Source organism: Artemia franciscana, chromosome 7, assembly GCF_032884065.1.
Source record: "Artemia franciscana chromosome 7, ASM3288406v1, whole genome shotgun sequence".
Lineage (NCBI taxonomy): Eukaryota > Metazoa > Arthropoda > Branchiopoda > Anostraca > Artemiidae > Artemia > Artemia franciscana.
In genome coordinates this window covers 3,744,497-3,846,996 of record NC_088869.1, presented here as the reverse complement: position 1 = coordinate 3,846,996, position 102,500 = coordinate 3,744,497, and the positions used below count along the sequence as shown (strand labels likewise).

Genomic DNA, 102,500 nt, shown 5'->3' with positions numbered 1-102,500 from the left:
ATTTTCATCTAACTGCGCGGTTTTGCGTTCTTTAGCCGCAAGCCTGTTTTCTTGCTGTTCTTGTGATTCCTCGGAACGCTTTCTTTTCTTACTTTCTCTATCAGCAGCAAGTTTTTTGGCATAAACTCTTTGAGCAGCTTCCTCGGCTGTTGCCATTGTAGGTTCTTCAGTCATTTTACAATTAAACATTTTTCCGTGAACAAATGTCTTAAATACCATTAATGACGTCACCGTCATAGCAAAAATGACGACAACTAATTTCATGACGTCAGTCGACACAGAAACATGACGTCACCTGATCCACAGACAGACAGACAGACAACTTATTTTTATATATATAGATATACCAATTCAAAAACGAATGTTTTCAAGCAGAAGTAACTGAGTTGGTAAAGCGTTATTTTCCAGGTTCTAGGTTCGAGAGGTTCCAGGTTCGAACCTTGGCTTTAGCATTAATACAAAAGAAGAAAAAAAAACTAAAAAAGGTAAAAACTACAAAAAGAACAAAAAAGACAATAGTAAAAAAACTAAAAAAGCTAAAAAACTAAAAAAAACTTAAAAAAGGTAAAAAACTAAAAACTAAAAAGAAAAAAACTGAAAAATGAAGGAGAATAAGAAAACTAAAAAAAATGAAAATAAAAAAAATAAAAAAGGTAAAAACTACAAAAAAAGCTAAAAAGAAAAAAAATGCTAAAAAAGGGTAAAAACCAAAAAAAAAAACTAAAAAGAAAAAAAGGAAAAAACTAAAATTTATTTCATCATATACCAATTCAAAAACGAATGTATATACAGACAGGGACACCGGGATACAAATGACGACTGGGATACCGGGACACAGGGAATATAAATGCCGACCGGGACAATCAAAGAGATATTACAGACTGGGACACTGGGACACAAATGACCACCGGGACACAGGGAATATAATTTTTATAATGACGACCGGGACACCGGGACACAGGGAATATAAATGACGACCGGGACACTCAAAGAGAAATAACAGACTGGGACACCGGGACACAAATCACGACCGGGACACAGGGAATATAAATGACGACCGGGACACAGGGACACAACTATAATGGCGCGTAGCTAATATGGCGCGTAACGACTTACGCGCGCGGGGGGGCTTGGGGGGGAAGCACCCCCACTAACTAGGTGTTAGCTAGTAAAGAAATAAAATAATCCAAAATGGGGTTTTGAAAGGTCAAATTAAAATATTGGCCTTAAAAACCCCATTTTTGATCTTTTCTTTCTTTATGAAACCATTAGTCAATTATGTAGACTGAAGAAAACATGAACCAATACTTGTGGATGCGCTAACTTAGACCTCTTCTCCTGAAGAGCCAAAAATGTAGTCATAAGGAGGGAACATTTATGTCTCCTAAGAACAATCGATGGCTGCTTTATCCAAGGAAAACTGCAAAAAAATCCAAAGACACCATCCCTCTGGATAGTTGCTCCAACTGGGAGGCGGAGGGCTTGCCCTCCGCCTCCTAAAATTTCCTAAAAATCGTTCCTAAAATTTTGTTTCTGTATCTTGTTTTAACAGAAGAAAATCACTATCCTAGATTCTGAATACTACCTTCTTTGCGTCTTCAATTAGCCAACTACAATCCTGATTTTACATCCCAAAGAGCAAAAACCCGGGTAGCCTACTGAAGACCCAGTTTTAGTGAGAATCGTAAGAATCTGACAAATGTCTGAATTATCAATTCTACGTGGTTTTGAGCACTATTGGTCAAACATTTCGTGGTAACGAACTGTAAGTAAGGAGCGACCCGGCTCAAAAGTAACCGAAACTCTAAATACGGAATTTTGATACCAATAGATTCATCACAAGAATCAGATTTTTATGCTGAGTTAAAGTATATCAGTTTCGTCAAGTTTAGTTTTACCCACCAAAAGTTACGAACCTGAGAATATTTGTCTTATTTATGAAAAAGGGGGAAACAATCCCCTAAAATTCATAGAATCTTAATGAAAATCAAATCATCAGATTCAGCGGATCACAGAATTCTACTGTAGAGGTTTCCGGCTCCTATCTACAAAAATGTGAAAGTTTGTATTTTTTTTTTGCCAGAAGTAAGATCACCGATGAGTGTTTAATTGTTGTTTTTTTCCTCTTCTTCTACTTCTTCTTCTTCTTCTTTCTTTCTTCCCAGGGGTGATCATATCGACCCAGTGGCCCAAGAATATCGCGAGAGGGCTCATTCAAATGGAAATTAAAAGTTATAGTGTCCTTTGTAAGTGAGCGAAAATTAGAGGGCTACTAGTCCCCCTCTCAAGCTCATTTTCATTCGAGCTCAAGTCACCCGATCAAAATTTTAAGATAGGCATTTTGTTCAACATAGTCAAAAAATGCAATAAATATGTCTTTGAGGATTACTTAATCCTCTACAGTCCTCGGGGGAAGGGCTGCAAGTTTTGAACTTCGCCCATTGTTTACATTTAGTATTGGTTATTTGGAAGAATACATACGTTTTCAGCGTGGTTAGGGGAAAAATTTACGTTGGAGGATCTTTCCCTGAAGGAATTATTCATGGGGGAAGGGAATTTTCCATAAAGTGTGTGCCAGATTTTCCAGCATTATTTAAAACACGCTCTGTAATTAAACAAAAACTGAAAGTAAAGAGCAACATTAGAGCTTAAAACGAAAAGAAATTATTACGTATATGAGGAGGTTAGTCCCCTTGTAAATGCCTCTCTTTTTACGCTAAAGTTGTTTTAGTACTTTCAAAAGAGCTATTTATTCTAATTGTTTTTCCACTAAGGATAATATCTATCCCTTAGTGATTCAGGGGTCATTCTTAAAGAATTGGAACAAAATTTGAGCTTTAGCGTAAAGAGCGAGGTACTGACAAGGGGGCGAACACCCTCATATACGTAATAATTTCTGTTCATTTTAAGTTTTAATGCTGATGCTTACATTCAGTTGAAAAACTGTTGCTGTTTTTTTATTTAATTGTAAGCAGAAGCAAGTATTTTATTCAACTGGTAAATCGGCTTTATGGAGGTCCTGCTCTAACATGGTACACAATGATAAGTTAATAAAAGGTTTATTGTCATCCCCTTCAGTAATATTACTGCGGTTGAAGTAGGAGGTTAGTGGTTGATTCGGCTTAGAGTTGCGAGTTATGCAGGATTGAGTTATAATTCTGTCTACATTGATTTTGATTGTTTTTTATCCTAAAGGACACAGCAAAGGAAATAGAAAAACATGATATTAAAGGTGATTACGGAAATATCCTAGACCTAGAATACACAGATGATTTGGGTGTCCTGGATGAGCGTTTTAGTGAAATGAAGGAATTGTCAGAAGGTTTGAAAATCTATACTACTGCTACTAACAACTCACTTCAGAACCGGGCCACCAGAAGCCATCACAGCTGGGCACACTCCTATTATTGTCTAATATATTCAGAGCTTAACTTTTTATCCCATTCTCTGACGTTCCAGTTTCCTTTAAATCTTTTTTTATAATTTCATCATCGAAAGTCTAAAATGAATAAGGTGTAGGGGGATGCCCTACAGCTCTATTAGCCTTGGGCGACTTTGAACTATCAGTAATTATCTCTCCAAACCTAGTATATCAAAACTTAGTGATTTACCTTTATAAAAGACAGCTAGCTCATCATCAGCCCTTGGTAGGTGTAATTAACCATCCAGGAAGATTCAATAATATCATATTCAGTGTTAAAACTATCTTCGATGGTAGAATAATTCTATCTTGAAATAGAATTTTGAAAATAGATAGACTTGTTTATTTCCCATAATATAAAAAGCTTTCCTAGTGACTAGTTGTCCACCCGATAAATTCATTGTTTTCAGCATTTTTAGCTTCCAACCAGACGCGCAGAGGTTCAAAATAGTTTTTGATGGCATCAACCTTGATATCCCTTTGACCTGTTATGGCTTCCATAGCATCTTGCCATGGCTGAGAACTTCCCATGGAAAGCATATTCCTAAGGAAATTATTTATATAAGATATAATTTAGTTAAAACAGTACTAACATTTTTAAATACTAGAATAGGAACAAATCTACATAGAAAATTATGATTCTTTTTTGCTTTTACTGAATAGACACATCCTCAGTCAATCAAAAATATAGTGGGCCTTGTAACTTACCAAAGGCAATAGGCTATCAATCAGGCAATATATTTTGATAAATACTCTAAGGGGTGTCTTTTGGCCTTGCCCTCCCCAAAAATTTGAAATTTTGTATTTTTTCCCCAACAAATCGCATTCATTTCCTAACAATTCCCTTTGACACGCTTTCAAGTTGAATCCCTTGTCCCAAATGAATTCTTACGGGTGTTCACAAATAAACAAACCTTCTATCAGGGTTAAACGGAGGTACTTTATTTTCAAAAATTCAAATCTTTGGTAGAAATTTCATATATTCTCGAGTTTTTAACTATCATAATTGTTTATGCATTGCCTATAGAAAATAACAGTAGTCTATCAAATATATGTCATCAATCAACAAATTTGTACTCAGATTTTGTTCAGTCATTTGTAGATCAAATGCCTTTGCATATATAATTGGAATTAAGAGTATTCTTACAAAGAGAACAAGAGACATTATTTTCGTTAATATACGTCTGTTGTAAAAGGTGTGCTTTAATCTCATTGGTATACGTCTGTGCCGTATTTTGTAAGACAATTGCCCTATTCTTTCATTTTTGTTGTGTATTAAATAAAACAAACTAATTTTTTTAGCTGAAAGTAAGGAGCGACATTAAAACTTAAAACGAACAGAAATTACTCCGTATATGAAATGAGCTGTCCCCTCCGCAATCCCTCGCTCTTTACGCTAAAGCTTTTAATTGTTTTAAAAAGTATAATTGTGGCAAAGAGTCAAACTTTAGCGTAAAGAGCGATGGATTGCGGAGGGGACAACTCATTTCATATACGGAGTAATTTCTGTTCGTTTTAAGTTTTAATGTCGCTCCTTACTTTCAGCTAAAAAAATTAGTTATTTTTTATTTAATTTCTGAACGTTTTTGAATTAATGCATGTTTGGTTTTGGCTCTCCGGACATAAATTATTAAAATGAGATTTGTATATTAATTCTTTTTTTGGCTAAATGGCTTTCTCTTAGTTTTGATCAGACGATTTTGAGAAATAAGGGGTGGAGAAGGAGGCCTAGTTGCCCTCCAATTTTTCGGTTATTTAAAAAGGCAACTAGAACTTTTAATTTTTAACGAACATTTTTATTAGTAAAAAATACACGTAACTTAAGAATTAACTTACGTAACAAACTTTCATAACCTTATATTTTTATTATGTATACGAGGGGGGTTTATACCCTCGTTAATACCTCGCTCTTTACACTAAATCGTAAGTTTTGTCCTAATTCTTTAAGAATGACCCCTAAATCAGAAAGGCCGTAGAATAAATAGTTGAAATTACTAAAAATACTTTTGCATAAAGAGCAAGGTATCTATCTCCTCCTAAATACCTCCCTCTTTATGCTAAAGTATTTTTAGAACCCCTCATATGCGTAATAGTCTCTGTTCGTTTTAAGTTTCAATGCTACTTCTTCCTTTCATTTGGAAAAACGTTTTCATGTTTATTTTTCATGATTTTCTTATAGTAATGCTAGAAAATCCTGCACCCTTTTCATTGAATTTTTCTTCCCCCATGACAGATTCCTCCAAGGAAAGATTCTCCAACATAGCCCCCTCTCCTCAGTCCCACCTCCAAACAAAATAAAATCCCCCTGAAAACGTCTTTACACTTCCCAATAACCATTACTATATATAAACACTGGTCAAAGTTTGTAACTTGCAGCCCCTCCCCCAGGGATTGTGGGGGAGTAAGTCATCCCCAAAGACATAGTTATTAAGGTTTTTGACTATGCTGAACAAAATGGCAATATCAAAATTTTGATCCGTTGACTTTCGGAAAAAAATGAGCTTGGGAGGGGGCCTAGATGCCCTCCAATTTTTTTGGTCACTTAAAAAGGGCACTAGAACTTTTCATTTAAGTTAGAATGAGCCCTCTTGTGACATTCTAGGACCACTTGGTCGATACGATGACCCCTGGGAAAAAAACAAAAAAAACAAAAAAACAAACAAATAAACACGCACCCGTGATTTGTCTTCTGGCAAAAAATACAAAATTCCACATTTTTGTAGATAGGAGCTTGAAACTTCTACAGTAGGATTCTCTGATACGCTGAATCTGACGGTGTGATTCGTTAAGATCCTACGACTTTTATGGGGTGTTTCCCCCTATTTTCCTAAATAAGGCAAATTTTCTCAGGCTCGTAACTTTTGATGGGTTAGACTAAACTTGATGAAACTTATATATTTAAAATCAGCATTAAAATGCGATTCTTTTGATGTAGCTATTGATATCAAAATTCCACTTTTTAGAGTTCTGGTTACTATTGAGCCGGGTCGCTCCTTACTACAGTTCGTTACCACGAACTGTTTGATAAGACAAAGTAGTAGTGAAGTTTAGTGTAGTTTAGAGACAAATAAGCCTGCCTTTTTAATGCCTAATTTGATTTCTTTTTGGGAATTTTAAGTCAGTAAAAAGAACAAAAAATTCATAGTCAAAAGATTTTTACACTTTGTTACTTTATATCTCTATAAATCTTGCATAGACCCTTTAAGTCAGGGTTTTTTTCACTAACGTCTCTACGGAACATGGTTTTCGTGCATTTTCAATATTCGCTGAGATACAGATTCCCCAAAAAAGTTCTTAGGGTGTTTTTTTGGGAATTAAGTATAATTTCTGAATATTATTTTTCAAAATGATTATATATCAAACAGTTCGTGGTAATGAATTGTAAGTAAAGAGTGATCCGGCTCAATAGTAACCAAAACTCTAAAAAAAACAGAATTTTGATGCCAATAGATACATCAAAAGAATTGGTTTAATATGTTAATTTCAAATATATACGTTTCATTAGATTTAGTTTTACCCACTAAGTGCCACGAGCCTGAGAAAATTTCCCTGATTTTCGAAAAATGGGGAAAACAACCCCTAAAAATTTTATAATCTTAACGGAAATTAAAACATCAGATTCAGCGTATCAAAAAACCTTACTGTTGAGGTTTCAAGCTTTACAAAATGTAGTAAATCTACAAAAACGTGCAATTTTGTATTATTTTCTAGAAAAAAGATGACGGATGCGTGTTTTTTTCCAGGGGTGATCGTATCGACCCTGTGTTCCTAGAATACAGTGAGACGGCTCATTTGAACGGAAATTAAAAGTAATACGGTAATACGGGAAGAAATTCTAGTGCCAAATTGAGTGACCCAAAAAATTGGAGGGCAATTAGGCCCGCTCCTCAACCAATTGTCTCTCAAAATCTTCTGATCAAAATTTTGAGATAGCCATATTATTCATCATAGTTAAAAGGCACAATAATTATGCCTTTGGATGTGAAATGACCCCCCATGGCCCCAGGGGGAAGGTCTTTAAGTTATAAAATTTGTTCATTGTTTACGGATAGAATTTATTATTGGAAAGTATGTATACAGTTTCGAGTGAGGTGGAGGGACAAATTATCTGCTGAGCAGTTTTCCGTGGGGGAGAAGTTTCCAAGGGGCAAACTTGTCGGGTGAAATTATATACTGGGGAAATTCGCCAGAATTCAAATACAAATTCTTCTTATTTGTCTTCTTAGATTGGAGGGTAATTAGAACCCCTCCTCCACCAATTGTCTCTCAAAATCGCCCGATCAAAATTTTGAGATAGCCATTTTGCTCATCATAGTTCAAAGACACAATAACTATGCCTTTGGATACGAAATGACCCCCAACAACCCCAGGGGGAAGGTCTTTAAGTCATAAAATTTGCCCACTGTTTACGGATAGAATTTGTTATTGGGAAGCATGTATACATTTTCGAGTGGGGTGGAGAGACAAATTATCTACTGAGGGATTTTACGTGGGGGAGAAATTTCCAGGGGGTAAACTTGTCGGGAGAAATTATATACTGGGGAAATTTGTCAGAATTCCTATACAATTTCTTCTTATTTGTCTTGCTTTCTCTTTTCCGTTTCAATTTTACAAGTGGATTTTTAAGGGTAATTTCTCAGGGTTAATTTTCGCCGGGATTGAATTGTCTAGAGGATAAATCAGTGGGGAGGGGCATTTCAACGTGGAGGTGGGGCCTGAATTCCTGGCATTATTTAAGAAACGATCAGAAATTAAATAAATAAAAAACAAGTTTTTTTACTTAAAGTGAGGACAACATTAAAACTTAAAACGAAGAGAGATTATTACGTATATGAAGAGGATTTCCCCATTCCTTAACCCTTCGCTTTTTGCGCTAAAGTTTGGATTTTGTCCCAATTCTGTAAGAATGTCTCTTGGAACACAAGGGTCGTTTAATTATAACAATAAGAAGCTTTTTTGAAAGCCCTAAAAACTATTCGTTTTAAGATTTAATGTTGCTCCTTACTTTCAGCTAAAAAAAACTTGTTTTTTTTTAATATATATATATATATATATATATATATATATATATATATATATATATATATATATATATATACATTAGTATTTGTGTCTTACCCCTATTTCGAATATTAGATAAGGAATTAGCGTAACTGATTTTATTTGTAAACTTTTTACTAGGTAGTAGCTACTGTTGCCACCAAAATTTATGCCTTGCAAGTTTTGATGTCGCTTTTTACTTTCATATAAAAAACCTATTTTATTTTTAGTCAAATATGAGATCCGACAGCACTTCCTCGTGATCCATAAAGTCGATAATATTTTGTATAATGATAGAAAAAAACGATGAAAGTTTCTCCAATGCCCGATAAAAACAATAATACTTTGTCCCAAGACATAAAATAACAGTGACATCTACTGTAACCCTTGGAGATGGCAATCGGTATCCGGTGACAGAATTATTGAAATATCCCTGTAGTAACAAAAAAAGAATTAATAATGGGTAAGTATGTGTGAGAGTCTTTTCTTATAAAATTTGAGTCAAATTTTAATTGGTGCATAATAAAGTATGTTTTGGTACAGCTAAATCCGACTTGACTGAATTGTGTGCTTATTTGCACATACAAAAAAGATTGAGTTCCACAAGTATGGATTTTTTCAGGCTGTATACATACACGTATAACAACAAATAAACTAAATCATGTAACACTCGACTTTCGAATAATAAGAACTTTCCGGAAAAAGTTTCCCACTTCTACTATATTTACTTTCTACGTCGACTTCAAAATTCTATGAAGGAGCTCACAACCACCCACCCAAAGAAAGCTCCCTCTTACCTCTTTTAGCCCCTTCATTCTGTTGATTTTTAATTAAAATCAAATATATGTGAGCATCAAGTCATGGCTAATCAAACAGTTCGTGGTAACGAACCGTAGTAAGGAGCGACCCGGCTCAATAGTAGCCAAAAGTCTAAAAAATGGAATTTTGGTACCAATAGCTACATCAAAAGAATCGCATTTTAATGCTGATTTTAAACATATAAGTTTCATCAAGTTTAGTCTTGCAAATCAAAAGTTACGAGCCTGAGAAAATTTGCGTTATCTTAGAAAATAGGAGGAAACATCCCCTAAAAGTCATAGAATCTTAACGAATCACACCGTCAGATTCAGCTTATCAGAGAACCCTATTGTAGTAGTTTCGAGCTCCTATCTACAAAACCGTGGAAATTTTACATTTTTTGCCAGAAGGCAGATTACGGATGCGTGTTTATTTGTTTTTTTGTTTTTTTTTGTTTTTTTTTCCTAGGGGTGATCGTATCGACCCAGTTGTCCTAGAATGTTGCTAGAGGCCCCATTCTAACAGAAATGAAAAGTTCTAGTGCCCTTTTTAAGTGACCAAAAAAATTGGTCTTTGGGGACGACTTACTCCCCCACAGTCCCCTTGGGAGGGTTACAAGTTCAAAACTTTGACCAGTGCTTACATATAGTAATGGTTATTGGGAAGTGTACAGGCGTTTTCAGGAGAATTTTTTGGTTGGAGGCAGGGGTTGAGAAGAGGGGAATATGCTGGGGGAACTTTCCATCGAGGAATTTGTCATGGGGGAAGAAAATTTCCATGAAGGGAGCGCAGGATTTACTAGCATTGCTTAAAAAAAAACAATGAAAAAGTTTTTTTCAGCTGGAAGTAAGCAGCAGCATTAAAACTTAAAACAAACAGAAATTATTACCCATATGAGGGGCTCACCTCCTCCTAATACCTCTTTACGCCAAAGTATTTTTAGTAATTTCAACTATTTATTCTGCAGCTTTTGTGATTCAGGGGTCATTCTTAATGAATTGGGACAAAATTTAAGCTTTAGTGTAAAGAGCGAGGTAATGACGAGGGGGCGAACCCCCTCATATATGTAATAAAAACATAAGAATACAAAAGTTCTTTACGTAAGCTAATTTATAAGTTACGTATATCTTTTATTTATAAAAAGATTTGTAAAAAATTAAAAGTTCTAGTTGCCTTTTTAAGTAATTAAATAAAAAAAACGAGTTTTTTTAACTGAAAGTAAGGAGCGACATTAAAACTTAAAACGCACAGAAATTACTTCGTATATGAAAGAGGCTGCTTCCTCATCAACGCCCCGCTCTTTACGCTAAAGTTTGACTCTTTCTCTCAATTCTTCTTTTTAAAACAGTAAAAAACTTTAGCGTAAAGAGCGGGGCGTTGATGAGGAAGCAGCCTCTTTCATATACGAAGTAATTTCTGTGCGTTTTAAGTTTTAATGTCGCTCCTTACTTTCAGTTAAAAAAACTCGTTTTTTTTATTTAATTTCTGAACGTTTTTGAATCAATGCATGTTTTAATTTTGGCTCTCCGCAGAAGAATAATCAAAACGAAATTTGCATATTTTTTTTTTTGGGCTAAATGGCTTTCTCATAATTTTGATCGAATGATTTTGAGAAAAAAAGAGCGGGGGACGAAGCCTAGTTGCCCTCCGATTTTTTGGTTAATTAAAAAGGCAACTAGAACTTTTAATTTTTTACGAATCTTTTTATTGGTAAAAGATTTACGTAACTTATAAATTAGCTTACGTAAAGAACTTTTGTATTCTCATGTTTTTATTACATATATGAGGGGATTCGCTCCATCGTCAGTACCTCGCTCTTTACACTAAAGCTTAAATTTTATCCCAATTCATTAAGAATGACCCCTGAATCACAAAAGCCGTAGAATAAATAGTTGAAATTACTAAAAATACTTTAGCGTAAAGAGCTAGGTATGATAAGGAGGTGAGCCCCTTATATGGGTAATAATTTCTGTTTGTTTTAAGTTTTATTGCTGTTCCTTACTTCCAGCTGAAAAAGCTTTTTCACATTTATTTTTTAATTTTTTTTTAAATAATGCTAGTAAATCCTGCTCTCCCTTCATGGAAGTTTTCTTCTCCCATGACAAATTCTCGATGGAAAGTTCCCCCAGCATATCCCCCTCTTCTCAACCCCTCCCCCCAACCAAAAAAATCCTCCTGAAAACGCCTGTATACTTCCCAATAACCATTACTATATGTAAGCACAGGTCAAAGTTTGTAACTTGTTGCCCCTCCCACGGGGACTATGGGGGAGTAAGTCGTCCCCAAAGACATAGTTATAAGGTTTTTCAACTACGCTGAATAAAATGGCTATCTCAGAATTTTGATCCGTTGATTTTGGGAAAATAATTAGCGTGGGAGGGGGCCTAGGTGCCCTCCAATTTTTTTGGTCACTTAAAAAGGGCACTAGAACTTTTCATTTCCGTTAGAATGAGCCCTCTTGCAACATTCTAGGACACCTGGGTCGATACGATCACCCCTGGGGAAAAAAAAACAAAAAAAAAAACAAATAAACACGCATCCGTGATCTGCCTTCTGGCAAAAAATGCAAAATTCCACATTTTTGTAGATAGGAGCTCGAAACTTCTACAATAGAGTTCTCTGATACGCTGAATCTGATGGTGTGATTTTCGTTAAGATTCTATGACTTTTAGGGGGTGTTTCCCCCTATTTTCTAAAATAACGCAAATTTTCTCAGGCTCGTAACTTTTGATGCGTAGGACTAAACTTGATGAAACTTATATATTTAAAACCAGCATTAAAATGCAATTCTTTTGATATAGCTATTGGTATCAAAATTCCATTTTTTAGAGTTTTAGTTACTATTGAGCCGGGTCGCTCCTTACTACAGTTCGTTACCACGAACTGTTTGATCGAAAATCGCAGGGCAACTAGGCTTCCTCCCCCGCTTTTTTTCTCAAAACCATTCGATCAAAATTATGAGAAAGCCATTTAGCCAAAAAAAAAATAAATATACAAATTTTGTTTTAATTATTCCTCTGCGGAGAGCCAAAATCAAAACATGCATTGATTCAAAAACGTTCAGAAATTAAATAAAAAAAAAAAAATTTTTTTAAATGAAAGTAAGGAGCGACATTAAAACTTAAAACGAACAGAAATTACTCCGTATATGAAAGGGGCTTTTCCTTCTCAACACCCCGCCCTTTGCGCTAAAGTTTTTTACTGTTTTAAAATGTAGAGTTAAGAGAAAGAGTTAAACTTTAGCGTCAAGAGCGGGGCGTTGAGAAGGAAAAGCCCCTTTCATATACGGAGTAATTTCTGTTCGTTTTAAGTTTTAATGTCGCTCCTTACTTTCATTTAAAAAACTTGTTTTTTTATTTAATTGTAGAAAAAGTCAAGACAGATAGTCCAATTGAGTGAGAGACAATTCTGGCATTAGCCCCCCCCCCTTATTTGGATTGTATAAAAATGATGTTAGTTCATTTGTTAATATTTACTACTATATTTATTCTGGACGTCGACTTTAAAATTCTATGGAGGGGCTTACAACCACCCATTCCAAAAAAGTTCCCTCTTGCCTCTCTTAGCCCCTGAAACCTGAAAAGAAAATGGTCCTGCCCATCAAAATCACCGCAAATCGGGCATTTTTACTGCATTTCCGGGTAACACCTACTTTTCCAAATACTATAAAGAAGAAGACAGTTTGCTCACACCTGCATCCATGACCTCAGGGCTTCTTTTGGAATCCCTAATTTAAAATAAAACTCTTCACCATATTTTTCTTTCACCATAAAGTAATATCTTAAGCTTTCCGACTGGTTAAGGTTACTCCACCATTTCTGGATTTCTTGATCTTCCAGCAATTAAGTGACAGTTATAGTCTTCATTCAGCAAACCCCTGCACTATTATTTAAGTATTTACGGGTATGTATGCTAAATTTTTAAATTCTTTCCAATTGAAATGCTTGTTGTGGAAACTGCTAATGATGTATAAATCAAAGTTAGAAATAACGCATTCCACACTTCTTTTCTTTAGAACGTCGATAAAATTTATGGAATTATCTCTCCGTCTCTTTTTCCCTTTATCCCTGATTTTTAATTCGATGGAGTGGTTGGTTTTGAAATAAAAAGTTTTAAGTTTGTGTTACATCTGTTGTATATGAGCTGGATAAAACAGGGGTTAAAAAAAATATACTTACGCTAGTAAATTTCCAGCTTCTTTGGAGCGGTAAAAGTCGCACTTGTAGAGTGGACCTTCATGGCCTGAAGCATTGCAAAGGGCCTCAGCAAACTGGTATTGTATCACTGTTCTCATGAAGTACCTGTAAAGACGTTTAAAACGTGTGTTTTAGTATACCTCGTAGGGAGTAAAAAGTAAACAAAGATGATATTAGAAACCCTGTCATGAACCTTTTCTGTGTTAGCCAAGGGACTACTAATCCGATAAGTTGGATTACTTATCTTCTCCATTAATCTGACAGTAGAATTCTATCTTGATAGATCTCGTTCAAAATCCAGCAATTCAAGAGAACGAAAACTGATCTTTAATTATCCTCCAGTCCCACAAGCAAGGGAAACAACTAAGCCTCAATCAAGATAAGTAAACTTTTGAAGCCGGGAATGAGCCCTTACAAAGGCCTTAGAATTAGCTAGCATATTGTATCTGTTCAAGCCCAAAGGATTGATTTTGCTTTTGCTGGATTATTTAATATAGCAGTTTCTCTATGAGCAGTTTGGATTGCTTAGAATACACTAGGGATTTCAATCTCAGAACACGGGAGGAGGAAATATTTTTTTACAATTGGTGGTCCAACTACAGATCAATATGTGCATTGAGTCTTGCCATTTTGCTCCCAAAAGCTGAACATATTAGGGATTTGTCATTTTATAGCGAAAAGGTTGCGAGAAAGGGAGAGGTCAAACACTGTGGCTCTATGTGAAAAAAATTGAGGCTAATTCAAAAGAATATATACTGCCTACTTAGCAATTCACGGGGCATATACTCAATCGGTGGTAAGAGACTAAATTTTGCAGTTTATGTCTGAATTTGCCAAGGAAGGCCTCTGAGCTGAAAGTAAGGCTTTCCTTATATGTGTTTTCCTGATTGCACTGATCCATATAGCAGCAGCATACAGAATAGTACTTTCAATAAAACTTTTTACAGGAATCATAAGACAGACGGTTTTAGACCCGAAGTTGATTTGGCAATGCTAAGAAGGCAGCTGGAATATTATTTAGCTGAATTCACTCTGTAAGCAATATGAGGAGACCATAACAATTTTCGAGCTAAAATAACCGCAAAGCATTTGACATTATCCTGAATTTTAATCATATTACCGCCAAAGTATAGCTTATTAGGAGAGGATCTATGTTTGGAGTTAAATAATATAGCTTCATTTTATTACTATCAAAGGTGAGTTTATTATTTGGGGCCCATTCAGTGAACTTTTCGAAGGCATTTGCTGCCAGTCTTTCTATGCTTGCAATTTTTGACCCCAGGTTAAATTCATTCCTTAGCTTAAATTCAGTTTTTTTTATACATGTTTAAAAATCTTGGTTACCATTTAAAAACCTAAAAGTAAAGCTATTTACTAAAGTAAAAATTATTGAATTAATAAAATTGTCAAAAATAGGAAACTAAAATGAAAAAAATTAAAAAATATACCTAATACTCATTGAAAGGGTGGGACTCCTGGTTGTTTTTATAACAACTCACAAATTCACAATTTGGCTTTGTAAAGAATAAATCAACAATGGATGCATTAGATAATTTATTATTACCATTTGCAAATATTCTTGCAATATTTACCTATGAGCTTGTAATTGTGGAAAATAATAAAAAGCCAAAATTGTTCATGTCATGCTTGTTTTTTATATTAAAGGCGCATTTGATAATACTTGGCATACGGGTATTATAAAAAAAGTTGATTGACGAAAACTGCCCTTCTGGTATTTTAAACCTTATTTATAGTTACTTAAGTGATAGATTTGCTTGCCTTGAAAATATCACTTCTCTCACGTTACAAAATTCATGACCCCAAGGTGGCATATTGCCTCCATTCCTTTGGCCTATAAACATAAATGATTTACTCAAGTTAAATACTGACATTAATTGCCTTGTCCAAGCTTACGCAGATGATGTGTGCGAGGTTAAAAGGGGTCGAAAGTTGCAAGTATGGAAAGACTGGCAGCAAATGTCTTCGAAAGATTCACTGAATGGGCCCCAAACAATAAACTCACCTTTGATAGTAATAAAATCGAAGCTATATTGTTTAACTACAAACATAAATCCTCTCCTATTAAGCTATACTTTGGCGGTAATATGATAAAATTCAGGATAATGTCAAATGCTTGGGGGTTAATTTTGATAGAAAATTGCTGTGGTCTCCTCATATTGCTTACAGAGTGAATTCAGCTAAACAATATTCCCGCCGCCTTCTTAGCATTGCCAAACCAACTTGGGTTCTAAAACCGTCTGTCTTATGATTGCTGTAAAAAGTTTTATTGAAAGTACTCTGTATGCTGCTACCATATGGATCAGTGCAATCAGAAAACACTTATAAGGAAAGCCTTACTTTCAGTTCAGAGGCCTTCCTTGATTTTGATTTCCAAATCTTTTTGAACTGCTTTAAGTGAGGTCATAGCCTCAAGTAACTATAAATCAGATTTCAAATAGCCAAAAATAACTATAAATTAGGTTTAAGACACCAGCAGGGCAATTTTGATCGATCAACTTTTTTATAATACCCGTATCCCAAAGATTATCAAACGCACCTTTAATATAAAAAACAAGCATGACGTGAACAATTTTCGCTTTTTATAAAATTCCACAATTATAAGCTAGTAGGTAAATATTGCAAGAATATTTGTAAATTAATAATATATTATCTATTGCATCCGTTGTTGACTTATTCTTACAAAGCCAAATTGTGAATCAGAGATCCATTTGCTAGTATTACTTAAGGAATTAATTCTATTCGAAATTAATCGTTCAAAAATTTTTCCAACATTAGACAACAAGCTAATAGGTCTGTAGGAAGAAACAGGACCATCTTTATTTTTATTGTTTTCACTAATTACAAGAATATTTGCTACTTTCCATTCATAGGGGAAATATGAAAGCTTCAGACAAGCATTAAAAATTTTCAACATAATAGGTGATAACACATTGATATTTTTTTTCAAAACTAAATTTAGGGTCCCGTCCGGACCAGCTGATTTCATTGAGCTTGTATTCCTTATAGTTTCTTGCAGTTCGCTTAGACTAACTTCATTTACATCGTTTTTACTATTATTTAATACGATTGAAAATTCTTGTTTAAGAGTGCTATGATTATCCCTTTCACAGGATATCTTGTCGCGAGGAAATCATTTAGAGAAAAGTTCTGCTCTTGCCTTAGTCATTGAGGTAGTGTATGTTCCGTCATCTTTATTATTGCGGGTCGGCCGTCAACATCCTTGTTGGATTTTTCATATTTTACGTATTGTGTGCCATGAATCAGAGCCACCTTTGGCTGATAAAAATTTTTTCCAGTCATCTGATTTGGCTTTTAGAATTGCGAAATGTTATTTTTTTTTAGTACTTTATACATTATTTACTCTGTCATTTGACAGATACTGCCTACTTAATCGTTGAAGGTGGCGGTATTCTCTTCTAAGAAGACTTAGTTCCTGAGTCCACCACCTAAAATACCTCTTGGCACTAGCAGAGTAAACAGGGTTAGATTGAGATAAAGATTTAAGGATTAAATTTGTCATCGATTTTAAAGATTGGGCCTTTTCTGGCTCAGATGACAGGGTCATAGCATAAATATCATCAACACCATCCAACAAAAAAGCAAAAGCAACAAAGAGTTAGAGACATGAATATAAGCCATAACTTAATAGGAGAGTACATTTTTAGATAACTTCTCTTTCAAACTGTTCGTGGTAACGAACTATAGTAAGGAATGATCGGGCTTAATAGTAAACGAAACCCTAAAAAACGGAATTTTGATACTAATAGATACATCAAAAGAAACGAATTTTTTATGCTGATTTTAAATATATAAGTTTTATCAAATTTAGTCTTACTGATCAAAAGTTACGAGCATGAGAAAATTTGCCTTGTTTTGGAAAATAGGGGGAAACACCCTCAAATTCATCTGATCTTACCAAAAATAAGACCATCGGATTCAGCGTATCACAGAACTCTACTGTAGAAGTTTCAAGCTCTTATCTACAAAAATATGGAACTTAGTATCTTTTGCCAGAAGACCGATCACGGGTGCGTGTTTATTTGTTTGTTTTCCCCAGGGGTGATCGTATCGACCAAGTGGTTCTAGAAAGTCACCATAGGGCTCATTCTAATGGAAATTAAAAGTTCTAGTTCCCTTTTTAAGCGACCAAAAAAATGGAGGGGACCTAAGCCCCCTCCCACACTCATTTTTTCCCAAAGTCAACGGATCAAAATTTTGAGCTAGCCATTTCGTTCAGCCAAGTCGAAAAACATAATAACTATGTCTTTGGGGCTGACTTACTCCCCCATACTCCCCAGGGGAGGGGCTGCAAGTTACAAACTTTGACCAGCGTTTACGTACAGTAATGGTTATTTAGAAGTGTACAGGCCTTTTTAGTGGGATTTTTTGGCTGAGAGGGGGGGGGGGGTTGATGGGATGGGGCTACGTGGGACGATCTTTGCTTGGAGGAATTTATCATGGGAGAAGAGATATTCCATGAAGGGGGCGCAAGATTTTTTAGCATTATTTTTAAAAATACAATGAAAAATTAAATATGAAAAAGTTTTTTCCACGGGAAAACAAGGACCAGTATTAAAACGAACAGAGATAATTACGCATATGGGGGGTTCATATCTTCCTAAATAACTCGCTCTTTACGCTAAAGTATTTTTAGTAATTTCAACTATCTATTCAACAACCTTTGTGATTCAGGGGTCAATCTTAAGGAACTGGGACAAAATTAAAGCTTTAATGTAAAGAGCGAGGCATTAAAGAGGGTGCAAACCTCCTCCCATACATAATTAAAATATACGAATATAGAAGTTCGTTACGTAAGTTAATTTGTAAGTTACGTATATTTTTTACTAATAAAAACGTTCGTTAAAAATTAAAAATTCCAGTTGACTTCTTAAGTAACCGAAAAATTGAAGGGCAACTAGGCCTCCTCTCCCACCCTTTTTCTCAAAATCATCTGATCAAAACTAAGAGAAAGCCATTTAGCAAAAGAAAAATTAATACGCAAATTTCGTTTTAATTATTCATTTGCAGAGAGCCAAAATCAAACATGCATTAATTCAAAAACGTTCAGAAATTAAATAAAAAAAACAAGTTTTTTAACTGAAAGTAAGGAGCAACATTAAAACTCAAAACGAATAGAAATTACTCCGTGTATGAAAGGGGCTGTTCCTTCCTCAACGTCCCGCTCTTTACGATAAAGCTATTTACCTTTTTATAAAGTAGAATTGAGAGTAATAGTCAAACTTTAGCGTAAAGAGCGGGACGTTGAGGAAGGAACAGCCCCTTTCATACACGTTCGTTTTAAGTTTTAATGTCGCTCCTTACTTACAGTTAAAAAATTTGTGTTTTTTATTTAATAATTTCAAGGGCCACAGGACATTTAGAAAATTCAAAGGAGGTATGCGGCTCGAATTTAATATTCTTATTATATATAAAAATTCAGAAGATGGACGGCTGGAATAAAGCTTGGGTCAGTTTTCACAGGTATGATTTCCTATACACCAGGAACAAGCTTGAGATCCTGTACACTTGGATGTTGTATGACCATATATAAAACACATTGTACAGTCCTCACAGCGGGTCATCAAAAAGCCTATTTTGATGCCACGCTGATTTAAAATTTGGGACCGAACCTTTGGACCAATTTCCAATATTACACTGTGAGACTGTCTTTTCTTGAAAACAGTAACTATGTTTAACTTTTTGCCATTTTTGATTAAATCTGCAATTACTCGGTTTGATTCTATTATATACTGAACGTAATTGTTGGCTTCGCCAAGATCAGGTAGATAATGTAAAATCATTCGGGGTAATTTTTTCTTTACTTCCTTAGAAGTATATTTTGTGGTCTCTGATTTACCGGAGAAGACCGACATTGCAGTTTCGAGGTCTCGCTGGGATTCTATTTCCTGAATTATTTTACCGTTTCGGCCTGACGACTCAGTCTTAGCACATCTTTTCTTTAATCTTCACTAATGATTTTTGTAACGTGGTGCATTAAAATGTTCATCTTTGTCGACCAACCGGTATTTTCAGCATTATGGGCTTTTTCTGTGGGCTCTAAAATAAGGAATTATGTTTGGTTGCCTCTGACAGCACTAGAATAAGATGTCATTGGTTTTTTGGAGGGACAGTCAGAGGGGATTCAGATTTATTGGTTATCCCCATCTATAGGGAATCTATTCTTTTTAAAAATTTATTTTCTCTCCTTAGAAAACTAGCATTTTCTTCACTGATTGAGTGACACAAGAACTGTAGGCGGTCACATATCTGAATGGTGTTAATTTTTTCCACCGGGTATTTTTTTCCTAAAGCAACTCTAAGGGTGGCTAATAGATTGACAATATTGTCCATTTCTGGTAATACAATCGGTTCTTCATCGGAAGATGTTTAACCTTCAGGGCAACTCAGGACGTCAAAGTATCACACTGTCTCCGTCTTGCTCTTAGCTTTGAATCTACGACAATCAAATATCATCATTTATCACTACTGACACAGAGATATTTCCAGGTTGAAGCACAGTAGAGAGAATGGACAGTAGCGACAAAGGCTGTACTCATCTAGGCAATGTATTCTCCTATGAGCTCTCGCAATGTACTAGGCAATGAATATGTCACACATATATAAAACCACAGAAGATTCATACCCCGCCTTCGCATACTCACGGTTCCGATGTACATATCACGGTGAGCTTATGGAAAACCTGTTTTTTGGTGAGCATCTGAACTACACGGTGACGACACGGCTCAGAGTCTTTACGCGCAATATGATATATGTGTTATGTTTTGGAAAAAGAAGTCGCTACTGTATATTCTCTCTATTGTGAGTTTGAAGCCTAAACTGATACTCAAGCTTGGTATTTTAAACAGTTTTATAATTGTTATCCAAGTCTATAGCCTCCTGGGAAACGCGTTTCCTTTTATCTAAATTAAGACATTTCACATAATCAGCAAACTAATTTGCGAGAGTGAAAAGGAAAACATATTTCAATGAGAACGTGTCATATGGGAAAAAGTAGGCGGACTAAAAAGCTACTTTTATATTTTTATACACTGAAGGCCGCTTTCATTCCAGTTCACTTTCCTTAAAATACGTCTTTTTTTGTTATTTTGAATTGGCTCTTAATTCAAGAGCCTCGGATATTTGTATTGTAAATTGTAATAGTTTCAGAAAGTTGTAACAGTTTTTCGATTTATGCACTAACATATAAAACATTTTGTGGTAGCGAACTGTAAGAATGGAGCTACAATGCTCAATAGTAACCGAAACTAAGAACGGAATTTTTATATCAATCGATATATCATCGGCTTATTATATTGATTCCAAATATATAAGATTAAATCAAGCTTAGTTTTACCCATAAAAGGCTAAGAAACTATGAAAATTTTCCTGATTTTTGAAAGAGAGCGGACCGACCCACTATGTGGGTTCCAATCCCCTATCTGTGGTTCCAATCCCCTATCTGCAAAAGTGTTGAATTTCGTATTACTTGCCAGAAGGAAAATCACGGATGTATGTTAATTTTTTTTTTTTTTTTTTTTTTTTTTTTTTTTTTTTTTTTTTTTTTTTTTTTTTTTTTTTTTTTTTATGGGGTGATCGATCCTTTGTCGAGCATTAGTCTGGTCTCTGTAGGTAGCAAATTACTGAGTAATATGATACTTTTTAGACTGAGACATGCTGTAGACAAAGTTTTAAGGGAAGAACAATGCGGTTTTAGAAAAGGTAGAGGATGTGTCGACCATGTTTTCACTCTTAGGTTAATAATTGAGAAGTCCCTTCGTTGTCAAACACCTTTGGTCCTTAGTTTTATCGATTATGAGCAAGCTTTCGATTCTGTTGATAGAACAGCGTTAACAAAGGTCTTATCGTTATATGGTATACCATACAAATACATTAAAGTGATTTGTGCTATGTACGAGAATAATACTGCTGCGGTTAAGGTAGGAAATGGGGTTAGTAACTGGTTTTGTATTGAATCAGGAGTTAAGCAGGGTTGTGTTCTATCCCCCTTTATACGGATCATTTTGATGGACTTCGTCTTAAGGAGCACAGGAAAGGCAATTGGAGACCATAGAATCAAATGGGGAGGAAGAACGCTCCTGGACTTAGATTATGCTGATGATTTAAGCATATTAGATGAAAGTGTGAGCAAAATGAATGAATTTTTAGAGGTTTTACGAGTTCAGGGTGCTAAAATAGGCTTGAAAATTAATGTTAAGAAGACTAAGTCACTAAGGTTAGGAATAAGTGAAGATGAACAGGTGACCTTAGGTAACGAAAAGATTGATCAGGTTGGGAGCTTCAGTTACCTTGGTAGTATTATTAGTAAAGATGGTGGGAGCAGTGAAGATGTTAAAAGTAGAATAGCTAAAGCTCAGGGTGTTTTTTCACAGTTAAAAAAAGTTTTGAAGAATAGAAAGATAAGCCTACAAACCAAGATTAGAATATTGGAAGCTACAGTGATGACAGTGGTCAAATATGGCTCTGAAGCATGGACACTCCGAAAAGCAGATGAAAATTTACTAGATGTTTTCCAGAGAAATTGCCTACGGATTGTTCTGGGTAACCGGCTGACTGACCGTATTTCAAACAGTAGGTTGTTCGAAAAGTGTGGTTCAATCCCGCTTTCTGGGGCTATAATGAAAGAAAGGTTGAGATGGCTAGGCCACGTTCTACGGATGAAGGATGACAGATTACCAAAGATTGTCCTTTTTGGCCAACCGTCTGGGGCTACACGGAAAGCAGGTCGTCCTTGTCTGGGTTGGGAGGATGTCATAAATAAGGATTTAAAGGAAATGGGAACTTCCTGGGAGGGTGTAAAGAGGGAGGCTTTAAATAGATTAGGTTGGAGGAGGAGCGTGCGTAGCTGTGTTGGCCTCAGGCGGCTTGGTGCTGCAGTGAGTTATTAGTAGTAGTAGTAGTAGATCGATCCTTTGAACAGAAATTAAAATTTATGATGTCCCTTGTATTTGATCAAAGAGATCGGACGCCTGCTAGCCCCCCTCCCACGTCTCTTTCCCCCAAATATTTATCCATCAAAAGTATGAAATAGCCATTTTGTTTAGCATAGTTGAAAGGTTCAACAATCATGCATTTAGATTTAACAGGACCAACTCAGGCCCTGAGCATAGGTCTGGGGATGAAAGTATCCTAAGGCTAATATGCTAGGGATAATAAGGATAATTTATTATCTATGAAAACCATCTTCATAGCCACAAAGACATTTAATGGGTACAGAATGCATTGGACTTGAATAAATTGGGCTATATGTATATATGTGCGCTAGGGGGCGGGGTGGGGGTAAGGTTAGGTTAGGTTTCTTTACCCCCACACCCCTTAATTTGCAAATATATAGCCCAAATCATATTATTATACAAACTAAAGTATTATATTTTCATCATAATCTGGCGAATTTCATTAAGCTGACATAACTTGACTTCTTGGGTCTGTTCCGTATAATTACAAGTACCTCTTTTTTCATTAAAGACGTAGAAAGACCGATGCTTATCGAAACTTGTGCAGGGTGGGACAAATTTTTCCCATAAAAATTTAGAAAGGCCATTTTCAAAGTTGTCGCTCTGTACCAGTAATTATTTAAACTCACCTAAAGTAAAAAGAAAAGAGTTTCAAATCTTTTGGGGGAAAAATCGGGGTTATGAATCGACAAGAAAAAAAATTAAAAAGAAAAAAACAAATGCTTCGATTAGATCACTGATAATTAATTTTCAGTGATCGGGGTATAAGTCAAGGGTACCAATTCGGGGAAATACAGGGAGGGAGCCAGGATTTCATTCTATTCTCTGGATAAAGATGCAAAAAGGCATTTTTCAAAATTTCAAAGGTATTTTTCACTTGAAAAAAAAAACATCGGTCTAAAAGTATCTTTTCACATCTAGGGGGGGGGGGGTAATTTTAACCCCTTCCCGTAGGTTCGGCTGTATAGAACGTGACAAAGAAACAAAACAATTATTAATTACAGTGAAAAAGAGTATTATATCTCTAGTTATTTCTAGTCAATAATCTAGTGATTTATGTGCCGATTTATTTTCTTCAAGAATCAAATATTTTTTGACTGGGTGGCAACCCTGGTTTCGGACCCAGTTGAAGAATGAACCAGTTCGTGGTACAAAAAAAATTGTCTTTAAGGAACGACTCTTGCTAATAGTAACATAGTAAAAGGTCTAATAGGAAAAAGTCAAAAAAGAATTTCTGATAACTATACATCATTCAAAAGAATAAGTTTTTTATGGCGATGAAATGGAAAAAATTTATTTTTGCAAATGAAAGTAGGGGGCAACATTAGATTTAAAAGGAATAGAGGTACTTGTTATATATCCCGACCACACTCAAGAAGTAAAGTTATGTTAATCATAATAATATATATTAAAATATGAAGGAAATATAATATTTTAGTAAAAAAAAAAATTATGGAAACTACAACAGAAAATTATGTAAATCCTGCCAACCAAAATGTAGTATATTAAATAACTAACCTAACAAAATACCTACTCTATATTAAATACAAAAAAATAAGTTTTTTAACTGAAAGTAAGGAGCGACATTCAAAGTTAAAACAAACAGAAATTACTCCTTATATAAAAGGGGCTGTTCCCTCCTCAACGCCCCACTCTTAACGCTAAAGTTTGACTCTTTCTCTAAGCTCTACTTTTTAAACCAGTAAGAAACTTTAGCGTAAAGAGCGGGGCGTTGAGGAGGGAACAACCCCTTTCATACACGGATTAATTTCTGTTCGTTTTAAATTTTTGTGTCAATTTTTACTTTCAGTTAAAATATATTTTTTTTTTCATTTAATTTATGAACGGTTTTGAATTAATGCATGTTTTGATTTTGGCTCTCCACACATGAATAATTAAAACGAAATATGTATATCATTCTTTTTTGGCTAAATGGGTTTCTCTTAGTTTTGATCGGTTGATTTTGAGAAAAAAGGGGTCGGAGAGTTGCCTACTTGCCCTCCAATCTTTTGGTTACTTAGAAAGGCAACTAGAACTATTAATTTTTTACCAACGTTTTTACTAGTAAAAAATATACATAACTTACGAATTAGTCTACATAACGAACTTCTAAATTCGTATATTTTTATTACGTATACGAGGGTGTATGCCCCCTCATTTATATCTCGCTCTTTACTCTAAAGCCTAAATTTTGTTCCTTAAGAATGTTCCCAATTCCTTAAGAATGACCCCTGAATCACAAAGACCCCTAGAATAAATATTTGAAATTAATAAAAACACTTAAGCGCAAAAAGCGAGGTATTTAGGAGGAGATGAGCCCCTCATATGCGTAATAATTCCTATTCGTTTTGAGTTTTAATGCTACTCTTTATTTTCAATTGAAAAAAAAAACTTTTTCATATTTATTTTTTCATTGTTTTTTGTTTTAAATAATGCTAGAAAATCCTGCACCCCCTTCATGGAAATTCTCTCTCCCCAAGACAAATTCCTCTAGTAAGAGTTCCTTCCACACAATCCCTTCCCTTCAGCCGCCCCCCACCCAACCCAAAAAAATCCTCCTGAAAACATCTGTATACTTCCCAATAACCATTACTATGCGTAAACACTGGTCAAAGTTTGTAACTTGCAGCCCCTTCCCCGGGGAGTGTGAGGGAGCAAGTCATCCCCAAGGACATAGTTATTAAGTTTTTTGACTATGCTGAACAAAATGGCTATCTCAAAATTTGCATCCGTTGACTTTGGGAAAACTTGAGCTTAGGAGGGAGCCTTGTTACCTTCCAATTTTTTGGTCACTTAAAAAAGGCACTACAACTTTTAATTTCCATTAGAATAAGCCCTCTTGCGACATTCTAGGACCACTGGGTCAGTGCAATCACCCCTGGGAAAAAATGGATAAATAAAAAATAAAAACGCACCTGTGATCGGTTTTCTGGCAAAAAGTACGAAATGCAATATTTTTTTTGATAGGAGATTAAAACTTCTACTGTAGGGTTCTCTGATACTCTGAACCTGATGGTGTTATTTTCTTTAAAATTCTATGTCTTTTTTTTGGGGGGGGGGTATCACCTGTTTTCCAAAATAAAGCAAATTTTCTCTTAACTTTTGATGGGTAAGACTAAATTTGATGAAACTTATGTATTTAAAATCAGCATAAAAATTCGATTCTTTTGATGTATCTTATTAGTATCAAAATTCCACCTTTAGAGTTTCGTTTACAATTGAGCCGGGTCGCTCCTTACTAGAGTTCGTTGCCACGAACTGTTTGATGTTAAATATTTCATTAAAATATACCTGCATGTGTAGTTCTCTCAGAATAAGCTGATTATCTCCGAGTGCATATAGAGATACAAATAGAACCCCGATTTATTATAGAGAGAAAACAACGTGTGGTCGAGATATTTAACAAGTATCGGAACAGAAATAATTCTGTATGGGTGGGTGCCTCCTCCTCAGGAGGAGGTGCCTCCTCCTCATTTCTTATTCCAATGTTGCAGCCCCTGTGTTTGAGCAGTCATCATCTGAACAGAAAAAAAACGCCAAATTTAGCGTGAAAAGCGAGGGCTAAGGAGGGGGAAGCCTCCCTAATATGCAGAATAATTTTGTTCGTTTTAAATTTTAATGTTGCTTCGTGCAACATTATTTTTGGGAGAATTTCATTCTTATTTCCAAAATTACGTAAAATTCCGTATTCTAATAGATTTTAATGGGCAATTTTAAAATCTGTACATTTGAAAAAAAATGTAATTTCTTTACTTTTTTTATTAGCATACCAGCGTTACCAAGAATGTGAGGAGGGATACACCCCCCCCCCTCAAGCAAGACTCTTAAGATCAAAATTTAACTTTTGCACAACATTACTTTGAGAAAAATATATATATATATATATATATATATATATATATATATATATATATATATATATATATATATATATATATATATATATATATATATATATATATATATATATATATATATATATATATATATATATATATATATATATATATATAACTAATAACTAAGTCAATGGGGATAACAAGTCCCCCCACCCCTGATCCACTGGGGAAATTTCTGTAGGTTACGGAATTCACCCATTGCTAGGTATATTGTCTGTTATTGGGAAGTATACAGACATTTTATTTGGGGGTTTGGGAGTGCATTTTATGTTGGGAGGATTTTCCAAGGGAATAATTTTCTGTTGAGAGGGAAGCTTCTGGGTGTCGAATTTTCCAGGAGAAATTTACTCTGGGAACGTTTGCCAAAATTCCTATAGGAAACTCTTTTTGTTTGTCCTACTATCTCTTTTCCGATTCAATTTTATATGTCATGATACTAAGGTCAGTTTTCCGGGGGAAAATTTCACTGGTTTTAAATCATCTAGAGGATTTTTTCATAGGGATGGGGTTCCGCGGGAGAAATCCTTCATGGAAGTACTTTCTAGGAGAGTAACTTTCCACTATAGGGGGGGGGGCGTGTTTCCGAGAAAGTTCTCCGGAGAGGGAAGATTTCTGGCATGATTTGGAAAACAATCCGAAATTAACCGCTTCGTTAGAATAAGAAGCTTTTTCAAAAGTACAAAGAGAACTAAGTACTAAATGCGAAAACAGCGAGGTATTAAGGAGGGTCAAATCTCCCTCACATATGTAATAATGTCTTTTCGTTTTATTTCCTACTGTTGCTTCTTCATTTCAGTTCAAAAACTTCGATTATAAATAGGGACTTGAAGCCTCAGCAATAAGTCCTCAGAAATGCTGAATTTAAAGGTGTAATTCTACACCTTTCAGGATTGTATGCGTTTTGGGGGTTATTACCGTTTTCCTAAATAGAGCAAATTTTCTCAGGCTCGTAACTCTTTTTGAGGCAACTTTAAAGTTAGTGAATTTTAAATGTTTGGATCCGCCATAAAAGTCAAGTTTTGTAAGGTATTTATTTTTTTAATTTATTTTATTTCTCCTGAAATAAACAAGCAGTTGAACCAAAACACAATCCAAAAATAACTTGATAATTAAATCGTTGATCTCATTGGTCTGCGTTCAAGTTTGTAATAGGATGGGTCCTCCTCCATATCCACCCAAAACTGTGTAGTAAATCTATTATTAATTTTTGTTGCAAAATTACGTCCAAATTAAAAATCCTAATGCAGAACATCGACAAATAATTTGGAATATTCAGTCTATTAAAAAAATATCAATTAAAAACAAAAAAGAATTAATTTATATGAAATTTTTCCAAAAATAAAGTTCTTAAAAGAAAAGTCAAGTAATACATCACGGTTTCAGCAATAGCTAAACCTAGTAAGGAGTGAACCACTGCCCTTGGTAACTGAAAATAAAAACAAAAATGCCTCGAAAACGACTTTCAAGGGAGGAAAAAATTGCTTTTTGTAGCTGATTCAGGAAGGGTATCTACTATTTTGATTAATCTGTATAGCAAAATTTATTGTGAAAACTAATTTTGAAAACGAGCCCAAAACCCATCAAAAATGGCGCTTAATTGAAATATAAACTGCACCATATAAATTGTCATAATCGAAAAACTTCAAACAGGAAAATTACAGCCTCACCCCACCTTGAAGAACAACAAAAATAATTTTTTTGCACTAAAAGCATTGGTGTGTCAACTTGTTTTTCTTTTTCCCTCAGGGGTGATCAGATAAAACCAGTCGTTATAGAAAGTTGAGAGAGGGCTTATTTGAAAGTAAATCGCCATATTTAGGGCATTTGTAGATCTTAAGAAAAGATATTGTGCCATAGCAAATTGCCGTTTCCTGCTATTTTGTGGCAAAAAACATCAATCTTCATGTTAAGATAGCCAATCGATTTTCCTTGGTCTAAAACCCGAAACAGGAGGTTTTGATCCCCTCATCTCTTCTTAACACACCGCAGCAATATGGCTTTTTCTATCGTTTAGTGCCACAAAACAGTAATTTTGAAACAAAAAAGGTAATATGATGGGATGTGTGACTTATAATTGGACCGATCAACTCTTCATCGACTACTCTTCAAAACAATTTTGACGATCATTTTAATTTGTAAAGAAGACACACATAGATGAACAATATTCATTCTCAGAATAATGGGGCAAAAAAGTATCCTTTACTGCGAAAACGGGGACAAGGGGACTGCGAAAAAGAGAATGGCAGCACCATCATATTTAGGGTATTATTTCATGGTTTAAATGGACTCTTTAATTTCATTAATAAAATAATTTTTTGATTGAATACCATACAAAATCAACATGCATGCAAAATTAGGATATTGTGTATTTCGCATAAATTCAGATTGAACTGGGTCATTGACCTGAAATATAAGAAACCAAAGAAAATACCAACAAAATGCGTTACCTGATCATGTCATAATCTTGATTTACATGAAAGATTGCTGTAATGTCGAGGTCTTTCATAGAGTCTCTTGTTGTAGGTGCCTTAACGCCTACAATTTCTTCTCTAGAAGTAAAATACATGTGAATTCAAACTGGTCAATTCAACAGTAATCTTTTATAAGTCTTCAAGAGAACAAAACACATTTTTTCCCCTAAAAGATTGTTGCCATAACGGTCAAAAGTGTGCCTATATAATAAAAGGGGAAGGAAAAAAGGAAATATATAGAGAAAAAAGAGAATAGAAGGGTAGGAAGAAAAGGAAATATATATAGTAAAAAAGAGAATAGATCATAGCGAGAGCTGCTTTTTGATTTGTCAACTATGTCTTACTCCTCAACTCTAAACTACTTTTTACTTAAACAGAGGCTTCGTAAAGTAGATCTTTATAAGGGAGTGTAATGTAGTCATGGCCTTCTCATTAAAAAAATTGCTGTGTCCCTTATATTAAATGAACTTGTCTATTCAATTTATTTTATACATAAGCTGGTAAATCCTGGAGACATAATCCAATATAATATTTTCCAGGATATAGCTCTTCCTTGTAACTTACTTTTCCATAGAAACATTCGACAAAAACATTCACACGAATGAGAAAACTTTTCTAGGGTACAAGCGGAAACATAGTTTACAGGGATTGCCTGTGCAAAGCATATATAATTAATCTATGCTATTTAACAAGCTATGAAAAATTGATGCAAATTGATAGTTTAAATAACAATTAATAAATAACATTGGAAAATTAGTTACTGCTGAGATGTAAACTACATTCTATTCTAAGTAGATATGGGGTGGATAAAATAAGATGGGAAATGTATATAAACATAAAAATAAAGAAGATTCCTTTATTTCACCCAGTTTTTGGTTCTATGAAGAAATGATTTTATGCAAAACACTGATGAGTGATTGAAAATTGTGTCTCAAAAAAGTATTGTATCCTCTAAGCAATGACTACATTGAGAAAACAGTATATTTTCATGCATTTTAATAATTAATTTACGTATAAAAAAATTTTATAATTAATTTATGCAATTTGACAATTTTATATTTACTGTTTATACTATTTAAGAATTTAACTATGAATAAAATATCTTAAAAATTAATTAGTGTTCAAACTTCTAGAAATTTCTTTTTCCCAATCAGTGTTTTTGAAGCAATTGATATAGTTTATTAGTTTACTATAGAATATTTTCATCGATGGTTTGTTTTCCTTTCAATGTATTCCTGGCGCATATATATATATATATATATATATATATATATATATATATATATATATATATATATATATATATATATATATATATATATATATATAAAACTAATTGACTAGATTAGAATTTCAACCTTGGCTATTTAATACATTTTTAGTATATACAAATGATGTTTTAACTTTCCGATGGGTTTTAGGGGTGGCAAAAATTATTTGAAGCATAGCTTCTCTATTTGACATATTTAAAGCAGTTAATTAATTTCAGTGTTTCAAAAAGACCTATTTCCACCACTTTTTCCTAAATTCTGAATACATTTCATTCGTTCACTTAAAAAAAAAACACAACAAATGGTTAAACAAAACTACCAACTGAAGAAATCTATTTAGTTTGTAGTAAGCTACATATGCCACTTTAGCCTTTTGAGGTGTATTAAGAGTGGCAACACCGACCATGTTTAGTAATTTATGTTTTTCTGAAATTTATGACTTCTGAATTTGGATTTTTTTTTTCGTTTTAACTTTCATTTATTGTTTCAAAGCAATCGCTGCTCCGTTTAGATTTAATAACTTATATAAACTGGATTCTTTCTTTATTTTTTGTTACAAGACTTTCAATTTCTTCACCTTTGCTTTCTTTTTTATTCACTGTTATTGTGTTGTTTATTTTATTTAATTATTTGTGATTGTTAAAGTATAGAAGTTTAAGTTGTGCAATAGTAGTTACCTCTAAATGAATACCATGACACACATATCTCTTCGATTTGCGGTACCGGAACTTTTTTAAGCTACTGGATATTAGGCAAATGCTTAGTAAGCCATTTTTCTTCAAGGTTTTCTCTTCAAGATATTTTTTTTGATATTTTTTTTCTTCGAGATGTTTTTTTTAAGATTTTTTTTCGAGATTTTTTTTCACTCGGGACCTTCTCCAAGACGTTATTCTAATGATTACTTATAGAAATTTAAATGTAGGTGTTGCAGTTTTGAGGGTTAACGACATTTGTTTTTGTAGGGCTTACACGAGGGCATGTCATGGTCCAAGAAATCTCATGGATACAAAAACCAAATACTAAAATTAATTAATTATTTAAATTAATTATTTAAAAGCCTTATGGATCCTGCTGGACAGATAAGAAGAATCCTCAGGACGTTTCAAGATATTGGTGTAATGTTTACTTATGTAAATTCAAACGACCTTGTCAGTAATGTAAATTTGAAGGTCAATGCCATTTGTTTTGCTTCCAAAGACCTTCGTAATCTGGAGACAAGGGGGTTATTTGTTTTAGTTCAAGAACTCTAATGGGTACAGACACTGGATGTGTCCCGTTACTTGGCCTACACATAGGTTTGTTTATGTGCAGGGTTTTACGATTCACTGCACAAAAGACTCATGGATACAAGCGGCAAGGTAAGTTTTCCCGTTACTCGGCTTACGCAATAAATTGTTGATCATCTAACAGGGTAGATGTAATATGATTTTGTTTTGAATAGCTTTAGTCAAATGGGAAAACATCTTAAAGAAATTATCTTGAAAGTAACATCTCGAAGAAAAAATCTCAAACCTTGAAGAAAAAATAGCCTACTAAGCATTTGTCTAATGCCCAGTTGCTCAAAAAAAGTTCCGGTACCGGGAATTGAAGAGATATGTGTGACATGGGATCCTCTAGTAGGTAACTACTTACAATGAAATAAAGTTGCAATGAAAATACAAAATTTGAAGCGAGGCATTCTTACCCCAAAGCGGTTTCTGTTGAAAATAAAAGGAGCACAAAGTTGATTCTTTACTAAAAAAAAGAAGAAAAAAGAGTAAGAGATGACTGAGCCACTTGTTGAGATGAAAGATGACGAAGCCGTCAAAGTTTGCTTAAGACAACCATTTGTGATTTGTCATATTTTGAAGGGATAGGTGAGAGGTAAAAATTTTCAAAGAGAGCTGATACTGATAAAATACAAATTCATATCATCATCATCTTATAGAAAGCTCGTCCCCCAAGTTATTAAGTTATTCTACTTACTTCAGTTTCCAGTATTCGTCATTCCACCGTTCAACAGGAAAGTCCCCACGGAAGGCTTTCCACCTCCAAGAATCTTGAACAAGATGAAAAGGGAGAGTTGACACAGTATTCAAAGCTTGCTGAAGTAAGAAATTAATATCCACTTCTGCAATAAAGGGCAAAACACCAAATTAATCATCGCTATGGATTAGCGGTAGTTAGTTGTCTAGTCTAAGAGGAATTCAGACTTTACTCAACTAGCCAACGCAACTATTACCAGCTAACGTTTTCCACTTTGCTCGATAGGCTCTTGGTTCTCAAAAAGATAATTTTTTTACCCCGACATCCGTAAATTTTCCGATGGCTTTTTCTGTCGACTTTATAAGCATCAAATTGTCAGTAGATTCACGTTCTAAAAGCAAATAATTGACCGGAAACATCTTTTGCTTCGTTTACTGCCGCAAAAACCTCAAATGGTCATAACATTACATTCATCTTATGTTTTCGCATCCTAGGATATGTGACTACTCAAAGAGTTATTGTTAAGAAAGACTATGAATGCGATTAAAGTACTGACTGATATGGTAATTTCAACCTAAATTTTTTTTTTTTTACTTCTATGCGGCCTCTGAAACATAGAAAGTTATCAGATCCAGACAGGAAAATAAAAATAAACAGGATTTTTCCTGTGAAAGTAAGGAGCAACATTAAAACTTGAAACAAAAAGAAATTAATCCCCCTTTAAAACGACTGCCCATTCTAAATATGTCGCTACAGCATGACTTTTTGTCATGAATCTTTCAGAACGAATCATGAAACATAATTAGAGCATGAAGCTTTTTAAAGTCGTCAAAACTTTAGCATAAAGAGCGGGGAATTGAGGAGGGGTAGGCCCTTTCATATACGGAATAATTTGTATTCGTTCTAGGTTTTAATGTTACTCCATATTTTCAGCTGAAAAAAATCTTGTGTTTTAATTTAATTTATCATCGTTTTTCCAATATTACCAGGAAATCCTCCCCCCCCTCCATATAAATTTCTCCTGTGAAATTCCCCCGGAAACTTTCCTCATCACAGAAGAGGCTCTCCATGGACAATCGCCCTCCGCAAAAAAATTCCCACTCCCCCAAAAAGATTTCGTATGAGCAACGGCAAGTTGCGTAGCTTATGCCTTAAAGCCCTTTCTATAAGGAGTATTGGGGATCATGTTATCCCCAAAGGTGCAATTATCGGATTTTTCAACTATGCTGAATCAAATGTCTATCTAAAATTTTTGATGGATGACTTCGGGAGAAAAAGATATGTGGATCTTTTTGGTCACTTAGAAAGCGCACTAGAACTTTTGATGCCTGATCAAATGAGCCGTTGTACGATCTTCTAGGATAAACTCTCGGGGAAAAACACACAAATAAATACGCATCTGTGATCTTTCTTCTGGTCGGAAATGCAAACTTCCACATGTTTGCATGTAGAAGCTAGAAAACTTTACAGTAGGGTTCTCAAATATTCTGAAGCTTAGTGTGATTTTCAATAATATCGCTTATATTGTTGGAGGGTGTTTTCCCCCTTTTTCACAAATTGGTAAAATTTTCTTAGCCCTGTAACTTTTGACAGGCTGCATTAGATTTGAGGAACTTGATAATTTTCATTCAGTATAAAAATTCAATTCTTTTGACGTATCTATTGTTATCAAAACTATGTTTTTCAAGTTTGGTCACTATTGAGCCCTGTCGCTCCTTACTTACAGTTCGTTACCACGAACACTCTTGAACACATAAATATTCATTTTTCCTGCATAAGAGGTAGGTAAGCCCAGCAGTCCTTCAGTGGCGTCAATTCACCAAAAACTAGGAGGAGTAAAAGGAATTTTCCCAAATCTAGAGGGGGAATGAGTCACTATTTTCAATAAGAATATAAGAACAACTATTTTTAATGGAAATACCTTAGAAAAAGGGGAAGTGGGTGCAATATCAGTAAAAACGAACTAAGAACACACCATAGCAAATAGCCTAAATATTGTCATTAAGCCATTACACGATTAAGATTGCAAACTGCATTACTGCCAAACAGCCATTAAGATTGATTGATGTTTATCCGCCCTCACACGTCTGTCCTCAAAGGTTTTTCGGACTGTGCCAGTCTGTATTAGTGACCAACAGCCATTAAGATTGCTTGATGTTTATCCAACCTCACACGTCTGTCCTCAAAGATTTGTCGGACTGTGGCTGTCCGTATTAATGGGCAACAGCCAATAAGATTGTTTGATATTTCATATATTTGTAATCAGCATAAAAATCCAATTCTTGTGATGCATCTGTTGATATCAAAATGCCGTTTTTTAGAGTTTGGGTTACTAATGAATCGCGTTACTTCTTACTACAGTTCGTTACCAGGAACTGTTTTAAATTTATGGTTCAAATTAGCCGATTTCTCTTTTATATACCAAAAAAATATGCATAAAATATGAAAATAGATCACGCAAAATACAAACAAACTGGCAAATTCCATAACGATTACGGAAGTACTTTATAAAATATGTTGTCAGTTGCATTTGAAGTAGTGATCTCCGACATTGCAGGCTGGCATATAAAAACACGATGTTTTTGAATTGCTGATCCGTTGATTTTGAATTAAAATCAAGGAATTACAAGCATCAAGCCATGGCTAACTGTAGAAAAAGTCAATACAGATAGTCCGAGTGAAGGAGAGGCAAATCTGGCATAAGCCTTTTTTAGGATTGTATAAAAATGATGTCATTTCATTTGTTGATAGATAAGACTATGTATCATACGTCAGTCCTAGGGCAGAACTAAGGTAAATAGTCATAGAACTAAGGGATGAAAGATAGGATTGATTTTGGGTTGACGCGTGACGGACAATGTCCATTGAACTTGTATGCGAAATCTGGGACTAAATTTGCTTGCTCACAGGCCAACAAGTAAAACCTAAGCCTAATAGGCTTGGCCGCTTATAATCTAGAGCAGGGCTTCTTAAACTTTTTTATATAGCGACCCCCTTCAAGTTTAGGAAATTTTAAACGACCCCCTCCTCCATATAATTAAATATATATTAACCGTAGATGTAGATGTAATATCGCACTAATTTACAATACAGATAAAATAAGGATTAAAGAATACGTGCCCATTCATTTCACATATATATATAATTGGAAACGTTGACGGGATACTGGTCGTAATAAAACACAATAAATAGAATGACATAAAACTATATCTATATATTCAATAGAAAAAATAAACTTTTGTAACAATTTTTTAATAAAAACATATTATTAACATAAAACAATATTAATGTGACGGATTTGATTGTTTATTTTCACATAAATAATTAAATCTAGGCTCAATTTGAGTCAGTGCAGATCGTAATAGATTTTCAACGTTTATTAAAGTTGAACGGTATTTTGATTTTATGTAAGTTAATGTGGAAAAGGCTGATTCACATAAATATGTTGTACAAAATGGCAGTAATTTGTTCATTGCCATATCCGATAGTAGGGGATATTCTGATTTGATTTCTATCCAAAATTCATGCACAGGCACTTGAGAAAATCTGAGTCGCAAGGTAGTATCACTTGTTAACTCGGCAAATTCTTCTTGTGCTTTTAAGTTTAAAAAATTAATTTCTTCCATTTCAACTGAAAATGGATTGCAAATCCATTGTTGTGTATCGATATCATTGGGAAAATACCTTTGCATGTAAACTTCCATTTCTTTCAAATGATTAACTATAATTTTTGTTATATGAGTATCTTTTTTTGGAATATTGTTACTAATTATATACTCGTCAGTAAATGGAAACATTTCGAGCGATCCACTTTCCACTCTGTTCTTCCATATAAGAATTTTTTAACAAAGGCCTCAAGTTTATTTTTTAACATAAACATATTAATGCAGACTCCCTGCATTGATAAATTCATATCATTGATTTTATCAAAAATATCTGCCCAATAGCATAGCTTGAGAAGCCATAAATTATCGTGAAAATAATCGGCCAAATTAGAATTTTGCTCTGTTAGAAATATAAGAACGTCATCTTTTAAAGTTAATAATCGTTTCAAACTTCGACCTCTTGATAGCCACCTAACTTCAGCATGTAGCAATAAACTTGTATAATCCGAATCCATATCAATGCACAAATTTTTAAACAATCGACTATTAAGTGCTCGACTTTTAATAAAGTTAATGATTTTGACTGCATCAAAAAACACTGTGTTTAATTCTGGTGCAATTTTTTTAACAACAAGTGCCTCTCGGTGAATCATACAATGTGTAAATGTAATATGATCATTTCCAGCTTTAACAAATGCTGTAAAACCAGGATCTTGTCCGGTCATTGCTGCAGCACCGTCCGTGCACACACCAACACAATTTTTCCAATTTAATCCATCTTTTTCTAAAAACTCATTTACTTTTTTATATATATCTTTTCCACGAGTATGACCTTCCAGAGGACGACAAAACAGTATATTTTCATGAATTCTTCCCTCATAAATATGTCTTACAAAAAGTAACAACTGTGCCATTTTTGAAATGTCTGTCGACTCGTCCAGTTGTATTGCAAACTTTGAGCTGTCTTTAAGCCTCATAAGAAGCTGTTGAAATTGATCATTACTAATGTCTGAAATTCTTTTGGACAGTGTCATTTGATAATGGAATTTTACTAATTTCAGCAGCATACTGTTTTCCATGAACAATTTCAGACATTCTTATAGCTGCAGGTAGTGAAAGTTGCTCTCCAATAGTAAAAGGCTTTTTCGTTTTTGCTATCAAATACGAAACTTCATACGATGCCAATAGATATTTATCATTCAAAGTAACATACTTCTCCAAAGTGTTCTTTTCTTTATTTGATGTTTGCAAAAGACGCTCAAAACATTCCATTGGCTTTTTTGATAACGTTGCATGTTTAGTATTCAAATGTCGTTGCAGTTTTGACGGTTTCATGCTTTCTGCAGCCAAAACTTCTTTGCAAATTAAGCACACTGGTTCTTCTTCATTGTTGTGAGAAGAGCAAGTGAAGCCATACTGAAATATGATTCGTCATATTTTCTTTTTTTTGTTTTGCTAAAAGTCGGATTTGAAGCACTGCAACTTGGTTGTGACGGCGTTGCATACTTATTAGTTGGAATTTTAATTAGCCATTTATCCATGATGGTTAAATAATTAAACAAAATGTAGTTGAACTTTAACGTAATAATTAAAAACACCAACTGAAAATTACACAGTAAATACACATGTCACAACGAAGACAAAGCTGAGTCCAAACTGAAGTACAAACAGAATGTGTAACCTGTAAGCCCAAGGCGACGCGGCGTCTGGGTACTGGGTACCCCCCTGGGGGTCGCGACCCACAGTTTAAGAAGCCCTGATCTAGAGGTAGGTGGAATGCCGTGTCAGAGAATTGACACATAGCCAACAAGTCCTTGCAGGCAATCCTGAATTCGCAAGCCAAAACGCCTGAGCGTGAAACGAAATAAACACCAACCGGAAAAAATGGAGTACTATGGAGCAGAACTGTTTTTATTTTTTTTTTTTTTTTTTTCATGAATGGTATAATAAATAGTTTAAGCATAAAAAAATATTTCTAAAAGAAAACCCAAAAGACGAAAATTCTCAATTGTTATAAATTATGATTCGTCGAACAAGAGGAATTTTTTCCAGCCACCTAAATCATCAAACGTAAATAAGACAAGGAGAAGAACCCAAAAAATGTAAATTCACAATGGGTGAAAATAAACAACCCGTACCATCAAATGAGACATGACTACTCAGAGCAGCTAAAGTATTGGGAATTGAAAAAAAATGTCTTAATTTGTTAAAATCTGAAATGAAGAACAAAGAAATATGAAACAAAAGTGATGAACAGAGACATAATCAGTTAGAAGACCTGCACCAATGACGATCAAAATGAATCAAAAACGAAAGTTAAGAGCAAAGAAATATTCGCTTAGAAGACAAGTGATGGCGTGAACCAGAAGGACTCAAAAACGAAAGTGAAAAATCACGAAACGTGCGGTTATAAGTCAAGCCACCACGAGAAACAGATCAATGCAAAAAAATAATGAAGAACAAAGACATATGTGGTTACAAGACAAGCGACAGCGAAAATCAATACGAGTCAAAAACGAAAGGGAATAACAAAGAAATAATGGGCTAGAAGAACAACACCGTTGCAATTTTTGACACTAATAAGCTGTGTAATAACTCTAGTACAAACCTTACAAAAATGCCGTAAACCACGGAAGTATTAATTATAACTAATTGGTTTCCTTCAATGTTGAACATATTCAGCGTGAATCCCTTCACTTTCCTGAGAAAAAGTAGTAAACAATGGTGATCCATTTGGAGGTTGCTGCTTCATGGGTGAATTGTTCGCCTTTTTTTTAGGATATCACTTGCTCTCTAAAGAGTTCCACAAAAGAATCTGAAACTTGAATACGTCTTTTGCCTTAGCTTCATTCAACGTAAGGGACGCTTGAACCACATTCCCAAGAATTAGTTCTGGATTCTACTAAAGTAGATGCTATAGAATCTTCTTAAATCAAACAGTTCGTGGTAACGAACTGTAGTAAGGAGCGACCCGGCTCAATAGTAACCAAAACTCTAAAAAATGGAATTTTGGTACCAATAGCTACATCAAAAGAATCGTATTTTAATGCTGGTTTTAAATATAAAAGTTTCATCAAGTTTAGTCTTACCCATCAAAAGTTACGAGCCTGAGAAAATTTGCGTTATTTTAGAAAATAGGGGGAAACGCCCCCTAAAAGTCATAGAATCTTAACGAAAATCACACCATCAGATTCAGCGTATCAGAGAACCCTACTGTAGAAGTTTCGAGCTCCTATCTACAAAAATGTGGAATTTTGCATTTTTTGCCAGAAGGCAGATCACGGATGCGTGTTTATTTGTTTTTTTGTTTTTTTGTTTTTTTGTTTTTTTTTTTCTTTTCCCCAGGGGTGATCGTATCGACCCAGTTGTCCTAGAATATTGCACGAGGGCTCATTCTAACGGAAATGAAAAGTTCTAGTGCCCTTTTTAAGTGACCAAAAAAATTGGAGGGCACCTAGGCCCCCTCCCACGCTAATTATTTTCCCAAAGTCAACGGATCAAAATTCTGAGATAGCCATTTTATTCAGCGTAGTCGAAAAACCTTATAACTATGTCTTTGGGGACGACTTACTCCCCCACAGTCCCCGTGGGAGGGGCAACAAGTTACAAACTTTGACCTGTGCTTACATTTAGTAATGGTTATTGGGAAGTATACAGGCGTTTTCAGGAGGATTTTTTTGGTTTGGGGGAGGGGTTGAGAAGAGGGGGATATGCTGGGGAAACTTTCCTTCGAGAATTTGTAATGGGAGAAGAAAATTTCCATGAAGGGAGAGCAGGATTTACTAGCATTATTTAAAAAAAAAAAAAAAACAATTAAAAAATAAAAGTGAAAAAGCTTTTTCAGCTGGAAGTAAGGAACAGCAATAAAACTTAAAACAAACAGAAATTATTATCCATATGAGGGGCTCACCTCCTTCTAATACCTCGCTCTTTACGCTAAAGTATTTTCAGTAATTTCAACTACTTATTCTACGCTTTTGTGATTCAGGGGGTCATTCTTAATGAATTGGGATAAAATTTAAGCTTTAGTGTAAAGAGCGAGGTACTGACGATGGGGAGAATCCCTTCATATATGTAATAAAAACATGAGAATACAAAAGTTCTTTACGTAAGCTAATTTATAAGTTACGTAGATCTTTTACCAATAAAAACATTCGTAAAAAATTAAAAGTTCTAGTTGCCTTTTTAATTAACCAAAAAATCAGGGGGCAACTAGGCTTCGTCCCCCGCTCTTTTTTTCTCAAAATCATTCGAACAAAATTATGAGAAAGCCATTGAGCCAAAAAAAAAAAATATACAAATTTCGTTTTGATTATTCCTCTGCGGAGAGCCAAAATCAAAACATGCATTGATTCAAAAACGTTCAGAAATTAAATAAAAAAAACAAGTTTTTTTAACTGAAAGTAAGGAGCGACATTAAAACTTAAAACGCACAGAAATTACTTCGTATATGAAAGAGGCTGCTTCCTCATCAACGCCCCGCTCTTTACGCTAAAGTTTTTTACTGTTTTAAAAAGAAGAATTGAGAGAAAGAGTCATACTTTAGCGTAAAGAGCGGGGCGTTGATGAGGAAGCAGCCTCTTTCATATACGAAGTAATTTCTGTGCGTTTTAAGTTTTAATGTCGCTCCTTACTTTCAGTTAAAAAACTTGTTTTTTTTATTTAATTTCAATAAAAACCGATAAAAAAGATTCCACCTGAACTTTCAGGTTTTCTAAATAGTTAGCATTGTCAAAATAACCAGAACACCCTCTATACTAAATAAAAGTACACGTTTCTTCAATCCAAAACATGTTGACATATTTAAGACCCTTTTTGTGTTTCTCACATTTTGGACTAAATCCGTTTGTACTTTGGCTGCACTAAATACAGGGAAAAGTTTCAAGAAATTATAATAATCATTGCAGAAAACACCAAATTATTTATTAATAAACTTACCTGGGTCATCCTCCAACACTCCCAACAAGCCAATTTCATACAGGTGTTTTGGAGTTGCAACGCACATTGCCATAAGTTCACCAACTGCCTCATGGAATCCATCATTTGCTCCATCCCTTTAAAAGAGGGAAGAGGTATTTCTAGATGTTTGTAAATATAAAGTAAATAGTGTATTTTTTTTTTTTATTTTAAGCGGTGTTCATCCTATGACTAAAAAAGATTATGAACTCAGCTAGACATGTAAAATACAAAGAAACTAAGACAAACAAATTGTTCATTTTTCTTTACATAATGAATGAGTGCAATATACTTTATCCAATTCACAGTTTAGATATTGCAAGTGATTTTACGAAAATGTTGTTTCAACCCCTTCTTAAAAAAGGTGATAAAGGTAAGTAAGAACATTACTGAAGTATTAGTTTTGATCTCTGTAGGAAGCAAATTAGAAAGTCAAGTGATATTTATTACACTAAACTGTAAAGTAAAACGTAACGAATACGGCATTAGACTTTACAGTCCCTTCCGGCGGTGCTGATCTCCGTTTCTTGGCCCTTCAGCCAGGAAGTTCAATGGAGGGGTTGGGGGCCAACCATCCTGTGTTTTCGCACACCCTTCCTGTTTACCTTCCCCAGATTTCTCCAGGTACCCATTTAGAGCAGAGTCGACTCTGGCTGAGCTTACAGAGTTACGCCACTGAACCCCATCTCAAACAATAAAACTGTAGACTAGAGGGTACATTAAAATTTGAACCCTCGCCCTCTCAGACAAAGGATCATCAATCCAGCACACCAATCCAATCGGTCACTGTAAAGTAGATAAAGGTGTATCCAAAGAAAAGTGTGGTTTTAGCAAGGTAAGTGGATCCGTAGACCAAACATTAACTATTACACTAAGAACTGAGAAGTTTCTGAACTCTCAAACCCTCTAGTCTACAGTTTAATATATTACGAACAGCTGATACACTGATGAACAGCATTCAGCTAATAAAGAAGCTTTCACGGAGGTACTGCCTTAGTATGACCTTCCAAACAAGCATGCTAAAGTGATTAGTGGTACGAACGAGAATAATGTTGCTGCATTTAAATCGGGAAACAAGGTTAGTAGCTGGTTTGCTTGAATCAGGAATTAAGCAGATTGTGTGGATTTATATGGATTTATTTTTATATGGATCATTATAATCAACTTTGTTGTAAGGAACATGAATAAGGGTATGGGGGAACACGGTACTAAATGAGAAGGTGAAGCTCCCTTAAACTGTCTCCTAAAGTGTCCAGGATAATAATGTTTGCAAAATAAATCCATTTTGGAAATTTTGAAAGTTCAGGATGCTTGGAAATATTTAAATATTAATTTAAAAAGACGAAGATCACTTTGATTAGGAATAAATGAGGGTAAATAGATAATGTTAGGTAACGAAAAAATCAGAACCTGAATAGGTTCTCTTACCTGGGAGGTATTAATCGTAAAGATGATGGATGCAGTAAAGATGAAAAAAGTAGAATATCCAAGGCGCATTGGTAAGTATGTTTTTTCTTAGTTGGAAAAGGCTTGAAAAAATACGAAAATAGGTTTGCAAGCTATAATATTGGCCAGAGTATTGAAAGCAATGATGATGTCAGTGGGCAAGAGTGATGTTCTGGAGGCCGGGAATTACTAGGAAGGTTTGGGAAATGTTTTACAGTGAAATTGTGCAAGGACAGACTTAGTTACTCCTTTGACAGCACAAAAATAGGCTCTAAACAAAACAAATTACTCCATCGGACCTCACGAATTTGTAATGGCAAGATATTTGAAATCTTTCAAACTATCTAGTCCAATTTTTGGCTATCCGATTTCGATAAAAAAAAAGAATCCCACTTTCTTTCCTTTCAATGGCTACAATACTAAAACAATCATAAAAAAACTAATTTTAATTATTGACGTCACTGAAAAATTATTTGTTAATTAAATAAAAGGATTTTTTTTTTAAAACAATGTCGAAGAAAAGACTTTGCTCGTGTTTGTTTAAATTTAGCTCTTTACTTTTTGGAAAAAAACTTCTTTCTTGGAACTAGTTTTAATTAGTTTCTTCTTGAAGAAACTAATTAATCATTAATTTTAATTATTTTTAATTCACATGTTATTTGATTATAAATAAATATTTACAAAGTTCTTTTTCGGTTTTTCTAGCTATTCTGGTCTCCAGCCATTTTAATATAAAAATCTGATTGTCGCATATTTTGTATTAACTGCTTGTTTGTTTAAAGAAAAAATGCCTTTTAAGCTCATGCGTAAAAAAGAGTTATGATTAGCTGTTTAAAAAAATAGAAATAAAATAGGAGCTCAAGAACCAATCTAACCAGATCTTTTTACAACTGAGGTTCCCTTGATTCTGAAACTTCAATTGAGGTGTCTTCATGTTCTGAATATTGAAGCACATTAACCGGGAAAAAAATTCTTGCATTAAGATCCTATGCAGCCAAGTTTTTCTTAAAACATTTTCTGCCTTTCAAGCGGTCCCTTGTTCATACGAACATACATTTCAATCACATCCCTCAAGACAGATCCCTTTCGCTACCTCTTCGGAATGCTAAAGATGCTTTTAGATTAAAATGCCACCCGGGAATTCATTCCCTCTTAGCTAGGCTAAAGCGTAAAGAGATCAGAGACACTTCGTCAAAGAGTTCAAGAATTTTTTCCTGTAGTAACGTACGGGTTGGTTCCATATAATACTTATTTGGCTCCTGACTGCGTTGTTACAGAAGGAAAAGCCTGGAATAAGAAACAACATCCATAATGTGTAGAGCAATTAATAAAGGACGAGAGGTAAGACTGTGATTGCTTATTTGCTTGTTTGTTATGATTGCTTGGACAAGTGGGCGAGACACTAAAAGGAAGTTTGTCAGGCCTCTGGTCCTAATTATCAGACAAAATAAATGTCCTTTCCATGACTTAAATTTATCCCCAATTTAAAACTCTCCACTTCACTCCTACCCCGCTTTCCCTTAAATTAATTTTATTTTCCTTTCCAGATCCCATTTAATAATTTTTTGAGTGTCTATTGTTACTAAGACTGGCTAATCAGCTGAGCGCTTAAAATAGACAGACTGGTTCAGATTGACCGGCCAGAACCCTCCTCCAGTGACCTAATACTATATATATATATATATATATATATATATATATATATATATATATATATATATATATATCTATATATATAAAAATAAGTTGTCTGTCTGTGGATGTGTGGATGTGTCAGGTGACGTCACCTGAAAAAACTGGATCAGGTGACGTCAAAACTGAAAAAACTAAAAAAAGGCAAAAACTACAAAAAAAACTAAAAACTAATAAAAAAAATAAAAAAGCTAAAAAACTAAAAAAACTATAAAGGTAAAAACCAATAAAAAACTAAAAAAAAAACTGAAAAAACTAAAAAAGGCAAAAACTACAAAAAAAAAACTAAAAACTAATAAAAAAAGTAAAAAAGCTAAAAAACTAAAAAAACTAAAAAAACTAAAAAAAGGTAAAAAACTAAAAAAAATAAAAAATAAAAAAAAACTAAAAAAAAGGAAAAAACTGAAAAATAAGCTAAAATAAAGGTAAAAACCAATAAAAAACTAAAAAGAAAAAAAGGAAAAAACTAATAAATGACGACACTCAAAGAGAAAGCGACCAGGACAAAAGGAATGTTCGATTAGCAATCAACAAAGCACCGGGACACAGGGAGTATAAATGACGACCAGGACATAAGTAAAAAAAAAAAACTATCTATATATATAAAAATAAGTTGTCAAACTAAAAAAAGGCAAAAACTACAAAAAAAACTAAAAACTAATAAAAAAGCTAAAAAACTAAAAAAACTAAAAAAAAGGCAAAAACTACAAAAAAAACTAAAAACTAATAAAAAAAATAAAAAAGCTAAAAAACTAAAAAAACTAAAAAAACTAAAAAAAGGTAAAAAACTAAAAAAACTAAAAACTAAAAAAAAGGAAAAAACTGAAAAATAAGCTAAAATAAAGGTAAAAACCAATAAAAAACTAAAAAAAAACTGAAAAAACTAAAAAAAGGCAAAAACTACAAAAAAACTAAAAACTAATAAAAAAAGGAAAAAACTGAAAAATAAGCTAACATAAAGGTAAAAACCAATAAAAAACTAAAAAGAAAAAAAGGAAAAAACTAAAAAAAATTTTCATCTAAAAAACTAAAAAAAACTAAAAAAGGTAAAAACTAAAAGAACTAAAAAAGAAAAAAAAAATGACGACACTCAAAGAGAAAGCGACCAGGACAAAAGGAATGTTCGATTAGCAATCAACAAAGCACCGGGACATAGGGAGTATAAATGACGACCAGGACATAAGTAAAAAATAAAATTAACAAAACTAAAAAGAAGGTAAAAACTACAAAAAAACTAAAAAGAAAAAAAAAACTAAAAACTAATAAAAAATCTAAAAATCTAAATAAACTAAAAAAGAAAAAAAAGGGAAAAAAATAAAGGAGAAAAACAAAACTAAAAAACGAATGTATATACAGACCGGTACACCGGGATACAAATGACGACCGGGACAGAGGGAATATAAATGACGACCGGGACACAGGGACACAACTACAACGGGGACACCGGAGGAAACAGGGGGATGTAAATGACGACCGGGACACCGGGACAGGGAATGGTCGATTAGCAATCACCATCAACAAAGCTCAAGGGCAATCATTAGAATCATGAGGTATAGATCTGAATACAGATTGTTTTCCCATGGACCATTATATGTTGCATGTTCAAGAGTCGGTAAACCTGACAATCTATTTATATGCAAAGACAATGGGACAGCAAAGAATGTTGTATATTCGCAAGTTTTACGTAGTTAAAACCATATATATATATATCTATCTATATTCACAGGTGGGACATAGGGACACAACTACAATGGCGCGTAACTATTATGGCGCGTAACGACTTACGCGCGCGGGGGGGCTTGGGGGGGGCGCGAAGCGCCCCCACCAACTAGGTGTTGGGGTGGCGCGAAGCGCCACCCCAACAGCTAGTATATATATATATATATAATGAAAAAAGAAACCACCAATGCAACAGCACAAACACGTAAAAAAAAAGACAGAAAGAGAAAAGGAATACTGTTTTCCTAAATTAGTGACTTATATAGACCAGCAATTGAATGAGGCCTTAACCCTACTCATCCATACAATCACATAGGTCAAACAGCATAGCCATACACAATCAACCATAGAGAATAATCCATGGACAGGCAGTCGTGTCGTAAGTAAGTATAAGTCGTCATTTACCAAATATTAAAAACAGTAAAAAAGACAAATAATTCAGAGGCAACAACCCAACACAAGGGCTCATCAGGAGAATACACACTTGCCTATAGGGTTTCGGCACTTTAAATTCCCTACCCAGGCAAGTGGAGTGCCCACCATAAATTCCCTACGGTATCCCCGTGTTAGGTATCACCCCCAAAAGTGTGTTCGAGTATGATGTATGATGATATAGTATATACGTGTTATATTAATGTTTATGTATATATATATATGTTTATATATTTTTTTATATGTGTAAGAATAAACTCATTAGGCCTTGTATTATTGACAAAATAGAATTCTCATCTATATACATTTTCCATTCTAATTTAAACCTCAGTCATACTATATATATATATATATATATATATATATATATATATATATATATATATATATATATATATATATATATATATATATATATATATATATATATATATATATATATATATATATATATATATATATATATATATAGTATGACTGAGGTTTAAATTGGAATGGAAAATGTGTATAGATGAGAATTCTATTTTGTCAATAATGCAAGGCCTAATGAGTTTGCTCGAGCATGATATAGTATGATGTAGTACGTACATATTCTATTATGGTTAGAAAAGTGTTTTTATATGAAGTGAAAAAATGTTTTATTATAGTATGAAGGGAGCGACCCCTTGCTTTCGTGAGCAATAAGAAATAAAAGAGAAACTTTTGAAAAGTAATTTAACCGATTGAAACTTGAGTAAAAAAAACTCAGAAAGGATAGGGTAAATGGGTATTAGAGAGAAAAAACAGTAGATTATAGTGGCTATAGAAGGAATAGGTTGATAGCTTCCTATTATTTGAAAAAGTTGGAAGTTTTTGTGTGTTTTTTTTTTTTTTACTGAGATTTTATGTGAGTAGTTAAAGGTTAGAGAAGTTAGAATAGTGAAAGTAAATATAGAAAAAACACACGTGAGAAGTTTATTTTCTGGATAATGAAAAGAAAGAGGAAACTAGAAAAGGAGTCACATGCAGAATATCTCAGTATGGACCAAATTCCAAAGAATAAAAGAAAGCAAAGGAAATAATTTAAAAATATGTATTAGAAAATGATTTTGTATATTTTTTAATATAATAAAGATACACAATACAAAATACAATTACACCTGTAACAAAGTGCCTGTGGACACCATAAGCCAGATACTGTGGCTCTCACTCCTCAAAGATTGTACCCTTGTAGTAGCGATACGGGTAGAAGCCATGACACCGCCACAGCACAAATACTTATGAGAGAGGCAGTATTAGATCCTTTGGCACTGCCACAAATAAGACACAGATGGTCACAGGTTGTTGGTTCATATAAAGTTGTTAAGGGGGTAATAGTAATGTAAATTTAAATTCTACAAGGAAAAATCATATACACGAATTATGAAACTTTGAATCAGTTTTTGAAGAGATTAATGAATAGAACCAGCCTATGATATCAGAGCCTTCAGGGTCTTCAATGCAAATTTCAAGAGGGTAGTATGCAGTACCAGTCGCAAAGTATTTAAAAGCTAGTCACAGAGGATATTGTTAGTCACGATGATAAAAGTAAGGAAAAGCAAATCAAAATTTTTAGAGTCCCCAATACAAATCAAAGCAGCTCATTCGCAATGAATGGTTGTAGATAATAGTGTCAACCATGACGATAGAATATTAAATTCGTAACATCAGTAGTCTCCGATGAGGATAGCGAACAATATGAATAATTGGAACTAACTTAAGTTCTTTCAGAGTCCTCGATATTATTTCAAGCAGCCTACTATAAACTCTCGTTTACAATAAAATAGGAACGAAACAGAAGAAATTATCAGTTTTGATAATAGAAGCAATGAAAGGCATGAGAACATCACAGTTTAAATATATTGGTAGAGAAGAATCTAAAAGCAAAAACAAAGGACAAACGAAAGGGTTCGAATAAAGCAGTTGGAATGGGTATAGGAAGTCCCAAGGGCACGTAGTTTTGCCTGTCAAATATAAATATGGTCAATGCGAGTAGTTATATTATGTCTCAAAAACCATATGCAAAATTATACAAAAAAGAACACTAATGCTTTAAACCAAAAGGCGTTTTGTGGCATATTCGTCACATAGGTAATAGTAATCAACTCTATTAATTGAGATATGGGTTGTTTAATCCACGTTTCTATATCTGATTTGTATCTCAAAATAATTAGGATATGACATTTATTCCAAAATATTGTATATCCCCCTTTGCAGAATGCAAAAATAATTGGGGCTTTGTGCGTTTGACATTAAAATGGTGTTTAGATAGTCTTAAACTCTAAATAAGAACCTCCATTGTATAACAAGTTATTTGTAAATAGCAATCGAAATACCGAAAACCTAATTTTTTACCTCTTTCACCCTGCCTTAAATTTTAAAGGCTCTATGGAATGGCTCCTCTATGGGAGTCTTACAACGACAGTAAAATACAGAAAGCTTAATTTTTTACCTCTTTCACTCTGCCATAAATCTTAAATGCTCTATGGGAGTGGCTCCTCTATGGGAGTGGCTTGCAGCGACAGCGAAATACCGAAAACTTAATTTTTACCTCTTTCACTCTGCCATAAATTTTAAATGCTCTATGGGAGCGGCTCCTCTATGGGAGTGGCTTACAGCGACAGCGAAATACCGAAACTTAATTTTCTACCTCTTTCACTCTGCCATAAATTTTAAATGCTCTATGGGGGTGGCTTCTCTATGGGAATGGCTTACAGCGAAAGAAAAATTTAAGCTTCGTTCAGCTTATTGCAAGTACCTAAAATTTTTACTGCGTATGCCGCGCCACGAAAGAAGTTCCTCATTGCTAAACTGCTATAATATGCATGATCCTCTGGATATGATACTTGAGGTGGAAGAGTTGGCAAGATCTAAGTCCCTTCGTAAACTGGCAAGTTTCTTACTTGTACATATTTTGTGTGATTGCGATTTTTGAAGTTAAGTTGTATTAGAAATCACATTATTATCTTTTCCTTTATTTTACTCCACTTTTTCATGTTGTATGAGTGGGCATCAATAAATTAATTAATTAATTAATAAAACTTGAAGAATAACGCCCCCTAAGCTTTCTAAAGACCGAAGCATCATTTGTGCTTTAATCAAAACAAAATATATTGTAAGAACTTTTTCTTTTATGATATGAACAAATCCAAAAATGCTAAGACTTTCAGGAATGAACATCTAAGTATATTAATCTGTCAACCAACGTTTCATTAGTTCTTTCTTTTCTGTAGTCTTGGTTATCATGGTGATTTTCTTTCTTTCTTTTGTTAATATTATGAGATAAAACGTACGGGATGAAACAAAAATTGTTTAAGGTAAAGTACAAATGATATTTTGGTTTTTAAAGGCCATTGGAGGCCTTAACAGTGCTTTTTGTGGTAGTTTCCATTTGTTTTAAGTTTACCTCGATTATTTATTGAACCTCTGGTTTTCGGGTTTCATTTATTTATTGATGGTGCGATTTATATTCGTTTTACGCTTAAAGCGCTATTTAAATTTATTTTTGCTCATCTTACGTTTAATATGGCTCTTTACCTTTTCTTGAAAAACCTCTTTTGTGGAAATTTTAAAGTTATTTTAATAGATATCGATTGTTAGGTAACTTACTTGTAAAAGACAGGAAGATGAGAGTATTGCATTTGATACTGAGTGTGTCCAAGTTCATGGTGGATTGTCAAAAAATCTTCAAACACCACCCTCGTGCACATTTTGATCCTATAAAAAAATCCTCTTAATAGAAGAGAATTATATAAATATATATAATTTATTCCTGGATATTGGGCTGAATACTTGCAACCATGACCAACCATCATAACTACAAAGAGTGAAATAGCCCAAAGACAATGAATCTTCTTCTAAACCTGTCATGGCAATGCTGTCCTAGAATAAAATTTCGTCGCATAGTCCACAGCTCAATTTAAACTCGTTGATGTCTCGCGTAAAGGTCACATCTGGCTTCTTTTTTTTTTTACAGAAATAATTACCTAAAACCTTGTGCTGAAATGTTTAGAGAGATTGAAAATCAATTTTGCGGAGAGAAAACAAAAAGTAATAATATTTTCATCCAAGGTGAAACCATATCAGTAAAAATTTTTAGTTAAAAAAAAAAGCAAAGGTTTATATGGATAATTATAGAAAAACAAAGTGTAGCCTTCAAAAGAGTTCAATATATAACAAGAGTTAATAGCTCATATGGCGCTTGTGACGAGGTCGGAAGAGCCAAGAGCTCATATGGTATGAGCTCAAGCAAAATTTTAAGAATCAATAGATTGCTTTAAAAGGAAAATCAGAGGCTTAATATCGGTCGGGATTTAAAATAAGATCTCTGAGCCACGAGGTCTATCTAAATATAAAAATTTATTAAGATTCGATCACCCACACGCAAGTTAAAAATACCTCAAATTTTCTAATTACCCCCCCCCTGCCCCCCAGATGTTCAAATTAAAGCGTTCAAACTAAGCGTTTGCCAAGATTTAAGGTTCCACCCCCCCTCAATTCCCCCAATGTCACCGGATCCAGTAGAAATTTAAAATAAGAGCTCTGAGACACAATATCCTTCCGAACTCCAAATTTCGTTAAGATCCGATCACTCCTTTGTAAGTTAATAATACCTCATTTTTCTATTTTTTCCGAATTAACCGGCCGCCACTCCCCCCAGATGGTCAAATCGGGAAAATGACTATTTCTAAGTTAATCTGGTCCGGTCCCTGATACGCCTGCCAGGTTTTATTGTCCTAGCTTGCCTGGAAGTGCCTGAAGTAGCAAAACCGGACAGACAGACAGACTGACCGGCAGACATACAGACAGACAGACAAAATTTAGGATCGCTATATGTCACTTGGTTAATACCAAGTGCCATAAAAACACAAAAAAAAAATGGGACAAGAAAAAACTGGAACAAACAAATAACAAATTTTTGCAAAAATAAGGAAAAGGGCATTTTAAATAAAAATGTAAAAAAATTCAAAAATCAACTCAAACTATGTATATATATATATATATATATATATATATATATATATATATATATATATATATATATATATATATATATATATATATATATATATATATAAAATAAATACAGTTAAACTAGAGGCAACACCAAAAATCAATTAAATAGAAATTTTCTCAAAGTAAAAAGTTAGAAATTTTTTATTATATACAATTCTTGTTTATCTCTAAGAATTTGTACGCGAAAAAATCAATTATTTTCACAAAAACAGAAGTAAATAATGTCGTTTTATTGGTTAGAGAGTTTATTTTTTGAACTGAGTCAATATTTAGTTTATTTTTAGTTTATTAGTCAATTTTTAATTGATACTTACTAAGGGGGAGTATACAAGAGGGGAGAATGTGAACCTTCGACTAAGGAAGTTCAGCTACGGAGATTCCAAAAGCCCCCTTGTTATGCTTATCAGCCTTTCCACTCCAAACATGTCACTAAGACTACCTTAAAAGAGGTAATAGCTTTTAATTAGCTATTATACATCCCTCTGATCTTTAGTGGATGTCTAGTCATTCAGAAAAATCAAGCAGCTGATGGTAACAAACTGTAAGTAAAAAGCGGCCCAGCTCAATAGTAACCGAAACTAAAAAACAGAATTTTGATACTAATAGATACATTAAAAGAATCAAATTTTTAGGCTGATTTCAAATATATAAGTTTTATGAAGCTTATTATTTTCGGAAAAAAAGGAGAACTCCCCCTAAAAGTCACAGAATCTTAATTAAATCACATCATCAGATTCAGTGTTTCAGGGAACCGTATTGTGGAGGTTTCAAGCTCCTATTTAAAAAAATATAGAATTTTGCATTTATTGGCAGAAGAAAGATTACTGGTGCGTGTTTACTTGTTGTTTTTTCCAGGGGGTGGTCGTATCAGCCCAGTGGTCCTAAAATATCAAGAGAGGGCTCATTTGAACGAAAATTAAAAGTTCTAGTGCCCTTTTTAAAAGACCAGAAAAACGGAGGACAACTAGGACAACTCTGACACTCATTTTCTCCTGAAGTCACCTAATAAAAATTTTGAGATACCCATTTTGTTCAGCATAGTTGAAAAATTTAATAGCTATGTCTTTAAGAATGACATAATTCCTCGCAATCCCCGGGGGATGGGCTACAAGTTGTGAACTTTGCCCATTATTTAAGTATAGTATAGGTTATTGTCAAGTATACAGACGTTTTCAGGAGGGTTTTATTCTGGTGGGGGTGGGGGTACGTGGGAGGATCTTTCTATAGAGGAATTTTTCATGGAGGAAGGGAATTTTCCATGAAGGGGGCACCGGATTTCCCATCATTATTTAAAAAACGATCAGAAATTAAATTTAAAAAAAACAAGTTTTTCAACTGAAAGTAAGGAGCAACATTAAAACTTAAAAGAAACAGAGATTGTTGCGTATATGAGGGGTTTCGTCTCCTCGTCAATACCTCGCTCTTTACGATAAAATTTTTTTAGCGCTTTCGGAAGAGCCATTTATTCTAATTAAACGGCCTTAGTCATCCAGGGATCATTCTTAAGGAACTGGAACAAAATTCAAACCTAAGCGTAAAGAGCGAGGTATAGACGAGGGGGCGAACACCCTCATGTACGTAATAATTTCTGTTCGTTTGAAGTTTTAATCTTTTAGTTAAAAAAACTTGTTTTTTTTTATTTAATAAAAAAAGCAAGCAAACAAACAATATAATGCTAATAATCCTAGCAAAATGTTGCTTAACGATTAATTACCACGATTTCTTCGTGAGTCTCTTTGATTGCGTACTTCATCTAAATCATTAGGCAACGTTTTATCGTTGCATTACTAAGAAGATCAAGGTATTGAAGAGGGGGCAATCCGACTCTTATTTGAAATAATTTCTTTTCATTTTAAGTTTTAAGGCTGCTTCTCATTTTCCGCTGAAAAACTTGTTTTTTTATTTAATCTAAGCAAAGGTTTATATTTGTAACAATTATCTACGTTTATTTTCCATTCATTTTATTTAGTTTTCTGTATGGCAAAATGACATCTTGAGGATTTGAGGTGGGGTGGTAGTGGCACACTTTTTTTGTCGTAAATTGAGCTTTTTGAAAGTCTGACTTCATTGCCTGCTCGTTTGAAGTTTAAATTCTTATGTAAATTAATCATTTCTCGTTTCTGTCTCAAAACCGCTTTTTACTTTTAGTTGCAAAATTTACTTCTAATTTAATCGTTGAAAAAAGTAAACATTTGATAGTTTTAAAACTTTAGGAGTCAGATTATTTCTGAAACAAAAAAAGGACGAATAAAGCTACGAACAAAAACCTACGCTAAATTTAGAATTCAAAACAATCGTAACAATCCACTAATTTTTTTGTCGTCATTTCTTATTCCTAGCAAGACAGTAACTGGAACATTTTCTACTTTAAATTTTGTTTGCAAGATTTTTCCCGTTTAACGGATGCTTCAAAAGTAATCTGTCCGTGGGGACTAAAAGTAAAGAGTAAATTAGAATTAGATACTAACAAAACTCCGTGCTCATTAAATTAACAGATTAATATCATCTCACACATTCTATAAGAACCTTGTACATGACTGCTATATTGTATTTCTTTCATAAGTACAGTTGAAATCGGATCCTGTTACTACATATTCAGAACATATTCATGCTAGTCCAAAAGCTTAAATATTTTTCAATATTGAAATTCCAGTTAGATGAATTCCCATACTGAAATTCCAATATGAGCCAATTGGGCAAAACTGAATTTTTTACATTTTAATCTCGGTTCGAACAGACGATTCAATCAAAGACAGAAATAATATCTCACGATCTTTTGGGGAGTCTTTATTGTCTTTTGTCTTTATCAATAAAGACAATGGGGAGTCTTTATTGTGCAGACAATGGGCTACCAGTCTTCACTGAAAGTTTTCTGGCATTCATCTTTTAAGAATAAACAAACAACGCAAGAGTTCTTATAATTGCAATAAAGAGAGTAATTTTGTTCGCATTTCAATCTTTTATCAGAAACAATATGAATTCTTAGAAATTTCTAGCTGACAAACTATGGAATAAATCATTTTGTCCTATTAATCAGACTGAGCATTGTTAGCATAATTTCACATAAGAAATTGGAGTTTTTTATTTTATATTCTATTCCAAGATTTAGATAAGTTACCCTTAGAAACCATGAACAGGATTTTTCTTATTAATAATAATAGTTTATGAGGTAATTTTTGGCTCGTCTATTCGTCATTTCTGTTCTTCCAATTCGTCTTAATGCCATCCTTCCCTTAAATATTAAATATAAAAAAAGTTTTTCAACTGGAAGTTAGGAGCAGCATAAGGACTCAAACAAAAAGAAATCATTACGCATATGAGGGGGGAGGGTCCCCCTCCTCAATACCTTGCTCTTTACACTAAAGTTCGAATTTTGTCCCAATTATTTAAAAATGACTCCTGAATCACAAAGGTCGTTTAATTAGAATAAAAAGCTCTTTCAAAAGTACTAAAAAAAACTTTAGCGTTACATGTTAACAAAATTAAAACGAACAGGAATTACTCCTTATATAAAGGGAACTGCCCCTTCCTCGTCTTGTCACTCTTTACACCAAAATTTGACTTTTTGTCCCAATTCTGTAAGGAAGACTCCTGAAACACGAGGACCGTTGAATTGGAATAAGAAGGATTTTTGAAGAACCTTAAGACTTTAGCGTAAAGAGCAAGGGTAAAGGAAGGGGCTCGGATCAGTGAACGCTTAGAAGTTCTGAACAAAGTCTAAAAGTTCTGTGAGATAAACCGGATGATGGGAGTATTCGAGGTTGTAAGTCGTAGTTAATTTTCATGAACTGTAGAAATTACAGTTTGATATTCACCGAAACAGTTGTGACATAATTAAGGGCTTATTAGATAGATCGGTATATTTAAAAGAAAGAAAAAAAATCACTTGATATATATAATCCCTAATCCCCTCAATGGCTTCATGTTGTCTGTGATAGCGTCTCTGAAGGAGGGGGATCATGATACAAAATATTAGAACATTAAACATCATCATACATACTACTAATACTACAACTAACAACTCACCGTGGCACCAAGCAACCTGAGGCCAACAGAGCTCCCCATTCTCCTCCTCCATCCCAAACTATTCAAAACCTCCCTCTTTACACCCTCCCAAGAAGTTCCTATTTTCTGTTAAATCTTTTCTTAAAGCATCGTCCCACCCCAACCGCGGACGATCTGCTTTCCGTTTATCCCTAGACGGTTGGCTGAAAAATACAATCTTGGCAATCTGTCCTCATTCATCCACAGAATGTGCCCTAGCTATCTCAACCTTTCTCTCATTATATCCCTAGAAAGCCGGATTGAATCACATTTTTCGTACACCCTATTGTTCGAAATACGGTCAGTTAGCCGAGTAGCCAGAACAATCTGAGGACAATTTCTCTGGAAAAACAACTAGCAAATCTTTATCCACTTTTCGGTGCACCCATGATTCAGTGCCATATTAGAGCACTGTCATCACTGTAGCTTCCAATTTTCTAATCTTGATTTGCCGACTTTTTGTCCTATTCTTACAAACTTTTTTTTTAACTTTGAAGAAACACCCCGAGGCTTGGCTAATCTACCTTTAACATCTTCACTGCTCCAGCCGTCTTCACTAGTATTATGTAAATATTTCTAGCCTATTTTCTCCAAAAATTCAATTCAAATTCAATCAGATTTTAACTTTAGCTCTTTGCAAAAAATTAAAAATAAATAAAAGCGTTCCATCTAAACTGCTTTGATGACAACATTGTCGTACTGTTCACCATTTGTGCATATAAGTGAAGTTTCGGACCAAAACGACAGCAGGAAGTTGTTATTGGTGGCAAATTATAATTCTTATTATCACCAACGTCCTTTACAAAAGTGTAATCAGTTACCTTGCGCCAGTGCAATGGTAGCAACCGTGCCTCTCCAGCACAGGCTTGCTGGTTCAATACCTGGCAGCGCAAGAGAAGGACTTCCAATATTGGGTTTATAATTATCTTTTTTAGTTTTGACTTTCAAAATTTTAACTATAATTGTTTTAATGTATAATATGGTTGCATTTAATTGTTCAAAGAGAAATTTTTACTGTTTGTTTTAAAAGGTTTTTGACAATAAAAGCAAAAAAATAACTAAAATAAAAACAAGAATTTTTGTTGGTCACAGTTTTAAAAGTTTTTACTTTTTTCTTAAAATTCTCTCATCAAAGGGCCCCCTCTAACGTCTTTTAATATGTGATCTGCTTCCTTGTTGATAAAAGTTTAATTTGCGCGTTGCAATTTGATTTACAATTTGCTTTTTAATTTACAGTTTATGCAAAGTGCAAAGAAATTTAATAGATATAATAAGTAAATACTTAATCAAAGTTAATAATAAAAATTCAGTTTGTATGCTGTTCTCTCTTATAGAAGAGTCACAATGGCTGTTGCTTTGTCTTATGTAAACAAGCAACATGATGCTACCTATTTCTGCTACCGACTCTCAATGACGAAGAATACTTAATTGACCTGATATCTCAACCACGTTATGGCCGACAAGTTTTCATTTCCTTATCAACTCCCTCATGAAAATCCGTGTAATTCTGGAGTCATAAAGTGTTTGTTCGATTGTTCAACAACTATTCCCAGCAGAGATAAGGTCCATTAAAGTCTTGTTGTCAACATGTATCTAAAAGGTATGTACTTTTATCTCTAAGGGCCATATTACGCATATTCAACTTGATTACATACCTTTTAAATTTCATTTAAGGCAGAACGCACTCTCAAGGAATCTTCCTATACCTCCCATGTTAAACATTTGGAGCTTGCCTCACGTTCGTGAATTAGTGATTTCGGCGGTTTTTATGTCAATAGAAATAAAGAAATCTGGTGAATATTTTTTAATGTAATCAAATCTTAAAGCCGACAAATTTTTTTTATAATTCCAAAATAATTATAAAACCTGTTTCGGGTTTGCATTCTAGATTGCTATACTTTGCACTGTTGTTGTGGGGTATCAAAAAATAGAGCAAAAAATGTCTATTCAATAATTAGAAACTTATTTCTGTAATATATACTTCCTGGCTGCAGTCCCTTCAAATACCTTACATATTTGTGTTCCGAAGTCAAAAATTCTCCTCAAAAGACTAGATCTAGCTGTAATCGGAGCGTGTGAGAATGCATAGATTACACCAAGGAACTAACCACTCGGATTGTTCAGGAGCAATTCAGTCAAGTATTAGTTAGTTGTAATCTGTTTAAACAGAGTCTATAGAATAAGTAGCGTACAGACATCAAACTGCCGGTTAATAAATACATTTATTAACCGGTATCCAAATTCAGAAACCGTGTTACACGTTGTCATCTACTACAAACTCATTTGCGAGGAAATCGAAGTTAATTTTTCAGTTCTTATTTCAGAACGAAATGATTTCTAAGTCAAACAGTCAGTCAAGTGAATAATAAATTAGCTAGGTGACTAAAGTCTTAAAGCTCTTTAAAAACATCTGCTCAGTCAAATCCAAAGGCCCATGTATTTGACCAGTCTTTCTTTAAGAATTTTGAGAAAAGTCAAACTTTAGCGTATAGAGCAAGGGTTGAGGAAAGGGTAGACTTTTACATATTTGAAACAATTTCTGTTCATTTTAAGTTTTAATTTTGCTCCTTACTGCTATTCGAAGAAACATATTTACTTTTTAAATTTCACTTCTGAATTTTTCAAATCCAGACAGAAAATCGTGTTCCCTCTCTTTGATTAAAATTTCTCCAGATACCTTTCTCGGCATGACCTCCCGCCCCACAGAAAATTTCATTAATTTTTTTTTCGTATATTTCCCAATAACAAGCACAATTTGTGAACAATGGGCAAATTCCGTAATTTAAGTTCTTTTTCCTAGGGGCTACGTGGAATTTTTTCATCTCCAAACGCATAGTTATTTGAATTTTCAACTAATCTGAATCGAAAAAATAATTAAAATTCGAACTTTTGTCTTTGGGGAGAAAAGGGCACCAGAAGGGGGCTAGTTGTTCTCAAGTCTTTGTGGTCACTTAAAAAGGGCGAGTTTTGGTTTCCGTTCGAATGTCCTAAGACCATTGGTTCGATACGATCACCCCTGGGAAGAGAAATCAACAAACAAATAAATAAACATCCATTAGCAACCTTTCTTCTCACAAAAATACAAAGTTCCACATTTTTATAGATAGGTGCTTGAAATTTAACAATTTTCTTAGAATTTTGCAGTTAACTAACCTGAAATCTTGACCGTCGTAAAAATCCCAGGCAGTAGCATGGCAGACAACGTCTCTATCATCCGGTTTTTCAATCATTGACAAGTTGAAGAAATTTGGTGGTAGTGGCCTGAGACCCATAGAGGTGTAGAATTCTTCAGCTATATCAAACATTTTTCTGGGTGTATAGCCTAAAACCACAAAAAAATACTAGTGAAGTGGCTTACTATTTTGAGTAGTTGGAATGTGCACAGTGGTGGTTCTGGCCTCTCATGCCCTCGGAGCTAAACCTTGATTAGAGCCCCCTCTCACTCCTGTCTGCCAAAAATTTATTGGTAAATTAAAAAAAATCATTTAGTATCGAAATTGTCATTTATTAAGAAAACTATTCATTTATTTAAATCTGATTTTATTATTTTAGCCTCTGCAAAAATATTAATTATCTAGTCCCAATTGATTGTTTCTAATGCTTCACATTCTATACTCAGTAATGCTAAATCATCTTGTCGTAATTTTAATGCAAGTTTAATGAATGACCGATCATTACTGGCCACTGACACTGGAATCACTAATAATATTTGATAATCATTTTGGGAAGACCCTCATCTCCGTATCGAACAATTAATTCTAACATATCTTTAAGTTTCTTTAAGGAAATGTGTCGATGTTTCAATCGTTTGTTTCATATCAAAGTTACAAATGACTATAACCGTTAGATCATTTATTTAAAATTTTGTGTCCCCAAAATTTTCTGTGCCCGGGGCAAGTGCCCCCTTTGTCCATCCTAAAACCGCCTCTGAATATGTAGCTTCATTTTTACATAGAACATATGTAACTATGACAGTCGGTCTTTAAGCTAGAACTAAAGCTAGACTAAGCTAGACCCAGAACTAAAAGATGTAACTAACAATTCTTTTTATTCCACAGGAGAGCAATCAAAAGTTGTTTAGTTTATTGTGAGAATAGTATTTTCAATAAAATAAGTAAGAAAAAGTATTTAGAATGATGTGTAGTTACCATGTTTAACTTCATTACAGAATATCCGGCATTCGAGTTAATTTTTCAGCCAGAAGTAAGGTAGTTTTTTCCTTCCAAGTGGGATTGTTCTCCCTTATTTTTTGGACTAAACTTGCATTTGAAAATGAGCACGGGCGACAAAATTGTTAAATCTTTAATCTATGGCTTCTCGTCCAACAAATCTGTTAACAATAATCTTCTGAAGACACATAAGTATGTCATAACATTACTTCACAATGATTTCCTTATCGATATGATTCTTCTAGACTAACGAAAAGCCTTTGATAAGGTTTTTTCATCTGTTCCTCATCACTAGATTGAAGCTGCAGCTATAAATTTTTCTACAGATGTAGACACAATATCTGTGTCCACCATAGTCATAGACACATAGACATGTGTGCCATAGACACTAATGTGTCTATGGGACTTCCTTTCATACAGAAACCAAGTTTTGAGAATTTTTAACTCTGATTTCATTCCTAAATTTTCCTCGTCTAGATCAGTCTTAAGTGGTGTTCTTGCGAGTGCTATTATTGAACTGAATCTGTTCAGCTTTTACATAAAGGTTTTGCTCAAACCTCCTCAATTTTGTGCAGACAACTAAAAACTAGTGATTACAGCTACGATAGGTTCTGATCTACAATCTATTCAGAATGACCTTGACAATTTCGGTGGTTGGATGAGACATCACAAGTTAGCTTCAATGTTAATAAATTCCGTGTGATCTGTATTTGTAGAAATTGTCAACACCCACAGTAATAACTCCAAGATAATCTCTAATCTACAATTTCTGAAGAAACAGATCCAAGCATCATTGTTCACAAAAATTGAAATTGAGTACCTCTATCAAGGCTGTGTCATCATCTGCCTTTCAATCCCTTGGTATTATCAAATCGACAATCTCAAGCCGGCATCATAGAGTTCTAATAGCCTCGTTTTCAGACAACCCACATTCAACAAGGAGTTTGAAACGGGTTGTACAGGTTATAGTTTTTAGTGCCTTGTTAAACACGGGTAAATATCTTCTCAGAACCTGTGTTCAACCACCCTAATCTGGAGCGTTACAGTTTTGAGGAACCCGTGTCCAACACGCTTGGAACTTGTAAGATGAAAACACTTTATAGTTTTGCTGGGTTGAACACGATGACCGTGAAAACGGTTCTTGTCGAACCCGCTCAAAACAGGCTTCAAACCGGGTGCCTGAAACACAACTCATGAAATTCTTATACGACCATAACTTTATAAACTTTACGACCATAACTTTACGACCATAACGTTCTTATACGAACATTGATACGACCATAACTTGGAGTTTAATTTTTTTTTATTTTATTTTTTTTTTTGCATTTCTTTTTTTCTTAAGAGGCTTACAGAAGTCGTAATACGGCTTAACAAGCATATGAAATAGGAATCTTTATTTTGTCGCAAGCTTCAATTTAAAGGAATTTAAAGGGCAAAACAAATTACTTAAAAAACATACATGTTACATCCTTTGGTTTAGGTCATGACAAAAATTAAAAATCATGGAATATTTGAACTAAGAAAAATTTCAGAAATAATTCAACAACGGACGAATCGGTTTTACCAGTTTGTTTATAAGCATGGTAAAGGTTGCACGCACCTTAACTCGTCACTAATCTGTTTCTACACGCTATTGAAAATAATCGTATTCCTTATTTTGCTGTGTAAGACGTGGCTGGAACCTTGGATTTCGTGATTCATGCGCATGTTTTTATAATGACCCACAAGCATACCACTAGTAGTTCTGTTGTTTCTGCTTTACTCAGTATGTATAAAAAAAAAGTTAAATACGAGAGTTTAGATTACTGTTTTACCTAGTAAGATTGAGCTTAGCGTGTCAACAGGATTGTTCAATGTCCCCAGAATTTGTCATTGTACCAAAGCAAAAGATCTAGACAGTAATAAATTCTGACAACGACAATCAGTCAAGTCAGGCAGCATCTCAGCCCTATTAACTGGTGAAAAGATTTTTTGTGTGCTTGAAGACCGGTAGAGAAACTTTTTCCACCAGAAATTAAATGGTTTGGAATTGTGATTCCTCCCTTGTAATTTTAGCAGCTTTTTTTTTTAATTGTCAGACACCGGTCTTGGCAAATAAAGCCCAGAAACAGTAGTGTCAGTTTTATCATCTTACACTGACTGGTTTCTTTGCCTACCTTTTACTCAAAACTATCAAGTGCTCTTGAACAGACAAAAGCTAAAAAAAAAAAAAAAAAAAAACACATACATTTTTGTCAATGCTCACCTTGTGCAATCATTTCTGGAGTAGGGTCAACTGATGTTCGATTCGGATATGGGGTGGCCAAAGTTTCAAGGTTGATCCAAAACCTGCCCCACATATCCCCTAGCAAATGACCAGGCAGAGGGCCAGTAAGATCAACAACATCACCGTAGGTCTCATAAAGCCTCCTGCGAATGTATGCGTGCAGCTGGAGGTAGAGTGGCTGAAACAAATATATTAAAATTTGAAGTATTTCAGCATTTCTGCAGACATTTGAATCCCAATTATTGTGATTATTAAGTTTATCTTTCCCGCAACAGCCACAGGTAACGTTCAAACTTTACCAGACATGTGCCTCCTATTTATAATTTTTTTTACTTGTTTGTTTCCTCGAATACTTCGTATGGAAGGGCTTGTTTGGTATACCTATGTAGGGGCTCATTCGATTCAAAATGGGGATTCCAAGTCCAATTTTCAAGGCTTGATTTGACTGGACGGCATTTCGCCCTCCCCCATGCCTTTTTCTACTACCTGACCACGAGAAACCCTCCTAGGTATCTGATCAAAATTTTCAGACAGATATTTTTCTCAAAATCGTCAGAAGATGACATAAATAAGACTGCAAGTATGAAATTACTTCCACAGCCCCTGGCAGTGACGCAGTAAATTATGTAATGGTTCTACTGTTTATATTTTGATTTTATAGTGGGAAAAGGTGAAAGTTTGATCTTGAGTGTCAAATTGGTTCAACATTTTCAGGGATCATTCCCAGGGGCAAGAGAAACACGCGCGGTGGAAGGTGGGGACTGTGAGTCCCAAAAAAGAGTCAAGATAACTTCTCTGAATAGCTTGAAACCCGAAACTGTACGATTTTCGCCAAGGGGGCCCAAATGTACAAAAAAAAATTTAGGGAGGAGCATAGACCCACCCAGAAATGGGCCAAAAATATTTTTTTTGTTAAGATGTTGGTCCCCTGCACAATAAACCCAAAAATAATCCAAGGTATTTTTTTCGATTGGCTTGAACCTTCAATGACCTTTGCCTTGGCGAAGACGATTACAATTTTTTATTGGGGGAAGGTAGGGTTATGTCTTAACGGGCTGGAAAAGGATTGAAAACTTTTCCGGTTGGTCTAAAACTTGCATCTTTTAGCCTTTGGGATAAGGGTTCCCTAATGCAGAAGGGCAAATAGAAAAAAAAATCATTCCACCGGATAGGAGGTCTACCAAAGAGCAAGCAGCTTTTCCTGAACAGCGTGAAACCTATACAGATCCTAAGCAAGGAGAACTCTAATCCAAATGAGGGCCTCGTCCTCAACACTTGGCACGCAGCAGGCTTCTATATACAGATTCTAACTGTTGCTTGTCAGCTAGTCGCAGACAATTTGAGCCTTTTCTGGGTGCCCTGACGTCACTATAGGTTTCATACAGCCACTCTGGGATAAGTGCAAATTGATTCTTTAAGTTGTACCCCATTTAGATCGTTCCTGAGGCAAGAAATGTCAATATGCCAGTTTTAAAAAGAAAAAAACTATGTAGCCAATTTCGAGGTCGGGTCCAGGCATGGCTACGTGACAGGCTTGTATGTATTGATTCTCATTGTCACTTATCTTGTAACCGCCGACAAACTGAGTCTCTTCTTGTAATCTTTACCAAGGCGTCACCATTTGATACAACCACCAAGAAAAAATACAGATACTTTGTTAAAGTTGTGACCTATATATATATATATATATATATATATATATATATATATATATATATATATATATATATATATATATATATATATATATATATATATATATATATACCAAAAATACAATAGCCAAAGGCTAAAAAATACAATTTAGTCCAATACTAAAAATGCAATAGCCAATGACTCCTGAAAATAGTGTCAGATAGAGACAAGAAGCACAATATTAGAACCGCCTTGTCCGAGACCCCCTATAGAGGAAACTTAACGTCCCTTGGCTTTAACGACAAGAATAATATATTGGCTTGAAAATCAATTTTAAAAGGAATTGCTACATCCAGTTCCTTTTGTAATTATTTTTTTTTTTAATAGGATAAATTTTTTACAAAAATTGACTTTTCTATAGCACTTATTAGCAAATGTTACTAACATCTTATTACATACGAAAATAAAAAAAAAAACAACTTTTTTTTTAAAATTAGAACAAGCATGTAGACTTGTCAAACAGTTCGTGGTAACGAACTGTACTAAGGAGCGACCCGGCTCAATATTAAACGAAACTCTAAAACACGGAATTTTGATGCTAAAAGATACATCAAAAGAGTCAGATTTTCATGCTGATTTTAAATATATAAGTCTTATCAAATTTAGTCTTTGTCATCAAAAGTTACGAGCCTGAGAAAATTTGACTTATTTTGGAAAATAGGGTGAGACACCCCCTAAAAGTCATAGAATCTTAACGAAAATCACACCATCGCATCAGCGTATCAGAGAACCCTATAGCAAAAATTTAAAGCTTTTATCTACAAAAATGTGGAATTTCGTTTTTTGCCAGAAGACAGATCACGGGTGCGTGTTTATTTGTTTGTTTTTTGTTGTTTTTTTTTCTTTTCCCCAGGGGTCATCGTATCGACCTAGTGGTCCTAGAATGTTGCAAGAGGGCTCATTCTAACGGAAATGAAAAGTTCTAGTGTCCTTTTTAAGTGACCAAAAAATTGGAAGGCCCCTAGGCCCCCTCCCACGCTCATTTTTCTTCCAAAGTCAACGGATAAAAATTTTGAGATAGCCATTTTGTTCCGTATAGTCGAAAACTATAATAACTATGTCTTTGGAGATGACTTACTCCCCCACAGTTCCTGGGGGAGAGGCTGCAAGTTACAAACTTTGACCAGTGTTTACATACAGTAATGGTTATTGAGAAGTGTACAGACGTTTTCAGGGGGATTTTTTTAGTTTGGGGGTGGGGTTGAGGGGAGGGGGCTATGTGGGAGGATCTTTCCTTGGAGAAATATGTCATGGGGGAAGAGAAATTCAATGAAAAGGGCGCGGGATTTTCTAGCATTACTATAAAAAAAACAATGAAAAAATAAACATGAATAAGTTTTTTTCAATTGAAAGTAAGGAGTAGCATTAAAACTTAAAACGAACAGAGATTATTACGCATATGAGGGTTCTAAAAATATTTTAGCATAAAGAGCGAGGTATTTAGGAGGAGATAAATACCTCGCTCTTTATGCTAAAGTATTTTTAGTAATTTTAACTATTTATTCTACTGTCTTTCTGATTCACGGGTCATTCTTAAAGAATTGGGACAAAACTTAAGATTTAGCGAAAAGAGCGAGGTATTAACGAGGGGACAAACCCCCTCATATACATAATAAAAATATAAGAATATAAAAGTTTGTTACGTAAGTTAATTCTTAAGTTACGTATATTTTTTACTAATAAAAACGTTCGTTAAAAATTAAAAGTTCTAGTTGCCTTTTTAAGTAACCGAAAAATTGGAGGGCAACTAGGCCTCCTTCCCCGCCCCTTATTTCTCAAAATCGTCTGATCAAAACTAAGAGAAAGCCATTTAGCCAAAAAAAAGAATTAATATACAAATTTTATTTTAATAATTTATGTGCGGAGAGCCAAAATCAAACATGCATTAATTCAAAAACGTTCAGTAATTAAATAAAAAACTAGTTTTTTTAACTGAAAGTAAGGAGCGACATTAAAACTTAAAACGAACAGAAATTACTCCGTATATGAAATGGGTTGTCCCCTCTGCATCCCTCTTTCTTTACGCGAAAAGTTTGACTCTTTGCCAAAATTCTACTTTTTAAAACAATTAAAAACTTTAGCGCAAAGAGCGAGGGATTGCGGCGGGGACAACCCATTTCATATACGGAGTAATTTCTGTTCGTTTTAAGTTTTAATGTCGCTCCTTACTTTCAGTTAAAAAAAAACTAGTAGTTTTTATTTAATCTATGTAAAATGCAGTGATTCTTAGGGTTTCAACAAAATTTGATTTATGAATTGAAACTAGAGTAATTCCTGAAAATTTAAATAGAATAATTTTATATCATCTCTCCGTTCAAAGTTATAGTTATCTCCTGGAACCAAACTTTTTTTTAGCTTAACTCCTAAAGTGCATATCTATAACCGTCCTCAATATATGCAAGCCTCCCACATACCGGTTACAGAAAAGCGCCTTTAGTAAATAAACGTACCTGAACCTTTAATTTCGTTTCAACTGGGATTTAGAATAGACATATATTACTAGAAAATGTTCATAAGCCGATAGGCATACTTTAGAACAAACTTACTTTAAGCTCTTCATAAATTACATCAACATCAGCTTCCAGAGTTGTAGTGTCGTATTTCTGACGCCACCGATCACCATAATCAGCATATCCATTTAAACGAGCCATTTTGTTCTTTAGCTCAACATATCTGATGTACCTAAAAGAAGCCAAATCAGTCAACCAAGAGTACTGGAATTAAATGTTTTTTCCCAGAAGTATTTGAATTATTTAGCCATTCCATAACGGTGCTAAGAGGAATAGGGGAAAAAATCTCCAAAGGGTTTCTAAAGGAAAGAAAGACTCAGGAAAACACTAAAAAATTGCAAGAAAAGATATCGCACCCTTATTAAATTACATAAAAAAACTAGTTTTTTTAACTGAAAGTAAGGAGCGACATTAAAACTTAAAACGAACAGAAATTACTCCGTATATGAAATGGATTGTCCCCTCCGCAATCCCTCGCTCTTTACGCTAAAGCTTTTAATTGTTTTAAAAAGCAAAATTGTGGCAAAGAGTCAAACTTTAGCGTAAAGAGCGAGGGATTGCGGAGGGGACAATCCATTTCATATACGGAGTAATTTCTGTTCGTTTTAAGTTTTAATGTCACTCCTTACTTTCAGTTAAAAAAACTAGTTTTTTTATGTAATTTCTGAACGTTTTTGAATTAATGCATGTTTGATTTTGACTCTCCACACGTAAACTATTCAAATAAAATTTGCATATTAATTCCTTTTTTGGCTAAATGGCTTTCTCTTAGTTTTGATCATACGATTTTGAGAAATATGGGATGGGGAAGGAGGCCTAGTTGCCATGCAATTTTTCGGTTACATAAAAAGGCAACTATTAATTTTAATTTTAACGAATTTTTTTATTAGCAAAAAATATACGTAACTTTAGAATTAACTTACGTAACAAACTTTTATATTCTTTAATTTTTATTATGTATATGAGGGGGTTTGTACCCTCGTTAATACCTCCTTCTTTACACTAAATTGTAAGTTTTGTCCCAATTCTTTTAAGAATGACTCCTGAATCAGAAAGGCCGTAGAATAAATAGTTGAAATTACTAAAAATACTTTAGCATAAAGAGCAAGGTATTTATCTCCTCCTAAATACCTCGCTCTTTATGCTAAAGAATTTTTAGAACCCCTCATATGCGTAATAATCTCTGTTTGTTTTAAGTTTCAATGCTACTTCTTCCTTTCATTTGAAAAAACGTTTTCATGTTTATTTTTCATTGTTTTCTTATAGTAATGCTAGAGAATCCTGCGCCCTTTTCATTGAATTTTTCTTCCCCCATGACAGTTTCCTCTAAGGAAAGATCCTCCAACATAGCCCTCTCTCCTCAGCCCCACCCCCAAACAAAATAAAATCCCCCTGAAAACGTCTGTACACTTCCCAATAACCATTACTATATGTAAACACTGGTCAAAGTTTGTATCTTGCAGCCCCTCCCCCAGGTATTGTAGGGGAGTAAGTCATTCCCAAAGACATAGTTATTATGGTTTTCGACTATGCTGAACAAAATGGCTATCTCAACATTTTGATCCGTTGACTTTGGGAAAAAAATGAGCGTGGGGGGGCCTAGATGCCCTCCAATTTTTTTGGTCACTTAAAAAGGGCACTAGAACTTTTCCTTTCCGTTAGAATGAGCCCTCTTGCGAAATTCTAGGACCACTTGGTCGTTACTATGACCCCTGGGAAAAAAAAACAACAAACAAACAAACAAACAAATAAACACGCACCCGTGATTTGTCTTCTGGCAAAAAATATAAAATTCCACATTTTTGTAGATAGGAGCTTGAAACTTCTATAGTAGGGTTCTCTGATACGCTGAATCTGATGGTGTATTTTCGCTAAGATTCTACGACTTTTAGGGGGTGTTTCCCCCTATTTTCCTAAATAAGGCAAATTTTCTCTGGCTCGTAACTTTTGATGGGTAAGACTAAACTTGATAAAACTAATATATTTAAAATCAGCATTAAAATTCGATTCTTTTGATGTAGCTATTGATATCAAAATTCAATTTTTTAGAGTTTTGGTCACTATTGAGCCGGATCGCTCCTTACTACAGTTCGTTACCACGAACTGTTTGATTAAGACTAAAAACTCCGTAAATTGACATGAAAATGACTCTGTTGATAAGTCAGATAAGTCTGCCACATTTAGATTAGTAAATTATCAGGCTGCAAGAAAAACTAAACAGGTGGGACAAAGGAATAAGAATTCACACAAAACTAGGGGGGCTGTGAGGATTTATTTTGTTTTCTAATTGAAGATTTAAAAAAGCTGCTTTTCAAATTCCAGGGACCCTCTGCCTTCCCCCTGGTGGGACATAAGAAATATTTTACCTCTGACCTTAATTCACGCACATTCAGTGTTATATAAAAACAAGATACACCTTTGTTCCATAGCTAAAAGCTTTTTGTTGCATGAAGTTTCGTAAATATAAACCACCAAGAAAGCTTTTTGTTGCATGAAGTTTCGTAAATATAAACCACCAAGAAAGCTTTTTGTTGCATGAAGTTTCGTAAATATAAACCACCAAGAAAGCTTTTTGTTGCATGAAGTTTCGTAAATATAAACCATCAAGAAAGCTTTTTGTTGCATGAAGTTTCGTAAATATAAACCACCAAGAAAGCTTTTTGTTGCATGAAGTTTCGTAAATATAAACCATCAAGAAAGCTTTTTGTTGCATGAAGTTTCGTAAATATAAACCACCAAGACAGCTTTTTGTTGCATGAAGTTTCGTAAATATAAACCACCGAAAAAGCTTTTTGTTGCAAGAAGTTTCGTAAATATAAACCACCAAGAAAGCTTTTTGTTGCATGAAGTTTCGTAAATATAAACCACCAAGAAAGCTTTTTGTTGCATGAAGTTTCGTAAATATAAACCATCAAGAAAGCTTTTTGTTGCATGACGTTTCGTAAATATAAACCACCAAGAAAGCTTTTTGTTGCATGAAGTTTCGTAAATATAAACCATCAAGAAAGCTTTTTGTTGCATGAAGTTTCGTAAACATAAACCACCAAGACAGCTTTTTGTTGCATGAAGTTTCGTAAATATAAACCACCGAAAAAGCTTTTTGTTGCAAGAAGTTTCGTAAATATAAACCACCAAAAAAGCTTTTTGTTGCAAGAAGTTTCGTAAATATAAACCACCAAGATACTGTCATTGAGGTGGTGATTTGCCTCGGCCACCTCCGAAACAGTATCCGTATTGTATATTTTCATAATCCAAGAAGAGAGAAGAAAAAATGATCTTAGGCTTCTCATGGGTCCAAATTTAAAGGTCTGTAGGAGAAAGAAAAGATCTGTAAAATCACACTGTGCATCAGAATAATTTGGTCTTATTTTATAATATGGTTTATTTGTTTTGAATCAAAGTTATTGAAGTACAGTATCCGTTATTGCTCGCCTTCTATGTTAAACAAAACACCTCCCAGAACTCCCATACGAAAGGTCAGACGGCCTTCAGCCTCTCCCAAAACAAAATATTTATGAATAAAGTATTATAACCTAAGAAGATACTAAGACGGCGTTTCTGAAAGTAATTTTTTTAATATAAATAAATATCCATCCTTTTACAAAAATATTACCTTATCCCCAGAAAAACTTATATCCCTGCCCTTGTATGCCTATAATGGTAACTCCAATGGATAACGACTACTAAAACAGGAGCTGGCAACTTTTCTTTTTGTCAAAGCTCCCATTGGGAAGTAAAAGAGAGGGAATTGGTGAAATAATGCAACGTTACTCTATTTTTGTTAATTTGCTTAATTTTATTTCCAAAATGATTCCTATATTTGTAGTAGAGTGAATCCAATTGCAATACAATTAATTTGAATTACAAACAAAAAGATTCAGAGCGTGTTTACGAGTATTTTTTGTTTTTAAGTGGCTATACGGACGACGCAGTTTTGCAAAAAAGCTCTGATGCCATTTAAAGTTCCCGTTCTTTTGACCTCCAATGCAGCAGCAAGCCTAAAGAATAGTTTTTCTTCCCCTGAAACAAAGAAAACCCGAAAATTATACATCTTAACTCAGATCATATATCTTTTTGCGCCTCCAGAGACATCCTGACCTCCCAAGAAGAGCCTCCGGTTATCTCTGGAGCTTGCAGTGGTGGTAACGTCTTCCCAATCTGGTAGTAAAATGGCATAAAACTGACGATGTGAAAGTATGACGATGTGAAAGTTAAAGCCTTTTCGGTTACTTGTTACTTGATTACTTGTTCTACTTTGTTGCCACCGTATATGATATTCATGGGTGAGCCGTTATTTTACGTGCCTTTGATTTTAGCAACATTCGTACTGAGCAATGCAACTTTTTACTCTTTGTTGAAGGCTTTTGAGCAGATCTACAAACGCGTTATACAGTTTTCAAGAGAGGCGATATCGTAAAGCAAAATATAGGTCACTGAGCAGGTTATAATATAGGCATAGCCGAATTGAATCAATGCTTGCCAATCAAACAGTTCGTGGTAACGAACTGTAGTAAGGAGCGACCCGGCTCAATAGTAACCAAAACTCTAAAAAATGGAATTCTGATACCAATAGCTACATCATAAGAATCGCATTTTAATGCTGGTTTTAAATATATAAGTTTCATCAAGTTTAGTCTTACCCATCAAAAGCTACGAGCCTGAGAAAATTTGCGTTATTTTGGAAAATAGGGGGAAACACCCCTTAAAAGTCATAGAATCTTAACGAAATTCACACCATCAGATTCAGCGTATCAGAGAACCCTACTGTAGAAGTTTCGAGCTCCTATCTACAAAAATGTGGAATTTTGCATTTTTTGCCAGAAGGTAGATCACGGATGCGTGTTATTTAGTTGTTTTTTTGTTTTGTTTTTTTCAGGGGTGATCGTATCGACCCAGTTGTCCTAGAATGTTGCAAGAGGGCTCATTCTAACGGAAATGAAAAGTTCTAGTGCCCTTTTTAAGTGACCAAAAAAATTGGAGGGCACCTAGGCCCCCTCCCACGCTAATTATTTTTCCAAAGTCAACGGATAAAAATTCTGAGATAGCCATTTTATTTAGCGTAGTCGAAAAACATTATAACTATGTCTTTGGGGACGACTTACTCCCCCACAGTCCCCGTGGGAGGGGCAACAAGTTACAAACTTTGACCTGTGCTTACATATAGTAATGGTTATTGGAAAGTATACAGGCGTTTTCAGGATGATTTTTTTGGTTGGGGGGAGGGGTTGAGAAGAGGGGGATATGCTGGGGGAACTTTCCATCGAGAATTTGTCATGGGAGAAGGAAATTTCTATGAAGGGAAAGCAGGATTTACTAGCATTATTAAAAAAAAAACAATTAAAAAATAAATGTGAAAAAGCTTTTTAAGCTGGAAGTAAGGAACAGCAATAAAACTTAAAACAAACAGAAATTATTACTCATATGAGGGGCTCATCTCCTTCTAATACCTCGCTCTTTACGCTAAAGTATTTTTAGTAATTTCAACTATTTATTCTACGGCTTTTGTGATTCAGGGGTCATTCTTAATAAATTGGGATAAAATTTAAGCTTTAGTGTAAAGAGCGAGGTACTGACGAAGGGGCGAATCCCCTCATATATGTAATAAAAACATGAGAATACAAAAGTTCTTTACGTAAGCTAATTTATAAGTTACGTAAATCTTTTACCAATAAAAAGATTCGTAAAAAATTAAAAGTTCTAGTTGGCTTTTTAATTAACCAAAAAATCGGAGGGTAACTAGGCTTCGTACCCCGCTCTTTTTTTCTCAAAATCATTTGATCAAAATTATGAGAAAGCCATTTAGCCAAAAAAAAATAATAGGCAAATTTCGTTTTGATTATTCCTCTGCGGAGAGCCAAAATCAAAACATGCATTGATTCAAAAACGTTCAGAAATTAAATATAAAAAAAAACAAATTTTTTTAACTGAAAGTAAGGAGCGACATTAAAACTTAAAACGCACAGAAATTACTTCGTATATGAAAGAGGCTGCTTCCTCATCAACGCCCCGCTCTTTGCGCTAAAGTTTTTTACTGTCTTAAAAAGAAGAATTGAGAGAAAGAGTCAAACTTTAGCGTAAAGAACGGGGCGCTGATGAGGAAGCAGCCTCTTTCATATACGAAGTAATTTCTGTGCGTTTTAAGTTTTAATGCCGCTCCTTACTTTCAGTTAAAAAAACTTGTTTTTTTTTATTTAATTTACAAACTTAACGGCGACTGTGCATAGTAGTGGGGACATAACGCATCGATGTTTCGGGGTAATTTTTTTGAAATTACGAGACTTTCTATCTCCTATCTTCATGAACGTGGCTATATCCTCAGCCATCGTCATCATCAGATTTGTAATGTTGTCTAGGAAACTCTTATGTTGGTAATTTGTACCTCCAGAAACATCCCAGTTATCCAAAAAGTCCCAAGTTGTTTTTGAAGCTTGTAGTGGCAACGATGTCTCCTCAATCCGGTAGTAAAGGGGCATAACAGTGTCGTTAGTTGCTGCTGTACGTGCGATGATGTGTTGTGTATGATAATTAAGACCCGTTTTGTGTAAAAAAAACATTTTCAAAAACGCTGAACCCCTTGGGTTTTCCAAGGAAAGACATGTTTTCCCCCGCAACTTGATCATTATACAACTTAAGCCACGAAACAACATCGGTCCCATGGGTAATTGAATGATTTATTTTCATAATCATTTCGAAAACAGTATCTTATGTTTTAATTCACTCAGTTCAAAGGGTGAAGTCAGAGTTAATTTACTCAGTTCAAAGGGTGAAGTCAGAGCCATATATAGGAGCTTTTATGAGAGGCGGAATCTTCAAAAGAATATGCAAATTCTATCAAAATTATTGGTGTCTATGAAGACTAGAAATGCGATATTTAGATGGGACCTAGCACAGATAGGGCTCTTTTGAAGAGTACCTGGCATTACGAGTCATATTATAAAAAAAGAGTTGGATCACTTACCTTAAAAAAAAACCCACTGTGATAAGTATTACTCTGCTAGAGGTCTAACTACTAGACAGCTCTGCCCTCAAACAAAGCAAACTCTGCAAAGGTCAACCTTTAAAAAAAATAAACGACATACCTAAACCATTTTATTTTTCCCTACATTAAAAACAACACTTCGTGTAAACCTAGGTATGAAGGAATCTTTTGACGATGAAGAGGAGGAGGACAGGATAAATTTCATTTTTCTAATGAATTTTTTATGGTTCCGTGTGGTTTTTCTTTATAAAAAAAAAAATGCAAAATTCAGCAATTGCTTTGTTCTACTAGTCCTAATGCCCTTTTCCCCCTCCCAAAAAAGGTTAGGTACACCCACAATTTTACGCTTGTTATCTAAGGCCACATTATGCACATTAAATTCATTATTCTAGAGCTACAAGTTTCTCTGTATTTATATGCTTCAAACCAGAGGTTGTTTATCGTACATCTTGTACTGTTTTAGGCTAAGGACACCTAAGCTTGGGGGATACAGCTAAAAGATGATCAAAATTAATTTATATCTAAAAAATATGCTAAATATATCTTCTGTAACAGCCTCCATTGCTGAATTAAAAAAAAAAGTCCGTCTTAAAACATGTAAGCCTATGTTTCTGAAAACACGGCTTGAAACACGGGTTTCTTTCTCAGTCCTTAATTAGAAATAAAGCTTTACGAAACAAAGTTTTTACAATTAAAAGTAAAGAGTGATGTCAAAATTTGTAAGAAACATATTAAACTCCTATTCGGATAGCCAGAAATTACCGCAAATAAGACTTGGGTTGCCTTCCCTCTCCAATTAAATTCAATTTAAAGCAATTAAATTCAATTGATTTTTGAATTAATTAAATTAACTAGATTGCTTTAAACATGTGCTGCTTCAAAATAACAGAATCAGGATTTTTAAAAAAATTTCCAGGAGACTGATTATTTTTAAAATTTCGAAATTGAATACAAGTTTTTGTTAGTATTACTGTTTCATTAGTAGTACATTAATTATTTAAATTTTAAACCTAGGAAATTTGGTTTTATTATTAATGGTTGATCGGATATTAAAAATTAATGAAATGTGTATTTTGAAGTAAAAAAAAATTACTCTTTGCAAAATTTTGGATTTTTGGCCTGAAACCCCGTAAAAACCTTTTTTACTGTAACAAGAGGATTAGCAGCATACCTATCCCTGAATTCTTGTCCGATGCCGTCATGCCAGGCTTTCCATGCCCAAAGACGCTCCTCGGGGTCACGGGATTGATCCATTAAGTCAGTTAGTTCTGGCTCAAGGTACATGCATTCTTGTGCCCCAGTTGGAGTTTCACGACAGGCCTGAAATCAAAGACTAAACTGTCAAATCAAACGTGATGCAGACTTTTGTAGCATTGAGCGTGAGACCTCCTTCAAATATGAAGCTTACACATGTCGTAAGGTATTAAACAGCTGATATAGAGGGCAGGGAAGGAAACGATGCCCTCCCAGAACTAGATAGATATATCAAGAAGGTATAAGGGAAAACTTGGAACACTTCCCTAGACCAGCTGTGCTTTGGCCCGTTTTGGGCCAAGAATTGTGTTTCTTGGCCCATGGCTGAAAATTGGGCTTTGGTGTTGTGAGACCTGTTTGCTACTGAGAAAGGTCACCATAGCTGAAAATCTCTGTTTAGATGAGCCCAAACTCTAATGTGAACTCGAACATACCCAAACCTCTAAGAATTTTTGTAGTTGACTTCAAGTTAGACTAAATTCAATTTCGAGGTTACAATCTGTTTGAGTAATGCTAAGGAATGGTGATGAAATCTAGCTTATTAAATCAATAAGTGACATGGGCTAGAAGCTCATTTTTTTTAAATGTGTCTAAATGTTAGCTATTGCTATTAAAACACCCCAAGGTTGCACATGAAAGTTGGAAACAGAACTAGTGGTTTTAGAAATAGTTAGTATCAATCTTCAAACATTTGAACCTTTTATAATATATTTCTTGTATCTATCAAGACATTTCTTAAGCTAAAGTTGGTACTACAAATAAATCAAGGATATAGAGCATTGTAACGTTGATTAAAGGCGAAATAAAGCTTCGTAATAAAACATTTCGTGGTAATAAACTGAAAGTAAAGAGCGAGACGAACTAGCAGTAACCAAAATTTTAAAAAGGAGTATTGATAACAATATATACATTAAAATGACTGGCAGTCTTGGATGTTTACAAATATTAATTTAAAAACAACTTTCCGAAAAAGAAGTTTTCTAAAGAAAATTAAAGGCCATATGAAACTTAAGATCAGAAGAAACAGAAACCTGCAATAGCTCAAACTCAAAACAACCAGAATGTACTATTAAAGAATAAATGAAATCCAAAACGAACAGAAACTAAGAAAAAAATCATAGAAAAAACATACAACAAGTACTAATATAAATGAATAAATAAATCTCAAAACAGTGGCGAATCCAGGGGAACAGAAGGGGCCACAAGCCCCCCCCCACCCCTAACGTGGTGTTGGATTTGGGACCTCTTGCTCTGCTTTGAACGATAATTATTTTTTTGTAATTGGCTTTTAATAGTTGAGTTTTCAATGAGTTTTTAATTATTAAGACTGCGTCTTTTTGCAAACAAATTTGAAACAAGGTTTAATTACTTTGTGCGGTCTCTGTTAGAATTTACTAATGATGCATACCGCCAAAAAGTTCTTAATTAAACTTAACCTTATCAAGAGAATCTGTCTGTATTAGCACAAAAGCCAACTGGGAGCAAAAAATCTCCATTTCGTAATAAAAAGGAGGAGAAATTTAAAATCCTAACTTTTTCGGGCTGTCAAAATGATATTTCAGGATTGTGCTGTCACAATGTGACTGAAAAGCAAAATATTTACTTCTTTTTACTGCTTTTCGCGTCTTGCCATGGCACTGAGGAGAAGAAATTGATATCATTACTTTTTGGCTGTCTGTTTAGGTTTTTTGGGTTTGCTTTTTTTGCGAAGCGGGATGGTTTTTACAAATTTGTGATTTTTTAGGAGATTTGTATAATAAAATGTAAATTTATGAGAAGTGCAAAATTATTAATTTAAGTTTTGGATTTTGGTGAGCAAATGGTGGCCACATTACAGTCTATTATCTTTAATTGAAGCTTTGCATTATATGACATATCACCTCCTGTGTTCATCATAAACCATTAAAATAAAGGCCAAACTTTTTAGAAATTTAATAAAGGCTCGTATAAGTATATTCTTAAAACTAAGTATATGAGCCGAAATATTCCTTCAAAAGTCGGAGTAATCATTTAAGAAGTACAGATTTTCGAAAAATTTTATAAAAGAAGGCAAATAATTATGTGTTGTTTTTTTATCTAGCTGGTATGAATGGGTCTCTGATTTCTCAGTTTGAATCAGTGGAATGGCATCGATTTTTTTTTTTTTAATTCACAGATTAATTAACCTTGGAAACGGAATTCAGTAACAATATTACCCCAGAATTTCTCACCTTCTCAATACCAACCAGTCACAAAACATAGTTATGTTTATGTATAAGGGTTGCATATACTTGTCTATAAAGTTGTCTAAACAGCTGTAAATACCGCTGAGGATTTTTATACGTATTTTAATACATGCCATTAAACCATATTTCCACAATGAGTGGTTTATAAACCAAATTTTTACAGGACAATTCTCTTACTTAATGCTAAATCTGAGTCAAATTTCAAATTTTAATTTTTGTGCTCAACATACATATCGTGATTTAAACGTCTGAATTGAATATATGAAAATCTCGAGATAAAAAAAAACTATTAAAAATCTCCACAACTTGAAACTTTGAGAATTTAAACTACCAATCTATACCTATCAAATACAAAGACAACAAGCACATAATTATTTGTTTTTTAAGGAATATTTCAACTCATATAGTTAGTTTGAAGCACATACCAACATACATCTTTATTAGAGTTCAATTTTTCTGACGATTTTGGTCTTTATTCGAATATTTTAGGATGAATAGAAGAGGAAATACTAACGAAGAGCTCAAAAATACCAGGACTCTAGACTGACATGGCTAAACATTATAAACATTCACTGAAATATTGAGGTAGACATCGATGGTGTAATAAATAAATAGGGAGGGGGTGTATAGACTTTTTCTTATAAAATTATGAATTCTGTAGTTTAAGCAAAATATATCGAACTTGAAAAAGTGGAAAGATACGCTAAGTTGTTATTGTGATTGGTAGATTTTTGAGATTTCGTCAAAGTTGACACTGTTTATTAGAATACTATCTTTAAAAAGAAACGGTGATTAGTTAATGATTTATGGGCATAAATGAAACCCAAACGACAAAAATCAAATAAACAATCATAGTAAACAAACAAACAATAATTACTTATATAAGTGAGTAGAGACGAGTGAAATTTAAATTGATTATGCAAATCAAGCTTGAAACGAACAAAAATTTTTGCAAAAAAGAGTTTGGGTTTTGCCTCCTTCTCTCACTATAAAAGTCATTATCTCACTATTGCGTCATTACCGGAGAAAACAATTCGTGGTAGCGAATTGTAAGTAAAGAACGACTCCGCTTAATAGTAACCAAAGCTCTAAACAGAACTTTTGATAACAATATTCCTAACAAAAGAATCAACTTGTCCACGGTGATTTTGAACAGACAAAATTCCTTAGGTTCAAAGCATTGCTTAGATACCAATACAGTTATGAAAATTCGATTTATTTTGGGACACAGTGCGCAGTAGCGATGCTAGCGGCTGGAGACAGAAAACTGGCAGTCTGAATCTAAAAGTCGGAGCAATGCGCAGCTTAGATACCAATAGTTCAGAGCTATGGTGTTCCCGCCTATGGTGTTGTAGTACGATCTACGCGTCAGAGCGCAGGCTTGGAGGAGGCGCCAAGTTCAGAGCTCTGTATCAAAAGCTTCTCATGGGCAAGATAGGAGTTTTCATAATTGTATTGGTATCTAAGCTGTGGTTTAAAGCTGCTCAGCAAATTTTACGAGTCAGAAAATGTTGCTCTTTTTTTTAAAAAAAAAGGGTAAACAAACTTGATTATTGATTTAAAATTATTGAAAACATTGTATTGCAGTTCCAGAGGAATTAGAACCGTGTGTTAGTGCATTCGTCCGTAAATATGCACATCCTCCTTACAAAATAAGATCATACAGATCCAAATTTCTTAACTCTTCATGAACCTTTAAATAAATACAGAAGAAAGGAGAGAGGAAATATATCCAAAACACTTCAATTTTTTAGACTGCGCCTTTATTAAGAGTGCTGCCAGATCATAGGACCCCTCCTAGGCAGAAAAAAAGGTGGAGACTCGGAGCAGGGCATTACGAGCACTATCACAAAATTTTGTTTGAGGGAGGAGACGGAGGGATTGGGTAAACGGATTTGCCTTGAAAACTTAGAAACGATGTCCCCATGATGTATTTTTAATAATGTAAACCCCTCTTGATAATTGAAGGGGTGCATTATTTTTCCAGGGAGGATTATTATTATCGATACATCTATGTGCACATATTAAACTTGAATGCAAAAAAAGGATATTGAAGGAGGGAGCGCTAGGATCTTTAAAATCTAAAAATACATTGGATTAAACAGCTCGTAGTAAACAATTGTAAGTAAAATAGCGACCGTATTCAATAAAAACCAAAATCTAAAAAAAAGAAGTCTGGATTACAATACGTGCAACACCGGAATATATTATTCATGGTGATTCTAAATATGGGAAATAAGTTTAATTTTAGAGTGTATGAAAAATAATTGTGGTTGTGAAAACCGGAATGAAGCTACCCCTCCCCTTCCCCACCTCAAAAACAGTGTCACTGATATTAGCATAAATTGCATGAACACGGAAAAATACAAGCTTGTAGAGGTACTCAACACGCAGTTATGTTGGTGATCTCTAGACCACCCCCTGAACACATTAATTTTTCACAGATATGACATACCTTTCCAATATCTATCAGATAATTTCTTGTTCTTTGATTTTCAAACCCCTCCCTCCTCCTCAACTTACTTTGTGTGTAAGTGTCTGGTATTTCTCTCTTATTTATTTTTGTGCTAATCCTACCTGGAAAGAACCATAGAAGTTTCCCATATAAGATATAATGTTGCTTAATTCTTCCATTTCTGCTGGTTCTAATATGTAGCTGCCAACTCTTCCGAGTTTTCGCTTCGTGTCATCAGAAAAATTGGTACTATCAAACTGCGTTGATTCTTCAAAAGCTTGTGAACTATATTCAGACGTGATTCGAGAAGCCTCTATCTGCAATAACAAAATATTATATTTTAAACATAATATAAAATATTACATACATATTATTATGTTATAGTTGTGGAAATCCCTGTTTGCTTTATGATTGAAATTTTTACAATAAATTGAGGAACCTTCTGCGATAATGAAAGCAATTTGGGTTAGCCTGAGCAGTTGGAAGGAGGAACTTCACCATAATATTAAAGTAGGCTATACTTATCTACAGTTTATTAGTTGGAATATTTTGAAACCAGAGAGACTTTTACAATGTTATAAGGGAGACATATTTTAACGTCTTTTACAATATTGACACTGATTCGGAATTTTATTTTCTTGGAAAATAATTTTACAGACGCTAAGTTTCACCCTCCCAGTGCAAATTTTTCCTCGACTATTCTCTGCGATGCTATGGCCTCAATTTTTTTATTTGTGCAAATAATAGCGCTATCATTCAATAGTTAAGATTCCATCAATTTATTTAATTATATTTTTAAAATTTGCTCTGCATTTTTCTTGGATTTAAAAAAACAATGAATATCTGCCAAAAATCTTTGGAATACGCTAAATGCTCCTATTCTTCAGCAAAAAGTCCACCAAATTAAAGTCTTAGCAGCAAAGACTTGGCAGCAGGACGTCTTTCCCACATTTTAAATAGCCTTTAAATAGCATTAAAATAGACTTCTATTTAAAATCCACATTTTAAATAGAAGTTTTAACAACGAGCAAAATTTTCCGACATAAATGAAAAGTCGAAATTGACAGAAGAGAAAAAGCGTATTATAATAAAGAACATATTTTAATTAGCGATACAATATAAGCGGAAGAATGAAGAAAGGAAATAGAAGACAGAAAGAATAGAATGAAAAAGGGAAAAGGAATAGAACACGGAAATAATAGAAGATAAAAGCAGCAATTTAATTCTGGCTGCATCAATGAATAAAATTCAGCTCAAACGAGTAAATCATATGATGAAGCATCCTATCCTTTCGATCAAAGCTGTAGCTGTAAACTAATTAAAAATCGCAAGTCCCTTAACAGATATAAGCCTTTATATTCTTCAAAACAGCCCACTTCTGTATTAATGCACCGTTACGGTGCATTAAATCTTTTAAAATGGATTGTAATCGAGGGATTAGAAAAAAGTCCGGCTGTAAAAAATTTTATGCCACCGCTTCAGACAATTTTGTCTAGCGTGGATAGATATTTTCGAACGAGCGTCTAAATGCTATACAAACCCCGTGTTTAAAAAAATTAAATAAAAAACTAGTTTTTTTTTTAACTGAAAGTAAGGAGCGACATTAAAACTTAAAAGGAACAGAAATTATTCCGTATATGAAATGGGTTGTCCCCTCCGCAATCCCTCGCTCTTTACGCTACAGTTTTTAATTGTTTTGAAAAGTAGAATTGTGGCAAAGAGTCAAACTTTAGCGTAAAGAGCGAGGGATTGCGGAGGGGACAACCCATTTCATATATGGAGTAATTTCTGTTCGTTTTAAGTTTTAATGTCGCTCCTTACTTTCAGTTAAAAAAACTAGTTTTGTTTTATTTAATTTCTGAACCTTTTTGAATTAATGTATGTTTGATTTTGGCTCTCTGCACATAAATTATTAAAATGAAATTTGCATATTAATTCTTTTTTTGGCTAAATGGCTTTCTCTTAGTTTTGATCAGACGATTTTGAGAAATAAGGGGTGGGGAAGGAGGCCTAGTTGCGCTCCAATTTTTCGGTTATTTAAAAAGAAACTAGAACTTTTAATTTTTAACGAAAGTTTTATTAGTAAAAATTGTACGTAACTTAAGAATTAACTTACGTAACAAACTTTTATATTCTTATATTTTTATTATGTATATGAGGGGGTAACCAAAACTAGGTGCCTCTGGTAACCAAAAATGAACCATCCATGTTCTATGAAAATAAGCTCTCGTTGGAATGTGTTTTCCCACAACACCTCCACACATCCTATTCAGACCAGAATGCAAATGGTCACAGTCCATTTTCTGCTTTCCAGGAGACACTAACTAGTGCAATATCTCCGCAGGTTTGAAAGTAAAGGTAAATATCGGTGTGGCTGAGTGGCGTCGGTGATTGATTGTAAACGGGTGACTCGAGGTGAAATCATGACTGAGAAATTGGTTTTTGAGAAGGAAATTTGACTGAAACAGGGTTTAAATCAAACCTGTTTTAAACTCTTAACCTCACTTAACGAGTTGCGAGTTGCTAACCGAAAGAATTTTTCAATTTTTTTCGTTCTCCTCGGGCCTGAAGCATTAAAAAGGACGTCCATATCTATAAATACAGCAAAATTTGGAATTGTTGCCCCCCCTGACCTCGCTTAGTGTAGAAATGGGCCGCTAATTGATAGATTTTCTTATTATGATTATATTTTATGTTTGAAGGGGCTCAGATTTCTAGGAAACGTCTATTCAATTCAAAAATCATAGAAATTAAAACTAGGTCCTCCACCAATTTCCCAAAAAATGAGCGCTTATGCTGTTTTTGTCTTTACTTTGTTACTGTGGTAGTGTTTTTTCCATTTCACTTTGAACGAACAACATTTTTTCGTTTCATAACTGCCCGACATTGCTATTTTGTTATTTTATGCACTGAATAAATTTCTGGATCAACTTCTGTTCCAAATTTGAAAAATAATTAAATAGCGGATAAGAAGTCTCTTAGCAACAACTATTCTAACCTAATCTGACTGCTATCTGAATAGCCTAGAAACAAAATTGCTGTTCCTTATTCATAATGAGATTGACTTTTCTTAGAATAAATTCATCTTCTTAGTTCTATGACGAAAGGGGCTTAGATAAACAAAATAAATCTTTCCCTCCTCATCGCCCCGCTCTTTACGTTAAAGTTTGATTCTTTCTCACAGCTCTACTTTTTAAAACAATAAGAAACTTTAGTGTAAAGAGCAGGGCGATGAAGAGGGGACAGGCCGTTTCATATACGGAATAATTTCTGTTCGTTGTAAGTTTTAATGTAGCTCTTTACTTTTACTTTCAAACACTTGTCCACCAAAGTGTGAAACCAAATCGTCAACAAACATTGTTTTGAATATCTTTCATTTGTTTCCTCCAATTTTCTATAGGGTAGGCTACCAAGGACAGGCTGCTATAAAGTTGGCTACCAGTTCTTTGAATGGGTTATGTGAAACATGACTCTACCATGTTAAATAAAGTCTTAAAAACACGTCTTTCAATTACGTCTTAAATTACGTCTTACAGCAAGTCTTATTAAAATTATGAAAAATCTGGGAAAATACATTTTCAAAGAGTACGTGGTAACGAGCTGTAAAACATGGAATTTTTGATACCAATAGCTACATCAAAAGTATCGCATTTTAATGCTGATTTTAAATATATAAGTTTCATCAAGATTAGTTTTACCCATCAAAAGTTACGAGCCTGAGAAAATTTGCCTCATTTTATAAAATTGGGGGAAACACCCCCTAAAAGTCATACAATCTTAACGAAAATCACACCATCAGATTCAGCGTACCAGAGAACCTTATTCTAGAAGTTTCAAGCTCCTATCTACAAAAATGTGGAATTTTGCATTTTTCGCATATCCACGTTGTTTTAGTCTTTCCTCTCTACTGGCCGTCGTCTCGTTTGAAGTTTTCTTTTTGTAGAGTTTTATCTCTCTTGGTTGTTTATTGTCATGTCTGGCCAATTCGGCTTAAGAACTTTCATTCGTCCAGCTTACGGGCAACAATTAGCCGCTTCTGTCAATTATTATTTTTCTTTGGTTAAAAAACATGCAAATTTGTTATTTATTATTATTGGTGGTGGTTTTTATTTGTTTTAGATTAGTTTTCTTTTAATTTTTTATCTTGTGCTGAGGACGCCTTGTTTGGATACAGGCGAAATATCCGCGTTGTTTTAGTCTTTCCTCTCTACTGGCCGTCGTCTCGTTTGAAGTTTTCTTTTTGTAGAGTTTTATCTCTCTTTGCTGTTTATGGTATTTGGGGGGGGGGGGTGTAATCGCTGGGGGGGGGGGGGTAAACGCCGGTCACCCTCTTGAGCAATGCTAACAATTACAATATTAATGCATAGCTTAGATTCTCAGCTATTCAATAATATACACATTCCTTTTTAACTCCTTTAAACTATTTAACTACTTTAACTATTTTACTTATTCAATTATGATTTTTGCCCAGATTTTTACCAATTAGAAATCGAAAAGTTTATTTTACTTTCTTTACAGATTCTGGACTTGCTAGAGCTTCTTGCTGATATATTTTTTTTCCCATTCTGATGTCTTTTACATAAGTTCCTGGTTTGTAAAATTAGCACCCGGGTATTTTCCGTGGCAGAGATTTTCCGCGGGGGAAGTATTTTCCGCGGGGTTATTTTCTACGGGGGTAATTTTCAGTGAGGGGGTTGTATTTTCAGGGGGGTAAACTCGTAGAACCGTTCAAGATTATGCACTTCAAATTACGAATTGCTTGACTTAACCTGAAAAGCATCTTTTTAGATAGGCCAATAATGCTATTTTGTAATATCTATTAGTTTATTAATAAGTCAGTAGAATCGCAATTTCTTATGATTCCTAAAATATCTCTTTTGATGGTTGATTTTTATTAGGTAAAGCACAAGGTTAATTTCAATTTTTGGTTTAGACGTCATGCTGAAAATCTTCCAGACTTGACGCATTTTTTTTAGTGTTTTAATGGCATTGACCAAAAGATAAATGCTAATCTTAGGGGTGTCAGCCTGGTCTGGGTCCAAGCATTCATAAAATAGTACAGACTAGACCTAACGAATATTGCACAAATATAGCCAATGAACGGCGTTTACCCCCCGGGGGGGGGGGGTTGACGCCTAGAACACTTCGAGATTATGCTCTAGGTGTGTCACTAGAAAAGCATCTTTTTAGATAGGCCAATTATTCTATTTCGTAATATTCATTGTTTTATTAATAAGTCAATAGAATCATTCTTTTCTTATTGTACCTAAAATGTCTCTTTTATTGGTCAATTTTTATTATGTAAACCAAAAGGTCAATGCAACTTTTTTTATTTGGACGTCATGATGAAAATCTCCCAGACTTGGCGCATTTTTAGCGTCATAATGGCACTTATCGAAAGATAGCTAATCTTAGGGATGTTAACCTGGTTTAGGTCAATGCCTTCACAAAATAACAGAGACTAGACAAAATAACGAATATTACGCGAATATAGCGAATGAACGGCGTTTACCTCTGTGGGGTAAACACCTAGAACCGTTCAAGATCATGCACTTCAAATTTTTAATGACTTTGACTTACTTAGAGAAGCATTTTTTTATATAGGCTAATGATTCTATTTTGATATATTCATTAGTTTATTAATATGTCAATAGAATCATCATTTTATTCTGATTCCTAAAATATCCCTTCTATTACTTAATCTTTATTATGTTAAGCAAAGGGTTTTTTTTTTAGACGTCATGATGAAAATCTCCCAAACTTGATGCATTTTTAGTATCATAATGGCACTGATCAAAAGATAACTGCTAATCTTAGGGGTTTAATCTTGTTTGGGTCCATGGCTTCATAAAATAACAGACTAGATCTAGCGAATATTAACGTAGTTCTCCTGCTCATCTTTGTGCTAAGATCTTACATCTTATGGCTTTCTTTTTCAAACGTCTTTCATCATTCTGCTCCGATCAGCGGTCTAAGGAAAATGATGAGTAAATCATAAAAGTTCCCTCATCATTGTTCAATGTGGAAAAGATGGCGGTCTTTGCACTTTTCGCTAACATCAATAAGCTGCAAGTTCTTAGAACAGTGATGAAAAAAAGAACGGTAATTTGTGCTGTGAAATATAAGACCTTGGAAGTAAGATCTTAGCGCTATAGGACCTAGCCAAGGGCTATTGGCTAAACAGGAGATAGCATGTGATTAACGCACTAAGAACGAACACCGTGACTGTTCTTTAAAACGCAAAGCACTGCCAAATTTACCGAATTAGTTTACGCATAAATTGTTGTCGCAAGGCTTGTGATCTCCATAATATCGTAACAAAAAAAAAATCGTAAAAAATCCCAGTTTTCATTTATGATTAGACGCAAATGGTAGTCAGGTGACAAAAAATGCTTTCATTCTGATGACCTCGTAACTTTAATTTTTTCCCCTTCTGATTGCTCACATCCCCTATTGTCTTAGATAGTAGTTTGCTTTTGTCAAATTCAGCAACTTATAATTTGTTTGAGGTTCAGATACTACATTTAAATTTATTTACACATGAAGGTAGTTAGTTTTTGCTATATTTTATTGCTAGGGTAATGAATGTATTAAATTTCAGTTTGTGTATTTTTGGGCGTTTGGATCAAATGTTTTGGCTGTGGTATCTATCACTTAAGAGGACTCTAGGGAGCTGCTATTCAAAGGATTTAACGGGGTTTTATTTTCCAGATTTAATTCTGATTGATCATACCCGCTACTGTATACCCCTTTTTTAACACTTGTCCTATTGCCCAGTCAAGAGCAACCTATTGTAGTACAGTGGATTGATACTCTGTTTGGAAATAAGGAGCACCCGGGTTCGATCCCCGTTGCAGCAAGGTTGGGCGACAAGCTTGCTACTTGTCCCTGTAAAGAACACTCAGCAACTGAAACGTCGACTCGAAACCCTATGCGCCAGTAATGGCTCAGGAGGATCTTTATCTCTTTTTTTTTATCCAGTCAAGAGTGGTATTGAATTCTACAGAAGTAAAGTAGTAGTTACTGCGCGTTATCTCAGGTCCAAGAACTTCCATTTTGCTTTAGGTTTATGGGTCTGCGGCTTTGAAAGGATTTAGGCAACGAGTTTAGCCTATAAACTCAGTGCAACCATTCTCCCTTAATGCTAATAGTACTAGCTTACCTTTTAGGTCAACAAACCCTGTTCTACCAGATTGACTTAAAGGGGTATTCACCCTTATCCTCTTTTCCTTTTAGCATATCTTTTCTGTCCTTTTTCATTTATGACTGGAACAACTCTATTCTTCCATAATTCTTGCATCCCCATGGCACTAATAACTTGGTTGCAGGTTTACGAAAGCAAAGTAAATCATTCAGATAGCAAATTCAGGAGCAAACCATCCCTTTTGAGACTAATGCGCAGCAGGTCGTCCTCAAAAGTCATGAGAAGAGGTCATAAGAAAGAATTTAAAGGAAACTATAACTTTATTTAAAGGTTTAAAAAACGGAACATTATATAGTTCCGGGTGAGGGAGAGGAGCACGCGCAGCTGTGTTTACATCATGCATTTAGGTGCTGTAGTAAGTTGCAGTTCTAATAGCAGTAGCAGTAGTAAAAATAGACCCTTGCATGGACATAGTTTGTGCATGAACCTGATTTCAAGTATGGTTCAGTTTTCATTTTGTACCAAATTTAGGAAGTAATAGGCTAGTCCCACCAGTCCTCTCTAGACTTTAAGGTAGTATTATGCTACCTAAATTATTGCATTCATTTTCTCAGTGTACCAGAATTAAATTTTTGAAATTGAATTGAAAAATGAAACAGAATTGAAAATTGATTTTGAAAAAAAGCTGTGCCACCAGACTGAAGTTTCGGAGTGCCAAAATTAACAAGCTATTTCTTCAATTTCAAATACAAAGGGGTAGAAACTGGGCACTGAAGGATTGATTCAATTTGGTTGCATCTTCAGATATCTAGCAATATTTAGGTTTGTGAGGTACCCTTTTTTATAAGACTTTAATTTTGAGATTTAATTGAAGCACAAGCGTAAACGTGTATCAGAGTGTTGGGAGTCACCTGTCTCGACTCGAATATTTCAATATGTTTATTATAAGCTACAAAGCTGGAGTTATCCTACTTGACGTGCATTTCTTTTTTAATTTGACAATGACCAGAACATATTCTTACTGGTATCTACAAATTTTGCTGACCATAGAAAAAAAAATATTTATCATATACCCATGAACAATGTTTGAACTTCCCGTTAAAAATATTAAATAGTACTTACTGCAGCTTGTGCATTTTCATCTGTTAAGTTGGTATTGTAGTTCCAGTCAGCTTGAACCGATTGTGTTACAAGTGATGAGTATTCTCTATCGTAGCGTTCCAAAAATGCAATTGCTTCACCTTCATTCGTATTCGTACCTCTTGGAACCTGCTTCTCTCTGAAATAAAATTTATGCTATACTGTGGTGGTAATTCTCTGCGAATATTGATATTAAAAAAAATGCAGTAGGAGTTTAGCACAGTTGCCCAGTACTTAAGCCTTAAAAGTAAGTGAGACAGCACTAGACCCTTTAGGTTCCAATCGGTGCTGCTGATCCCCGTTTCATGGCTCTTAGCCAGGAAGTGCAATGGGGGAATGGGAAATAAACATCATGTACTTTTGCAAGCCTTTCCTGCTTACCTTCCCCTGATTTCGTCAGGTACCCATTTAGAGCTGGGTCGACTCTGGCTGAGCTTATAGAGTCAAGCCACTGACCCTCGTCCTAAACCAAGTAACTGGCTATGCCTGGGATCAAACCCGTGCCCCAGGAACAAAGAATTCATTAAAAACAAGCGCACCAACCGATTAAAGCCTTAAGCCTTATAAACATTAAAATAAATTTAGAAAAAAAATATATGCACTTGCTCCCCCTTCATTCATACTCGCACCTTTGAGAATCTACTTATTTCTGAAAGAGAATTTTAAATGGTAATGTTATACGCAAAATATGTAGTTTTCCGCAAATATTGTTATTTCAGTAAGTGCTGCTGGAGTTTAGCACAGGTTTTGAAAGAGATATGGTTTACTATCCTTAGATTATGGATAAGTTTTAGATAGAATTTAGCCTTAGATAAGTTTAGCCATGGTCGACCTACACAAAATTTCCTGCACGACCTAATTTTATACACTCCCCTTTGTATTCATTTTGGAATTAGGTCTTTCCCAGCAGTTAGCAAAGTATTAGGTACTTTACTAACTGCTGGAATTACTAACTTGAAAAAGGGCTATAAAAGCACAAAACAGCAGTACAATCTTGCCTAGAGTGTTAAAGAGACCAGAAACTTTCAATTCAGCACTTGTAGAACATTTAGCCCTTGCAGAACATTTATATCTTCCTCACAATAATGTAACGCTGGATGAAACAATTCGTGGTAACGAACTGTAATAAGGAGCGACCCGGCTTAATAGTAACCGAAACTCTGAAAAACAGAATTTTTGTAACAATAGTTATATCATAAGGATCGAATTTTAATGCTCATTTCAAATATATAAGTTTCATTAAATTTAGACTTACTCATGAAAAATTACGAGCCTGAGAAATTTACCTTATTTTAGAAAATAGGGGAAAACACTCTTAAATGTCATAGAATCTTAACAAAAATCACACCATCAGATTCAGGATATCAGAGAACCCTACAGTAGAAGTTTCAAGCTCCTATCTACAAAAAATTGCATTTTTTTGCCACAAGACAAATCACAGATGGGTGTTTATTTGTTGTTGTTTTTTTGTGTGTGTTTTTTGTTGTTGTTGTTTTTTTCAGGGATGATCGTTTTGACCCAGTGGTCCTAGAATGTCGTGAGAGGGCTAATTCTAACGTAAATTGAAAGTTGTAGCGCCCTTTCTAAGTAACCAAAAAAATTGGAGGACACCTAGGCCCCCTCCCACACTCATTTTTCCCCAAAGTCACCGGATCAAAATTCGGAGATACCCATTTTATTCAGAATAGTCAAAAAGCCTAATAACTGTGTCTTTGGGGATGACTTACTTCCCCACAGTCCCCTCGGGAGGGGCCACAAGTTACAAACTTTGACCAGTCTTTGCATATAGTAATGGTTATTGGGAAGTGTACAGACGCTTTCAGGGGGATTTTTTGGTTTGGGGGGAGAGACTATACGGTGAGAACTTTCCTTGGAGGAATTATCATGGGGAAGAAAATTTTCATGAAGGGGCGCAGGATTTTTAGAAGTACTATATGTAAGCAATGGGCGAAGTTCATAACTTGCAGCCGCTCCCCTGGGGACTGTGGGGGATTAAGCCGTCCTCAAGAAATAGTTATTAAATTTCTGAACTATGCTGAATAAAATGGCTATCTCAAAAATTTGATCCGGTGACCTTGGGAAAAATGGGAAGGGGCCCTGTTCCTCTCCGATTTTTGATCACTTAAAAATAGCACTAGAACTTTTAATTTCCGTTCGAAGGAGCCCTCTCACGACATTCTAAGACCACTGGGTCGATACAATCACCCCTGGAAAAAAAATAAAAAGGCGTCGGTTATCTTCCTTCAGGCAAAAAATACAAAATTCCACAGTTTTGCAAAGAGGACCTTGAAACCTCTACAGCCGGGTTATCTGATATGTTGAATCTGATGGTGTGATATTCATTAAGATTATATGAATTTTATGTAGTGTTTCTGCCTTTTTCAGATAATAAGACAAATTTTTTCAGGCTCGTAACTTTTGATGGGGTAGCAATAAACTTAATGAAACTTATACATTTAAAATCAGCACAAAATCAGATTGTTTAGATGTATCTATCTGTATCAAAATACCGTTTTTTAGAGTTTCGGTTACTATTGAGCCGGGTCGCTCCTTATTTACAGTTCATCACCACGAATTGTTTAAAAATCCCTGACTCGATGATGTCTTACTTGTCATAGGCAGCGCATTAGTGCTGCCTATGTAAAGAGCGATGTGGCCACAACATTATTACTTTTTTTGGTTTGAAATTAGGGCACTTCATATCGAAGGAGTTCTCATTTGAGAAGGACTCATTCGATTGTAAATTGAAAGGGCTAATGGCCTTTTTAATAGTTGAAACTGATTGGAGGGCAACTAATACACCACCCACGTCCACAGTTCCCCCAAACACGTCCAATCAAAATATTGACATAGCCATTTTATTCAACGTAGTTCGAAAGTCCAAAAATTATGTCTTTAAGGATAACAACCCCCCACAGCCCTCGGGAAAATTGTTGTAAGCTATGCCCTGGGGGTATATCTGGTTTATACAGAAAGGGTGATCGTATAAACTTCGATGGTGGCTCATTGGATTGGCTATCAGAAGTTTTAGTGTCCTTTTTAAGACTCAGAGTGATTTGAGGTTGTATATCCCTCCCCCATGCCTCGTATTTTCCAGAAATGCAACTTATAAAAATTTTGAGGTAGCTATTTTGTTGTCGTAGAAACTTCGAAAAGGCTCAGTCAATGAAAAATTGAAGGGGCTGGTGCCCCTTTTAATAGTCAAAACTGGTATGAGGGGAACTAACCCCCCTCACACGCCAAGCATTTTCCCAAACACGTCCAATCAATATTCTGATATTTCTGTTTTGTTCAGTGTAGTTTAAAGGTCTAGAAATTATTTTTTTGAGTATGAAAACGTCCCCACCGCCCTCGTGACAAGGATTTTAAGACATGGCCTGGGGCGTATAAGGCTTTTTTTGAAAGAGTGGTTGAAGTAAACTTCAGGGGGGCTCACTATATTGGTAATCAGAAGTTTTAGTAACCTTTTGAAGATTCAAAGTGGTCAGAGGGCAGATGCCCCCCCCACACTTCATATTTTACCAAAATGCATTTGATAGAAGTTTCGAGATGGCCATTTGTTGTCGTAGAAACTTCAAAAAAGGCCCATTCGATTGGAAATTGAAAGGACCCGTTTTTAACAGTCAAAAGTGATTGGAGGGCAACAAGCCCCCTCCCCCAGGTCCTCAATCTCCAAAACCCATCTAATCAAAATTTATAATAGCCATTTTGTTCAGCGTGACATCCGTCCCCCAGAGCCCTCAGCGCAAGGGTTATAATTTATGCCCCGACGGTATATAATGTTTTTATGAAAATGGTGGTCATATAAACTCAGAAAGGGGCTCATTTGATTGGAAATCATATGTTGTAGTTCCCTTTTTAAGAAGCAAAGTGATCGGGGGCAGCCCCCACTCTAAGTTTTATTCTCCACAAATGCATCTGTTAAAAATTTTGAGAGAGCCACCTGTTCCAAATACCATATAATAAGGCCTTTGGGGTGTACAGAATCCTCTAGAGTCTGGGGATAAGGGTTGTAAGTTATACCCCAGGGGAATAAAAGGTTCTTATGGAAGGGGTGTTCGTTTTAACTTTAGAAAAGGCTCATTTGGTTTGAAATATATAGTTCTAGTTTCCTTTTAAAATTGAAACATGATGGAGAGCAGTCCCCCCTCCCTGACACCCTCTTTTCCCAAAACACATTCAATTGAAATTGTGAGAAAGCCATTGTGTTACCAATAGTTCGAAAATCACATAATAATGTCTTTAAGGTGGCCACAGCCTCCCCCCAGAAACTATGGGTAAGGGTTGTAAGTTATGCCCAGGGCATATAATGTTTTTATGGAACGGGTAATTTCATGAACTTTGGATCTGATGGAGCTAATTTGATTCAAAGTCGGAAGTTTTAGCGCCCTTTTAAAGAGTTAAAACTGAATAGAGGGACGTCAGTCCTCCCCCCAAGCCTATCATTCCCCAAAAAACATCCGATCAAAATTTGAGAGAGCTATTTTTTCAGTGTTGTTGAAAGGTTCAGCATTGGGGATGTCAACCTCCCCACAGTCCTCAGGACAAGAGTGTAAGTTAAGCAAGTCGTTCATTGTTTATACATAGTGTGTGTTATTGAGAAAGGTACGCATGTTTCAACTTCACTTTCCATGAGGACGAAGGACATTCGGGTGAACCTTTCAGAGAATGTTTAGGGGAGTGTTGAACTAAATATAAACACGTTATGTGTGTACGGATTGTCAAAAGGGTACAATACAGGAATAACGGAATATATTAACTTGGAAAATTCAGCAAATGATGAGGGAGATGATCAAAAGGGCAATATTTGCTTGCTATCAACACTAGTACAACTACAACCAGAGGAAATTTGAACTAAATCAAAAGACGGTATGTGCATGCACTTTGTCAAAATAGCGTATCTCAAGATTTGGTTTGGGTATTGAGTTGAAACTTCCAGAAAATACTTAAATTGGAAGATCATATCACTGAAAAGCAATATTTGCACATTACTGCTAATGTTACTGATACTACTACATTTACTACATCTAATAGCTCTATTACAACTACTTGGAGGGCTAAGAGTATTGGAATGAAAAAATCAAGAAGTATATCAACATACAGGCTATCAAAAGGACATATCAGAAATATCATAGCAATAGCTAATTGTACTAAGTTGAAAACATAATGAGAGGGATGTTCAACTGACCAAAAGGTAATAGGTTAATGCTACTGCTACTAGTAGTACGGCCACTATTCAATACTACTGCTAGTAATACCAATACTACTACTGTAAGTACTATTACAACTATGCCTACGGTATGAAATTGAAATTTTCAAGAAATATTGAGGGGGGGATGAACTATACACGCCCTCTGTATGCAGGTTGTCAAAAGGGTCTTTCAGCAATATCTTAGGAATAGTTTGGTGTGTGAAGTTGAAGCTAACATGGCTTTTTTTGTGGGATGTTGAACTAACCAACAGAAAATATTTGCATGCTAATGCTACTACCTCTACTAATACTACTGCTACTGTTATTACTACTTTTATTACTAATACTACAGCTAAAGCTTAGGCTACTTCAATTAATTCTTTAGCTACTGCTATTACTACTGCTATTAAAACTAAGGATATTAAGACGAAAAAGTTGGGATATCTAGAAACAGTATAAAACTTAAACGAAACACACTATGCCCACACAGATTGTCAAGTGGACACATCAGAAATGATTCAGGAATGGTTGATGGTATGTGTTAAGCTGAAAATTTCAGCGTCTGTTGAATGGGATGTTGAACAAACCAAAGGTGCTTTGCGCATGCTGCTGCTATTGCTGCTGCAACTACTGCTACTGATCAATCTAAGAGTATTAAGGTGAAGCTTTTAAGGAAGATTAAATAAAAAAAACAAGTTTTTTTAACTGAGAGTAAGGAGCTAAATTAAAACTTAAAACCAACAGAAATTACTCCGTACATGAAAGGAGCTATTCCCTCCTCAGCGCCCTGTTCTTTACATTAAAGTTTGACTCTTTTTCTAAACTCTACTTTTTAAAACAGTAAAAAAAAATTCAGTGTAAAGAGCAGGGCGCTCAGGAGGGATTAGCCCCTTTCATGTACGGAGTAATTTCTGTTCGTTTTAAGTTCTAATGTCACTCCTTACTTTCAGTTGAAAAAACTTGTTTTTTTTAAGTTAATTTCTGAATGTTTTTGAATTAACGCATGTTTTAGTTTTGGCTCTCCGCAAATGAATAATTAAAACGAAATTAGCATATTATTTTTTTTGGCTAAATGGCTTTCACATAGTTTTGACAGAACAATTTTGAGAAAAAAGGAATAGGGGAGGAGGCCTAGTTGCCCTCCAATTTTTGGGTTACTTAAAAAGGCAACTAGAACTTTTATTCTTACAAACGTTCTTATTAACAAAAAATATACGTAACTTGCGAATTAGCTTAAGTAACAAACTTTTATATTCATATGTTTTTATTACGTATATGAGGGGCTTCTCCCCCTCGTCCAAACCTCGCTCTTTACACTAAAGCTTTAATTTTGTCGCAATTCCTTAGGAATGACCCCTGAATCACAAAGACCGTAGAATAAATAGTTAAAATTACTAAAAATGCTTTGGCGTAAAGAGCGAGGTTTTAGGAGGAGGTGAACCCCTCATATGCGAAACAATGTCTATTCGTTCAAGTTTTAATGCCTATCCTCATTATCGGTTGAGAAATGTTTCTCATATCTATTTTTTCATTGTTTTTAAATAATGCTAGAAAATCCTGCGCCCCCTTCATGAAAATTCTCTTCTCCTATGACAAATTCCTCAATGGAAATATCCTCCAAAGTAACCACCCCTCTTTAACCCCCCCCCCCCCCACAAAAAACCTGAAAACGTATGTACACTTCCCAATAACCATTGCTATATGTAAATACTGGTCAAAGCTTGTAACTTGCAACCCCTGCCACGGAGACTGTGAGGGAGTGAGTCGTGTCCAAAGACATAGGTAGTAGGTTTTTGACTATGTTGAATAAAATGGTTATCTCCGAATTTTGATCCTGTGACTTTGGGAAAAATGAGCGTGGGAGGGGGCATAGATGCCCTCCAATATTTTGATCACTTCAAAAGGGCACTAGAACTTTTAATTTCCATTAGATTCAGCCTTCTCGCGACATTCTAGGACCACTGGGTCGATACGATCACCCCCAGGAAAAAAAACAAAAACAACAAACAAACAAATAAACACACATCCGTGATCTGTCTTCTCGCAAAAAATACAAAATTCCATATTTTGTAGATACGAGTTTGAAACTTCTATGACTTTCTTGTGACTCCGTGACTTTTAGGGGGTGTTTTCCCCTATTTTCTAAAATAAGGCAAATTTTATCAGACTCGTAACTTTTGACGGGTAAGACTAAACTTGATGGAAGGTATATATTCGAAATCAGTATAAAAATGCAATCCTTTGATGTAACTATTGGTATCAAAATTCCGTTATTTACAGTTTCGGTTACCATTGAGCCGCGTCGCTCCCTGCTAAAGTTCGTTACCACGAAGTGTTTGATTTAAGCGGATGTTGAAATAAATCAAAACAAACTATGAGGATATAAAATTTCAAAATGATGACAAATAATAACTGAAGAACAAATTATATTATCAATTTAGATCTTTAAGGGTAAGTTGTGGGGATTTTTAACCATCCAGAAGCCACTATGTGTCTGCCTTCAATGCTACGACTACGGTTAATGTAATTAATGACGCCAAAGGTATTAAGGCAAAGCTTTTAGGAAACGTTTGGGAGTTTTGATTAAAGGATAAAACTATAAGCATGCATTTTTTTCCAAAGAGCATATAACCACTATCTTAGGCAGCATCACTCTATAATAGCTATAAGTATTATTAAAACTTTCAGGTGAACAAATTCAATTCAAATCTAAAAGTTCTGGTGGCCCTTTACGAGTAAAAAGAGTTTGGAGGGTAAGCAGCCTTTCTATCAAGCCCATTCATTTTCAAAACGCATCAAGTCAAATTTTTGAGACAGCCATTTTGTTCAGCTAATTAGAACGGTCCAGCAACTATATCTTTATAGACATTAGGCATGTCAATGCCTCATAATAATGTAATTGACCCACTTTTAAACTAAATGTTGCTTTAAAATAAATTAAAAGGCTTCGTGTTTATGGTTGCCAATAAGAGACCTCAGCAATATATCAAGAATGAATAAGCTGAAACTTTTGGGGATAAGTTGATAATTTTTGGGGATTACTACTTCAGCTCTTACACTTTAAAAAAATAAAAAGAGTATAAGTGTATCCAGGTTGTCAAAGAGGATTATGTTTCATTTTTCAGGAGTTTTATTTTTTAAGTCAACTTCAAAAGGTATAAAAATCAAATTAAACAAGAGCTAGGAGCTCATATGGCACTTGCGACGAACTCGGAAGGACCAGGAGCCAAGAGCTCATATGGTATGAGCTCTTGCAAAATTCTAAGAATCAATAGATTGCTTTAAAAGGAAAATTAGAGGCTTAAAGGCGGTCAGGATTTAAAATAAGAGCTCTGAGTCACGAGGTCCTTCTAAATATCAAAATTCATTAAGATCTGATCACTCCTTCGTAAGTTAAAAATATCTCATTTTTTCTAATTTTTTAAAATTAACCTCCCCCCCACTGGTTGGGCGACAAGCTTGCTACTTGTCCCTGTAAAAAACACTCAGCAACTGAAACGTCGACTCGACGCCCTGTGCGCCAGCAATGGCTCAGGAGGATCTTCATCCATCCCCCCAACTCTCCCAAAGAGAACTGACCCGTTCCGGTTATGTCTTGTTAGCTTAGGGATTGTGCTCATTTTTTTTTAACCAAGTTTCATCCTGATCCCTCCACTCTAAGCGTTTTCCAAGATTTTGGATCCCCTCCCACCCAACTCCCTCCAATGTCACTGGATCCGGTCATGATTTTAAATAAGAGCTCTGAGACACGATATCCTTCCAAATATCATATTTCATTAAGATCCGATCATTCCTTCGTAAGTTAAAAATACCTCACTTTTTTAATTTTCAGAATTAACCTTCCCCCCCCCCCAACTCCCCCAAAGAAAGTGGATCCATTCCGGTTATGTCAATCACGTATCTAGGACTTGTGATCATTTTTCCCGCCAAGTTTCATCCCGATCCCTGCTCTCTAAGCGTATTCCAAGATTTTAGGTCCCCCCAGCTCCCCCAAATGTCACCTGATACGGTCAAGATTTAAATTAAGAGCTGTGAGTCAGAATATCCTTCCAAACATCAAATTTCATTAATGTCCGATCACCTGTTCGTAAGTTAAAAATACCTCATTTTTTCTAATTTTTCCGATTTATCCGTCCCCCTACTCGCCCCCAGATGGTCGAATCGGGGAAACGGCAATTTCTAATTTAATTTGGCCTGGTTCCTGATACGTCTGCCAAATTTCATCGTCCTAGCTTACCTGGAAGTGCCTAAAGTAGCAAAACCGTGACAGATAGACCAACAGAATGTTCGATCGCTATGTCACTTGGTAGATACCAAGTGCCATAAAAATACGGTTTGTCAGGATTAAATATTTTTGAAAAGTAATCTTCAGTATAAGAATAGCAATCCACGCTATGGATTCTTACAAAAAAACTGAAAATAAATAAAATATTATTTTTCCCATGAAAAAGACTATGTCAATAAAAAATCAAGAGAAATTAATTAAAAGTTTTTTTTTCAAAAAATCAGTTTTTCAAAGAAAATTAAGGAGCTTCATTAAGCCAAGAATGAACAAAATACATAAAAAAACATCTCCAAAGCGTGAAACTATCATAAACTACTATCAATAAATAAATGAAACTCAAAACGAACAGAAATCACAATAAATAGCGGTGTGAAACCCAAAACGAGCAAAAATTTACATGAGTAGGGCTGATAACCCCCATGCCTTCTCAAAACCGGAACACGATTCCTGCTTTAATAAAAACAAATACGTTTGAAATGTTTTCAATTTTCCTACTTTCATAAATAAAAAAATTATAAAAACTCTAAGAAATAAATAGATATCAATTAAATTGACAATCGACGATCATTTTTTTAGTAAATCACAAACTGTGTTCTGGTCTTGAGAAGGTATGGGGGTTATCAGCCCTATCCATGTTAGTTTTGCTTGTTTTGAGATTGATCCGGCTATTTATGGTAATTTCTCTTCGTTTTGAGTTTCACTTATTTATTGATAGCGATGTGTGGTAGTTTTAAGCTTGGAAGATTATTTGACTTAATTTTTGCTAATTCTTGGCTTAATAGAACTCTTTAACTTTCTCTGAAAAACTTGTTTTGTGGAAAAAGTTTTTAAAATTAATTAGAATAATCCTAACTCTCTTTCCCAAATTATTGGGCTAAATTAGGATTACAAAACTAAAGTAATTCACATTGTTCAAGTTGGCACCAAAAAGCGGGTAAATCAAAGACCTCAAGCTTTAACTAAAACTGTAAAACTTCACAACAATATTGAAATTTTCAAGTGCGTCGAGTTATCGTGAAGGCAATTTGTAAATTACTCATACAGCGAAATTCACGTGTTATCTGAACGAACGCAGAAACGACCTTCTAGCTAGTTTTTATGACACATTAAACATTAGCACGCTCAAAGCTCATTACAAAACTTCATGAACTTCAAAATGTTCTTCTGAAGCTAATTCCACAGAAAAGTGGACTACTTGCCCATCATTCTCTGACTTCAGAATATTTATTGAATGTTCCCAGTAGTTTCCTCTTTTTTTGTATGTTTGCCAAGCTCTTTATGATTTCCCAAAATGTTTTCCTCCCATGGAGTTTTTCTTGGGTAAAAGACAACCTTGCAAATAAGAGTTGGGAAGTTTTCGTTGACAAAAGTGTCACATATTTTCCATAGTGCTGAATATACAAAATGAATTCCACTTTTGATGAATTTATTCCTTACGGTAGTAGTATGGCCATTCCAGCTACAGAGAGGACATCTTATTTGGGCACTAAACCTTCCATATGTTACAGACAGCACACCTTACATGTGTATTAAAGCTTGTCTTTACTATAAACTCTACACCTATGGCCTGTCCTACTTAAAAATTACATAAAACTACAGAGAGTACATCTCTATTCCATACTTTCATGAGAATCTCTTCCTCTTCAATGCTGACGCTACGGACACTAGCCTTACTACTTTTCAAAAGAAGTAACTCATTGAAATTCTGTGTGGTCCCACGCTGAAAAATAAATATTTCACTGCTGGTACTACATTGTTAGATTTCTGGATTGGTATTGGAAAGGAATACAAAGAGCTGTCAAACACTGCTGTTAAATTGTTTGTGTGGTTTATCACCACTTATTTAAGAATAATATCAACAAGGATAAAATACTCGAAGTCCGTTAGCTTCAATTTACATTTGGTATTGACAATAGAAAATAGATCGATAAGTATCGGAGTTAAAAAAAAATTCTTGTTTGTTTGGAGAAAAAGAGGCAAAAAGAATTAAAACAATTCCATTATCAAATCATACAGTTTCGAGAAGAATTAGTGATATAGTGTATGACATAAAGAACAACTTGTCGGAGCAATTCGAGGTGGTCCCTGCTTTGGTATACAACTCGATGAAACTATGCGAGTCACTGGCATAGCCCAACTGATCGTTTCTCTTCGTGACATTTTTCAAGATGAAATATTGAAGATATTTTATTTTGTAGTTCTCACTAATCTCATTGAAAGTAAGCGATTTTGTTCTTTAAGTATTGTGTGTGTTTGTTTTTAAATAAAAATGTTTGTAAAAAGTTTCTTTTTTTTTACTGAAACATGACGCATATTTGAGTTTATAAGGTTAAGGTTTTAAGATTTGTTTAATGTTTAGCAATAGTTTACTTAGTACCTGTAATTGAGAAGGGGTATCTCAGATGTTTTGTAGGTAAAAAGTGGTATTATGTCTAAATAAGCTTGAGAAACACTGATCTAGAGAATATATCAGTGGGGAGGGAGATGTCTCCGTAGAGGTGGGGTCATATTTCCTGGCATTCCTTAAAAGACGATCAGAAATAAAAATTAAAGTTTTTTCAACTGACAGTAAAGAGCAACATCAAAACTTAAAACAAAAAGAAATTAGTACGTATATGGAGGAGGTTAACCCCTCCTCAGTACCTCGCTCTTTACTCTAAAGTTTGAATTTTGTCCAAACTGTTTAATAACGACTCCTGAAATATAAAGTTCGTTTATTAGAACAATAAGATTCTTTTTTTTAAGTACCAAAACTTTAGTGCAAAGAATGAGATGTTGAGGAGGGGGCAACCCTCTTGATATACATAATAATTTTTGATCGTTTTAAGTTTTTATGGTGCTCCTTACATTCAATTGAAAAAAACCTTTTTTTTTATTCAATAAATATGGAACTATCTCTCCCTCATACTATTTTTCTTGGCTTAATCTCCAATTATCCATGGGTTGATGGCAACATGATTTTAATACTTGCATTGTTGTTTCTAAGATATGGTTAGTTCAAGCTTTTCAAAATAGATTATGTGGATCATGGGGCCCACTAACCTAGATGGCATTATATTGTTATTTGCTTTCAAACCTCTAGATTGTGTGTATTCTGCAGAAGCATTGTTAACATAAGTATCATTGAGGGTATTGAAAACTATTATGTATCTTCAACACTTTTGTTTTTCAAAACTTCAACAAAAAATAAATATAAAATTGCTATAATGATCAAGACGACTGAAAACAACTAATGAAAATGAACTGAATATTTTATATATAATGACATTAATTCTTAGAAACTCAGGAATTCAAAATTTTAATTTTACTGTAATTTCGACTTTCATTTTTCATGTTGTAAATATAAAAAAAATATTTTATATATTTCGTTGTCACTAAATCACACATGTCGCAACAAACTTTAGACTTCTACGGTTAGGGAAAGGGGAAAAGAGCAGTAGCCAAACTCTTGTTTGTAGTAATTTTTTTCGTGTTAAGTTTGATTTGAACATTCAATATGATTTTGACTCATTTTAAGATTAATTTATTCATCTATAGTTTTACCTGCTATCTACAAGTTTTCTATGATCTTTGATTTTAATTCTTCGTCGCTTTGTCTTTCATGTATTCTTTAATAGTAATATTTGGTCGTTTTGAATTTCAATTATTATAGGAAATTTTTTCTGCTGGTCTTCAGTCTACTTTCCTAGAAAAATGTCTTTTTTTGAAAGTATTTTTTAGTTCATTTCTGTTAACTTTTGATAACCAATTTTTTGGTTTTGGTTAATATAATGAAAATTTCTCCAATTTCTCATATCTCTGGCGTAATAATTAAATTATATAATTCTAGTTTTGAAACTTCTAATTAGTGGCTTTCGATCTATTTTAACAGCCTTTAAACATTCCCTGAAAGTTTCAACTAAATATCATTAGCTGTTCCTGTGATATTTCAGACAAACCCTTTGGTAACTAAAATGTACATAACATCTTTTGACTGAATAAACTGACCCTTAGCAGTTTCTAAGATATTGCAGATATACTGTGTTGGTAACCCGGATAGACCTAATCTCTTTTTATTTAGTTTAATATCCCCCCTAAGCATTCTCTGAGGGTCCAAGCACTGTTCAACATGCCCCAGAAGTTTGAACTTGATGCCTTCAGCCGTTCCTGAGATGCTGCTGATGCGTCCCTTTAAAACTAACCATGCACATAGTGTATATTATGATTTTATTTAAAGTCCCCTAGTATTCTTTAAAAGTAGTTACAAGTAAATGTATTACCAGTTGCAAACATTCGCAGTCACCGTCACAAGTTGTCTCAGTTGAAAGCAGTCACTGTTGCAGCCGCAACCAGTCTCATTTGCTTCCACAGTAGCGGTATCTGCGGCCCTGAAAGTTTCAATTTAATACCCTTACCCGTTCCTAAGATATCGCAGAAATGTCTATTTGATAACTTGGATGCAGACAATGTCTTTTGATTTAAGTCAATATACCCAAATATACCCCTCAATATCCCCAAAAATTTCAAGTTGTTTCTCTTGGTCTCCACTCTTATCGGTTCCGAATAATCTGTGATACAGCTGAACACTGTTGTCAAGAGAAAGCAAAACAAAAAAATCTTATCTGACAGTCATACACATTCATGATAACTTGAAAATAATAGTCGCCAAAGGAATTGTAAATATTGGATGTGTTTTCAAATAATATCTGTGTCGCTGTTTAAAGGAAACAGTGGAAAGTTCAATAATATAGAAATTTTTTATCACCCGTCACTTTGTTTGGAGATATCAACTGGAAGAAATTAGGTTTTGACAAAATAATTTGCAAATTTGCCGCTTCTTCCTCTTCTTCGTCATTTTATGCTTACTGCTGTTCTTTTATCGCCTCTCCTCATTACCACACTGTACAAAAAAAGCAACAACATCAAAAAGCAGACAAGCGCACTAATCTCTTACTGTTGCATAATCGCGATGTTTTGTCATGGTAACAAAAATGGATCCTTAGATGGTCACAATTGCATTTACAATATTGCAAAGGGTTCACATTGACGTTTCGAGTGTAAGATTTAAAAATCCAGCGACCAGACAGGTTGGCTAAAAGACAATTTTGATTAGTCATTAATGAGAAAAACGGAGAAGATTCTCTTCTGACCCGCTGATTTGGTCAAATATTTCATCGTATCTGACCGACTATACTCAGAAAAATGTTTGCAGTGGGTGTATTCTGCCCTCTTAAGGACGAGGCTTGAGAAAAATTTGAAAGAATTATTATATAATCGGCAATACAATTCAAAATAAAAAAAAATGGAAATGTGGTATAGATTTTTTGTTCATCAGGCTTTTTATGGTCCCACCATGTGTCCATCTAGAGGAAAATTGGAAGATGGGTGTCATTACTCACACCTACTTCCATCTTAAAAAAAATATCGTTGCGACATCATTTTCGGTATGTTTTCATCTTGTTTCATTTTAAACTTCCTTCGGAAGAAATATAATATTTGACGCCCTTAAAGTTTTGTTGTCTGTCGGTTTACGTTTAATCACAATTTTAACAATCGTGTGTTGTTTTGGTCATTTTCCAATTTCACTTATTTTTGTCAAAATTGGAAAGTGTAGCTTTGTGAAATCCATAAGTTAAGCAGCTTCCTCATTTATCCCCCCCCCTCCCACACCCAAGGAAAAATAGCCAAGATTTTTCATGATAAAAGGATGAAAGCAATCATAGACTGAATAGTATTAGTGAAATAGAATTGAAAATAATCACAAATGGGACTGGTTTCAGACGTGCTTTGACATTTTACCTTGCTAACACAACGGAGATTATATCACGAAGGTGTTGCAACTTGTTGACACAAAAAAAAAGGCAATATATATGAAAATGCAAAATAGACTATAGGGGAAATCACAAAAATCTCAATATTTTTACGAAATCGTTGTCTGAAGCCCCTGTCTGTATGCTTAACTGGAAAAAAAATGTGTTCAATTCTTCAAGAACATTTATGATCACTTAACATTAGGAATAATAATCCAGTTTATAGGATTGATCACCTTCTGTCCGTCAATGTAGTGTATCAGTTGCAGGTAATAAAACAGTGTAGTTAAAATTGTCAAGGTTGACAAACTGAGATATCTTCTAAAGTTTGCTAACTAGCTTTAAGCTGACTTTTAAGCATTGCATCGAGCTTTTATTCGTTTTATTTTTATTCAACGACTTTTTATTGGAGAATT

At 34.5% G+C, this 102,500-nt stretch overlaps 1 protein-coding gene and 1 long non-coding RNA gene across 2 annotated transcripts; one reads left to right on the top strand and one right to left on the bottom strand.

The window, feature by feature from the left end:
- Positions 1-3,741: 3,741 nt before the first annotated feature.
- Positions 3,742-101,255, bottom strand: LOC136028665 (angiotensin-converting enzyme-like). Its single transcript, XM_065706492.1, has 13 exons — positions 101,229-101,255; positions 86,802-86,975; positions 78,658-78,852; positions 73,773-73,921; positions 65,659-65,794; positions 61,397-61,595; positions 58,136-58,304; positions 49,532-49,639; positions 40,598-40,713; positions 32,055-32,199; positions 28,795-28,896; positions 13,438-13,560; positions 3,742-3,965 (listed from the first exon to the last, which is right to left on the bottom strand). Exons 1-13 carry the CDS (start codon positions 101,253-101,255, stop codon positions 3,791-3,793), a joined length of 1,818 nt encoding a protein of 605 aa, XP_065562564.1. The 3' UTR covers positions 3,742-3,790.
- LOC136028593 (uncharacterized) lies at positions 43,753-44,842 on the top strand. The gene is made up of 2 exons (XR_010617842.1): positions 43,753-44,178; positions 44,715-44,842. It is a non-coding gene; the product is annotated as an uncharacterized LOC136028593 (long non-coding RNA).
- Positions 101,256-102,500: the final 1,245 nt, after the last annotated feature.

What these genes read in the sequence shown, in the direction of transcription:
- LOC136028665 (XM_065706492.1), bottom strand. Translation starts at nt 101,255, where the DNA reads ATGACAAAACATCGCGATTATGCAACA. An exon ending in TAATTTATGAAGAGCTTAAA is followed by an intron (nt 61,596 to 65,658) that starts GTAAGTTTGTTC and finishes TATTTGTTTCAG; the next exon opens with CCACTCTACCTCCAGCTGCA. An exon ending in TACGACGGTCAAGATTTCAG is followed by an intron (nt 49,640 to 58,135) that starts GTTAGTTAACTG and finishes ATTTTTTTATAG; the next exon opens with GATCAAAATGTGCACGAGGG.